This window comes from Mesoplodon bidens (assembly GCF_964165515.1).
Source record: "Mesoplodon bidens genome assembly, chromosome: 4".
NCBI classification, from domain to species: domain Eukaryota; kingdom Metazoa; phylum Chordata; class Mammalia; order Artiodactyla; family Ziphiidae; genus Mesoplodon; species Mesoplodon bidens.
The window spans coordinates 142,992,268-143,115,750 of NC_138160.1; the positions used below are offsets into that span (position 1 = coordinate 142,992,268).

At 51.2% G+C, this 123,483-nt stretch overlaps 4 protein-coding genes and 1 long non-coding RNA gene across 13 annotated transcripts; 4 read left to right on the plus strand and 1 right to left on the minus strand.

Moving 5' to 3' along the window:
* Positions 1–48,644: 48,644 nt before the first annotated feature.
* YJU2B (YJU2 splicing factor homolog B) lies at positions 48,645–62,154 on the plus strand. 2 transcript variants are annotated; one of them, XM_081233083.1, is made up of 11 exons: positions 48,645–48,722; positions 49,679–49,723; positions 51,489–51,713; positions 53,099–53,152; positions 54,604–54,686; positions 56,409–56,464; positions 58,142–58,202; positions 58,644–58,786; positions 58,882–59,054; positions 61,227–61,365; positions 61,476–62,154. In XM_081233083.1, exons 3-11 carry the CDS (start codon positions 51,711–51,713, stop codon positions 61,955–61,957), a joined length of 1,194 nt encoding a protein of 397 aa, XP_081089209.1. In that variant the 5' UTR covers positions 48,645–48,722; positions 49,679–49,723; positions 51,489–51,710; the 3' UTR covers positions 61,958–62,154. The 2 variants fall into 2 exon arrangements, with proteins under 2 accessions (XP_081089209.1, XP_081089210.1); XM_081233084.1 differs by lacking the exon at positions 48,645–48,722 and adding an exon at positions 49,241–49,599.
* A 112-nt stretch (positions 62,155–62,266) lies between these two features.
* On the plus strand, positions 62,267–69,590 carry MRI1 (methylthioribose-1-phosphate isomerase 1). Its single transcript, XM_081233082.1, has 6 exons — positions 62,267–63,389; positions 63,465–63,703; positions 64,587–64,762; positions 66,042–66,218; positions 66,299–66,523; positions 68,252–69,590. The coding sequence occupies exons 1-6, from the start codon at positions 63,120–63,122 to the stop codon at positions 68,395–68,397; spliced, it is 1,233 nt and encodes a 410-aa protein (XP_081089208.1). The 5' UTR covers positions 62,267–63,119; the 3' UTR covers positions 68,398–69,590.
* A 50-nt stretch (positions 69,591–69,640) lies between these two features.
* On the plus strand, positions 69,641–73,408 carry LOC308616719 (leydig cell tumor 10 kDa protein homolog). 5 transcript variants are annotated; one of them, XR_014015748.1, is made up of 5 exons: positions 69,641–70,159; positions 70,237–70,292; positions 71,330–71,432; positions 72,132–72,467; positions 72,966–73,088. XR_014015748.1 is itself a non-coding variant. In XM_081233085.1 (5 exons), exons 1-4 carry the CDS (start codon positions 70,063–70,065, stop codon positions 72,447–72,449), a joined length of 372 nt encoding a protein of 123 aa, XP_081089211.1. In that variant the 5' UTR covers positions 69,649–70,062; the 3' UTR covers positions 72,450–72,467; positions 72,966–73,088. The 5 variants fall into 5 exon arrangements, 2 of the variants coding, with proteins under 2 accessions (XP_081089211.1, XP_081089212.1); XR_014015749.1 differs by having other exon boundaries at positions 69,642–70,159; positions 71,330–71,503; XM_081233085.1 differs by having other exon boundaries at positions 69,649–70,159; positions 71,330–71,503; positions 72,405–72,467.
* Positions 73,409–79,710: 6,302 nt separating this feature from the next.
* ZSWIM4 (zinc finger SWIM-type containing 4) lies at positions 79,711–100,561 on the plus strand. Of its 4 annotated transcripts, none has more exons than XM_081231468.1 (14): positions 79,711–80,075; positions 82,107–82,308; positions 83,696–84,052; positions 85,592–85,740; positions 85,826–85,976; positions 86,835–87,013; positions 87,671–88,016; positions 89,331–89,468; positions 89,831–90,085; positions 90,710–90,845; positions 93,078–93,232; positions 94,694–94,857; positions 96,321–96,402; positions 96,815–100,561. In XM_081231468.1, the coding sequence occupies exons 1-14, from the start codon at positions 79,923–79,925 to the stop codon at positions 97,672–97,674; spliced, it is 3,327 nt and encodes a 1,108-aa protein (XP_081087594.1). In that variant the 5' UTR covers positions 79,711–79,922; the 3' UTR covers positions 97,675–100,561. The 4 variants fall into 4 exon arrangements, with proteins under 4 accessions (XP_081087594.1, XP_081087593.1, XP_081087595.1 ...); XM_081231467.1 differs by having other exon boundaries at positions 86,835–87,002; positions 87,657–88,016; XM_081231469.1 differs by having other exon boundaries at positions 85,592–85,671; positions 86,835–87,002; positions 87,657–88,016.
* Positions 100,562–100,684: 123 nt separating this feature from the next.
* On the minus strand, positions 100,685–106,966 carry LOC308615746. The gene is made up of 2 exons (XR_014015629.1): positions 106,899–106,966; positions 100,685–101,920 (listed from the first exon to the last, which is right to left on the minus strand). It is a non-coding gene; the product is annotated as an uncharacterized lncRNA (long non-coding RNA).
* Positions 106,967–123,483: the final 16,517 nt, after the last annotated feature.

A 123,483-nucleotide genomic window follows, 5' to 3' on the forward strand; every position in this document is an offset into this window, starting at 1 on the left:
GGAGAACAGTATGGAGGTTCCTTAAAAAACTAAAAATAGAACTACCATACAACCGAGCAATCCCACTACTGGGCATATACCCTGAGAAAACCATGATTCAAAAAGAGTCATGTACCACAATGTTCATCGCAGCTCTATTTACAATAGCCAGGACATGGAAGCAACTGAAGTGTCCATCAACAGATGAATGGATAAAGAAGATGTGGCACATATACACAATGGAATATTACTCAGCCATAAAAAGAAACGAAATTGAGTTATTTGTAGTGAGGTGGATGGACTTAGAGTCTGTCATACAGAGTTAAGTAAGTCAGAAAGAGAAAAACAAATACCGTATGTTAACACATATATATGGAATCTAAAAAAAAAAAAAAAGGTCATGAAGAACCTAGGGGCAGGATGGGAATAAAGACCCAGACGTAGAGAATGGACTTGAGGACACAGGGAGGGGAAGGGTAAGCTGGGACAAAGTAAGAGAATAGCATTGACATATATACACCACCAAATGTAAAATAGCTAGTGGAAGCAGCCACATAACACAGGGAGATCAGCTCGGTGCTTTGCGACCACCTAGAGGGGTGGAATAAGGAGGGTTGGAGGGAGACGCAAGAGGGAAGGGATATGGGAGAATAAGTATGCATACAGCTGATTCACTTTGTTATACAGCAGAAACTAACACAACACTGTAAAGCAATTATACTCCAATAAAGATGTTAAAAAAAAAAAGAAAAGGCAGGCAGAGGACATGGGTGGGGGTCTATTCTGGGAAGGCCTTATAGGGTCCTGCTCAGTTACAATTAGTCACCAGTACTAACAGTTGAAACAGCAAAGAGTTGGCCTCCAACCCACACCCCCCTTCCAAATCTAGAGTACTTCCAGTTGGCTGGACCCAGTTCATCTCCAACATTCTAGCTGCAAGGGATTCTTTGAAAGGTCATGTTTTGCTGGCCAGTCTCTGCATTAGATATTAGAAGGGTGCTGGGATGGAGACTAAGTGTAAATCCACCCATATCGACCTCCAGTTAGAAACTTTAAGACGCTTTCTGTTTTTGACATTTTCCAACTTGCACTGATTCCCATATAAACAAAAGCAGATGGCCCATAATCCTAACAACAGGTGTATTAGTCTGAGTTCCCCCAAGAGCACACTTGAAGACAATTATTTCAATGTGAGCAATTATTAGGGAGGTGATCCCAGGAAGCAGGGTGAAGGAATGGGTAATCAAGACGTAGAAGAGAAGTCGATAAAATGTGTGATACCAAACACTGTATTAATCAGTTATTGCTAAGTCCCAAAACTTAGCAACTTAACACACTTTTTAACCTAAGAGTTTCTAAGCATCCCAAATCCAGGTTAGGAGGCAGGGATCGTTGGGGATCATCTTCGAGTCTGTCTTCCACAAGCATATCCCTACCCTTAGCAATGAGAGCTCAATCCTTCCAGGGCACTCTGAGAGACCATATAGCAGAGCCCTCAGAATTGACCCTCTGAGGAGTGAGGAAGTGGAATATCTATCCACTAATGCCTGTCCCACATTGTTTGAGGACCACTCCAAATGCAATAATTTTATAGTATGTATTAGTCCTTTGGGACACTACAACAAATTACCATAGACTGGGTGATTTATATAGAAATTTATTTCTCACAGTTCTAGAGGCTGGAAGTCCAAGGTCAGGATGCCAGCATGGTCAGGCTCTGGTGAGACCCCTTTTCTGGGTTGTAGATACTGACTTCTTGCTGTATGATCACTGGGCAGAAAGACAGCAAGAGAGCTCTCCGACCCCTTCTTACAAGGGGACAAATCTTATAGACAAGGGCTCCACCCTCATACACAACTATGTCCCAAGTCTCCACCTCCTAATATCATCACATTGGGAATTAGGATTTCAACATATGAATTTGGGATTGGGGAGGGCATACATTCAGTCCACAACATCCACACAGGCTGAGGAGAATGGCCTTAGTGTAGTGAATTGAATGATGGTCTCCCAAAAGATATGCCCTTACCCCTAGAACCCGTGAATGTGACTTTATTTGGAAAAAGGGTCTTTTCAGATAATTGAGGATCTTGAGATGAGATCATCCTGGATTTAGGGTGGGCTCTACATCCAATGATTGGTGTCCTCCTAAGAAGAGGAGGTAACACATAGAGACACACATAGAGAAGAAGCCCACGTGACAATGGAAATAGAGATTGGAACGATGTAACTATAGGCCAAGAAATGCCAAGGACTGCTGGAAACCACCAGAAGCTATGAGAGCATGGCTTGTCCCTCAGAGCCTCCAGAAGAATCCAACACCATTGATACCTTGATTTTGGACACCTGGCCTCCAGAACTTACAGATTTCTGTTTTTGAAACCACTGTGATCATTTGTTATGGCAACCCTAGGAAACTAATGCAGTCAGAGAGCTGAAGACACATGTGGTGTAAAAGGGAACTGTTTGCAAGTGACCTCAAAGGCAGTCCAAGACAGTAGTGGCACCAATAGTATCTGCTATAATAGAATATTTTTATTTTTATTTTTTTGTCTCTGGAAAATTGTTGCAAATGCAACCAAGAAATTATGAAGGTGACAGCGCCTCTTTCCCTTGGGGAGCTGACAGTGGCTATATGTCTGGCTACCTGTCATTTAACCTTCCATCTTCCTATGATCACCTTGATCTTCCTTTTATTTTTTTTTAATTTATTTATTTTATTTATTATTTTTGGCTGCGTTCGGTCTTCATTTCTGCACACGGGCTTTCTAGTTGCGGTGAGTGGGGGCTACTCCTCCTTGTGGTTCGCGGGCTTCTCATTGCGGTGGCTTCTCTTGTTGCAGAGCACGGGCTCTAGGCTCACGGGCTTCAGAGTTGTGGCTCGTGGGCTTCAGTAGCTGTGGCTCGCGGGCTCTAGAGCACAGGCTCAGTACTTGTGGCGCACAGGCTTAATTGCTCTGTGGCATGTGGGATCTTCCCGGACCAGGGCTTGAACCCATGTCCCCTGCATTGGCAGGCAGATTCTTAACCACTGCACCACCAGGGAAGCCCTGATCTCCCTTTTCTGGGGAAAATTCCCCACTGAGAATAGTCTTAGCATAATGGTTGTTCCAACACCAGCCTCCCCACCTGGGGCAGGAATGGGACCCATGCTCAGCCAACATAAGGCTCATTGTTTTGACTGTTGGATGAGTGGCCCAGGGTCATTTGAAAGTGTTTGAAGGACAGTGGCAGGGGAAGTATGTGGCCAGAGCTGTCTGCCAGTTCTATGACCTTGGCTGTAAATCCTCTTGCTGGCCCCCAAGGAGGAAGGCTCATCTAACACAGACGAGCTGAGGATGTACTTCCTATGAACTTTCTATCCATCATGAAAGTTCACCAACGTCCTGTGATAATACACAAGTGACCAGGAGAAGGGATGCACTGAGCCCTGCTGGGAACTTCCCCCCTCCCCACAACATGAAGTATTAGCTGGGTAGAAAGAAAAGGAAATCTGAACAGAACTGTGTTCCCAGACCTGGGCAAACTTGCTGTGCCCAACTCCTGTCTCTGGGGCCACTGTCTCTAGATGACTGGGAGATGTTAAGGAAAATTCTATATGCCAGTATTGACACCATTTCTCAGCCCTTCACTCTCAATGTGGGTTCTAATCCAGTAATGTGGGGGCTTCTGCCATGGAATGCAATTGTCTTTGCTTGGGTTCCCCCAGAAGTAGATACTGACCCAAGGACTCGTAGGCAAATCGTTTATTTGGGAGGCGAACACAGGATACACAAGTAGGTGTTTAGGGATATGAGAAAGAAAGGGGAGGGCACCCAATACGGGTGCACAGATGAGCAGGTTTCCCCTGTAGGCAACTCTGGCCCAGCCCTGCTAGGAAACTCTGGGGGACTGCATTGGACATGCCCCTCAGAGTCATCCCACCTGAGGGCAGAGGGAACTGGGGTAATGATCCACCAGTTCCCATCAGCTGTTAGTTGATGGCAGCTGATGGTGACAGGGGTGGAGATGTAGCTGTTAGCTCTTCATTCCCAAGCACTTCTAACCTGCTGTGCAGGCTTTGGCAACTTTAGAGAAGCCTGTTGGGCAAAAGATGCAGACACTAGCAGCTGGGAGTATCTACCAAAGGTTACGGCCATTCATCTTTAGCATCAGCAATTCATAACCCTCACGGTGTCCACTAGACCTCCAGAGAGCCCTCAGTTTCACCCCTTTCTCCAAGACTATTTCTACAGCTTTTAGTCAATTTTGTGAGCCTCTGATATTATTTCCATAAAACTCATCCTTTAGGGCCTCCCTGGTGGCGCAGTGGTTGAGAGTCCGCCTGCCGATGCAGGGGATACGGGTTCGTGCCCCAGTCTGGGAGGATCCCATATGCCGCGGAGCGGCTGGGCCCGTGAGCCATGGCCGCTGAGCCTGCGCATCCGGAGCCTGTGCCCCGCAACGGGAGAGGCCACAACAGTGAGAGGCCCGCGTACCGCAAAAAAAAAAAAAAAAAAAAAAAACTCATCCTTTAAAGTTAGTATGCACAGAATCCATTTCTGTTGCATGCAAACAAAAACTCTGACTGATGTTCCCTGCCATCCTACATTTGGAGTGAAATAATCTGTAAATAACATGACTGGGCATGTCAAAACTTTTTTCCCAAAGATAATTTTCAAAGTAACAGTAAGGAAATTAAAGAAAAACTATTTGTCCAGATTTCAGGGGCACCTCACATACTCAGGTTAATAGTCTCCGTTGAACTGCTACCACCGTGGTCCAGCCTCCAACATCTCCTACCTGGTCTAGTACAGTTGCCTCCTCTCTGGTCTCTGGGCTTCCACCCTCACTCCTCCCATCCCTGTCTCCTCCCCACAAGCATCCAGAGGGCGCTTGTAAGAACTTAAGTTAGATCATGTCCCTCTTCTGCTCAGAACCCTTCATGGCTCCCACCTCACTCAGAGCAAAAGCCAAAGTCCGTCTTGTAACCCACAAGGCCCTGCCTTATCATCTCCCGGCCTTCACCTCCTCCACTACTCCCCTCGTTCACTCTGATCCAGGTTCCTCGCTATTCCACAAACTTGCCATGCCTGGTCCAGCCTCAGGGCCTTTGCACTTTCTGTTCCTTCTTCCTGGAATGCTCTTTCCCAGATAACCATGGGGATTGTTTCTTCACTTCCTTTAATTCGTTCAAAGTCAGTGAGGCCATCCCAAGCCATCTGATCTAAAATTGCAAACAAGGGCTTCCCTGGTGGCGCAGTGGTTGAGAGTCCGCCTGCCAATGCAGGGGACACGGGTTCGTGCCCCGGTCCGGGAGGATCCCACATGCCGTGGAGCGACTGGGCCCATGAGCCATGGCCGCTGAGCCTGCGCGTCCGGAGCCTGTACTCCGCAACGGGAGAGGCCACAACAGTGAGAGGCCCGCGTACCAAAAATAAAATTAAAATAAAATAATAAAATAAAATAAAATTGCAAACAACCCTGTTTTAAAATGTAGATTTTATTATCATTCAGGTATGGTGAGGCCAACAGATCAAGAGAGGACTGCCATTGGGGCTTCCCTGGTGGCGCAGTGGTTGAGAGTCTGCCTGCCGATGCAGGGGACACGGGTTCGTGCCCCAGTCCGGGAAGATCCCACATGCCGCGGAGCGGCTGGGCCCGTGAGCCATGGCTGCTGAGCCTGCACGTCCGGAGCCTGTGCTCCGCAACGGGAGAGGCCACAGCAGTGAGAGGCCTGTGTACTGCAAAAAAAAAAAAAAGAGAGAGAGAGAGAGGACTGCCATTGAAAAGACACAGTTCACAGCAGGAGGGGAGGCACACCGTGCCTTGAAGAGCCACACAGAGAAGCACCAGGATTGGTCAGGAGGCAGGGGGAGCGAGGGGAAACATGGTGGTTTCTGCAGAAAGGAATGGGTGAGGCACAGTGAGCAGGCTTAGGCGTGACTAGTCTGGATAATTTCAGTGGGTTCTGGGCATAGGAACTGTCCTTAGTTGTCTGGTATATGGCTCTGGAATGATTAGGATAGGTAGATAGTGGTCCAGAGTGTTGGAACTGATAAAAAGAGGTGATTGGGGTGTGGAATCTGGATTGGAGTCTTTTACTAGATCTAAGAATTGGCTAACCCTGGGAGGGACAGTCTTTTGAGACTCAACCAGGCCCCAGAGGTCAAAGCACCAGAAACATGGTTAACACAAAACCCCATGCCAGCACTCCATTCCCCTTTACTGCATGGTTTTTCTCCACAACAATTAACAATCCGTGACATACTGTGCAGTTTACTTCTTTACTTTGTTGACTGACTCCCAGACTGGGTACCAGCCCCATGAAGCATAAACATTTGTCTGTTTTAGTAGTCCCTGTTCTAACGCCAGCACCTAGGACAGCACCTGTCACAGTGAATTCGATGAATGAACTGATCAATATATTCCATGAGTTATGGAATGATTACACTTCAGCAGTTGGTAGTGAAAGTCCAGAGCCTGTATAGAATCTTAGTGGTTTCCCTGATTTGACCCTCAAACACATGTGTTTCTTTGCATCCCCAGCAGAGCAGGAAATCTGCCTAGTATTCACAATCCAGTAATGGGGGAAACTCTATCTTGTGAACATCCACTTCTCAAACTTGATCCGTTCACAGGAGTGGGCATCTCTAGCTGGGTGAGGCCACTAGTTCTGAGCCAGAGGAAGGGGATGCTCCTCCCTGGAGGTGACTCTTGGTCACATTTTTCCTTCACCCCCTCCTCTGTCCTAAAAATAACCAGGATGCTGGAAGCTGTTGAGGCTGCATTGAGCTATTTTTAACCTTAAGAGCTAGGCTGTGACCAGGCTGGACTTAGCTGCAGCAAAAACACGTCAGTGGAGAAGTCTCACCTCAGAGAGGATTTTGAGCATCCTTATAACATGCAAGTTACAATATCTGATTTAGTAGATGATGTGAGTTGAGAGTTATTGGGGAAGCAGCAGAAGAAAGAGTGAAATGAAAGAATTTATTCATTCATTTAGTGCCAGGCCTTTTTCTGGGTACTGGGAATACAGTAAGGAAAAAGCAGACAAAAATCTGTGCTCTGGAAATAAACAGGATGAGCTTAGAATATCTACTTGTGTCTGAAAGCAAGGAAAGGGCTTTTAAAGACTAAGGGTTCTGTCAAAAGAACACACAAACTAGCTTGAAGGGGCTCCCACTGGTCAAAATTGGGATAAGATCCTACCCTGTTAGCCAAAATCCCATGTCATAAAAACGTTGCTTACAGATGTTAAATTCAATTTCTTAGAGCTCCAATCAGAGCAATTAAATAAACAGACTGTCTGGAAGTTTCACACAACAAGAATAAATAGTCAAATGCCAAGGATTTTTGAAAAGCAATATGTTGCATTATTTCCTCTGGGATAGTCACCCTGAACCATAGATTAATCAAACATGGAGCTGGCATCCTAGAAAGTATTCTGCTATCAGGATGTGTCATTTCTGATTGACTTATTCTACTTCGGAATAGTAGGAGCTGCCAATTTCTGGGTCCTTTCTGGGTCATTCTTCTACGTGCTTCAGGTACATTATCTCACTTGATCCTAGCCACAAATGAACAAGTTAGGTTCTGATTACCAGTGTTTCATAGAAGAAGCAACTGAGCATCCAGACCCTCTAAAGCACAATTTAGCAAAAGAGGAGGAGAAAGAGAAGGATGAAGTATTTTAGTAGTAGTCTTTTTCCCTTTCAGTAGGTGAATAAGTCTATCAATCAGAATTCAATTCTGCTGCACAGATCAGAAAACTCAACAGTGGCTTAAACACGAGAGAGGTTTTTTTTTTTCTCCCTTGTAGGTGTACAGTGGTAGGCAATTCACAGCTGGCAGGGCATCCCCACAGTTATCAGGGACCTAAGGGACTTCTAACTTTTTGCTCTCTTATTTTTGGCTTCCATCCTCATGGCCACAGAATGGGTGCTACACCTCCAGCCATCATACACATGCTCCATGCAATACTAAGAGGTAAAGGGCTAGGTCATACCTGCCAACTGAGTCATCAACATTTGAGAGTTTACTAGAAGTTCCACTCAATAACTTTCATTCATATTCATGAGGCCACTGCTATCTGCATTAAAGGTTAGGAAATGTGCTTTTAGCTGAGCACATTGTCACTCCCAGTAAATATAGGGAGTTCTGTTAGAACAAAGAATAGAGGATATATACTGAGGATGCAACAAGCAAGCAACCTCTGACACAATAAGCATGTTGCATTTCCCTTCTTGTTTTTATTTCTTGCACAGGAATTCTGGCCCATGCCCCCTTGCCCTTACCCTTCAGTGCATACCAGCTTGTCTTCCAAATACCAGAATGGAAGCTTTTGTTGCTGCTGAGTCATGCTTTGCCACACACAACCCACAGAATTAATAGCCTGGGGAGCAGCCCTCAACCAGTAACTGACAGGAATTGGTGGGTAAATACCTCAGCTCTCTCGCCTTCAGTGGGACAGCTCTGAAGTGTACATGCCTTATGCTATCTCCCATAGGTCCCCAAATAGACTTAAGCTCCAGTTGCTCCAGCAGGAAAACACAAGAAACACGCCCTTCACTGTCTTCCTCCCCTTCCTCTCCCCTCCTCTGGTGTTTCTGGGGGTCACCTCCCAAATAAATTATTTGACTTCAAATCCTTGTCTCAGGATCTGCTTTGAGAGGAGATCAAACAAGAAAGAAAGAAAGAAAGAAAGAAGAAAGAAAAAGAGAGGGAGGGAGGGAAGAATGAAGGAAGGAAGGAAGAAGGAGAGAGAGGGAAAGAAAGAAAGAAAGGAGGGAAGGGGCAGGGGAGGGAGGGAAAGGAAAAAACAAATGTGAAAAAAATCCATAATCCCATTATATTAATATTGCAATTTTTTTCAGGCAAACTTTCTTTTAGGTAGTGGTATTTGGTCTGCTGCATTCTTCAGTGTGCTTTGTTTGTTTGCTTGCTTTTGTGGTGGTGATGAAGATGTGGCTTTTGTGATTAAATCATTGCAGAATAGGACAAGGTCTAGAACCCAACTGTTTTTAACCTTTTGATTTTGAAATAATTATAGATGCACAGGAAGTTGCAAAGAAATGTACAAGGAGTTTCCACACACCTTTCACTCACCTCCCCCAAGGCCAACATCTTGCATAACTATAATGTAATATCAAAACCAGAAATTGACAGTGGTACAATTCACAGAGTTTATTCAGATTTCATCAGTTACATATGCATTCATGAACGTGTATGTGTGCATGTGTGTGTCTGTGTCTGTGTATGTGCGTAGCTCTATGTAGTTTTATCATGCATAGCTTTGTGTAACCACTACCACAACTAGTAAACTTTACTGTACCATTACCACAAGACTCTCTGTCCTTTTATAGCCGCTAATCTGTCCTCCATCTCTGTAACTGTTATTTCATGAATGTTACATTAATGGAATCACACAAAATGTGTCCTCCTGAGGCTGGCTTTTTTTCATTCCACATAATTTCCTTGGAGCTCATCCAAGTTGTTGCATGCACCAATAGTTCATTCTTTTTCATTGTGAAGTAGTATTCCATAGTATGGATGTACCACAATTTGTTTATCCATTCACCCACTAAAAGACATCTAGGTAGTTTTCAGTCTTAAATTATTACTAATAAAGCTTCTGTAAACGTTCATGTACAAGTTTCTGCATGAAAGGTAAGTTTTCATTTCTCTTAGATATATGCCCAAGAGCATAACTTCTGGGCTGTATGGTAAGTCCATCTTTAGTTTTAAAATGAACTGCCAAACTATTTTCCAGCGTTGTCTTGTCATTTGATGTTCCCACCAGAGATGAATGAGGGATCCCATTTCTCCACAGCCTCTGACCACCTACATTTGATTCCTAGTTCTGCAACTACAGCCTATAGATTCCAGGCAAGTTACTTCATTTCTCTGAGCCTGGCTTTCTTCATACATAAAACAGATATAATAATAGTAATACCCACTTCAGGGTATTATGTTCTAGAAATGTTCCAGAAATGGATGGTGTTGATGGTTGTTCAGCACGATGAATGTTCTTAATGCCACTGAATTGTACACTTAAAAATGATTAAGATGGGCTTTCCTGGTGGCGCAGTGGTTGAGAGTCCACCTGCCGATACAGGGGACATGGGTTCGTGCCCTGGTCTGGGAAGATCCCACATGCCGTGGAGCGGCTGGGCCCGTGAGCCATGGCCGCTGAGCCTGCACGTCCGGAGCCTGTGCTCCACAACGGGAGAGGCCACAACAGTGAGAGGCCCGCGTACCGCAAAAAAAAAAAAAGACAGCGCTGGACAATGCTAAGCTATCACTCACTGTGTAGCCGTCACAGCTGTTAACCAAACTTCCAGGCACACGGAAGCACTCTGGACCCCCTTGGGAACAGCAGGGGGCTTGTGACCTGTTCTGACCAATGAGGTGGAAGAGGAATTATCATGTGTCCCTTCCTGCACAAACATTAAAGCCAAGCCAAGGCCCTCAGATTCCTCTTCGCACCATGTTTATGCTGCTTTCAATCTACAGCTGCAGAACTGGGTTGTTGTGTCAGAGAAAATATGGCCTGCAAATCTGGCCCTTTACAGAAAACGTTTGCCGGTCCCTGTTGACGCCACTAGAATTTTGGGGGGTTTTGCTGCAGCACAATCTAGAACATTCTGATTGTTGAACTGTTCAAAGCCTTGTTCTCATCTTGGAGGGTTTGGGGCACCTAAAAATTGCAAGCTTGATGGATTAATGAGACCACAATCTCTTTCCACTCTTCCCATCAAGAAGTGATCAACCAGGAATTCCCTGGTGATCCAGTAATTAGGACTCAGTGCTTTCACTGCTGGGCCCAGGTTCAATCCCTGGTCCAGGAACTAAGTTCCCACAAGCTGTGAAGTGCGGCCAAAAAAAAAAAGTGACCAACCAAATGTGACAGACATGACCTCCTTGAACTTCTAAGCCCAAGTCTCAAGAGGACTGACAACTTCCTCTCTCACTCCCTCCATCTCTCTCTCTCTCTCTCTCTCTCAAGCCAGCCCTCATGCTGTAAGGAAATGCAGGCCAGACTGTTGAGTGAGAAGGGTGTTCCAGCCCTGCCCCCTGAAAGCAGCCACAGAAGGGCCTCCACCTATACCATGTGGAGCAGAACTGCCTGCCAGCCAACCACAGAATCATGAGAAATAATCAACATTAAGCCACTAAGTTTAGGATAGTTTGTTACTCAGCAATAGATAACTGAAAGAGACAGTATGAGTCAGAAATAAAACTTTGTTGTCTTAAAGCACCTAAAATTTAGCCTATCCTGACTAACCCACCCTATCTGTGTTCACCCTCTGCTTGAAGCTGGGGTTTCAACAATCTGAGCAGGATATCATGCTTAAACAAACGTGGTTTACTTGGTCTTGGGGGAGGTGGGGTTGGTCTGCTATAGACAGTCAAGATCAGTGGCATGTCCACTATGTAATATAGTATGGAGGGTTCAAAAAGAACTAAAAACAGAACTACCATATAACCCAGTAATTCTACACCTGAGTATTTATTTGAAAAAAATGAAAACACCAATTCGAAAAGATACATGCACCCCAATGTTCATAGTAGCATTATTTACAAATGCCAAGATATGGAAGCAACCTAAGCGTCCATCAACAAATGAATGATTAAAGAAGATGTGATATAGGGCTTCCCTGGTGGCGCAGTGGTTGAGAGTCCACCTGCCGATGCAGGGAACACGGCTTCGTGCCCCGGTCCGGGAAGATCCCACATGCCGCAGAGCGGCTGGGCCCGTGAGCCACGGCTGCTGGGCCTGCGCGTCTGGAGCCTGTGCTCCGCAACGGGTGAGGCCACAACAGTGAGAGGCCCGTGTACCACAAAAAAAAAAAAAAAAAAAAAAAGAAGATGTGATATAAAATGGAATACTACTCAGCCACAAAAAAGAATGAAAGGTTGCCATTCACAACAATGTGCATGGACTTGGAGGGCATGCTAAGTGAAATAAGTCAGACAAAGACAAATACTGTATGATATCACTTATATGTAGAATCTAAAAAATAAAACTAGCTAGTGACTACAACAAAACAGAAACACTCACAGATATAGAGAAAAAACTAATGGTTACCAGTGGGGAGAGGGAAGTGGAGAGAGGGAAGACAGGGGTAGGGAATTAAGAGATACAAACTACTATGTATAAAATAAATAAGTTACAAAGATATAAAATACAACACAGAGAATCTAGTCAATATTTTATAATAATTATAAATGGAATACAACCTTTAAAAGTTGTGAATCCCTATGTTGTACACCTGAATCTTATATAATATTGTACATCAACTATACTGCAATTTTAAAAATTAAATTAAAAGATCAGGGCTTCCCTGGTGGTGCAGTGGTTAAGAATCCACCTGCCAATGCAGGGGACATGGGTTCAAGCCCTGGTCCAGGAGGATCCCACATGCCGCGGAGCAACTAAGCCCGTGTGCCACAACTACAGAGCCTGAGCTCTACAGCCCATGAGCCACAACTATTGAGCCCACATGCCACAACTACTGAAGCCCATGTGCCTAGAGCCTGTGCTCCACAACAAGAGAAGCCACCACAATGAGAAGCCTGAGCACCGCAACGAAGGGTAGCCCCCGCTCGCCGCAACTAGAGAAAGCCTGCGAGCAGCAATGAAGACCCAACACATCCAAAAGTAAATAAATTAAATAAATAAATAAATAAATAAAGATCAGTGGCATGTCTACATGTCTGCTTCAAAAGGGGAAAAGGTTTTGACCCCTTTTATTACCCTGGTAGTATCCAAACACTTCTCTTGCCATATCTAAGGTACTGAAAGTCACGTCTCTCTCTTTTCTCTAATAGAAAGAATAAGCAGTGTTTGGTGTTCACCCATATGTTCTCCTCCATTTCCCAGACCCTCTTGCAGTTAGAACAGACCCATGTGACTCATTCTAGCCAATGGATTATCACTACCAGATGGAGGAAGTTAACAGCTGGTGTGCCCCCTCTATCCTTCTCTTCCCCTCCCAAGGTAGTTTTGGAAGCCTGTGAGAGATGGTGCTGGTGCAAAATGGAGGAAGGTTGGATCCCTGAGTCACTGCTTGGATGCAAGCCCTGCTAACCAGCTTCACAGGAATGAGAAACAGACTTGTGCTGGGTACAGCCACTAAAGTTTCCAGTTTGTTTGTTATCACCACTGAACGGAGACTTACACTGACTAGCGAGCCTACTTTGTGGACAAAGAGAGAATATTCAGGGAAATTTTGCAGACGTTACATGTCATTTTCCCCAGCTACAATTTGCATAATTCATTTTCCGAGAAGAATTCACAGAACTTAGTGAAGAACTAAGGCCTATAGGCAGCAGTTTGCTGATCCCCTTTTCACGAGAGAGGAGAGATCATTTATTACATAGTGGATGACATGGGGTCTCTTTAAAGGGGATATAGCCAAGAGCCTCTCCTAGGAGTGAGGCACATAAATCAATTCACCAATCTGGGCCTCAGTTTCCCCATTTGGAAGTCTGTATGAGAAAGTCTCTGCAATCCATTCTCTCATTTTAAAAAATTTCCTTGATTTTAATTTCCATCTGAAAAAAATCTGGGGAAGGGGAGAAGAGAGGAAATTTGGAAATAATTACCCTCCGTATAGCAAACCCTGAAGATCACAAAAAGGTTATAGAGAGAATGGGAGCAAGAATTCTAAAGCTTCGCCACTCCTGGGGAACCTGCTGTCCTAAATTTAAACTTGGCAGAGATTTTGGCAACCTCCTCAGGCCTCTTTCTGCCAAGAAACTCACTGAAATTAACAAATGGCTTATTTGCTTATGTTTGGTCTGTCCTCAGTACAGGAACAGTTTTCCAGGCACGTAACTGATTATATCCAAATTTACTTCCAGTTTTCTCCTCTCTGCAGTTGTGTCATGTCCTCAGTTTGAAAGGTCACATTCATCAGATTAGAATATGAGAGGTTGGCATGCAGACATTTCATGTAAATGCCTGAATGCCTGAAGCAGGATAAGGACGAAACAAACTTCTGCAGAAGAAAAATAATTATAATAACAGCTCAGGCAGAGTCCTAGAGTTGTACATATATTAAATTTAGCAATATCCAACTTTCTTTTTTTTTTTTTTTTTTTGCGGTACGCGGGCCTCTCACTGTTGTGGCCTCTCCCGTTGTGGAGCACAGGCTCCAGACACACAGGCTCAGTGGCCATGGCTCATGGGCCCAGCCGCTCCGCGGCATGTGGGATCTTCCCGGACCGGGGCACGAACCCGTGTCCCCTGCATCGGCAGGCGGACTCTCAACAACTGCGCCACCAGGGAAGCCCCAATATCCAACTTTTTTAACCACCTGAGCTCCTTTGCCATATGTAATTTCTTTTGCCCAGACCATTCCAATAAATTTGTAACCCATAATAATGAATTTATCATACAAAAATGCAAAAGGTGAAAATTGAAGATCTAAAATAACACAAATTGTTAACACCCTGGTCTAAGCCTCCATCATTTCCCATGGACCAGTGCTGTTGTTTCTGCCCAGGTCTCCTGGCTCCTGCCCTCACCCCTGGTGGTCTGTACCCCCTGCAGCAGCCAGAGGACGCCAGTGAGCACCTGAGTCCAGTCACTGGCCTCCCCTGCTCAGAACTTTGCACAGCTCTCACTTCATTGGGATAAAAGCCAAAGTCCTTCCCACATCCCCAAAAGCCCTGCACAATCTGCCGCCAACAACTCCCTGCCCTCGCCTCCTCCCACTCTCCCCCTCACCTACTCCCTCCAACCACACTGACTTCTTTGCTGTTGCTCAAACATACTAGGCATGGTCCCACCTCAGGGCCTTTGAACTTGCTGTTCCCACTGCCTAGAAAGCTCTTTCCTCCCAGCTTCCTCATTCACTTGCATCAAGTTTACTCAGTTCTCACATTTCTAACCTGCTTCTAACCCCCTGAAACTGCAACTCACTCCCCAGCACCCCCGATCCACTTACCCTGTTCTATATTCTTTCTTCCCTAGTATTTACCACCTTTTTCTTTTAGGAAATAACTTTTTATTTTATATTGGAATATAGTTGATTAACAATGTTGTGTTTCAGGTGTACAGCAAAATGATTCAGTTATACATATACATGTATCTATTCTTTTTCAAATTCTTTTCCCATTTAAGTTGTTATATAATATTGAGCAGAGTTCCCTGTACTATACAGTAGGTCCTTGTTGGTTACCCATTTTATATATTTTTTATTTTTTTAATTTATTTTTGGCTGCATTGGGTCTTCGTTGCAGTGCACAGGCTTCTCATTGCGGTGGCTTCTCTTGTTGCAGAGCACGGGCTCTAGGTGCAGGCTTCAGTAGTTGTGGCATGCAGCCTCAGTAGTTGTGGCTTACAGACTCAGTAACTGTGGTGCACGGGCTTAGTTACTCCGCAGCATGTGGGATCTTCCCAGACCAGGGATCAAACCCGTGTCCCCTGCATTGGCAGGCAGATTCTTAACCACTGAGCGACCAGGGAAATCCCTGGTTATCCATTTTAAGTACAACAGTGTGTACATGTCAATCTCATACTCCCTAACTATCCCTCCCCCCGCCCCACCCCTCCCCTCCCCCGCTGCCATAACCGTAAGTTCATTCTCTAAGTCTGTGAGTCTGTTTCTGTTTTGTAAATAAGTTCATTTGTATCATTTTTTTAGATTCCATATATAAACAATATCATATGATATTTCACTTTCTCTGTCTGACTAATTTCACTTAGTATGATAATCTCTAGGTCCATCCATGTTGCTGCAAATGGCATTATTTCATTCTTTTTAATAGCTGAGTAATATTCCACTGTATATAGGTACCACATCTTCTTTATCCATTCCTCTGTCGATGGACATTTAGGTTGCTTCCATGTCTTGGCTATTGTAAACAGTGCTGCAATGAACATTGGGGTGCATGTATCCTTTTGGACCTTGTTTTACCACCTTTTAACATACTTTATGTCTCGAGAGGTTTTAATATTTATTTATTTACTTTGGCTGCACTGGGTCTTAGTTGTGGCATGTGGGATCTAGTTCCCTGACCAATCTAGTTCCCCTGCACTGGGGGCATTGAGTCTTAACCACTGGACCACCAGGGAAGTCTCTATGTCTCATGTTTATTATCCACCACCCTCCACTCGAATTGAAACCCCTTGAGGATGGGAGCTTTGTTTATTCACTCCTGTAGCTCAGACATCTAGAAAGTACCTGGCCCATAGTAAGTACACAGTACATATTATTGAAGGAACGGATAAATGAACAAATGAATGACTTGCTTTACAATATCTGACTTATGGAAATTTTGGAATATCTGATTTTGGAATATCTCAGTGTTGACTTTTTAATAGGTTTTCATTTGCTTCTTCCTCCCTATTGTTTCCTGTTTGAGTTCAAATCCCATCCTCGGTCCTCTAGAATTCTCTCCACCCACAGGCATACACTCCAACCTTCAGTATTTTTTGTTTGTTTTTTTTTTAGAAACTGTTTATTTTCCGTCAACCTACTTCCATTTTAAGAGTTTGTGGAAGAGCAGCTTAAGACCACTCAGTGGTTGTTCCTACCCATTCAGTGGCCTGAGCAGTGGGAGGTGCAGACCAGCCTTCAGTGGGGCACAGAGGGCACCTGCACACCTTCGGACCAATCTGCCACCTCAGGCTGAGTAGCAGTGAACTCAAGAGGTGGGGCAGTCCATTCACCCTGAAATTCCTCCTTGGTCACAGCCTTCACAGCTCCCACCTGCTCTTCCTTTTCAATCTCTTCAGAATCTCTGTTGAAGTAGAAATCAGGCATGACCTCCCATGGGTGTTCACGGGAGATGGTGCCACGCATGCGCACAACTTCCTGGGCAAGCATCCACCAAATCAGACCCACTGAGTGAGCTCCTTTTTTAGGATCGTACAGCAGGATACATCAAGTTAGTCTGAAAACAGAAAGGCCAAATAATTCCTGAGAGGTCCAAGATTAAGAAATCATGGAGAAAAGCAGAAGAAAACACAGGCCATGTTTAAAATGTTTTCATCTCTCCTTAAAGCTTTCGTACATTAAAATCATACATTTGTAGCAAGTATTACTATCAAACTCCACTCATTGGGCCAGAGACCCTTGCGGGGTTAGCGAAAAACTTGCCCCTCATGTAGAACACTACCTACACTTGTGAGTTCATCGGCCAGTGGCTGTATTTTTACTAAACCTGAATCTCATGGAATAGTACCAACACCTGGGCCTTTCTGGGGGCATGACAGCTCTGTAGGTTTCATATAAACAGAGACTGGGGTTTCTCAACCTCTGCACAGTTGGGTCCAGATCCTTCTTTGCAGTGGGGGCCGTCCTGCGCATTATAGGAAGTTCACAAGCATCCCTGGCCTCCACCCACTAGATGGCAGTAGCCCCCTCTGACCCCATTCACGACAATTAAAAATATCTCCAGATTTGTCAAACTCTCCAAGGAGAAAAGGCACCCCAGGTCGAGAGTCACTGGGTTAAATGTTCCACGCAGATTACCAAACCCACAATCCAATAAACTTCCCAGATAGCACTCTTTGGGTTCGTTGTTAAACTAGCACCATTTTCTTTTTATCCATGTGAGACAAAATCCAAGTGCACACTAGAGCCAAAAAGTCCCCAGCCATGCCCAGAGGTGAGCACAACACCACTTCCACAACTTTCACACCAAAATGGCATTAATCAGGAGGAAACATCAGACAAAGCCAAACTGAGGGGCATTCTACAAAGTACTCAACCTGCGCTGTTCAATAAAATCAGGGTCGGGCTTCCCTGGTGGCGCAGTGGTTGAGCGTCCACCTGCCGATGAAGGGGATGCGGGTTCGTACCCCGGTCCAGGAAGATCCCACATGCCATGGAGCGGTTGGGCCCGTGAGCCATGGCCACTGAGCCTGAGCGTCCGGAGCCTGTGCTCCGCAACGGGAGAGGCCACAACGGTGAGAGGTCCGCGTACGGCAAAAAAAAAAAAAAGAGCTTATGTCCCTGGTAATGGTCTGCCCTATTGATAACCTGGGACCACTATCAGTGTTACCATATATTAAAATATTCTATTGAAATTCTTGATTTTATTTGTCATTTAACAATTGAGGGATTTACTACTTGCAGGGCACCGTGACAGGGTATGGGGAATGATTATAATATTTGGTGAGCACACACTGTATGCCAGACACTAGACAAAGCCTTTTCTGTGGGTTATTTTGTTCAATCCTTACAACAATCTTGTGAGGTAAGAGCTGTCCCACCTCTCCTCACTACGTATTACAAGTAGAGAAAATGAGATGTGAAGAAGTTAAAGCTGATTTTTTTTTAATTTTAAGGAAAAAAAAACCTTAGGGAGCAGATCTTAAAAGTTCTCTTCACAAGAAAAAGATTTTTGAACTATGTGCAATGATGAATGTTAACTAAACTTACTATGGTAATCATTTCACAATACATACATATGTCAACAAACAAGGACCTACTGTCTAGCAAAAGGAACTATACTCAATATTTTGTAACAACCTATAAGGGAAAAGAATCTGAAAAATATTATATATATATGTGTGTGTATACATAAATATGTATATATGTATAACTGAATCACTATGCTGTACACCTGAAACTAACACGACATTATAAATCAACTGTACTTCAAAAAAATAAAAAATATATATATACACATATCAAATCATCATGTTGTACACCTGAAACTTATACAATGTTATATGTCAATGAAACTGTGAAAAATAATATGTGTGTAAATGTATATACATATAAAGACAGAGACATGGGGAGATGAAAATAACATGGAAAATGTTAATAATTGGAGAGTCTAGGTAAAGTGTTTGTGGAGGTTCATTATACTGTTCTTGTAATTTTTCTATAGGTTTGGACATTTACAAAATAAAATGTTAGAAGAACAAGTTACCTAGTCTATTGCCAAATTTTAAATTAATTTTTAATTAATTCTGGGTATCAAAATGCCCCCCAAGTTAGAGTTTAATAAAGGAAATAGAGGAAGAATATTGGAGATTTTCAGAAAATATTTGGTTATCAATACACATTCGCCATGGATGATCTACATTTTCCATCTCTACCCACAAGCAACATTGTGTTGTCCAGATTAAAGAGCGATTTTTCTCCTCTGAAAGTAGGAATGCTTTCAAGATTTGCATAAACCATTTCAGGGCCAGGGAACCTTAGGATAGATGCGAATCTTGGAATGTGAGTTGTTAGAATATTTTGAAGCTGGTGAGAAAAAAAAGACAAAATATCTGCAAGACAAAATAGGCATCTGCAACTCTCGGTCAACACAAAGATAAGTAGAAACGTCTCTGCCCTTGTGGGAACAGATTGAGTGGAGGGAGTTGATGGGTGTGAAGGCGATGCTGTCAAAATCCCGAAATAAAGATGTTTAAAACGCCCTTTCACAGCATGTCAGACAAATGCCGCATGGGGACCTCGACATTCCACAATGATTGAATGTCAAGCAGAGATTTTGAGAAAATGAGAGAGGGCGGAAGCTATGCTTGAAAACATACCCTTTTCCTCTCTTTCCAAATCTGGGTCAAAGTGCCCAGCTGTGGAACCAGGACAGTTTCTCAGCTGTCTGGGAAGCAACACCACCTTATCCAAGTCTATCAGGGTGCCAGAATATTGGGTTTCCTATTATTAATTGATTTGTTTGATATATATTCATGGAGTGCTTACGTTCTAGGTGCTATGCTAAGCTTTGGAAAACACAGAGAATTCTGCCAGTTCCTGCCCTTGGAAGCTTGTAGTACAGTGAGGAGTACAAGAGAAGTAGTAACAAGAGTAAATAGTAACAAAAAGGAGTAGTAACAAGTGTGGTAGATTGAATTACTGGTCCCATTTCTTTACCCCTCCCCAAACCATACCCTGCACCATGGGACTTTACTGTCGCTCTTACTAGAGGTAGAATCCCTGCCCCTTGTGTTTTAAAATAGTGTATTTTAGGGGGAATTCCCTGGCGGTTCAGTGGTTAGGACCCCGTGCTTTCATTGCCATGGTCCAAGGTTTGATCCCTGGTCAGGGAACTAAGATCCCACAAGCTGCCCAGCAAGGCAAAATAAATAAAATAAAATAATAAAATTAAAATGTATTTTAGAAAGCTTGACTTATAGTAAGACCAATAGATCAGGAGATGATTTCCATTGAAAAGATAGTTTATTACTCCAAGTTCCCAGAGGGAGGGGTTCATGCCAAGCCATGTGAGGCCACACATGGATGCACCAGGGCCAGCCAGAGGAAGAGGGAAGGGGAAGTGTGGCTAGGAGACTTTACTGTGTTTCCCTTAGGAGGAAACAGGTGAGGCTGGGTAAAAAGACTTGGAATTGGCTAGTTTGAGTACTTTCAGAAGTCTCTGGGCATAGGTGCTGCCCCAAGTTGTCCAATACCTGGGCTTGAGTTGATTAGGTCAGGTGGATAGTGGCCCTGAGTGCAAGAGCCCAATAAAAGAGGTGGTTGGAGTGTGAACTCAGGATTGCTTGGTTTGCACATGAAAGGTACATTCATAGGCAAGTTGTTTATTATCTCTAGGAAATGACTAACCCTAGGAGGGGCAGTATCTGCAGGGTCAGCAAGACCCCAGATGTCAAAGCATCAGAATACAGAAAAAAAAAAGAAGACATAGTTAATACACGTTGATACTGGGTCATATGACCTGCTTTGGTCAATGGAATGTAGTGGAAGAATCACTGTGTCATTTACAAGCCTAGACCTCAAAAGACCTCATGTGTTTCCACTTGCCCTCTTGTCTCTGTCATTACCAGGCAGAGAGCTTCCCCCTGGGAACAGCTACTTCTTTGGCTGAGGCCCCAGAATAAACACATACAGAGTAGAAGTGAACCTGGATGCAATCTACAGAGAAGCTCATGCATGAATCAAGGCAGGCCGGCTGATCCTCACATGCATCAGCCAAGTCCCAGTCAACCCTCAGATGTGTAGGCAAGATTAAAAGATAGTTACTTTTGGAACATTCACCAAAGTAGCCCATATGCTAGGCTGGAAAGCAAGTCTCAATAAATTTTGAAAGACTGAAATCATACAGAGTATGACCACAGTGGAATTAAACTGGAAATCAACAACAGAAAGATAACTAGAAAAGTCCCATTTGCTTGGAAATTTAACCACATAGCTCTAAATAACCTATAGATCAAAGGAAAAAATCACAGTGGAAATTAGAAAATATTTTTAACTGTATGATAATGAAAAAGTAACATGTAAAAAGTTGTGGGGGCTTCCCTGGTGGCGCAGTGGTTGAGGGTCCGCCTGCCGATGCAGGGGACACGGGTTCGTGCCCCTATCCCGGAAGATCCCACATGCCGCGGAGCGGCTGGGCCCGCGAGCCATGGCCGCGGAGCCTGTGTGTCCGGAGCCTGTGCTCCGCAACGGGAGAGGCCACGGCAGTGAGAGGCCCGCGTACAGCAAAAAAAAAAAAAAAAAAAAAAAAGTTGTGGGATGCTGCTAAAGCAGTGATTAGAGAGAAATTAGCTTTGAATGCCTATATTTCAAAAGAAGAAAGTTTAAAACATTGTCATTTCAAGATACTGATTACTGGGAGGTTCTTTTCTTATACAGCAATAGATGACTACTACAATAACTAGCATCTACAGTGTACACTAAATACCTTATAGGGACTTCCCTGTTGGTCCAGTGGCTAAGACTCTTCACTCCGAATGCAGGGGGCCTGGGTTTGATCCCTGGTCAGAGAACTAGATCCCACATGTTGCAACTAAGAGTTCACATGCCGCAACTAAAGATCCCACATGTTGCAACTAAAAGATCCCACATGCTGCAACTAAAATATCCCACAGGGCTTCCCTGGTGGCACAGTGGTTGAGAGTCCACCTGCCGATGCAGGACACAGGTTCGTGCCCCGGTCTGGGAAGATCCCACATGCCGCAGAGCGGCTGGGCCCATGGGCCATGGCCACTGAGCCTGCACATCCGGAGCCTGTGCTCCGCAATGGGAGAGGCCACGACAGTGAGAGGCCCGCATACCGCAAAAAAAAAAAAGAAAGATCCCGCATGCTACAACTAAAGTTCCTACATGCCACAACTAAAAGATCCTGCATGCCACAACTAAAGATCCCACATGCTGCAAAGAAGATCCCATGTGCCGCAACTAAGACCCAGCCCAGCCAAATAAATTAATTAAATAAATATTTTTAAATAAATACCTTATAAATAATATATATTCATATATTTATATCTAAACATATTTATATATTTATATAAATTGATTAAAACCTTATAAGTGTAATAGGAGGAAGATACTATTATTTTCCCCTTTTTTAGATGTATGTAAACAGAATCACAGAGTTTATGTAAATAGCTAATAAGAAACAAAAGCAGGATTCAAATTCAGGCAGACTGACTCTGGAGTCTAAGTTCTTAGCCACTTTGCTATACTGCCCTTAGAGGAGAAAGCTAATTATTACAACATTGTGATTAATTCACAGAGGTGGGAGGGGCCTAACTCAGAGGATAAGAAAAAAACTTCTGGAAAGAAGTGATGCTTGAACCAAGCATTGAGTACAAAAGGAATTACATAGATGACTAAGAGACAGTCAAGACTGATGAAAAAGTTGTGTAAAGGCCCACAGCCATGAAGAACACAGTACAGATTTTGGTGTGTCTGGCCCTTAGGGTAGGCATGAGTGGCAGCAGGAAATGAAGTTGAAGAGCTAATCCAGACCCAATCAGGAAAGGTCTTGCTAAGAGATGAATGGATACAGAAAAAGTGATATATATATATATCACATATACATATACACACATATATATATCATATATATGTATATACACACACACACAATAGAATATTACTCAGCCATAAAAAAGAAGGAAATAATGCCATTTGCAGCAACATGGATGGAACTAGAGATTGTCATACTAAGTGAAATAAGTCAGAAAGAGAAAGACAAATATCATATGATATCACTTGTATGTGGAATCTTAAAGAAATGATACAAATGAACTTATTTACAAAACAGAAGTGCAGCATGGTCAAAAGAAAAAAAAACAACAACAACAAGACAGTATTCGGGACTTCCCTCGTGGCACAGTGGTTAAGAATCTGACTGCCAATGCAGGGGACATGGGTTTGATCCCTGGTCTAGGAAGATACCACATGCCGCAGAGCAACGAAGCCTGTGTGCCACAACTACTGAAGCCCACGTGCCCCAGAGCCCACACACCACAACTACTGAGTCCGCATGCTGCCACGACTGAAGCCCGCATGCTTAGAGCCCATGCTCTGCAACAAGAGAAGCCACCACAATGAGAAGCCCACGCATGGCAACAAAGAGTAGCCCCTGATTGTTCCAACTAGAGAGAAAGCCCGCGCCCAGCAATGAAGACCCAACACAGTCAAAAAAACAAAAAGCAAAAAACAAAAACAAACAAACAAACAAAAACAGAAGTAAACACAGACATAGAAAACAAACTAATGGTTACCAAAGTGGAAAGGTCAGGGGAGGGGATAAATTGGGAATTTGAGATTAACAGATACACACTACTATATATAAAATAGAGGGACTTCCCTGGTGGCACAATGGTTAAGAATCCATCTGCCAGTGCAGGGGATACAGGTTTGAGCCCTGGTCCAGGAAGATCCCACAAGCCACAGAGCAACTAAGCCCATGAGCCACAACTACTGAGCCCACGTGTCACAACTACTGAAGCCCGCGCACCTAGAACCTGTGCTCCACAACAAGAGAAGCCACCACAATGAGAAGCCTGCACACCACAACGAAGAGTAACCCCCATTCACCGCAACAAGAGAAAGCCCACACACAGCAACAAAGACCCAACGCAGCCATAAATAAATGAATAAATAAATAAATTTATTTTAGAAAAATAAAATAAAACAAAATAGATTTAAAAAACAAAGACCTACTGTATAGCACAGGGAACTACATTCAATATCTTGTAATAACTTATAATGGAAAAGAATCGGAAAAATGATATATATATATATCTCCAAATTACGTTGCTATACACCTGAAACACTGTAGATCAACTACACCAGACAGAAAGAAAGAAAGAAAGAAAGAAAGAAAGAAAGAAAGAAAGAAAGAAAGAAAGAAAGAAAGAAAAAAGAAAGGGGGGGAGAGGGAGGGGAGGGAGAGAGGGAGGGAGGGAGGGAGGGAGGGAGGAAGGAAGGAAGGAAGGAAGGAAGGAAGAGAGAAAGTCTTGCTGAGGCATTTAAATTGAAGTTGTATCCCAAAATCTTCAGAGATTCAAGTCTGGTTAAGTAGGGAGGTGGTGTGATCAGATTTGCACCTCAGAAAGATCAATCTATAGTACAGGAGATTGGAGAGGAGACAAAAGTTTAAAAAAAATTCAGTTGAGAGGCCACTGAAGCATTGACAAAAACTCTTTCCCTAAGCAAATGTTGGATAGGCTCTTCTGAGCCCTCTTTTCAACAAGGCCTCATCCTTGGGCCCTGTCCTCAGCCTGCCTAAAACAGTCTAAGCAAAGAATCCTGCTAAGTCATCCCCTAAGGTGATATCTGATCACTGTGGCCTGCCTTCAGCAAGAATCCTGTTAAATCAGTTTGGCAAGAATATCCCTAACTTTGAGGTCTCCACTGACCCTCTCACTCTGCTTGTTGGCTATGAGTCTTTGCTGCATTTGGACTTGAGCCCAGTTCTATACTGAAGTCTCTTTTTCCCTGTTGCAATTGTACTAAATAAAATCTGTCTTTACTGCTTTTAACTAGTGTCTGGCTCTACCTCTCTTTGACAGTACCCACATGAGTTACAAAAATCTGAACTAAGGCATTAGCAGTGAAGGTCCACTCACTCATCAGGCATTCATTCAGCACTCACTGTGTGCCAGATTTTGCGCTAGGCTTTGAGGATACAGCAGTGAGCAAAAGAGGCAAAATTCCCTTCCCTCATGGAGCTGATATTCTAAAGAGTCAAATGTGAGAGTCAGATACAGGGTATAATCCAAAATGATGAGTGACTGGTTCATTGTGAGAAATGAAAAGAGAGAGGAGAGTCCAGGAGGACATTCCCATCTTCAGTGGTCTGACAGGCAGATGGAGAAGAGAGTGCTGGAGTGAGAAGGTTTGGTTGGTGAAATATCAGAATCATCTCTGGGCATGATGAAAGCCAAAATCATATGTGCAATCTTAAAAAAAATGCATTCATAGAAACAGAGAACAGATTGGTGGTTACCAGAGGTGGCAGGGATGGACAAAATGGATGAAGGGGTCAAAAGGTACAAACTTCCAGTTATAAAATAAATAAGACATGGGGATATAATATACAGCATGGTGACTATAGTTAATAACACTGTATTGTATGTTTAAAAGTTGCTAAGAGAGTACATCTTAAAAGTTCTCATCACACGGAAAAAAAATTCTGTAACCATGTATGGTGGTGAATGATAACTAGACTTATTGTGGCAATCATTTCACAATATATACAAATATCAACTCAGTAGGTTGTATACCTGAAACTAATGTTATATGTCAATTGTATCTTAATTTTTTTTTAATTTAAACATTCCAGTGGAGATATCTCATCTTCAGCAGGAAATATGATTCTGGAACTTGGGGGAGAGTTCTGGGGCTGCAGAAGAGAAAGCATGTTGTTTCTAGCTAAGGCATTTGTGTGGGTGAGAAGGGTCAGTGATAGTAGAGAGAAAAAGAGGAATAAGGACAGAAATCCAAGGGGGAGGGGGACCCATCTATGGATCAAAGAGTGTGATGACCATGAAGGAGATTGGAAAGGAATGTCTAGAAAAGGAGAAGAGGGTGTATTAGTTTCCTACAGCTGCCATAAAAAGTACAGTAATCTAGGTGACTTAAGAAAAAACAGGGGTTTCCCTGGTGGCGCAGTGGTTGAGAGTCCACCTGCTGATGCAGGGGATGCAGGTTCATGCCCCGGGTCAGGGAGGATCCCACATGCCGCAGAGTGGCTGGACCCATGAGCCATGGCCGCTGAGCCTGCGCGTCCAGAGCCTGTGCTCCGCAGTGGGAGAGGCCACAGCAGTGAGAGGTCTGCGTATCGCAAAAAACAAAACAAAACAAAACAAAACAAAACCCCACAGAATTTATTGTCTCACAGTTATGGCATCCAAAGGTCTAAAATTAAGGTGTTGACAGGGCCATGGTCCTCCTGAAAGCTCTGGGAAGAATCCTTCCATGCCTCTTCCTAGCTTCTGGTGGTTGATGGCAATCTCTGGTGATCCTTAGCTTGTAGCAACATCACTCTCATTTCTTCCTTCTTCTTCGCATGACCATCTTCCACTGTGTGTCTCTGTGCCTTCAATGGCCTTCTCATAAGGATACCAGTCACTGGGGCTGTGATGGTTAATTTTATGTGTCAACTTAACTGGGCCACAGGATGCCCAGATAACTGGTTAAACCTTATTTCTGGATGTACCTGTGGGAGGGGGGAGGGGGAGGGGAGGGGTGGGGAGGGAGGGGAGGGTGAGGAGAGGGAAGGAGGGAGCGGGGAGGAAAGCTCTTCCTAGATACATATAGATATAGATGTATGTAGCTATATAGAGAAAGAAATGGAGATGGAGGTAGATAGAGAAATAGATATATAGATAGCTACATAGATAGATAACTAGATACACAGATAGATACATAGATAAATATTGGGCTGGTCAAAAAGTTCCTTCAGTTTTTAAGTAAAAATAAGTCACCAAGAACTTTATTGAACAATGTATTCACCATTTTGTTCCACTACCTTCTGCCATTTTTCAGACAACTTCAAAATTCCATCTTCCCAAAACTTTTTATCTTTTTGAGCAAAGAACTGTTCCAGGTGCCTTTTATAGTCTTCCAGGGAATTGAAATTTTTTCCATTAAGAGAATTTTATAAAGACTGAAATAAATGGAAACAGATACACGGATATACACACAGATACATAGATAGATGACAGACAGAAGTTCTATTGGTTCTGTTTCACTGGAGAACCCTAATATGAAGACTATCCTAATACAGGATGACCTCAACTTAACTAATTACATTGCAAAGACTTTATTTCTAAATAAGGTCACATTCTGAGGTTCCAGGTGGACATGACTTTTGAGGGGACACTACTCAACACTGTACAGATAGTAAATTGAAAACCCAAGGCAGACACTTTTTTGCCCCATGTCCCATGCCCTTAGCCCACCTCTGATTTCAACACAGAAGCGGCATAAGTTCTGTGCATCCACAATGCCTCCCACCTCAAGTACACTCCATGATAACTCCTTTTGCTGCCTCAGAGATTTTCTGAAGTTACAGAAGTCTCCTCTGCATGTAGGTGCAGCCCAGGAGCACAGGGGAGATCAAGCCCCCAGGAGGAAACCCTGAGTCCATGGAGAAAGGGAGTCAGTGGGTGAATGTCCCAAACTCCCTCCTACACAGGGCCCATACTGAGGTGTATTCTTCACCATGTGCCCGCAGTGATAACCAGCTCAACAATGCAGCCTTTATTGGGGTTCCCTTCTTATTTGTCTCCCTCTCCCAGCTTCTCTGCTACTACTTCCTGAAGCCACTTTCCAAATAGACTATCATAAAAACAAAACTAAGACACAGTGGCAGAGAACACATTTAAAGACAAAGAGTGGTCATAATGTCAAATGCTACAGACAGACCACAAATTATAGTCACAGTGAGACAAAAAAAGAAGAATTGGGACTTGGGGAAAAGAAAGCCATTTCAAATCACTAACTCATCCCAGAGCAAAAGGAGAAGTATTTGGTTCTATTCTGAAAATAGTTAATTAAAAGTTATAGAGAAAGTAAATAAATATGTTTCCCTCTATCTCTGCCTGTCTTATTTCTCTTCTTCCAACTTGTGGGTAAAGGTATTGGAGATATTCAAAAGAGCAGAGCTGCTAAGAAGACATGAAAAAACTTGGGAAACCCTCCTGATATGAGTTCATACCTAGGGACCAACCCATAACACCTGTGCTCTTTCTAAGAGAGGGAATAAAAATACAATTTCTCATCTTAAAACTCCAGGTACATTATGCTAAGCAAAATAAGCCAGACACAAAAGAACAAATGTTGCATGATTCCACTTATATGAGGTCCCTAGAATAGTCAAGTTCATAGAGACAGAAAATAAAATGGTGGCCGCCAGGGGCTGAGGGGAGGGGAAATAGGAAGTTACTGTTTCATGAGTACAATGCCTCAGTTTGGGAAGATGAAACGGTTCTGGAGATAGAGAACAGTGACAGTTGCACGTGATGGTGGTGACGGGGATGGAGTATACTTAATGTCACTGAACTATATACCTAAAAATGGCTTAAATGATATATTTTATGTTATGCCTATTTTGCCACAATTTTTTTTAATCCAGGGAGGCAATAATAATTGTTTCAGGCAAGAACCATCATTAGATACTAAATTAGTGGTCAAAAGTTTGATGAGAAATAGGATATTTGCAAAATCTCAAAGCATTCCCCCCCACAAGACAGTGCTTCATTCCTTTTTATGGCTGGATAATTTTCCATTGTGTGGATATACAATGTTCATCTATTTACCCATTGATGGATATTTGGGTAGTTCCCTCCTTTCGGCAATTATGAATAATGCTGCTATGAACATTTGTGTACAAGTTTTTGCTTCCAAAATACCTCTTTCCAGTTCCTTGGGGTGTATACCTAGGAATGGAATTTCTTCTGCTATTTTGGCAACTTTTTTTGTAAGGCTGACATTCTTTCCAAATGTTAGAAAAAAATAAATAATCAAAATCCAGGTAGGATTTGTGAATAAATTCACATTCGTGCAGCAAATTAGAAGGAAAGGGGAAATAAAAGAACTCTTTCTGAGACAACGTCTAATATCTGGGTACGGCGACAGATTTCCTGTACCCTCCTGTGGGTGTCATGCGCCAGAATGGGTAATGCAGTTCGAAGACCAACTGGTGAGAACCACAGGGACTCCAAGCCTTTCAGACACATGCAATCCGAAGCATCCGCCAGCGGAGTTCCAGGCAGCAGCGAAGCGAGCAAGTTGGAAGGACATAGCAGGAGAGTGCAAATGAAAAGCTGGATGAAGCGACTTACAACACTGTGTCCTTTACACCAATGATTTTGAGAGCCTCCGAGAAGCTGGAAATGTCCTACCTCTGGAAGCTAGTAGTGGTTACTTGGGTGTATACAAATGTAAAAATTCATCGAGCTGTATGCTTAAGATTTATCCATTTATGGATCTAAGTTTTAGCACCAGCACGCCTTTTCTACCACTGCAACTGTTCCCACCCCCAGATAGCTGCTCTTCTTCAGTTTCCAAGGCTCTCTGTCCACACTTTAAATTTGCCATAATTATATATACCAAGGGTTGATGAGCCTTTTTTTTTCTTAAAGGACCAGGAAGTAAATATTTTCAGCTTTTCTGGTCAAATGGTCTCTTTCGAAATGACTCAGCTCTGCCCTTGTAGCATGAAAGTAACCATAGACAATAGGTAAACAAATGGGTATGTCTGTGTTCCAATAAAACTTTACTTACAAACACAGGTGGAGGGCCAGATTTGGCCCTGGGGCCATAGTTTGTGAGCCTCTGATATTTGCCATGCCTGAATTGCTTCATCTCCTCTATCAAGTGTAACTACCTTGAGGCAAGGGCAAGTTTTTCCATCCCTGTAGCTTCACCATCTGGTCCAGCACCTGACACAAAATAAATGATTGTCCACAAACAAATCAGTGAGTGATTTAATTAATTGTTTACTCAGCTTGCACCCAAATGAGAAGTGGGAAAAAAGCAAAGTTGAGTAATATAAGGGCATGACAAAGGATGCAGCCCCACACAAGGCATAAAAAAACCTTCCAAGTAGCCCCAATACTATGGGGGTTCTGGCTATTACATTCAATTCATGATTACTGAGTACAGAATTTCCTTTAGAGTGATGAAAATATTCTGGAATTAGATAGAGATGATGGTTGTGTTACCCAAAAACTGAGTTCGCCTCTTGGTGGATATTGAGCCAAAATGCACAACGAAGCCAAAGATCGGGAGAAGGAAGGATTTATTACCTGCAGCAAGTAAGGGGAACACCGGTGATATTTCCCAAAGCACTGTCTCCCCAAACAGCAATATTGGGGAAGTTTTAAGCTAAGGGTACCTGCATGTTCATGAAGGGGCTTGAGCAGAGGAGAACTCAGCATAGAATTGGGGCAAAGGTTGACAGAGTCCAAGCTTTAGTTGACTGAGTCGCGAGGGTCAACATCATCATGCCATCCTCCACCTCGGTGGGAGCCTTAGTTCCTGCAGAACTCAAGACATGTATCAGGTTTTTGTTTTGTTTTGTTTTGTTTTGCGGTACGCGGGGCTCTCACTGTTGTGGCTTCTCCCATTGCGGAGCACAGGCTCCGGACGTGCAGGCTCAGCAGCCATGGCTCATGGGCCCAGCCGCTCCGCGGCATGTGGGATCTTCCCGGACTGGGGCACAAACCCGTGTCCCCTGCATCGGCAGGCGGACTCTCAACCACTGCGCCACCAGGCAAGCCCTCAGGTTTTTAGGTATACCCTCGAGGAGGAACTAGGACTCTGTTTTATCACCAAACTGTTGTTTCTTGACTGCTTTTCCTGTGTTCCTGCATTCCCTCACTTCCCTGAAGATCACTGATTACTGAGACCTGTTCAAGGGCAAGCACTGCATCCAGGTTTAGATCACAAAATGGCTTAGGCCAGAAATGGCTTCACTTATGTCAAGAAAGCCAGTCCTGGGCACTTCCCTAGTGGTCCAGTGGTTAAGACTCTGCACTCCCAATGCAGGGGGCCCAGGTTTGATCCCTGGCAAGGAACTGGATCCCACATGCCACAACTAAAGATCTCACAAGCCGCAATTAAGAACTGGCGCAGCCAAATAAATACATATTAAAAAAAAAAAAAAAGCCATGCCTGGGACTTTCCAGGAGGTCCAGTAGTTAAGACTCCGCATTTCCAATGCAGTGGGCACAGGTTCGATCCCTGGTTGGGGAACTAAGATCCCACATACCAGGAGGCACAACCAAGAAAGAAAAGAAAAGAAAAGAAAGCCATGTCTGGTTCTCTTTCTCTGGGGACCCCTACCTTATCTGCCTACAGTTGCACAACCCTGTGAATGTACTAAACGCCACTGAATTGTTCATACTTAAGAGGTTAACTTTATGTTTTGTGAACTTCGCTTCAATTTTTTAAAGCAAAAAAATAAGTGATATACAAATGTGAAAACTTTGTTAAAAGGAAAAACCAAGGCTCCCTCTGGCTGCTGTATGGAGAATAGACTTACTAGAAGGCAGGAGCAGAAGCTGAAGTTACCTAAGTCCTCCAGCTTCAGTCATTTTACTTTTGTTGGTTTCTGAAATATTTCTTGAGAGACACAAAATGTTTGGTCTCAGTGCTACTGGGTCTGCTTAGCTTCTTGGTCTTAGGAAATGCCAAGAAATAAAGGTGCTGCCCTGGGCAAGCTGGTGGGGTCCCCAGTTTGACAGTCTCGGACAGATACTGTCCCAGAGTTGGCATCTTGTAGTAGTAGCTGACACTCTTGTTGAGCTTGCTATGTACCAAGCACCATATTAATCTATTTACTCTTGAGCAGATTCTTGGGAGCTGATGAGCTCATCCTTTCTGCAGTAGACCCTCTAGCGCTACATGTCCCTTTCTTTCAGTCCCTTCTGCTTTCAGCCTCAGGGGACAGTTCCTGCCAGCTTCACGTGACCTCTTGCTGATTGTGTCCCATCTCAAGACTATGCCACACATCTTTTCACTTAATCCAGACTTCTCCAACCCTGCAGGCTGGAGAAAAGTGTGGGGTTGAAGACCCCTGGGGTGCAGCTTGTCACGGTTATCATCAACATACCACATCTCATGTTCCCTAACAGGATATAATCAAAAGGACTGCCATAAACTTAAAGTCTGTGTCCTTCCAAATTTCATATGTTAAAAGTCTAAGTGCCCATGTAATGGTATTAAGAGGTGGGGCTTTGGGCTTCCCTGGTGGCGCAGTGGTTAAGAATCCGCCTGCCAATTCAGGGCACACGGGTTCGAGCCGTGGTCTGGGAAGATCCCACGTGCCGCGAAGCAACTAAGCCCGTGTGCCACAACTACTGAGCCTGCACTCTAGAGCCTATGAGCCACAACTACTCAGCCGGCGTGACACTACTGAAGCCCATGCACCTAGAGCCTGTGCTCCAGAATGAGAAGCCCATGCACCGCAACGAAGAGTAACCCCCGCTGGCTGCAACTAGAGAAAGACCACACACAACAACGAAGACCCAACGCAGCCAAAAATAAATAAATAAATAAATGTTTAAAAAAAAAAAAAAAAGAGGTGGGGCCTTTCGGAGGTGATTAGGTCATGAGGATGGAGCCCTCATGAATGGAATTAATGCCTTTATAAAACAGACCCCAGATCATTCCCTCAACCCTTGTGATATGTGGAGACATAGCAAGAAGATGCCGTCTATGAACCAGGAAGCCCTCACCAGATGGCAAATCTGCCCGTCCCTTGTTCTTGGTCTTCCCAGCCTCCAGAACAGTAAGAAATAACTGTTTGTTGCTTAAGCCACCGCATCTATGGTGTTTTGTTATTGCAGTCCAAACGGACTTAAAACAAAGACAATACAACATCACTTCTATGAATTCCTGCCAGCAATGCATAACCTCATACCTAGAACAGTCAAATCCATAGAGACAAAAAGTAGATGATGGTTGCCAGAGGTTGTAGAAGAGGGGAATGGGCAGTTAGTATTTACTGAGGACAGAGTTTCAGTTTGTTGATGAAAAGAGCTCTGGAGATGGATGGTGATGATGCCTGCACAACAATGTGAGTGGGGTTTTTTGTTGTTGTTCTATGAGGGTTTTTTGTTTGTTTGCTTTTTTGTTGTTTTTCAGCCGTGCTGCAGGCTTGTGGGATCTCAGTTCCCCAATCAGGGACTGAACCCGGGCCACAGCAGTGAAAGCAGCAAATCCGAACCACTAGATGACCAGGGAACTCCCAATGTGAGTGTATTTAATGCCACTAAACTGAGCACTTAAAATGGTTAAAATGGCAAATTTTATGCTATACCTATTTTACCACAGTGTTTTTTTTAATTGAAGTATAGTTGATTTACATATAAATATATATAGGTATATATATTTATATATTCTTTTTCAGATTCTTTCAGATTCTTTTCCATTATAGGTTATTACGAGATATAGTTGTATATATAGATGAATATAGTTCCCTGCGCTATACAGTAGGTCCTTGTTGTTTATCTCTTTTACATATAGTAGTGTGTATATGTTAATCCAGAACTCTTAATTTATCCCTCCCTCCCCCCGCCTTCCCCCTTGGTAACTTAAGTTTGTTTTCTTTGCCTGTGAGTCTATTTCTGTCTTGTAATTAAGTTCATTTGTATCATTTTTTTAGATTCCACATAAGTGATATTATATGACATTTGTCTTTCTCTGTCTGACTCTGTCTGACATTCACTTAGTATGATAATCTCTAGTTCCACCTATGTTGCTGCAAATGGCATTATTTCCTTCTTTTTTTGGCTGAGTAGTATTCCATTATGTATATATACCACATATTCTTTATCCATTCTTCTGTTGATGGACATTTAGGTTGCTTCCATGCCTTGGCTATTGTAAATAATGCTACTATGAACATTGGGGTGCATGTATCTTTTCAAATTAGAGTTGTCATCTTTTCGGGTATATGCCCAAGAGTGGGATTGCTGGATCATATGGTAACTCTAGGTTTAGTGTCGGGGGGAGTGTTGTTTTTTTGGTTTTTGGCTGCCCACAGGATCTTAGTTCCCAACCAAGGATTGCACTCGTGCCTCCTGCAGTGGAAGTGTGGAGTCTTAACCACTGGCCCACCACGGAAGCCCCTAGTTTTAGTTTTTTAAGGAACGTCCATACTTTTCTCCACAGTGGCTGCACCAATTTACATCCTCACCAACAGTGCAAGAGGGTTCCCTTTTCTCCACATCCTCTCCAGCATTTATTATTGTAGATTTTTTTGGTGATGGCCATTCTTTACCATAACATTTTTAACTGATTTTCTGGGTGTAGAACTATAATCCTATTTCTACAAGCACTTGTAAAATAAAAATAAACAAAAAATGCATTACCTCATTCTGAGAAAACATCAGGAGGGAAGTTCTACAAAATACCTGGCCAGAATGCTTCAAAAATGTTAAGATCATGAAAGATAAGGAAAGACTGAGGAACTGTCACAGACTAGAAGAGACAAAGGAGATGTGACACTAAATGAAATGTGCTGTCCTGGATGGATTCCTGGTCCAGATAAAGCTTTCACTAGTGGAAAACCTGGTGAATTCCTAAGAAAGGCTATAGCTGAGTTAATAGTATTCTACTAATGTTGATTTCTTAGTTTTGATAAATCTCTGGTTATATAAGATGTTAACCTTCAGGGAAGCAGAGTTAAGTATGTAAGAACTCTCTGTACTCTCCTGGTAACTTTCCTGTAAATCCAAAATCATTTCAGTGGCATAGTGGTTAAGAATCCACCTGCCAATGCAGGGGACATGGTTTTCCTGGTCCAGGAAGATCCCACATGCCACGGAGCAACTAGGCCCGTGCGCCACAACTACTGAGCCTGCGCTCTAGAGCCCGCAAGCCGCAACTACTGAGCCCACGTGCCACAACTACTGAAGCCCGCGCACCTAGAGCCTGTGCTCCGCAACAAGAGAAGCCACTGCAATGAGAAGCCCGCACACCGCAACGAAGAGTAGCCCCCATTCGCCCCAACTAGAGAAAGTCCTCACACAGTAACAAAGACCCAACGCAGCCAAAAATAAAAATAAATAAATTTTTTAAAATTAAAAAAAATAAAATCATTTCAAAATAATAAGTTTAAAAAGAAAGGCTTCAGGTTTTGACCTTCAACCGATGGAGAACCTGATCCAGTGGATAAATGTTCCTGCCTCCAGCTTGCAAACAGACATTGTTAGGAGGTGTCTTTACCCTGTGGCCCACAGCAGTGACCGCAATAACACACCTTATCTTGGCTTTTCCTCATTGTTGGTCATATTCCCCTCACTCATACTCCCTGGTGTCACCTCTGACAAGGGCCCCTCTCTTTGGCCAAACTTTAGTCAGGCTCCTCTGAGCTCTCTCTGACCAGTCCTTGTCCTTCTGAGCCCAGTTGAGCAAGAATTTCCCCACACTTGACACATAACCAAGTTCCTCTTAGTAACTGTCCACCCACTGATTCCCCCACCCTACGCATTGGTTATAACCTCCCAGCTGCCCCTGCTCTATTAGGAGTTGAGGTCAGTCTCTCTCCCCTATTTCCATAGTCTTGAATGAAATCTTCCTTGCTTGTTTAACACTGTCCAGTGCAATTTTTCTTTGATGCCTCCCAAATAAACAACCTGATCCCAAGTCCTTGTCTCAAGGGGACCCAAACTAGGACAATCCCCGTTTAACAGATGAGGAAAATGAGGCACAGAAATTAAGGTGTTCTCCCAAGTTCTAACAGCCAGGAAATGGTTGAGATAAGGCATCAACCAGACAGTCCAGTACCAGAGTCTGCCCTCTTGATGACTATACTATACTATACTCTAAGAATTAAAGTATTTTCCACTTTAAATTTCACTAAATTAAACCCAGGTTTGTATCCCCATGATTCCCTAACACAAACTCAAACACCATTCTCCTGCCAACTTATTCAAATAACGTGTGTAGGGCAGAGAAAAGTGACAGCTTGAAACTACTCTAATTTTACTTACAAATAATTTGGTTGATTCATGCTGTTTTCTCCAAAACCTTCAAAAAAAAAAAAAACCTGGTAATCTGGTTGGTGTTACAGAATGCCAAGTTTGTCACATACATCTCTCACAACTTCTACAATTCTCCCTCGAAAGCAGCACTCAAAAGCAGTCAGTCACAAAACTAGAGTAGTAAACAAGGGATATTCCAAGACAGGAAAAAGTTAGCTTTCTAAAACAGATGGAATGAGAAAAAAAGGAAGGAGGAGGAAAGTGAAAGAACAGCTTCTGGAAGAAAGAAACTTCAGTGTTCCATGTTGTAAAGATCATTAACAGGGTAAAAAAGAACTAAGTTGCTATAACAGACACCCAAAAATGTACCAGTATAAAGAATGCAGAAGTATGAACCTTATTCAGGTAACTGTCCTCAGGTAAGTGGTCCTATTGTCCATGGCAGCTGCTCTCTGTTTGATCACTCGGGACCCAGGTACTTTCATTCCCTTGCTCTGCTATTGTATTAGTTTCCTAGGGCTGCTCTAACAAACTGCCACAAACTGGGTGGCTTAACACACCATTTATTCTCTCACAGTTCTGGTGGCCAAGAGTCCAAAATCAAGGTGTTGGCATGGCCATGCTTCCTTGGCCTGTGACAGCAACATTTCAATCTCTGCCTCTGTCTTCATGTGGCCTTCTTCTGTTTCTCTCTGCAGTGTTCTCTTCTCATAAGGACACCAGTCATATTGGAATAGAGCCCCCATAATGACCTCTTCTTAACATGATTATATCTACACAGACCACATTTCCAAATAAGGTCACTGCTGAGATGTTTTTACTTACACTTTTGACACCAAATGTATTTTTTCCACACCAATGACCCACTTTCCAACTCTCTGGACACCAACTGGGTGTCCAACAATTCAATTCAGTTCTGACACTAACTACTCAGAGTTCATGCCAGATGCCAAAAGTTAAGGGCTCAGTTCCACAAGACTGTCCCCCACCTCATGTGCCAGTCACAAATCCTGGGCCTCCTGTACTTACGACCAACCATCTATACATCAGGGGCTTGCATGATCCCCTCCCTGGGTTCAATAATTTGCTAGATCAGCTCACATAACTCAAGGAAAACAGTTTAGTTACTATTACTGGTTTATTATAAAGGATATATAAAGGATACTTTATATACTTAGAATAACTGAGGCTAGGAAATGATATAGTTTGGTCAAGGTCATACAGTCAGTAAGAGACACAGGGAGGATTGGAATACCTGCTTCTCTAATATGCAATGCTGCTTATCAAATATAACAGGACCCTTCTTCATCAACCAAAACCAAAACATTTACCATATGTCTGCTTATTTATTCAAAAAATTTGATGAGCCAGTCCTTACCCTCGAGAGGTTCACAACTTAAAAAAAAAAAAATCCCCAGCATCCACTCTCTCTTTATTCCGTTAAGTAATACAACCTCCTGAATTGTAGGGGTATATATGGCCCCCAGCTAGAAACTACATTTCCCAGGAACCCTTGCTGCCAGGTGTGGCCATGTGACTACGTTGACTCCCAATGGGATTCAAGCAAACATCAGAGCAATTTGGAGGTCATCTCCTTAAACACAAAACTACTCGCCTTAGACTTCCTCCTCCCCCTTCTACTGGGAACTTGGATATAGAGGCAAGCCAGCTCCTACTGTGTATCTGAGGACAGACCCTAGGAGCTGGAGAAGCAACAAGATGGAAGGAATCTGGGTTCCTGGATGACATGATGGAGCACAGAAAAGAATTAATACCCAATCCTACATGACCTTATTTGCCCCTGTTTAATTTTAATCAAAGACTTGAGTCCACACAAAGTCTGTGGCATGAATGAAATGGAATGACATACTATAAAAGCTTGTTATAAACCTTCCATAAAGCTAAAAGCCATGCAACTAATTACGGTAAAATTATTATGTGCAGGAAGGTAGCTGGCGCAGATGCAAACTTCATGCAGAGTTTCCATGAAAAAGGCATCCATTCTAACAGAATTAGAATAAGATGCACTGTCCTTCAACTTGGGGAACACAGCCCAGGCTGGATTTCAGCCCCCTTTCCAGCCTCTCAGCCAGGCACAACATGAACAGCCATACACAGCAGTTTATATCTATACGCAGAAAAAGGGGGGTGGGATCTTGTATTTAAATGAATTTTATATAAAGTGAATCATTTTGAGTGCACTGAGGAAGTTTTCTATTTAAAGAAATCCTGCTGCGAATTCCTTTGCAGAGAATGCTTTCCTGATGGAATTAGTCACCAATGAGTCATCTCTACAAAATTCAGATTCGTGATTTGGTCTTAGCAGGATCTGGCCGGAGAAGTCAGATGAATTATAGATATCGGTAATAAATTATAGAGTACTCAAAAGCAAAAGAGGAAAGAAAAAAATGGCACGTGGGTGTGAACCGGATGGACACAGGGAGATCTTCAAAGTGGTCCCCACCAGCACCCGATCTGGGCCGGGATCCGCCCGCCCGTGGTTGTCATTTAACGGTTATGGGGATAGAAAATCAGCTTCTGTCCAATCGGAAAGTAAATGAACGAAGGGACAACAAAGAACAACTCGGAGAAGCGTCAAGTTGAGGTAAAAGGCTGAGAACGAACAAAGGAAGCCTAGGCCTTCAAGTTCTCGGCCCGCCACGCCCCCGTTGCCCTGACAACCGAGCGGGCGTCAGAGCAGAGCCTGAGACCCGTGGCCAGCCTCCCAAAGGCCCCGGCGCACTGGCGCTCGCGCATGCGCCTGAGGACCGGTGTTGCGCTGCGGAGGCCGCACCTACCTTGGGCTCCTCAGACCCTGGCTTGGCTCCTGCTCATCTGTGAGAGCTTCGCCGAGCGGGGAAGCGGGATCACAGGGACCCAGCAGGGATAAGGAGCTCGTCTGGGCGCCCCCTTAGTGCTGAGGGCCCTCTGGGGGGACTCTGGAGAAGACACCCGCCTTCCAGGCCGGCACCTTCTTTCACAGCTGTGAGACCGCACTCCAGGTCCCTGGCTAGACTCAGTTTCCCCATCTGTAGAGTGGGGGTTCACAGTTCCTACCTCAGAGGCTGAAGAAAATTCATAAAACTGGAAACAGGGCGGGCTCCGTGGTGACCGCTCAGGGACCTTCGTGGTGGGAGTGGTAGCGTGAAGGGGTGCCCTTCAACAACCCGAGGAGGTGGGCATATTATTCACTTTTTACAGGGAAGGAAACTGAAGCCAGAGACTGAAGTGAGACCCACTCAAGGGGCTCAGCTAGTGCCTGGCAGAACGAGGAGGGGAAGCTGCCCACCCTGGGGTAACCCCCGTTGGAGGATCTAGGGGTGCGATGAGCCTTGTGCCTTGGCAGGAGTGAGTGGGTTGTGTTTAAATGGTGGGGTTGGGAAGAAGTAGTGAGGGCAAGAAATAGCAGCCCCAAATGCCCCGAATACCATCCGGATTATAAACGGGATGGGGAAAGTGATGGATTTAGGCGCCCAAAGATGCTTACCTTTTGAATCAATACCTTTGCTGGCAAATTCTTCAGCCCGCTTAGCATCTCCACCAGGGTCCAGATTCCAATCTGAGCTCCCATTTTGGCTCCTGTGCCTCTAGCGCAGGGTTTCTCTACATCAGCACGACTGACATTTGGGGCCGGATCATTCTTTGTGGTAGCGGGGACTGTCCTGTGCACTGTAAGATGTTTCTGTCTAGCAGCATAGCCAGCCTCTACCCGCTAGTTCCCGTGAACATGACCCCCCCCAAGATGTCACAACCAAATGTCCCCTTGGGGACAACTCTCCCCAGTTGAGAACCACTGACCAGGGCTAAAAATTAAAAGACAGATAAATTTATTCCTTTTTCACTAAGTAAATTTTGAATTCATGAACCATGTTCGATGCCCCGAAGTATATATTATATTAATTCTCGCTCTCTCTGGAGACCCTAAAAATAGCCCAATTTTCTGGAAACTTGTTATCCCAATTGGATTATATAAAGTACAATGGATGATTGTAATGGACAGGTCAACTGTGGAATAAGCGTTGGGCAAAAACCAGGAGACCTGGGCTCTGTACCAAGTTCTGCCATTACAAACTCTGTGGCCTTTTCACTTAAGCTCTCTGGACTGATTTTCCCGTCTGTCAAATGAAGACAGTGAGATGATTTCTAAGGACATGGAAATGCTCAGATTCTGACAAGATACCTCCCCCAACCTTGAAGTTATTTAAGCCACCCAGCCTCCCTCCCAGTGCCCCCTTCACTCCCAAATGTCTTTTGTTACTTCTCTCAGCCTCCTGGCCTGGTCCCTTAAACACATCTTAAAGAGTCAGTTCGGGGCCTTCCCTGGTGGCGCAGTGGTTGAGAGTCCGCCTGCCGATGCAGCGGACACGGGTTCGTGCCCCGGTCCACGAAGATCCCACATGCTGCGGAGCGGCTGGGCCCATGAGCCATGGCTGCTGAGCCCGCACGTCTGGAGCCCGTGCTCCGCAACGGGAGAGGCCACAACAGTGAGAGGCCCGCGTACCGCAAAAAAAAAAAAAAAAAGAAAAAAAGGAATTAGAAAAAAGTCAGTTCATCCAGGCTTTTGTTACCACTCAGACAAACTCATTATTATTCCTGATTCTAACAAGTAAATTATGGTGGTGTTTATTTAACACAGCAGTGGCAAGGGCTTGTTTGTGGGAAATTACGGTGTTTAAGCACAAGACACCCTGATGTTTGCGTGAGGAAAAATAAAATAAAATTAAAACTGGCCTTTTAAAATGCCCCATGATGTGGTGCTTAAATTATAGGAATGTCCCAAGCATCTAAATAAATTATTCTGACCTGGCTGGTCTTCATACAAAAGCCATAGATCATCCCTTTAATTAATTCTCTTCAGCATCCACCTGCCTTTCCACATACTCTGCAGTTGCCAGATTGGAGTAATGGGTCAGAAGATTCTATGACCTATCTTCAAAGAGCAGAAACTTGAAGGAATCAGGATCCTGCTCACAGAGGATGGTCTGCCCAGGATGATACAACCTGAACCCACCAGAATGTAAGCTCAAGAGGGCAAAGATTGCTGCTGAGGGCCCGGGTTCAGTCCCCGGTAGGAGAACTAAGATCCTGCAAGTCGCACGGTGCAGCCAAAAAAAAAAGGGGTGGCAAAGATTGCCCATCTTGTTTATCACTGCATCTTCAGTGCTTAGACCAAAGCTAGACACCTAGTAACACTGAATAAATGTGTCAAATGAATGACTGAACAAGGCATATTTGGGTAAGTCATAAATAAAGTCAATCTAAATATTTTGCTTGAGGTTTAAGATTATGTTTCAGCCTTCTAGGAAGTTTTGGTGTACTAGACAACACTTCCCTTTTTTCCCTCCTCCCTTTTTTCTGTTACCCTCACCAGTTCTCTCATCTGACAAAGCATCTCCTCCCTCATCTGGGTCGGCTCTGTGTAATCAGCACCCTTTTGGAGGGCGGCATTCACATGTGTTCCTGGTCGCAGGAGGTGAAGGAATTTATTACCTGGGGCTCATGGTGTGGGGGACGGGGGGCAGTTCTGTGGTCCCTAAACCTGATTCCTGTGACCCGCCCCTGCTGTGTTGCATCCTGGTCTTATCCCAAAAGCTTGTTCCATATGCTTCTGGTTCGCTGTTTGAAAACATCACCTTAATGCAGGTGAGTCAGACGGTGGATGCCTGACTCACCTTTTTTTTTTTTTTTAGATTTTTGTTTTTATTCATTTATTTATTTTGGCTGCGCCAGGTGTTAGTTGTGACACACAGGATCTTCTTTGCGGTAGGCGGGATCTTTTTGTTGTTGTTGCAGCATGCAGGCTTCTTAGTTGCTGCATGCGGATTTCTTAGTTGCTGCATGCCTGCGGGATCTAGTTCCCTGACCAGGGATCGAACCCAGGCCCCCTGCATTGGCAGCACAGAGTCTTACCCACTGGACCACCAGGGAAGTCCCAAGGCTCCTAGTTCTGACTTTCTCTTAGCGTCTCCATGCTTTTATTAGATCCATCTCAGAAGCAACAAAAGGAGAGACTTCCTCTTAAAATTGTCAATAGTACTCATTTCTTTTGGACAACACACTCCTTAAGGAGGAAAACCATCTGTAGTAAAAGTCTCTATTGGGAATTCCCTGGCGGTCCAGTGGTTAGGACTCTGCTCTTCCACTGCAGGGGGCACGGGTTCGATCCCTGGCTGGGGAACTAAGATCCCGCAAGCCGCATGGCACAGCCATAAATAAATAAATAAATAAATAAATAAATAAATGTCTCCATTTGGCCAAGGGGGTGGTATGGGTAAGGGGGTCCATTCCATATCTTCCATATCTCAACTGTCTGTATATAGCAGTTACATCAAGCCTAACTCCCAAACATTCTTTTTTAAGATTTTAATTTGTTTTAAGGGTGATATTCTGGACACACTTCTTTTCTTTAGGACCATTTCTCCTATGGACAATGTTTATCATCATGAATTGATGTAGTGACTCAACATAGATGTCCTAGATGCAGAAGACCAAAAGTTATAAATACTAGTTGTCTCATGTCCGTTTTGATAAACATCAATTCATTTATGCAGTGGAAAGGGGAAAACCTATTTCCTAAGCCAAAGGCTACAGAGTCAACATTGGTGGAATCTAGACTAAAGTACCAGGCATCATGCTAAGTGCCTTCTCAATGTTATCCCATGAAACCTCTTCCACAACTCTGAATTTTAAGGATCATTCTCCCGATCTTGGGGAGATGATGAAATTGAGCCATACACTAGTTAACAACTTTGCCCAGGTCACAGAATTAGGAAGTGATGGGGCCCGAATTCAAATCCCTAGATTTGAAGTTAAAATATTTGTAACAACCAGTAAGCAGATGATCATGGTCCAAACACAGGACCTCCCTGCATCCTATCCACAGCAGCTTTGCATCTGCTTTTATCAAAAAGACTTGTAGATCTCACTTGTAAATGCACTGAAGATAAAGATTTCACGTTTTTGATCCCTTGGACCATGGCTAAGCAAACCATCTGCCCTCTGACTGATTTTATTTATTTTTTTATTTTTGGCTGCGTTGGGCCTTCGTTGCTGCACGGGCTTTCTCTAGTTGTAGAGAGAGGTGGCTACTCTTCATTGTGGTGCGCGGGCTTCTCATTGTGGTGGCTTCTCTTGTTGCGGAGCACAGGCTCTAGCACACGGGCTTCCATAGTTGCAGCATGCAGGCTCAGTAGTTGTGGCTCGCGGGCTTAGTTGCTCCTCAGCATGTGGAATCTTCCCGGACCAGGGATTGAACCCATCTCCCCTGCAGTGGCAGGCGGATTCTTAACCACTGCGCCACCAGGCAAGTCCTCCCTCTGCCTCGTTTTAGGAATACAGTTGTATTGGCACACCTGTTCTTTTACATACTGTCTGTGGTTGCTTTCATTCAACAACCCCAGAGCTGAGCGGTTGCTATGGAGCTGTCTGGCCCACCAGTGTAAAATATTTACTATCTGGTTCTTTACAGAAAGCTTGCCGATGCTGCCTTAGACTCTAAGGCTTCAAGCCAGGACCAAAGCATGTGTTAGCCCAAATTCTGGCCCACCTGCCTGTGACTGATCACAGCACCCTTGTGCTTATTGCCCCCATGTCCTTCAGATTTGGTTGTCAGAAGGACATTATGAAGTAAACTGCATTTGTGGGCATTTAATGATAAATAAGGCACCACTGCAACAGGGCCACCAAGAGAACAGCAAATGCCTTCCTCATGCGCTCTGTTGGCACCGTTGATCATTCCTGGCCACCTCCCCCCAGCGGCAAGCAAAAATGCATTGAGTTACTCCTTAAAAGACTTAGAGGGCTTCCCTGGTGGCGCAGTGGTTGGGAGTCCGCCTGCCGATGCAGGGGACATGGGTTCGTGCTCCGGTCCGGGAGGATCCCACGTGCCGCGGAGCGGCTGGGCCCGTGAGCCGTGGCCGCTGGGCCTGTGCGTCCGGAGCCTGTGCTCCGCGGCGGGAGAGGCCACAGCAGTGAGAGGGCCGCGTACCGCAAAAAAAAAAAAAAAAAAAAAAAAAAAAAGACTTAGAAAACCAGAAATGCTATGAGTGTCTCTGCATCTCTGCTTCCTTGCTCTCTCCTTAAATTTCAAGAACAGTAGGCTCCAAGAGATTGTCAAACCCTTCCTATGGCACACCAGGTCAACTAAAATAGCAAGCAGCAGAGTCAAGAATAGAACCCACTGCTCCCGAGAATCCACTTTTCCTAAACCCATAAAGGCGCAGGACTCCTTTAGAAGTCCTTTGAACCTGGTACGATAAAAGCAGTGCCTGAGTTAAGCATGTCATTCTTCTTGTTTGGAGGTAGTTTGCAGATGGCATTGAGCTCTTCAAGGGCCAGACCTCCTCCATGTTCTCTCTTGCTGATTACAGAGCCACAGAGCGTGATGGGGCCTCGTGGCTTCAAGGTGCCCTTCCACCACTGGGAAGGGAGGCTCCCTCTCTCATTTAATCCAATCCTGCCTTCTTCCTCTTTAGAGACAGCAGCCCAGTTAAGTAGCTCTCACTACCCTGCGTGGACTCAAAGCCCTGTGCATCGCCACACTCCCCTTTTCACACACAAAACGTATTTCTAATCAGATGTTCCTTTTCTTTTTTCTTATTGAAGTAAAGTTGATTGACAGTGTTGTGTTAATTTCTGTGTACAGCAAAGTGATTCAGTTATACACATATATACATTCTTTTTTTATATTCTTTTCCATTATGGTTTATCCCACAATATTGAATATACAGAGTTCCCTGTGCTATCCAGTAAGACTTCGTTTATCTGTCAGATGTTCCTTTTCAATATTTTTGTTTCCCCCAAAGAATTTAACTGCAGAATAAGCCAGGTGCGGTAGCTAACAACTGGAGGTGTGGCACTGAACTTGCTCGTTTTGCAGGTCCTCTCCTGCCCCCTCCTCTGGAGTTACAGGATCATGGCAAGGACACCAAATTTCCCTGGGTGCCCTGTGTGCTCAGAGCCTGGCCACTGGAGGAGTGGCCCACGTAGGAGCTGTCCCTGTCCTCTCTATCTTCCAGCTTGCACCGGGAAGAGGATTTATCTGAGAAACTTGTCCTGATCTCATCAGGATCTAACAGAGGCAGATATATAGGCCTGTCATTGAGTTTTCTGTTTTGTCTGCAGTTGATTTGAAAATGTGTCAAGCTTCCTTTTGTCGAGTTCTTGATTCTACCTTTCATTTTCTCTCTGGACTCAGACCCCCTCAACCACCAAATCTGGAACTCTGATACTCCTGGGAAATGTGTTAAGTAACCTGCAAGCACAGCTTCATGTTAAGAGACCCAGATCAGTAGGATTGCACAAAGATCCATCGTCCTGGTTTTGTAGCCCCCTGAATTTCAAATCCTGTTACCTTATTTTCCATAATCAGAGAGCTTGCATTATTGACCAGCCTCAGTGCTCACTTGTAAAAGATGATTAATTTGGTTTGGACTTCATTTTTACCATTCTATAGCGATTTCACACTTTGCAGTTCTACCTATAGAATGAATTGTTTGAGGCCCCCCAGTCTTGGTGTCAGTTTTCACAAAAAATGAGGTGAATGATCTGGATTTTATAAATTCCACATACCAACTCTGCATCTTAGACAGAGACATTGTTTTGTTTTTGTTTTTTAAATTTATTTATTTATATATTTTTGGCTGCTTTGGGTCTTCGTTGCTGCACGTGGGCTTTTCTCTAGTTGTAGTGAGCAGGGGCTACTCTTTGTTGCAGTGCATGGGCTTCTCATTGCGGTGCACAGTCTCTAGGTGCACGGCCTTCAGTAGTTGTGGCACGTGGGCTCAGTAGTTGTGGCACGCGGGCTCAGTAGTTGTGGCTCGCGGGCTCTAGAGCACAGGCTCAGTAGTTGTGGCACATGGGCTTAGTTGCTCTGTGGCATGTGGGATCTTCCCGGACCAGGGCTTGAACCCGTGTCCCCTGCATTGGCAGGCACTGCACCACCAGGGAAGCCACCAGACATTGTTAAAGTTCCTTTGCTTGAAAGAAAGAGAAACTTGTTCAGATTAGCTTAGTCAAAGAGGAGAGTTTATTTTAGGGATACAGGGATATATCAAGCCACTTAAGAACTGAAAGGTCTCCAGGGATAAGGAAAGTTTTTCTGTCTATTTCTTTCTCTGCCTCTCTATTCCTTTCTCTTTCTCTCTCTTTCCCTCTTTATCTCTATTTCTTTATCTCTCTCTTTCTCACCACATGGTTTTCATCTCTGCTTTTCTCTGCACATGGCTAAAGATGGCTTCCCACTAAGTCCGAAAGTTCTACGTCCTCAGATTAAGCCACAAGCAGATTCCTGTGCATGTCTGGATCCCAGTTGTAAATTGCCAGGAGAAAACCCCATTGGCCCAGCTTGGGTTAAATCTATACCCCTGATCCAATCACCTGTGGCCAAGGATGGGCCATAAATAGAAATGCTGCAGCACCCTCTGGAGGTTGGATGTTCTCACACAAAGGTAGGGATGGGGGCTGGACAGGCACCCCAAATAGTTTTGGTCACAGTCACAGATTAAATATAAAATGTCTAACCTATTGGGCCTGCTTTCTGAGCTGGTTGGTGATTGGGGCATGAAGACAGAGGTAGGCTTGAACCACAGACCCTTAGAGGTGGGAGGGAGCTGGAGGGCTGGCATGTGGAAGAGGGGTCAGTCCTCTGTGGACCCCAAAGTTAGGAATAGGGCCACAGAGTGGGTGCCAATAGCAGGGAAGTGGGTTTCAGTTTTATGTAAAGAACTTCCTGGTGCTTAGAGGTCACCTCCTCCTCGGTCATTCTGCTCTTGTCCCCCAAAGACACACCATGATCTTGGAACACCCTTCCCGGCCCACTGGCTTCTCTCTTCCTCTTCAAACTGTTTTACAAATGCATTGGTAGGCATTTACTGCATTTGTTCCCATGGGCAGGGCTGAGATATCCCACTTTACAGGTAAGCAGACAGAGGTGATGTGACTTGGTCAGGGTCCCCCAGAGCTAGAATCCAGGTCCCTTCCTATCACCCTGCCCGGCCTGGCTAATTGTCTTCCTCTCCCTGAGCCAGTTCCCTTGGTCCCACAGGAACTGCCTTGTGCTTGGCATCTTTATAGATAGCCTCTTCATATCCCAGGCTGATGTTTGTTTCCATCACCTGAGCTGTGTGTGAGTAATAAGAGTGAGGCTCAGGCCTTCCCTGGTGGTGCAGTGGTTAAGAATCCACCTGCCAATGCAGGGGACACGGGTTCAAGCCCTGGTCCAGGAAGATCCCATATTCCGCGGAGCAACTAAGCTCACGAGCCACAACTACTGAGCCCACACACCACAACTACTGAAGCCCGCGCGCCTAGAGCCTGTGCTCTGCAACAAGAGAAGCCACTGCCCTGAGAAGCCCGTGCACCTCAACGAAGAGTAGCCTCCACTCGCTGCAATTAGAGAAAGCCCGTGCACAGCAACAAAGACCCAACACAGCCAAAAATAAATTAAAAATAACCAAATAAAGGATTTTTTTTTTTAAAGTGTGAGGCTCTACACGTCCCTTGAAAGCCAAGGGCTCTCACACTTCTCACCAAAATAATACTCACAAGCGAGTATTTTGTGGCTTTTCAGTCACTAGCTCTTCTTTCAGGTGCAAGACAAGGACTCAACCAAAATCCAGAGGGAGCAAGCAAGATTACTGGGGTTTGAGTGCAGCTCCGTCTTGTTCCTCAGGATCTATGAGCATCCCTCTGCCCTGCCCCCCCCCCACTTCCTCTGCCTGGCTTCTCTTTATCCAGCTCCGGTGTCACCCATCACAGGGGTCTTGCTCACCCTCACTTCTGCCCGCTCCCGAACACCCCACCCTTGTTAAAGATTCCTCCTGGTTCCCACAGCCCTTATGTTTCATGCATACAACCCAAAGCAGTATAGCTCAGAGGTTAAAGGAACAAGGTTTAGTGTCAGCAGATGTAAGACAAATCCTCCACTTTTCACTAGCTGTGTGACCTTGGGCCAGTTGCTTAATCTCTCTGGGCCTGTCTCCTCATTTGTAAAATGAAAATGATAGAGTATCCATCTCCTGGAATCAGCATTCCCTGAGGTGATTCATGTGAATAGTGAGCACTGGTGAATGATGTCTGGTGAGTAGTGGGCACTCCATATGGAGCACTATGATTACACGAGATCTGACTTATGACGGCTTAAAACAGGGCCTGGCACCAAATAGTATAGTAATAGTAGCAATCATAGCAGTACTAGTGTCATCATTTTTCACACTGTCTTCGATAAATTGCCAGTTGACATGCCAGCCTCATCAGTGAGAAAGGGGTGTGTCCTTTGCTCCATAATCCCCATGGCCTGACATAGAGCAGGCACCTAGTAAACAGCTGTTGAGCGAACAAATGAACAAACACATCTTGCTAAACTCTACAAGGCACAAAAGTACATTCAAAAGCCATTGCCCTGTGCAGAAGGCAAAATCAAGCTGGTCTGGAGGCTCTAAGACAAGGGCTGACCCACTTCTGTAAACGGCCAGACAGTACATTTTCAGGCTCCATGGGCCATAGGCGCTCAGTGACAACCATTCAATTCTGCCACTGTAGTGGGAAAGCAGCTACAGACAGGTAAGTGAGTGGGCGCAGATGGATTCCAATAAAATTTTATACACGGACACTAAAATTTGAACTTCATTTGATTTTCACAAGTCATAAAATGTTATTCTTTTGATTCCCCCCCAACCATTTAAAAATTTAAAAACATTTGTTAACTCGCTAGCCATTTAAACACAAGGGGCTGGTTTGATTTGGCCCAGGAGCTGGAGTCTGCCCACCATTGCTCCCCCGCTTCAGCTGGCGAAATCCCGCTCTCTGGAGCGCATCATCAGAAAGGCGGCCCTCGGATTGGGTCAGGCAGAGTGGGCGGGGACGAGGGTGGGGCATCGTGTAGTGCGTGCAGTTGGGAAGGGCAGGCCCGGATTGGTCCACTCCGGCGGCTGTGAGCGAGCGGCGTGTTCGACATTCAGCCAGTCAGCGCTGCGCTGCCGCCTCGCCCCGCCTCGCGCAGGCGTCCCTGTCACGCGGGGAGTGCGCCGCGCCCCCTTACGCGCCCAGCAGGGACTTCCGGGACGGGCGCGGAGTGACGTCAGGAGGAGGGCAGGTAAGTGCAGGCGGGCAGATGGGCGGCCAGGCCCGATACGGCTGGGGGTCCGTCCACTGCTTCACCCGGCCTCGGAGCCGCCCGATGGGGACGAACGCGCCGGGGGCCGCGGGGCTCTAGGAACGTGGGCCCGATGCTCGGAGCCGCCCGCCCCCCAGCCGCGACCCCCGACCCAAAACCCCGGGCCCTGGCCGCGACCCCAGACCTGACCCTAGCCCATATTATACCTCTTCAGGTTTTCCTCATCTGGAAAATGGGACAGTAAGCCCCTATTTCTCTGGGTCTTGGTGAAGATTTTTTTTTTTTTTTTTTTTTTTTTTTGCGGTATGCGGGCCTCTCACTGTTGTGGCCTCTCCCGCTGCGGAGCACAGGCTCCGGACGCGCAGGCCCAGCGGCCATGGCCCACGGGCCCAGCCGCTCCGCGGCATATGGGATCCTCCCGGACCGGGGCACGAACCCGTATCCCCTGCATCGGCAGGCGGACTCTCAACCACTGCGCCACCAGGGAGGCCCGGTGAAGATTTTTTTAAATGACGCTTGTAAAACGGTTTGGCATGAGAAATAATCAAAACTACCAACGTTTAACTCAGCATCAGGCGCTCTTCCAGATACTTTAACTCACTGAGTCTTGACAGCAACCTCATCAGGTTGATACTTGTATAAACCCCATTTTACAAATGAGAAAACAGGCTCAGAGAGAGAAGCAGTTTGCCCAAAGTCAAGCCGCTAGCAAGCAAAGCAGAGTCGGGATCCAAGCCCAAGCATTATGCCCTGAGCCAGTGGGGTTTATCATTATTCTTGACACCAAGGACCAGAGATTTCTATACATCCACCTTGTAGCCCCACCTGTACCACTCACTGGGGTGATAAAACCACGGTAAGACCCCCAACTCCTGTAAATGGAGTACTTACTCTGTGCAAGCATTACCCATGTTTGTATGTTATTTCATTTACAGCAACTCCAGAAAGTCAGTCCTCTTGCCATCATCCACTCTTTACAGGTAAGGAAATACAAGCTCAGGGAGGCTCAGACATTGGCCAAGGTTACCCAGCTAGTGAGGAATGGAGCAGGGATTCCAGCCCAGGGAACTGTGCCCCCAAAGCTTGGGTGGGCACTTAGCTGTTTTGTTGGCAAAAGCATTTTTAGTTTGGAAGTGACTTTAAGAAAATCTGGTCCAGGGACACACTTTACAGGTGGAGGATCCAAGGTGGAGAGGAGTTTGGGGGGATGGTGGAACACTTTATGTCTGGGGCTTTGCACCCTGGCTCTGCCTTCCTATCAGCTTCTGACCCCTGGCAAGTTACTTAAGCTCCCACATCCTCATTCGTCAACTGGAGATAATACTAACATAGTATAGAGTAAATGGGGCAATGATGTTGGACTCTGTGCAGCGGGTAGCACACAGTAGCTATTAGAGAACACACAGCTAAGTTTGCAGAAACAGTTAGAGACTTCCTGACTCAAGTACAGGGAGCCAGCAGACTACACTCACAGGCCAAAACCAGACCACTGTCTGATTTTGTACAGCCCACCAGCAAAGAATGGATTTAACTTCTTAAATCGTCAGGAAAAAATCAAAAGGAGAATAATATTTTGTGACATGGGGCAATCATGCGAAATTGAAATTTCAGGGTCCACAAATAAAGTTTGGTTGGAATGCAGCCACACCCGTTCATTTACATATTGTCTGTGGCTGCTTTCTAGCTGTGACAGCAGAGCTGAGCCGAGTTGAGCTGTTGGGACAGAGATTCTGGCCCTCAATCGAGAAAATCTGCCAATACCCATTCTGCACTACACGTTAGTCCCTTATAGTGTCTCTCTCTCTCTTTTTTTTTTTTTTCATTTTTTTATTGAAATACAGTTGATTTTAAATGTGTTCATTTCTGCTGTACAGCAAAGTGATTCAGTTGTACGTATATATATGTTCTTTTTTTCATATTCTTTTCCATTATGGTTTATCTTAGAAAATTGAATATAGTTCTCTGTGCCATACAGTAGGACCTTGTTGTTTACCCATTCTCTATGTAATAGTTTGTATCTGCTAACCCCAAATTCCCGGTGTCTCCGTGTCACCCACACTGAGTCTTATGGAACCTCAGTCAGTTATCAGAGGTTCATGAAGTCAGCATTTATCCGGAGCTGTCCTGGGTGCCGGAGACGTAGCACAGTGGGACCTGGCGGAGGAGACAGACTGTAAACAAGTAAACAGACACAGGGTGATGTGGTAGAAGCTCCAGGGAAGAAGTGACTTTAGATCAGGTGATCAGATGAGGCCTCCCTCTGACAGAGGTGATGTTTGAGCTGAGACCTGTGACAAGGAACACTTGTGGTGGGTGTTACCCTGTGTATTGTGGGTGTTTAGCAGCATTCAAGCCAGTTGGCCTGCATCTGCTGAGCTTTCGAAGGCAGCCAGGAAGCCAGTGTGACTGGAACAGTGAGGGAGAGGGAGAGGGGTAAAAGGTGGGCTCGGAGAGGCAGGCAGGGGCCCCATAGGCCATGGGGAGGGGTTTCACTTGATTCTCAAAGCGATGGGAATCGCTGGAGGGGTTTAAGCAGGAAAGCGATAGTTCAGATTTATATTTTAACAGATCCTTCTAGCCCTTACAAGGAGAACAGACTGTGAGAGTTAAGGGCAGAGCCCGGAGCCTAGGGAGGAGGTGACTGTACTCGTCCAGGCGAGCGATGATGGGGGCCGTGGAGGGATGAGAAGTGTCAGCTGGGAAATATATGTTGGATGGAGAGTGGACAGAACACTCCCTTTCCAGACAGACAAACGCCGCTCCTTGGATGCCTCCTACACCTGCGGGGAGGATCACCTGAGCCGCCACCACCACCACGCACAGCCCACCGCATCTTCACAGAGAAGCCGCGACTGTCTGCCAGGCTGTCCAGGAGGGTGGCACTGGGCAGTGAGTCGACAAAGCAGTGTCTCATCGTCTTTTCAGATTGTCTGAGTGGCGGGTGAGGACCAGTAGGCAGCTTCCAAGATGGTAAGTAGACAGGCTGAGCCCATTGGGTTTCTCTTCTGATCTTTAGGTGAAGGGACGACGGGGTCCCTTGAAAATCTCCTTCCTCACCCTTGACCCCAAGCTCTCAGGTATTTTCAAACTCTGGATCATGATCTTCCGGTGCAGTGGTCTTCAAACTTTGCTGTGTACTAAAATCACCCAGGGAGCTTTTTTCTTTTTTTTTTTCCTGTTTTTTTTTTTCTTAATGAGGTGAAATTCACATAACATAAAACTAACATTTTAAAACATATGATTCAGTGGCATTCAGTACATTCACAATATTTTGCAATGACCACCTCTATCTAGTTCCAAAACACTTCCGTCACCCCAAAAGGAAACCCTATACCCAACAGCAGTCACTCCCATTCCCCCACCCCAGCCCCTGGCAACCACCAGTCTGCTTTCTGCCTCTGTAGATTAGTCCATTCTGGACATTTCATATCAATGGAATCATGTACCATGTGTCCCTTTGTATCTAGCTTCTTTCACTTAGCATGATTTTTCAGGGTTTACCCACATTACAGCATATATCAGAGCTTCCTTCCTTTTTGTGGCTGAATAATATCCCATTATATGGATGGACCACATTTTGTTTATCCTTTCATCCACTGATGGACACTTGGGTTGTTTCCACCATTTGGCTATTGTGAATGGACCTGTATGTACAAGGATGTGTATACACACGTGTTTTCCAGGGTTGCTTTGGAAAAGCCCTGTGTCCAAGCACCATGCTCCAGAGCAGGTCCTCTGTCAGGAGAACCTCTGGGCGTGGGTCCCAGGCATCAGTATTTTAGAAACTCCTTGGGTAGTTGTAACATACAGCCAAGTTTGAGACCCACTGCTTCAGTGTATCGTTAAGTCAATAAGTCAATTCAGCAGGTGGCTGCCAGCATTTAAAAGAGAGATTCACAGCTGGGTGAGCATTCTTTCCTGAAACCTGTGCTTGTGTAGTTGGGGTTAAATATGTCTTACCTTAAGTCACGGTCCCAAAATAACTGTGAAAGCCATTGCTCTAGGAGAGTCTAACCCTTGTGGAATTTTCCACAGCGACGACAATGGGTTTTGTTTTGTTTGCTTGTTTGTTTTTCTTTGGCTGAGCCGCTCAGCTTGCCGGATCTTAGTTCCCTGACCAGGAATTGAACCCAGGCCACAGCAGTGCAAGTGCTGAGCCCTAACCAGTGGACTGCCAGGGAATTCCCAACAATGGGGCTTTTTCCCCCAAGTCACCAGTCCTCGATGGGACACGGAGCCCTGGGCCATCCTCCAGGATATCCCTGTCTTCCTTGTCCAGGTCTCGCCCCTCAAGGCTGCACAAGTAGGTCTCCTGTAGGACCCTCTCTGACTCACGTCTCCCTTCTGCTTTCCAGGGTGAAAGGAAAGGTGTAAACAAGTACTACCCTCCGGATTTCAACCCTACAAAGGTAAGGGGCAGGCTTCCTTCTCCGTGTCCACGATAGCATAGCGACCCCGCCGGGTAGGGGCCCCACGCTCTTCATCCCCTCCTGGAGTCAGACCCACAGCTGCAGAAGCCTGGGCAGCCCCCAAGGTCTCCCTGCCTTGCACTTGTCACCTGAGTCTTGGGGCAGCCTTCCCTCCCAGGTGGTCAGTGTGACCCTCGTCAATGACCCATGTAAACACCAGCATGCCCAGTGTCAGGTGTGGTGTGTTTCCAATGGAGTCCAGGATGAGGGCCCACACATGGCCTCTGGGTCAGATCCCCTCACCCTCCCAGCTCCAGCTTGTCTGGCCTCCTCATTGTTCCCTCTGCCTGGAACCTCTCCCTCCCTCTGACCCCAAGACTCCTTTCCTTCCTTTAGGTCTCTCCTCACAGAGGGCCTCCCTGACCACCGTCTCATTCTCTGTCGCATGACCTAGTGCTTTATTTCTCTCCGTAGCCTTCTTAACTCCTTGGTGCATCACCCATTTATTTGCGTATTATCCATCTCCCCTTCTATTTATTTATTTTATTTATTTATTTTTGGCTGCATTGGGTCTCCGTTGCTGCACACGGGCTTTCCCTAGTTGCGGTGAGCAGGAGGTACTCTTCGTTGCAGCGTACGGGCCTCTCATTGCGGTGGCTTCTCTTGTTGCGGAGCATGGACTCTAGGCACGCAGGCCTCAGTAGTTGTGGCTCGCAGGCTCTAGAGTGCAGGCTCAGTAGTTGTGGCACACGGGCATAGTTGCTCTGTGGCATGTGGGATCTTCCCAGACCAGGGCCTGAACCCGTGTTCCCCACATTGGCAGGTGGATTCCTAACCACTGGACCACCAGGGAAGCCCCCCATCTCCCCCTCTAGAACGTCCGCGCCTCAAGGGCAGGGATGTTCATCTGTTTCATTTGCGTCTGTGTCCCCACACTGTGGGCGCTCAGTAAGGGGCTAGTAAATGAATCAGCATGTCCCAGCTATGTGGTCCCCTGCACATGACTCGGTCTTCCTACACCAGAGTCTCCCCATAGGTCCAAAGGGGAAACAAAACAACCTGACCTCCCAGAAACGTTGAGGGATTAAAGTGAGATGACACACATAAAGTACCCAGCAGAGGTTTGCTGGTCTTGTCATCTCACCTGATCCCACAACACCTGGAGGTAATTATGATCCTCGTCCCCAGTTGACTCATAGGGCTCAGGAAGGCAAAAGGTGAGGTCACTGCCCAGGGTCACACAGCTCTTTTAGCTCCTAAATGGGAGAGGTAAGATGCAGACTCCTGTTTTCCTGATTCCAAGCCCACTTGCTTCACCAAAGCCTAAGTGCCTCCTGTTTTGCTGTTAACACTCCCAGCAGGACATAAGAATGAGGCCTCGGCCTGTGGGAGAGGGCCTGAGCTCCCCCAGCTCAGCAGTGCTAATCTGCTCCCTCTTCCTTTCCACGCAGCATGGCTCACTCAACAGATACCATAACAGCCATCCCCTTCGGGAGCGGGCTCGGAAGCTGTCCCAGGGCATCCTCATCATCAGGTAAGGCCCTGGCATCACCTGAGGACCCCTGCCCTTTGTGCCACCTGGTGTCAACCTCAAGGAGCATTCAGCACCCCCTGATTTTGCCCAGTGCTGCAGGGTCTTAATTCCATAAAGCAGAAAGTTGCTGTATCAGTCAGCCATTGCTGCGTAACAAAACGATAAGCACGTGTTAAGCACTTGTTTTGCTCACGAGTATTCAGCTCAGCTGGATGCCTCTGCTGGCCTTGGCTGGGCTTGGCTGACCTGGGCTGGGCTGTCTCACATGTTTGGGGGTTGCCTGGGCTTGGTTGGTATGACTGGGCTATGTTCCAAGTGTGTCTCATCCTCCAGCCAGCTAGCCTGGGCTTGTTCACACAGCAGCAGCCGGGTTCCAAAAGAGAGCCGGCAGAGGTATGCAAGGCTTCTTGAGACAGAGACCCTGAGCTGGTACCCTGTCACTTCTGTCTCATTGATTCCCCAAAGCAAGTCATGATACAGGGAAGGGGTGGGGCAACACACTCCACCTCTTGACAGGAATGGCTGCAGAGTCATCTTGCAAAGGGCATGGACATGGGGAGGATAAAGAATCACAGCCATTACTGCGGTCTAGCCAGGATGATGGCTATTCCAGGGTTCTCCTCTTATTTCTGGCCAGCACCCTTTGGGTCAGCCGTGGCAGGAAGCAGAAGCCAGCTTGTGTCACCCCAGAAGGAGCCCCTCTCTGCCTCCTTCTCTGCCTCATGAACTCTGCCCTCAGCCTCTGGGGTCCGCCCTGGGCCTGAGCAGAGCATCCAGTGACAAAACCGTCAGAGACAGGAACATCTATGGAAAAGTAGTCAAGATGCAAATCTCAGCAGTGGCCCCAAGAGTCACAGAGCTGAAGGTCACCTCCAACTCCCGCCATGCCTCCACACTCCAGAGCCAACCACCCACCCTGCCTTCATCCAGTCTGTTTGCCAAGCCCTCATCTCATCTGTACAGTGTCTTAAATTCACCTCATTATTCATTACTTAATGGTTGTTTTAAAAGAGAAGCTCCATTACTGCTGTTAATGGAAATGTACTAGAATTGCACGTTGCAAATAGAACTGGATAAAAGAAACCCAGGGACTTCCCTGGTGGCGCAGTGCTTAAGAATCCACCTGCCAATGCAGGGGACACGGGTTCAAGCCCTGGTCCGGGAACATCCCACATGCCACAGAGCAGCTAAGCCCGCGAGCCCTAACTACTGAGCCTGTGCTCTAGAGCCTGTGCTTGGCAACGAGAGAAGCCACCGCAATGAGAAGCCCGCGCACCACAATGAAGAGTAGCCCCCGCTCACCGCAACTAGAGAAAGCTCATCCGCAGCAACGAAGACCCAACGCAGACCCAATTTATTTAAAAATAAATAAATAAATGTATTTTTTTAAAAAAATCCAGTGTCACTACAACAACTTAGCTAAACTGGAATCGAACACCGGTGCTCCCTGAAGCCTGCTTCCTCCTCTGCTTGGAAACTTGTGTAGCTGACGTGGTGGGATATGGAAGACAGGGCAGCACCCAGCGGAGACGCTCACCCAGACTGGGTCAGCTGGCCAGAGAGCCACGTGATGGGCCTGGCCTGGTTGCAAGAATGACCACCGTTCTTTACCCTCCCGCTTGCATGCCCTTTGCAATGTGACTGCAGCCAGAGTCGCTGACCTGGAGATCCTGGGAGAGCCCACGGGGACAGGGACAAATGAGCTGTTCTCTGTTTGTGTAGATTTGAGATGCCCTATAACATCTGGTGTGACGGCTGCAAGAACCACATCGGCATGGGTGAGCTTCCGCCCGCTCCCCTGACCCCCACCATTCAGCCCCGCGGCCAGCGAGCCCCTTAACTGCTGGGCGCCATGAGAGACCGTCTCCACCGGGGTCCCGGTCAGGAGTCGAGTAGGGGACAGTGGGCTCAAGTGCCTGGTGGGCTGTGGATGCCTCATGGCAGAGTGGTTAGGAGGCTCTGGGTTCAAATCCCATCTCTGCCACTTCCTAGCTGGTGATCCTTGGTGGGCGACTGAGCCTCCGTGTGCCTTGATTTACCCATCTGTGAAATTCAGGTGGTATGAGTGCCCGCCTGTGTGGCATATAAAATGCTTAGTGCAAGGAATTCCCTGGCAGTCCAGTGGTTAGGCCTCTGCGCTTTCCACCGCAGGGGGCATGGGTTCGATCCCTGGTTGGGGAACTAAGATCCCACAAGCCGCACAGCGCAGCCAAAAATAAATAAAAAATAAAGTGCTTAGTGCACAGCATGTGGCATGTGCGAGGGCTCGTAAACTCAACCTGCTGCTGCCACTACCCTTACTGTTACCTTGAGCATTCAGACCCCTGATCGTGCCCACAGGTGCACAGTTGGATGGACAGACATGGGTCCGCGGCCCTGCTCAGCAGCCCTGAGGCCTGCGGCAGGTGACTCGACCCTCCTGGCTTCCGTTTCCTCCGCTATAGTACAGGGATCCTAAGCCCTTCCCACGGCGCCTGGCCCAGGGCAGCAGCTCGCTCTGTAAACAGGAGCCGGCAGCTCTCGGCAGGAGGGTCCAGTGCAAGAAAGAGGGGCCAGGCCACCCCACTGCTGAAGTGGAATGACTCCCCCCAACGCATCCCCCTGATCAGACCCAGCAAGGGGCATCTGCCCCAAAGGCCACCAGGCGCTCAGGCGACAAAGAGCAGGGCACAGCCTGACACCACACATGGGTCAACCTCAGGGCCGTGAACAGAAGCAGCCCCCCAGAAAAGGAAAAGCTGGCCAGGCCACACCACCAACCCCCCACCGCCCCAGCTCTGTTTTTCTAGTTTAAGCTTTTTTCACTCAGTAAGCAAGATAAGAGTCAAGAATATACCATCTAATCAGTGAAAAAGGAACAAAAAACCTGGATATTCTCTAGAAAAATAATAAAAGCCAACCTTTTTTTTTTTTTTTTTTTTTGGCCGCACCGCACGGTTTGTGGGATTTTAGTTCCCCGACCAGGGATTGAACCTGGGCCCTGGCAGTGAAAGCACGGAGTCCTAACCACTGGACCGACAGGGAGGGAATTCCCAAAAGCCAACCCTTCTTGAATGCTTGCTGAGCACCTGGCCCAGTGTTAAGCGATCCGTGTGTATTACTAGCTTCTGCAGTTCTCACACCAGGCCTGTGCGGTAGGCGTCATAGCCATCCCTATCCAATCGATGGGGAACCTGAGGCCAGACGGCCAGGGCAGCTGGCCTAAGGTCACACAGCTGGTGGGGTGGAGCCAGGGTTTGAACCCGGCCCTCTGGCTCCATCCAGCCCACCCTCCTCTGTGGCCTGAGCACCCATCCCGCAGCCTAGACTTGGCTCTTATCTGCTTGAATTTCAGTGTCCTCCAGAGGTGTCTCCCCTGCAGGGGAGTAAAATACCACCCCCATCTGCTCCCCACCCCAGGAAAAGACGCTGAGGGTGGCCTGAGCTCTAGCCTCGTTCTCTCCCTCTCCTCCTAGGTGTTCGTTACAATGCAGAAAAGAAGAAGGTTGGCAATTACTACACGACCCCGATCTACAGGTAGAGGCAGCCTGGTGGGCCGCAGGGTGAGGGGGCTACAAAGGAGTCTGAGTGGGAGGGAAGTTTCTACCCTCTGCCTGATGATTATTCCCTGGGGGTCTCTTGGAAACCATCATGGTCTGTCCGTCAGGGCACATCCTGCCTAGAACCCTTCATGGTTCCCACCTTCTTCAGAGTAAAAGCCTGAGTCCTCCCCGTGGCCCACAAGGCCCCGCACGCTCAGCTCCGTCCCCTCAGGAGGGTTTGTTGAATGAATGAACGAACGAACAAATGAATGGATGGATGAACAAGTGGCCATATGTGTCTCACCCGCGGCCGTCCCCCGGACATGGAGCCCAGCATGTAGCAGGTGCTCCGTGAACACCAGTGGATGACACGCACGGATGGAAGGAAGCAGGCCACAGTGTCCTGACTGTAGCCCACCACCCCCCACCCTGCCAGGTTCCGGATGAAATGCCACCTCTGCGTCAACTACATCGAGATGCAGACAGACCCTGCCAACTGCGACTACGTGATTGTGAGCGGCGCCCAGCGCAAGGAGGAGCGCTGGGACATGGCGGACAACGAGCAGGTGCTGACGACAGGTGAGCGCCGAGAGTGGGCCCCGAGCCCGCTGCCAGCCCTGAGCCCAGCCCCGAGCCAGGGCCCTGAAGGCCCAGCCCCGCTCTCACCCTCGCAGAGCACGAGAAGAAGCAGAAGCTGGAGACGGATGCCATGTTCCGACTGGAGCACGGTGAGGCTGACCGGAGCACGCTCAAGAAGGCCCTGCCCACCCTGAGCCACATCCAGGAGGCCCAGAGCGCCTGGAAGGACGACTTCGCCCTCAACAGCATGCTGCGCAAAAGGTTCCGGGTGAGCAGGGCTCCGGCCCGGGATCAGGACCACAGGCAGGCGGGGGTGGCCCGGCGTCACCAGCGGTGCAGCGGGGAGAACAAAAAGCAGGCTGAGACCCAGGTTCGGCCCACTCGCTACCACATCCTAGCTATAGGCAGGTCATTTCACCCGCGGTTTCCCCATTCGCCACCGCATCCCTACATCACAGCACCCATGGGAGGCATCTAGCCCCGCAGCTGTTATTAAGCATGCGGCCCCTTCCCCTGGGGACTCTGGCCCTCACAGCAGACTCTCAAAGAGAAGAAATCCTCAAGCTGGGGCACAAGTGAGTCCCGACACCCCACCCCGTGGCGGGGGCAGGCGGAGGCCCAGCAGGGCACTGATCAGCTCCTAACATATTTCATGGTCCCGCTCAGCTGTCCTGAAACAAAATCCATAGTTTGACAACCCGCCCCCACGTAATTTCCAAAATCATCCCTAGAGTCAAATCCCTAGAGATAAAAAGGGAAATTACCTACAAAATGTATAATGCCTATCTCAACATGTAAATGCTTGGGCCAGACACCTGTACCTGCTTGTAGAGCCACTGAGGGCACAGGTGCAAACGCAGACTCCCGACCCCAGGGGGACAGGGTCGTAGCTGGAGGACACCCTAGGGCGTTGCTGTCAGTGACACAATGGCTACTACAATTGTGCCAAAAATACTCAGTGGAGCTAAGTCACAGGGAGTGGGGGTCTGGGGTCAGAGGAGTATAATAGAAATGGGCTTTTTACCCTCGCGGGCATCCGACAGGGCAGCGGAACGTCCTTTGGGAACACGAGAACTTTTGCCTCTTCCCTCGCTTTGTGGGGCAGCTTACACCCCTGGAGCCTGCAAACGGAGCCTGGGCAGGAGCATCCCGGGTGACCCCACAAGGCACAAGCTCCAGATTCATCATCTTGCCACTCCCGTTTTTTCACATCACCTTTTCTGATCATCCTGTGGTTGTTATTATTAGGAGTAAAATTGTGGGTTTTCTTACTAATTATTTGTTACTGAAAGTGTATCTCTCTGGCCAGGCCTGTGCCCAGAGCTGCCCAGTCCCCTGCCTTGTGGGCATCCCCGAATGGGGTCTAAGGACCCTCAAATGTAACATCCCAAGAAACCCCATCAGTCCCGAACCTGCCCTGCCTGCATCCTCCCCTTCTCGGTAATGGAAGCATCTCTGTCCTTCCGGACACTCAGCCCATAAAGCCCAGAGTCAGCCTTGGTTCCTCTTGTTATAACCACCACTCCCCTCTCCCCATCTGTCAGCAAATTCTGGCAGGCTCTGACCACTTCCTCAGCCTCCATCATCCCCTGCCTGAACCAGCACAGTCCCTCCACCCTGGTCCCCAGGGGTTCATGCCCTGTGTCCCAAGCCTGTTCCCCTCACAGCCACCAGGGGGCGCCAGTGAGCGCCTAAGTGGGATTACATCCCTGCTATGCTCAGAACCCTCCGTGGCTCCCAGTGGCCAGAGTCCTCCCCGTGGCCCACCAGGCCCAAATGATCTGCCCCTTCCCCTCCTTACCCCCATCTCCACCTTTCCCTTGCTCATTCTGCTCTAGCCACATTGGCCGCCTCACTGGCAAGCACACTTCTGCCTCAGGGCCTTTGCACAGGCTGTTCCCTCCACCTTGGAACACTTTTCCACCGGATACCCACATGGCTCCCTCACTCAGACACCTTTTCTCATACATGATTTTCTCAGGAGACTGTCCCTAACCCTCCCCTCTACCATGCACACCACATTTAAAGTTGAACCCCCTGCCTATTTCCTCCCCTCTTCCCAGCATTCTTTCTCTCCTCACCACTTGGTCTTGCTCGCCCACTAGAATGTCAGCTCCACCAGGGCAAAAGATTTTGTCTGCTCACTGCTGTGTCCCTAGGGTCTAAAACAAGGCCTAGCACCAGAAAGACGTTCTGTAAATATCTGTGGAAAGAATGAATGAGTGAAGAACCCAGTGGTACACATACTAATGATTGTGTCTCCTGCTGTTGAACAAATTATATGTCCCGAGCACTGTGTGAGGCCTTTTCCTCGCATAAGCTTGAAGAGAAGGAAACTGAGACCCTGAACACGGGAGGGATTCTCCCCTCCAGCTCAGAGGGCAAAGAGGCACGGCTTTGACACCCACCATCCCTCCCCAACCCCTTCTCCCCAACACAGGAAAAGAAAAAAGCCATGCAGGAGGAGGAAGAGAGGGACCAGGCCCTGCAGGCCAAGGCAAGCCTGGACATCCCGCTGGTACCAGAGACGGAGGATGACCGCAGGCTGGCCGCCCTGCTCAAGTTCCACACCCTAGACTGTGCGTGGGGGGCCACTGGGAGAGGGGTTAGGGTTGGGGGAGATGGGGGGCTGCTCTGGCAGAGGGCGGCTCTGGACCTCCTTCTCCCCCCCTCCCTCTCCTCATCCCAGCATATGAGGACAAGCAGAAACTCAAGCGGACAGAGATCATCAGCCGCTCCTGGTTCCCCTCCACCCCGGGACCTGGCGCCAGCAGCAGCAAAGCCAGCGGTGTCCTGAAGAAGCTGTCCCAGAGCCGCAGATCTGCTCCCACTGGCTCCCCCATCACCGTGGGGCACCTGGGCATTGTGCGGCGGCGGTCCCGGGAGGTCCCAGAGAGCCCTCAGCACACGGCTGAGACCCCCAAGTCTGGGGAGCCACGGGTGCCAGAGGGCACTGCCCAGGACAGGCCCACATCCCCCAGAGACTGTTCTCAGGAGACAGCCAAGACCTGCAAGAACAGTAGGCCACCGGGGCAGGAGGAGAGCTGTCAGGACAGGCCCCAGCCCCTGCCGGGCTCCTCCCAGGAGGCAGCCAGTCCCCAGGACACACGCCAGCCCTGCAGCCTTAGCTCCTCCCTCGTGGCTGACTACTCCGGTTCGGAGAGTGAGTGATTCTGGGGGCCAGATTCACTCAGGAGGCCCCTCACAGGCTGCAGCCCCTTAACCCACCAGCCCTTGGAGAGCTCAGTGACCACCCTCCCCAGACCTCACCTCCTCACAGTAATGGAGTTGTTATTTATTTGGTCCTGGAGAGGGTGTCTGTGCCTTGTGGGACCCCCGACCTCCCAGCATTAAAACCCTGCTTCTTTGCCTCTGCCTCAGGTTACTAGATGGGCCCAGGAGCTATGCCTGCACCCCTCTCCGCCCTCCAACCCAACTAAGCTTGCCCAGCATCTCATCAGCCAATGCTGATGCTGTGACCACAGCCTGGGTCCCCACCCAGCTTGGTGAGGGTTGAAAGGTAGTAGCCCAGGCTGGCCTGTAATCGGGGCCAACTTCCTGGAGGAGGTGGCACAGGCTGAGTATGAAGGATGAAAATGGGACTGGACAGCAGGGGTGCTCAGGATCCAGGCCAGATGCAGGAGGGGATGGAGCACACAGGTGTGGGCTGTTCATTATCCCCCACCCATGGGGACACCCTGGAAGGGTCATGAAAGAGTCCCCAGCGTCTTGCTTCCTTTGAAGGAAACTAGTAAAGTGAGCAAAAAACAGTTGAGCATCCACCAGGTGACTCATGGCCCACCACCTCCCCCTAAATCCTGGAGAAGGATCATTTCACAAACATTAACGGAGCACTTGCAGTGCACCAGACGCTATCCTAGCCACTGGAGATACAGTGGTGAACAAACCAGACGTACGGAACTCTCGGGGCTGAGGTTCTGGCTGAATTCTGCTGAACTTGTAATGTGGCCTGTCCGGAAGTGGTGGTGGCCCCCAGCCCACAGGCCTTTACTCCCCGCGGGGATGGGAAGGTCTCAAGGCAGCAGTTAAGAGTCTGTTCGATCTCAGAACCCCCTTCTGGTGCCTTGCTCTACGTGAGGGCACAGGCAGCACTCGCACTGGCTGGAGATGTCAGGCCCCTGAGGGTACCCACCTGGCACTTAAGAGTCTTGCTATAGCCAGACGCCAAACACAGGGCTTGGCATGCAATAGTTGCCCTATAAATAGTGGCACCTTTTTGGTTCCGAGGGTGCGGCTAACTGTCCAGGTTTGGCGGGGAAGGTGGAGTAGGACCCGGCGCCTGGATGGCGGGTCCTAGGAGCCAGCGAAGTTGATGTGCGCACGCTCCGCCTTCCGAGAGAGGTCCCACCCCTGGGGCCCTGGCCTCGCCCCCTGCGCCCTTTCCGGCGCCGCCTCCGGTGCTCGCGGCCAGCTGAGCCCCGGGAGCGGCGGTGATCGCGACTGCAATAGCATGACTTTGGAGGCGATCCGCTACTCGCGGGGCTCACTACAGATCCTCGACCAGCTGCTGCTGCCCCAGGAGAGCCGCTATGAAGCGGTGGGCTCGGTGCGCCAGGCCTGGGAGGCCATCCGCGCTATGAAGGTGGGGCCGATCGGTGGGACCGGGGTGGGGGGCTTCCCGTGCCTGCAGTCCCTGACGCCCCCATTTCCCCACCAGGTGCGCGGCGCCCCAGCCATTGCGCTCGTGGGCTGCCTCAGCCTCGCCGTGGAGCTGCAGGCGGGCGCCGGGGGACCCGGACTTGCCGCGCTCGTGGCCTTCGTGCGCGACGCTCTGAACTTCCTTGTCACCGCCCGGCCCACCGCCGTCAACATGGCCCGTGCCGCCCGAGACCTGGCCGACCTCGCAGCCCAGGAAGCGGAGAGGGATGGCGCCACGGAGGAGGCGGTCCGAGAGAGGTAGAGGGGCCTTGTGCCAAGTGCTGCTCTAACCGGCGGCTATTCATTCTTTTTTTTTTTTTTTTTTTGCACAACGACCCATGTTACAGATGGGGAAACTGAGGCAATGTGCTCTTAGTCCAGTGCCACACAGGCAGGGCTGGGACTCACCACCGGGCAGCCTGGCCCCGAGATCCTTGAACTCAATGCCCTGACTTTGACCTCCCTGAACGTCTGCAGCCCTTGGAGGCCCTTTTAAGTGCCACCTCATTTACCTAGTTTTTGCTTTTGAAGAATTTTGTTTCTAGCCCTGGTCCTCTCCCTGCTCTCTTCCCACTCTCTCCCTCCCCTCTTCCCACTCTCTCCCTCCCCTCTTCCCACTCTCTCCCTCCCCATCTGCTGCACAGATACTTTCCATGTTCCTTAACCCCCACCAGGGTCCCTTCTGCCTCAGGGCCTTTGCACACACCATGTCTGCAAGCCAGGTATCCATCTACTTAATCTCCTCTCCTTCAAATTTCAGGTTTGTGCCTTCCCCACCCCCCATTCAATACAGCTCATTCCTGTCCTCTGTCTCCTGACTCCGCTGCCTTTTCCTTCACTTTATTGTCTGTTCATCACCTACCTGCCTCCCCTACCTCAGTGTCAGCTCCATAGGAGCAGAGATTTTTGTCTTGTTCACTGCTGTGTCCCCCAGCCCCTGACGCACAGGAGGTGCTTAGTAAATGTGTCTCCAGAGCAATTGGAGTTACAGTTAGGTGGCTGTGGCAGAAGGGTCCAGCCCCACAGCTGTGAGAGGCTTTCAGCAGGAGAGCTCCAGGAGAGCAGTGTTGGGCAGGGACGAGGGGCTGGTGTGGGCCCTGAAGCCTTGTGACCTGTGCTCAGAGTCCCTTGTCGGCCCCAGAGTGATCCGCTGGACCGAGGACATGCTGGCAAAAGACCTCCGGGACAATCGGAGCATCGGGGACCTGGGAGCCCACCACCTCCTAGAGCGGGCAGCACCCCAGGGCGGCAAGGTGATAGTGCTGACCCACTGCAACACTGGTGCACTGGCCACTGCTGGCTATGGCACAGCCCTAGGTGAGCGGGCATCCACCGAGATAGGGGAGGGCCCTTTTTGGATGCAAGAGAAAGAAACCCAAACCACTTTATATACCCCCCAAAATGTGAATTTATTAGTTTTTGTACAGAAACACTCAGGGGGTTGGCTTCAGGTATGACTGGATCCAGAGGCTCAAATAATAGCATCAGGGTCCATCTATCTGTATCCCTAAGATCTGCCCTCCTCCATGGTGGCCTCATCCTCATGCTCCACTGGTCGGCCAGGGTTCAGATCACAAGGAAAAGAGCCTAGGGTCTCTATTCCGACAGTGTTAGAAAAGCCTCTTTGTATCTCGGGGGCTCTGATGGAGTCATCTGTCCATCTAGGATCAGTCACTCGAAAGGCCTGGCCTGTGCCATGTGCCTAGAAAATGGGTGGGGGGAGTTCCCTGGCAGTCCAGTGGTTAGGTCTCGACACTTTCACTGCTGTGGCCCAGGTTCAGTATCTGGATGGGGAAGTGAGATCCCACAAGCCGTGCGGTGCAGCCAAAAAAAAAAAACTTAAATATTTTTTAAATAAAAATAAAGTTAAATTAAAATTTAAAAAAAAGAAAGTGGGTGGGATGTGGACTCCAAGAGGACTGAGGGGTAGGGCGTAGGCCCCTAAAGAAAGATTAGGGTAGCTGTGACCAGGACCAGGGGGACTGGGTCCTGGGGTTCAAGGCAGCAGATTCCACTTGATCCTAAATTCTCCAGGAGGTTTCCCTACCTGCCTAGGTGCCACCCTTGTGCCTGGGGACTGAGGCTCTGATGGCAAGACATTCATTCATTCATTCACTCAACAAATATCTATGCTTAATAAATGCTTATCTACTGTGTACCCCATCATTCATACATGCATCCATTCCTTCAGTCACTCAACATTTATTAAGCACCTACTGTGTGCCAAGCACAGTTCTAGGAGTTAGGGACCCAGCAGTGGAGAAAGTAGATCAAATCTCTGCCATCAGGAGCAGGAAAATAAGAGGAACAGACACAGGAACAGAACAAATACGTATGATGCATTTGAAGGTGGTAAGTGCTAAAGAGAAAGAGTAGGGGTTGGTGGTGTGAGGGTTGCTATGTGAGATTGAGGAATCCCGGAAGACCTCATGGAGAAGGCATTCTCTAAACACATTTGTACCAGGCAGAGAGAACAGCCGCTGCAAGGGTCTGGGAGTGGGACTGCATGGTTTGGAGAACCATGCTGCTAACCAGTGGGCTGCCCTGCCCATCTGTCCCTTTGCATCTCATCCTCCTGGTGGGCTGGGCCCCACAGGTGTGATCCGCTCACTGCACAGCCTGGGCCGTCTGGAGTATGCCTTCTGCACGGAGACCCGGCCCTACAACCAGGGAGCCCGGCTGACGGCCTTTGAGTTCGTCTACGAGCAGATCCCCGCCACCCTCATCACCGATAGCATGGCGGCAGCCGCCATGGCCCACTATGGAGTGTCAGGTCAGCAGGTGGGGGGTGCCCGTGGGCAGGGCTCCAGGCATCCAGGACCCGGTGGTGACTCCCGGCATCTCATTCCCCAGCTGTCGTCGTGGGAGCCGACCGCGTGGTTGCCAATGGCGACACGGCCAACAAGGTGGGCACCTACCAGCTAGCCATCGCCGCCAAGCACCATGGCATCCCCTTCTATGTGGCTGCCCCCAGCTCCTCGTGTGACCTCCACCTGAAGACGGGCCGGGAGATCATCATTGAGGAACGTCCTGGCCAGGAGCTGACCCATGTCAGTGGGGTCAGGATTGCGGCACCCGGTAAGCCATCCGCTCAGAGGGGGGCACCATAGGCCTGGGCACCTCTGTTGAGGCACCCTGACCCCTTCACAGGCAGCAGGTGGTATTTGGGGTGTCATCAGCCTTCTGGGGCATAAGCTGCTCCTTCAAGCCATATTTTAGAGCAGACACGTCTTAGAGGTCAGATTCAAGGTCAGAAAATACAACTAATGAGTTGGGAAGCCTTGAGCGAATTGTCTTGCTCTTCTCCAGCTCTGTTTTCTCACCTGAATAAGAAAGAAGAGTACCACCTGGCCGAGTGCTTATGAAGAGACAGATATTCCTCAGCTTCCCCACACTTCCTGGCTGTGTAGCCTGGTTGCCTAAAATTCATCCCTAAGAGCCCCATGAGCTGTTTTCATGACCTACCTCATATACCCCAGGCAGTTCAGTGTAATTAACCCATGTGAAGTGGAGAACAGTGCCTGGACCTTAGTGCTCGTTAAATAATAACAAGTATGATCGAAAACCTTTTATAAAAAGGACCAGTTAGGGATAGGGAATTTGGGACTGACGTGTACACACTGCTATATTTAAAATGGATAACCAACAAGGAGCTACTGTATAGCACAGGGAACTGTATTCAATATCCTGTGATAAACCATAATGGAAAAGAATATAGATAGATAGATAGATAGATAGATAAATAATAAAAATAGATAAATTAATTCTGAAAAAAAAATATTTTCTCGTTATTTGTTTGGTGCCCCTGCTTTCCTGGAGGCTTAATTATTTAACACTGATCAAAACCCATAAGACCATGGAAAGCAGAGTTGACAACCCACCGTGCCCCTCCCCCCAGGAAAGCTGGGTAACACGGGCCAGGTGCAGTCTGGGGACCCCAATACTCTGTTCTGGCCAAGGATCACAGGAATGCAGACCCCAGGAGAACAGGTCTTTCTTCTGATTTTTCCAAGAGAAGCCTTACGTTTGTTATGTTTGAAAGCTCCCACGCTTTGAAAGCTGGCAGCTAATTCAGTGGTCTTAAAAAACTGTGAACCAGAGACAACAGAGTTTGCAGCCTCTTGTGTAAGATTGTTATTCATTCAGCAAATATTTTTGAGCACCTGGCCAGTGCCAGGTGACATGATAGGGCCGGGGAAACAGTAGTGAAAAAAGACATAGAAGTCCCTGCCCTCACAGAGCTCACAGTCCAGTGGGGAGACAGACAACAAACGAGATAAATAACAAAATTCCAGTGTATGTTAGAAGGGGGTAAAGGCTGAGGAGAAATAAATGAGGCACAGAAGGATATGGGAAGTGTCTGTGCAGGGGGTGGATTAGACAGGATTATCAGAGAAGTTCTCACTGAGAAGGTGATATTTGAGAAAAAACCCGAGGCCAGTGAAACATCAAGTCATGTGCGTATCTGAGGGAAAGCATCCAGGCAGAGGGCACAGCCCCTGCAAAGGCCCTGGGGTGGATTCTTGGAGTTTCCTAAAGAGATTCTTGGAGCAGGCACAAGTGGGTGGATGTATATAAGACTTTGAAGGCTTCTTCTTAGACAGTGACAATCCAGGAATGTAGGGGGTCTAAATTCATTACTGGTATCAAAAGCCATGCCTTCATGCACTTTTGGGGTGAGGATCTCTAGATTCTCAAGGATTGCCCAATCCCAAAAACCACTGTGAGTGAGACAGGTGACAATAGCTTGAGAACTTTCACTGAGCCTAATACCTGCCTTTCTTGCCTCCCCCCTCTCCCCTGAAGGAATTGGGGTTTGGAATCCTGCCTTTGATGTCACCCCCCACGACCTCATCACTGGCGGCATCATCACAGAGCTGGGTGTCTTTGCCCCTGAGGAGCTCCAGGCAGCCCTAGGTGCCACGGTCACCCTAGATGGACCCCAGAAGTAACCAACCTAGCTGTCCATATCCTGCCCCCATTATTTTTATAATAAACTTATTGAATGGCCTGCCCAAAAGCTGACCTTTTTCCCCCAACCACAATTCTTCCCAGAACAGAGAAAGCAGACAGGGCCTTTGCATGGCTCTTAAGATCCCAGCAGCTGAAGTCAAGCTGCCTGAGTTCATATCACAGTTCCACCGCCTTTTCTTTTTCTTCCTTTTTTTTTTTTAAATTTATTTATGTATTTTGGGCTGTGTTGGGTCTTCGTTGCTACGTACAAGCTTTCTCTAGTTGTGGCGAGCGGGGGCTACTCTTCATTGCAGTGCGCAGGCTTCTTGCTGCAGTGGCTTCTCTTGTTGCGGAGCATGGGCTCTAGGCTCTCAGGCTTCAGTAGTTGTGGCACGCGGGCTCAGTAGTTGTGGCTCGTGGGCTCTAGTGCGCAGGCTCAGTAGTTGTGGCGCACAGGCTTAGTTGCTCTGCAGCATGTGGGATCTTCCCAGACCAGGGCTCGAACCCATGTCCCCTGCACTGGCAGGCAGATTCTTAACCACTGCGCCACCATGGAAGTCCTCCACTGCTTTTTCTGTTGTGTGATCTTGGCCAAATCACTTTACCTCTCCATGCTTTGTTTTCCTCATTTACAAAATGGAGACAATACTAGTACCTCCCTTTTTGGTTGCTCTCAGGGCTGGAATTAGGGTGACACCTCAGGTGCAAAATTTTAGAGGAGGACCTGAGAACCTCAGTAGTCAAGATGAAGAATAGCTTCATGCATTATTTTTGAAAAATCAAAACTAATGCAAAAACAATCCATGGTGAACAAAATATAAAGATATTAAATAGAATGAAACCCTGACCTTGCATATCCTGACCCTACTCCCTTCACTCCTGATACCAGCCCTCGTTCCAACAAAACTATTTACAACATCAAGCAGCCAGTCCACAGGCTGTAGTTGGACGATTTGATTTTCTTTGTATTAAAATATTATTTTTGAATGTTGAATATATTTTTATCTTGATAACTGAAGTTCGGGGCACCCCTTATTTATTTATTTTATTTTGGGCTGTGTTGGGTCTTCGTTTCTGTGCGAGGGCTTTCTCTAGTTGCGGAGAGCGGGGGCCACTCTTCATCGCGGTGCACGGGCCTCTCAACTGTCGTGGCCTCTCTTGTTGCAGAGCACAAGCTCCAGACGCGCAGGCTCAGTAGTTGTGGCTCAGTTGCTCAGTTGTGGCTTAGTTGCTCCGCGGCATGTGGGATCTTTCCAGACCAGGGCCCGAACCCGTGTCCCTGCGTTGTCAGGCAGATTCTCAACCACTGCGCCACCAGGGAAGCCCGGGGCACCCCCCCCCCCTTAAATTTTGCACCAGAGTGCCTCACTTGCCTGACCGTAAGTCCTAGACTTGAAGTTTATGTATAAAGAGCATAAAACAGCATAAGTTTTACAAAGCAGATAAGCACCCAGTAAGTGTTAGCTTATCATTATAACCTTTACTTCGAAATTTTTGCGAAAGGCTGGTTATCATCGACCGTCGTGGGTAGTGGTCACTTTAACTCTTTGCCACATTGTATCCCGTGAGCCATTGCGCCCTCCGGCCCCACTGTATCCCATCGTGCCCTGCGTTTTTCGTCTGCGACCTCCCACAGCCCCGCCTCTTCCGGTGCATGGCTGATCATGGCGCAGGGGCAGCGCAAGTTCCAGGCGCGGAAGCCGGCGAAGAGCAAGACAGCGGCGACAGCCTCGGAGCGGAACCGGGGCCCGAGGAAGGGCGGTGAGGAGCGGGCCGGAGACTGGGGGGCGAGGTGGACCCGAGGTTCTCCGGCCTCACGAGAGCGCATCTCTCCCCAGGTCTCGTTATCGCACCCAAGAAGGCTCGCATCGTGCAACAGCAAAAGCTCAAGAAGGTGAGTTCGAGCGTGTGAGAGGCCCGGGATGGAGAACTCCCAGTGCTGTGAGCTTCAGTTTCCTCCCTTGTGCAGTGGGTACGGAAACATTACCTCCCAATCAGTGAGCCTCCTAAAGCCACGAGTGGCGCGCAAAATGTGTTCAGCACACACTAGCTGCTTTCGCTGAAATTGTCCTCGTTAATAGACCTCGAGAGGGAAGGCAGCCTGGGAAGGGGGTTGAAAACCCCAGCTTTGCAAGAAGACGTGCTGGGAGCAAAGCGCAGTTCCATCGACAGCTAGTATATCTTCACCCTGAGCTTCTTTTTTTTTTTTTAATATATTTTCTTTTTTTTAATTAATTAATTTATTTATTTATTTTGGGCTGTGTTGGGTCTTTGTTGCCGCGCATGGTCTTTGTTGCGGCGAGCGAGGGCTATTCTTTGTTGCGGTGTGCGGGCTTCTCATCGTAGTGGCTTCTCTTGTTGTGGAGCACGGGCTCTAGGCGTGCGGGCTTCAGTAGTTGCAGCACGGGGGCTCAGTAGTTGTGGCTCGCAGGCTCTACAGCGCGGGCTCAGTAGTTGTGGCACACGGGCTTAGTTGCTCCGCGGCATGTGGGATCTTCCCAGACCAGGGCTCGAACCCGTGTCCCCTGCATTGACAGGCGGATTCTTACCACTGTGCCAGCAGGGAAGTCCCACCCTGAGCTTCTTAAAGAAGAAATGGTTGTAGTGATAGCACTTTTCTCCTAGAGTTGAAAGGATTCAATGCCATAGGACACCTGTAAAGCCCTGAGAACAGCACAGGGCTGAAATAAACTTTTTTGTGGTTGTTTTTAAGTGTAGCTTTTTGGTGTGCAGGTGAATAGGGGTGATCTTATAAAGAAGTTGCAAAGAGATTTTTGTTAAGGTTGCAAAGAGAAGTTACAAAGAGATCTGGTGGAGTCAGACCTGAATTCTAATTGTGCAACACACACTAACTCACCCTATGGTCTTGAGAAAATTGTCCAGAGCCTCAGTTTTTTGTTTTTTGTTTTTTGTTTTGGCTGCACTACACAGCTTTCAGTAGTTCCCCGACCAAGGATTGAACCCCGTGCCCCCTGCAGTGGAAGACGGTATCTTAACCACTGGATCGCCAGAGCCTCAGTCTTCTTCGACCTGGGTACCCAGCAACCTGCTTACCTCCATGTCTCAGCCGGAGGGGGAAAGTGTCTTATGGGCATCTCAAGCTCAGTATGTCCCCCCACTGTGCTCCCTGACTCCACCATGATTCTGCCACAGTCTCTCCTTCCAAATACTCGGGATTCCCCCTTTCTCTCACATCCAGGTTGGATCTCGTCCTTTTTGCCTTCAGGATTAATCTAGAATCCACCCACTTCCCACCTCTCTGACCCCCCAACCTGGTCCCGTCCCATCATCTCCCACCTGGACCAGGGCAGTCACATCCTCCCAGATCTCCTGGCCCTGCCATTCCCCATAGCAGCCAGAGGGCACCTGTGAGCACCTGAGTCAGGGCACTTCCCTCCTCTGCTCAGGACTCTCGGTGGCTCCCACCTCACTCAAGAAGAGCCCAGGTTCTCCCCACAGCCCACAGGACCCGGCACACTCTACTCCTGTCTTTTCCCTGCCCTCACCTCCTCCCTCCCTCCCTCCAGCCTCACTGGCCCCTTAACTGCTCCTTGCCCCACCTCAGAACTTTTGCACTAGCTGTTTCCTCCGCCTGAATTCTTCTCCCAGAAATCTACACGGCTTCCTTCCTCCAAGTCAAGTCTGGCTGCAAGCGTTGCTTCTGAGCAGCTATCCATGATGGCAACCCCACCCCATCCCTTACTCATCATCCCTTGTATTCTTTTCTCCATAGCAGCACTTGTCATCTGTCACCCTTCAACAGTTTACCAGAGGGACTTCACTGGCGGTCCAGTGGTTAAGACTCTGCACTTCCACTGCAGGGGGCACCGGGTCCGGTTTGATCCCTGGTTGGGGAACGAAGATCCCACATGCCACTGGGCGTGGCCAAAAAAAACTGTTTACCAGAGTTTGTCACTGACAGCTGTGTTGTCCACACGCTCTGAATGTCAGCTTCATGAGGGCAGAGGTTTTTCTGTGTCTTTACTGTTGTTTCCCTTGTGCCCAGGCGTGTGGTGACGGTCACGGTTGTCATGGTCATTGGAACTCATAGGGCAAGGGAGCAGTTTAGGTAATATGATTAAACTGTCAGTTTCGGACCCAAACACTTGGGTTCTGATTCCTGTGCCTTGCCTGCACCCCTATTTCTGAGAGCCCCAGTTCACCATTAGCAAAGCAGAGACAAGGGGAGGCTACCCGCCTGGAGGCTGAGGCTGGAGACTCTGGGCATGCTGGCTTCCAATCTCCCATCACTCCCATGATTTGGGAATCCTGGGCAAGTGCCTCCTCACTGCATGTGCCTCAGTTTCCCCAGCTGTAAAATGGAATTTGGCGGAGGTTTAGAAGCTGAGATCCAGAGATGAGAAGGGGTTTTTCGGTGTGCAGTGCTCCCAGAGTATGGGGCAGAAGCAGGACTTAACCCCCCCCCCCAGCCACCAGACTCTCAGGTGTTGTTTCGGGGGGAGTTGCTGATCCAGCCCCTTGTGAGCTCACAGGAGAAAGGGCAGCAGACCAGGCCCTCCCTCCCGCCTCAGGTCCCAGTCTGATTGTGCCATGGTTGCTCCCTCAGAACCTGGAGGTCGGGATCCGGAAGAAGATCGAACATGATGTGCTGATGAAAGCCAGCACCAGTCTGCCCAAGAAGCTGGCACTGTTGAAGGCCCCCACCAAAAAGAAGGCAGCAGCCCCCTCCTCCACCAAGACGCCTTCCTAAGGATGCACCCCAGCAGAGGCCATCACCGCAACCCTGTCTGTGCTCAGACCTGTGCAGGGAGGAGAGGCCGTGCTCCCCAGAGCCTTGGGTTGCGCCTCAAACTTTACTGGGGGCCTGGCCTGTGAGCACGTGATCAGGTCAGAAGTGCACTGGCTGGCTTCCCAGGGTGCCATGGCCAGGCCAAGCACAGGCCAAGGCCAGGAGGATGCCTTCACCAACTTCCTGTGTCCCCCTCCCCCCTCCCCACATCCTGTCTCCACTGGTTTAACCCGGAGCAATAAACCTGACTTTGTCCTTCCTCCCACGGTCACATGCTTCTGTGAGCGGGACGTGCTGGGGCCTGGGGCCCGGTGCCCCGACCAGGTCATCCCCAGCAGTTTCCACAGGAGACTAGCCACATGCCAGGGAAGGACGAATGGGCTTCTGCACCTCCAGCCTGGGAACCAGGGGAGAGTGTTCTTTCCTCCTGCCTTGGGTGACTCACCTACATACCCTCCACGGACATGCCTGTGTCACCCCCTCTGCCGGAGACCGGCCAGGCAGCCTAGGGAGTCACTTTCCCATCTGCAGGACAGGTACTGACACCACCTTGTAGAGTCAAAATGCCGATTAAACCAGAATGTGCTTATAAACTTCTCAGTGCCACCTCAATCTTTAAAAAAAGTCATAAGTCATAACAGCAAGTATGGAGCACTGCCTGTGGCCCAGGCGCTGCTCTGCTGCTTTCTACACATCACCTCAGTCCTCATGATGCCCAGGTCAGGTCACGTTAACATTCCAGAACAGGGACTTGAACCCGGCACTGGCGGAGCCCCAGTACGTGCTCTCAGCTGCCCATCTGCTGCCTCTCTTAACAGACAAAGTTTCTGTTCTGTTCCATCCTGGGCTCCCCTCCCCTAAAATATCAGCTGTGCCTGTGGGGTCGGCCAGGAGCTCTGGTCTGAGGTCCTTCCTCCCTCCCTCTGATGGGGGGTGGGGAGCAGGTTCCAGCTCAGGGACCAGGCAGGCAACAGTCTGGGTGGTGCTGAGTCTCTGTCTTTGGAGGGAGGTGGGAGTGCGGTGGCTGTTCCCCCGAGGTGGGTGACTGAACTCCCAACATTTTTTAAAAAGCAAGGGACAACCACTGTGGAAAACAGTTTGGTGGCTCCTCAGTAAGTTCAGGCTGGAGTTACCACGTGACCCAGCCGTTGCCCACTAGGCACACACCCCAGGGATCGAACACAGACTCAGCATCTCGTACACATAGGTTCACAGCAGCACCAGTCACGGTCACCCAAAGGTGGTAGCAACCCAAATGCTGCCAACAGATGACTGGATAAGCAAAGTGTAGTTTATCCACAGGATGGAATATTATTCAGCCATAAAACAGAATGACACAGTTCACCATGGGTGAACTTGGAAAACATTCTGAAAGAAGCCAGACACAAAAGGCCACATAATGTGTGATTCCATTCATGTGAAATGTCCGGAAGAGGCAAATCCATAGCGACGGTGGTTCTCTATGGGGTGCCAGGGACTGGGGGAAGGGGCAATGGGGAGTGACAGCAAATGGGTATGGGGTCATCTTTGGGAGGTGATGAGGTTTTGAAACTAGATAAAGTTGGTTGCAAATGTTGTGCATGTGCTAAATGCCACTGAATTATACCCTTCTAAATGGTGAATTTTCCATGTGAGTTTTAATCCCCGGAAGAGGCAGGAAGGGTAATTTCACATGCAAAAAAAAAAAAAAGTCCTGATTTACATCTCAAAAACACAGGAATTGTGGCAGCAGAGCCCTAATTTGATGGCGAGACTTCACGGTTTGGAGTTGTCTGGGGCCCAGGGCTCAGGGTTTCTGTTAGGGGGAGGAGAGGGGCAGGGGATGGGGCCCAGACCCGGGACTGGAGGGCAGGGCTGCCGCTTGGCTCTGTGATGCCCAGAGTATACCGTTCCTTGAGCCCCACCTACGGGACCTGGACCCTCCTGCCATCTGCCCACCTCACAGCAGTCTCTCCCCTAAGCAGACAGCGAGTGACTTCTGCCCTTTGATATGGAGTCGCTTTGCACGTTGGGTATTTATTGTGCGCCTACTGCATGCCAACCTCTGGGCTAGGTCGAGCTGAGAACTGACATTCTAGTGGGGAGAACAGAAAACAAGGAAGCCCCAGGCCGCCCCCTCCAGACCCCCGCCTCCACCCAGTCCCACCCCCTGGCCTTTTGCACCTCCTGTTCCTTCCCCCTCCCAGGTGTCACCTCAGAGAATCGTTCTCTGTCCCCTGCTCCTGGAAGGGGTCACTCTGTGCCACTCTCATCCGTTTTCTACTTTGCATCTTTGTTGTGTCTCCAGCACCTGGAACAGCGCACAATAGTTGCTCCACGAACAGGTGTTTGTTGAGTGAAGGAAGGAAGGAATTGTTTCTTTCTGCAAGGAACATTTTGCATCTCAGTAAATCAGTTCTGACCATTCAAAGCACCATCTCTATACAACACGCCCTTCCCTTCCGGGTTAGCTGGTTCATAACAGCGTCTTTGAACTATTTCACAGCTCCATCCATGAATTGTAAGCAACTGATAGCAATACAGAACCACTCTTATCTGCTCATTCTGGCTCATGCAGCTGAGGTTCCATTGACAGCTCTCCTCCCCTGTGGAAAAACCAATTTGCCTCCATTCGCACATTTATTTACTCAAATAGTCTGATCTGTTGTAAAAGTGCCCGTTTTCCGGACTCTCTTTTGAACCTCGTATAACATCTGCCTGGTTCCCACAGGAGTTCAATAAAAAAAAATCTTAACACGTGTCCGTCTTTATTTGTCGGTGAGAGCCTTGATTGCACCCGCTTTTGAAAATTATCTTTTAACCTTTCTGGAATCTCGAAAGGGTGAGGGGTGGGACCGGCTGGGCTCTGGGTGCCATCTGGTGCTTCCCTCAGCCACCAGGAGGCGCCTCCAACCCGGGCCAAGCCCACTGCCGCTGGCGGCGCCCGGGCTGGCCAAGGACTCCTGTAAACTGGCTCCCTTTGTCCCTCTGACGCCAGCCCCTTTGAGGGGGACCCCAGGGGTGAGAAAAGGCATTCAGGTGTGACAGGTTTCGGATCTGGAATGTCAACCCACCTGTTCCCTCTTCACCCCACTCCCTCGGCCTCCCCAAACAGCCTCACTTTCCCACCACCCCCACCCTCCACCCCATCGCTGACCTGGGTGACTTTTCCCTCCCATGCTAGGTCCTTCCTAGCATGTGGTTCCAGCCCACAAATCCCCCATTAGTGTCGCAGCCAAGAGCCCCAGACTTTGGGAAATCCCTACACCTCTTGCTCTCTTCAGCAAGTCCCTTTCTGAGCCTCAGTTTCTTCATCTGTTAAATGGAGACCCTAACACCCCTCCCAGAGTGTGGAAATGTGGAGAGCCTGAAGACTGTGACAGCTGCCTTTGTGTCCTGGACGGGGAGGGAAGCCCAGTTCCAGCCTGTCTACTCCCTGCCTTTTCCCCTGCCCCTCCCCACTCCCCAGGGCCAGGGCAGTCATTAAATGTTGCTTTTCAGACAATTATTCCTGTTCAAGCCTTTTCCTCTCCTGCCTCCACCTTCCCCCTCTGCCTGGAATGCCCATTTTTCCTGGCAGGGCCCTGACTCTCTGCCCATGAACTTGTGTTCCAAAAGGGAAGAGAAGAAATGTAAGAAGCAAATCTTGCCAGCTGGGCAGCCCAGAGGGGCTGCATTGGGACCAGGAAGTAAAACTGCCCTGGCTGGTTTCCGGCCTGAGTCAACAGGGGCATTGGGGTGCTGCAGGGGGGTTGGCAGAGGGAGGGACCCTCAGAATGTTAGGATGGGGTGGCACAGAGCTGGGGGGTGGGGGGTCCATGGCCCCCCTCATCCGAGCCTTCAGAGTCACCCTGTTTCTCATGGGTCTTGATGTCAGTACACATGTGGGTTTGGGGTCAGGAGCTGTGGATGCCTAGACAGTGAGCTCACAGCAGCAGGCGGGATAAATGTGGTTCCATTTTCCTGAGGCCCAAACTCGCTGGCTACACTGAGAAGGGAGGACTTGCGGGTAACTAGAACACCCTTTGCAACGTCGCCTTTCCTAAAAGTGTTGCTAGGAAGAGGGTAGGCGCGAAACAGTCTTGGAGACTTCATCCTGGAGGCAACCCCCATTTTCCCAAGGGCCCTTCTGACTGCTCACATTCTCCAGGGATTGCTGTGTGGCCTTGGGCAACTTTCTGACCCTCTCTGGGCCTCATTGCCCTCGTCTGTAAAATCAGAGGAATGGAATGGAATGTTGGTGTTTCCCAAACTGTGCATTTGATCCCCAGCCAATGTGACAAGACCAGCCCACCTGCCAGGGCTTGCATGCTGGCCCTACCCTTTCCTGCTGTGGACCTAGGTTAAGTCACCTGACCTTTCTGTGCCTCAGTTTTCTCATCCATGAGATGGGGATGATGAAAATATTAGTATCTCTTGTGAAAGAATAAAATAAAACATCCTCACCCTGTGATGTCCCATTCTCTATTCCTCCTATACATCCTGTTCCACTGGCCTGGAGTGCCTTTTCTGATTCAGCATCTCAGGACATCCACTGAAGCATCCTCAGGGACAAGGGCCAGCCACATACTAAATGCTGAAGGGGGCTGCTTGGAAAAGCTGGACCCTGGGTCCTGTTTGCTAGAGGAGCACCTGAAAGACTTGTTTCACTGAGGTTCTCCCTGCTTTTCTCCCCACCCATTTCTCCTTCCCCATAAGTCTATCTTTGCCTCAAATCCTTGCAAGAAATGCATGCTCTAATAAGTCTAAGGCTTCCTCGTCAGGCAAGAACTCCACCTCTCTAAGCCTCAGTTTCCTCATATGAGAAATGGAGATGACATCCCCATTTTGCAGCACTGTTGGAAGGCTTACATTTGATAATGTGTCTGAACAGCTAGAGCACCACATAAGCAATCAGTACATTATTATTGTTGTTGTTTCGTTGTTGTCATTGTGGTCAGCTGTGGTTTCTCAAGACCACTGCTGTCCCATAGAAATTACAATCCAAATTGCATATGTAACTTTAAACGCCCTGATACCGCATAGAATAAAATAAAATAAATACACAATGAAACAGGTGGAATTAATTTTAATAATGTATTTTACTTAACACAAACATCTAAAATAGTATTATTTCAACATGTAATCAATATAAAAAATTCTTAGTGACATATTTTGCCTTTTTTTTTTTCTATTAAGTCTCCAAAATCCAATGTGTTTTACATTGACAGCACAGCCCAGTTCAGCTTGGTCCCATTTCAAGGACTCAAAGGCCACTTGTGGCCAGTGGTGACCATACTGGACAGTGCAGGTCGGAGGGAGTTTTCTGAAGGGTGGGTTGGGGACTGGCCAGAAAATGCAGCTGTGAAACTGGAAATTCCTGGAAGGAAAAAGGCAGAGTTTCCATGTGGGGAGAGGCAGGGGGCAGCAATCAGGCCACTTAGGGGCCAGCTTCGGTTTTCCTGCTCTGTAGATCATTTCAGTGGAATGGGAGCAAACCAATGAGCTGGTTCATTCAACAAGTTATATATAGATTGAGTGACTGCTGTATGTCCAGAGGTGTTCAGATGCTGGCGGTAAAGCAGTGCCTCAGTTAGACAATTAGACTGCCCCTTGGAGCTCACCATGGAGCAGGGAGAGACAGAAATTAAACAACTGCTGAAATAGATAAAGAAACGTAATGATAACGGAGAGAAGTGTGGCGAGGGGGAAATGCAGGATTCTCTAGCAACATGGGGATGGCAGGGGTGGTGGCGTCGGGGGCCGGAGATGAGGACCACCGCCTGCTTCAAGGTCACATCAAGAGATGTGACCTAGACAAGCTGAACCAGAAAAAATAATCAGAGGTGGTCGGATTTGACATCTGTTACGTTGAACCTTATGAAATTGCCATTTAGTGTATCAAAAATTGTTGAAAATCAGTAATTTCATAGGACTTAACGTAATATATAGGGCATAGAATGGATTGTTGATTCTTAGCTTGGGGCTCAAGAATGGGCTTGGATTGGGCTCTATTTCTAGCGAGGGTGTCCGCAGCCCCCATAAACTCTACCAAGGGACCTGTGATCCCTTCATCCCGCAAAGCATCAAAACTTGACCCGCCGCCCAAAGAGGCTGAATTTCTCGTCACACAGCCCAGAGGGAGGAGGGGCTGAGGGGCTGCCCGGGGATCCCGCCGCTCTGTCTCGCTCCCGGGCCGAGCCGTGTTGATTGTCCCCTCGCGGCGCCCGGAAGCGACCCTCAGTAAACAAAGCCTTGTGTGGGCGCAGCCCCAGCTGCCCGGGGAGCGCTGTCCAGCCCTAGTGGGGCGGGGGAGGAATGTTGTGAATGAACCCAGGACCCGCCCCGAAACTCCGCTTAAGGCCGGCACCGGGGGGTTTCCTCCCACTGTGATTGGTCTCCGGCGTCCCGTGATTGACAGCGCTGCTCGCTGAGCGCCCTGACTGAGTAGTCCCGGAAAGACAGGCAGTGCACACAACGAATGAACAGCGGCGACTTGGAGACGGATCTGGCGGTGCAGCCAATGGCGGAGGAGGGCCTCGGAGGCCGAAGGGGGGCCAATGGGGACGGGCGGTGGGGGCGGGACGACGGCGGAGGATAAAGCGGAGGCCGAGGCAGCTTCATTGTTGTGAAGGGTCTTAAAGGGGCCGCATCACCCCGCCGGCCCGGGGGTGGGTGCGGAGCGAGTCCCGGGGCGGCCGAGCGCGAACGAAGGACAGGAAGCCGGGCAGGGATCGCGGGAGCCGGTGAAGCGGAGTAGGCGTCGGACCGACCCCCCGCTACACACAGGCCCCGCCCCGGCCCCGGCCCGGCCGGATGGACCCCCCCGCGGCCAAGCGGAGCCGGGACTGCCCCGCGGGACCGGAGGAGCGGGACGCCGGGGCCGGGGCAGTGCGCGGCCGGGGCCGACCCGAAGCGCTGCTGGACCTCAGCGCCAAGCGAGTAGCCGAGAGCTGGGCCTTCGAGCAGGTGACCGAGGAGTGCGGTGGGGAGGGACCCACTCCCAGCCCCGTCCCCGACACACCTTCTCCCCCTGTCCAGATTCCAGCCTCCGGACGTGCCTCCATCGGAGACACCCCCAGGGATCTCCTCCAAGATCCTTAACTCTGCCCGAGACATCCCTTCATCCTCCCATTTCACTCCTTCAAACCCTATGACCCACCCCCATCCCTTCCCCAGCAGCTCTGCCCTTCAGCCCACAAGACCCAGGGGTTCCCTCAGTGCCCCAGATCCCAACTCGGGACACTTTTTCTCCTCCTGCCCCATGGTCCTCTCACAACCCTGGGTACCTCTCTTTTCCCACCTTATCCTTATCCCCCAATTAGGGCACCCCATTCAGTCCTCACTCCTCTCTCCAGCTCCTACAACCCGCCCCCACTTGGGAAGAGAGCAGATCTCAGCACCTAGAGACTCCAGATCTCTGTCCTACACCCCCAGTAGAGGACTCCCCCACTTATATAGATCCCAGCCCCAAGACACCCCTTTCTGTCTCCAATCCCTGCCTCCAGCCTCCAGAAGCTACCTGTCCCATGGGGACCCCCTTCTTCTCCTGCATATCCTTGCCTCAGGCACTAACACTCACACACCCCTCAGTAATTCTGGGACTACCTCCCACCTGGGGCTGCCCAGCCCCTCCTGGCTGGCTGCAGAGATTACTCCATCGTCAGAGTCCCCCCTCCCCATTACCCCATGCTCACTCTCCCCTTGCCCCCCAGCCATCTCAGTCCTTCCAGAGTTTGGCAGCAGGTGTGGGGCCTGGGTTTCGGTACCTGGACAGGTGCACCTGGAATCCTGCCCCTATAACTTCTGAGGGACCCTGCCAGGATGCCCCAGGGCTGGGCAAAGTCCCCTTTCCCAGCCTCAGTGTGGGTCCCCAGGGAGCTGGGTTGTGGCCAGGACCTAAGCAAGCCTTCCTTAGCCCCCACAGGCTCTGTCCTCTGTTTGGCTTTGGGGGGCTTTCTTTGCTCCCTGGCCTCTCCAGAGTGAGTCTGCTGCGACTGATGGGTCTGGGCCAAGTGTGGATGGGGCGGGCTCTGATTCATGGCCTGGAAAATCCCTCCTTAGTCATCTGCCAACTGTCCCCGAGGCCTGGGCCAGTCACTGGTCCTCCCACTTCCCTTTGAAACCTAGGACTGGGGGCTCTGAAAGGTCCCTGCCCCTTCATTGTGTGTGAGACCCCCACAGAGTAATCCTAAAGCCTTCTCCAGGGCTCCCATGTACCTGCCCTGGGCAGGTCTGGCCCTAGGAAAGCTCTTGCCCCGCAGAAACTCATGGAATCCTCTGCAGCCTTTTGGGAGTTGTTCTCCTTTGAGGAAACTGGGGCACAGAGAGGTTGAGAAACTTGCCCAAGGACACTCAGCCAGTGAGTAGCAAGCCTGGATTGGAACGCAGGCTCAACCAGATCAGTTCATTGCCCAGAGCCCCCAGGGGTGGGCAGGACACCCCTCCCTTCCTGAGAGCCCTTAGCAGCTGGAACAGAGAGCCTGTCCTGGGAGCTGGAGCTCACCAGCTGTGGGATCCTGAACAAGTGAATTCACTCTGCCTCTGAGCCTCAGATTCCCCAGGCTGCAAAAATACTGGGTTGTTGCTATGAGAAGGGAAATCGCACACATAAAGCATTTAGCACAATGTAGGCTAAGAACATGTAGGCCTGATCACTGGTCTTCTTATCACTTTTGTCTTCCTTCCTCATCACCCCTCAAAGCCTGAGAGGTGAGACTACCTTACATTAGGACCCTGAGACCAGACATCCAGGAGGGAAGCAGCAGAAAGTTCCAGAACACTAACAATAGGCCAGATGTTATTGTAAGCGCTGTACATATATTAGTGCATATGTAATACTCATGACACCCAGAAGGCGGGTGCTCTTAACATCTTCTTACACTTGAGAAAAACCGAAGCTCAGAGAGGCAAAGTGACTTGCCCAAGGTCATACTACTTGTAAGCAGCAAAGCCAGGATTCAAGCGCCAGGGTTTCTAACACACCGGGCCTTCCCACAGGTTGAGGAGCGGTTCTCCCGGGTGCCAGAGCCGGTCCAGAAGCGCATCGTGTTCTGGTCGTTTCCACGCAGTGAGCGGGAGATATGCATGTACTCATCTCTGGGCTACCAGCCCCCGGAGGGCGAGCACGATGCCCGGGTGCCCTTCACCCGTGGACTGCACCTGCTACAGAGCGGGGCCGTAGATCGTGTGCTGCAAGTGGGTGAGTGCCTGTCCCCTACCCCTGCCAGGGAGGCCAGGGGGTCCAAAGCAGACGTGGAGGGCTGGGGGAGGTTCCAAATGTCAGGCTTTGATGCCCAGGGAGGGTTGTACAAGATATTATGAGCTCAAGATCAGAGATCTGCCTCGACCTCAGTCAGCTTAGTTGGGGCATAGAGGTAGAGGTGGTAGGATAGGGGGGAGAGCAGGGAAGAAGGCAGGGCCGAGGCAGTGGTTTTGAGGAGTGATTGTAAACCAGAAGTGAGAGGAGGTTCCAGACCTCAGACAGAGGGACCCAGGGATGCTCTGGGCCCAAGGTTTAGAGCCAGAGGTAAGAATGATCCTAGACCTCAGGCTGCAGCGTCCTCGGTGAGAGTGGCAAAGTTTTAGAGCCAGTGATGAGCGACGGTCTTGGACGTCAGGCAGAAAGACTCAGGTGGAGGTTGGGTTCAGAGGTTTAGGAATGGTCTCAGACCTAAGGCAACGAGGCCTTCCTTGGGGTCTAGGGTGGAAGTTGGGGATCATCTGTGAGGAGTGGTCTTAAACCCCAGGCAGCAGGGTCCAGGTGAGGGGAAGGGGTGGAAGTTTAGAGTTAGCGATGAAAGATGATTCTAGACCTCAGGCAGCAGGGCTCAGAAGGGAACCAGTAGAGGTTGAGTCAGAAGGCAGGTAAGCCCTGGAATGCCATACCTCCCATGGGGGCAGGTCATGTCTCCCAGCTGGAGGCAGGGGCTCAGCCAAGATGACCCTCTCTGAACCCTGTCAGCCTGGGGGCCCCCTTGCCTGGACATGACCCAGCTGGCCATAGGCTCGTCCACCTCCAGCCGGTATGAGGAAGCCGCCGTCTCCCTGCATGACGCAGCCAGGGCCAGCTGGGGCCTGAGCTGCCCAACCAGTCGGATGAGCCTGGCATCTGGGCTCCCCAGGGGCCAGGGAGGGGTGGGGGGTGATGGGGTGACCTGGCCCCTGGCCGCCCACATCAATCCCTCGCCCCCCAAGTATCTTTGGTATCTTTGCAGGAAGTGACAGGGCGCCTGGAGCCTGGGCTGTATCCATGATTACCCAAGGGCTAAGAAAATCATCTTCAACAGCATTGCTGTAATAATATTATTCAGAATTAGAAGAACAAACATTTATTTAGCACCTACTATTCCACCAACAGTGTTCTAAGCACTTGCCAATATTAACCCATTTCATCCTTATTACAAACGCATGAGGAGGATGTTACTCTTTGTTCCCATTTCACAGATGTGGACACTGAGGCACAGCAAGGTTAAGTGACTTGTGCCAGGTTACTCAGCTGGGATTTGCACCTGGTCTTGCTGTGCACCGTGGAAAAGACTACCCATCTCTGGGGTGACACAGCAGTGACAATTTGGTTTTGGTCTTAGGGTTCCACCTGAGCGGAAATATCCGGGAGCCAGGGGGCCCTGGAGAGCCCGAGCGCCTTTACCATGTCTCCATCAGCTTTGACCGCTGCAAGATCACATCCGTGAGCTGCGGCTGCGACAACCGAGACCTCTTCTACTGTGCTCATGTGGTGGCCCTGTCGCTGTATCGCATTCGGCATGCCCGCCAGGTGGAGCTGCGGCTACCCATCTCCGAGACACTCTCCCAGATGAACCGGGATCAGCTGCAGAAGTTCGTGCAGTACCTCATCAGTGCCCACCACACTGAGGTGCTGCCCACTGCTCAGCGCTTGGCGGACGAGATCCTCCTCCTGGGCTCCGAGATCAACCTGGTGCATGGTAAGGGCGCCGCAAGGTCTGATGGGGCAGCGAGGCCCCAGCTCACAGCCATCTCGCTTTCTGTGCCACAGGCATTTGCCACAGCATCCAAACGTACCCCTGACCGTGGAATTCCCTTGTGGTCCAGTGGTTAGCACTCAGTGCTTTCACTGCTGCGGCCCAGGTTCAATCCCTGGTTGGGGAACTAAGATCCCCTAAGCCACGTGGTGTGGCCAAAAAAGAAACCAAAGATACCCTTGATCCATGAGCAGGGGTAGGGGAGCACCACTTAATGAGGTCAAGATCACACACCTCAGCACTTATACTCCAATAAAGGTGTTATAAAAAAAAAAAAAAAGGATCACACACCTCAGTAAGTGGCAGATCCTGGATTTGATCTGGCCCTGGGCAGATGAATGGTCAAGAAATCAGCCAGTGGGAAGATCCAGCCCCAGGATGGGGGTGTCTCAAGATCACAGGAGCAGGCCTGAGTATGGGTGTGTGGAGGTCATAAGGAGTATGTGTGGACATTAGTGGGTGTCAGAGGTGGGATAGGGTAGGAGATAGACCAGGAGGTGTTATGAGTTCTGGGGTGGTTTGGAGCTACAAGTGTTGTTTAACTATAATGACGGAAGGATGGAGTAGGATGGTGGGTGAGTAAACGGATGCATAGTGGGTGGAGGCATGAACGGATATTTGAGGGTGGCGATGGGTGGATATAGAAGGTGTTCATGATCGGGTGTTGGGGTGAACTGTTGGTGTGGAAAAATGGATGGAATGAGTGGACGGGTGATTTACTAGGATGGTAGGTGAATAGGGAGTTGGTGGTAATTGGTGGTAGGGTTGGATGGGATGGGCTTTGATTGGGGAGTTTGAGGTAGTGGACAGATGGGGTTGGTGGAAGACTGGAAGGACCAAGGGGTGCATGGATTGAGGGTGAGTTGATGCGTGCATGAATGTTCTTATGTGAGGACTAACATGGTGGATGGATCGAGTAGGTGGGTGTTTTGTGTAGGATGTATGGATGGACCAATGGGCTGGTGGGTGTTTGGGGAGATACATATGAAGGGTGGTTGGTGGGGCAAGAATAGATGGACAGTTTGGGTTAATTGGATGGATGGATAGCAGAGTTGTGTAGGTCAGTGGATGAATAGGTCAGTGGGTATTTTGAGTGGTTAGTACAGATGAGTTGGAAAGACAAATAGGGGTGGGTAGGTGGATGGATGGACTGGTGGGATGGGTATATAGATGTGAGTAGGTGGGAGTTACGGGCAGGGTGGTTAATGGACTAATGGGGTAGGTAGGTGTGCTAAGGGTTATGATGTGTGGATGGAAAGATGCATGGCATGGCATGGGGGTGTGGACAGATGGTTGAGTGGTTTAAATGGATGGGTAGGTGATGTTTGGGGTAAGATGATGGGTGGCTGGATGGATGGATGGATGGATGGGTTTTCAGGTGGGATGGATGGAATTCTGGGATGGGTTGGGTGATTTGAAGGACTGGATGACAGACACCCCCTCCCCCCAGCCCCAGCCTCAGCTTTCCCTCCCTACCCACAGGTGCCCCAGACCCCACGGCGGGTGCGGGCATCGAGGACGCCAACTGCTGGCACCTGGACGAGGAGCAGATCCAGGAGCAGGTGAAGCAGCTGCTTTCCAACGGCGGCTATTATGGCGCCAGCCAGCAGCTGCGCTCCATGTTCTGCAAGGTGCTGGCTGGGCGGGTACAGGGGGGCGGGACTAGACGGCCGGGTGCCGGAGCCCCGCCCCTCCTCACCGTTTGGTGCGGCGCAGGTGCGGGAGATGCTGCGAATGCGGGACTCCAATGGCGCACGCATGCTGATCCTCATGACCGAGCAATTCCTGCAGGATCCGCGCCTGGCCCTGTGGCGGCAACAGGGCGCCGGCATGACGGACAAGTGCCGCCAGCTGTGGGATGAACTGGGTAAGTCCCAGACCCCGGAGTGCGGCAGGCACCCAGGCTTTCCCACCTGAGATTAGGGTCTTGCCCGTGAATCCTTCCTCATTCATTAGCACCGCCAATGTACGAGGCACTGTACTGAGCGCTGGGACTACAGCAAGAAATAAGAGAGATTAAATACCAGTCCTCAGAGAGCTGACACCTAGTAGGGCAGACGGACAAGAAAATCCCAAAAGCCCATTAGACCAGGGGTCAACACGTTTTCCATAGGGCCAGATAGTTAATAGTTTTGGCTTTTCAGGCCATTTGGTTTTTGTCACTGTTACTCGATTTTATCTGTTGTAGCAGAAAAGCAGCCACAGACACACATAACAAAGTGGGTGTGGTAGCATTCCAATAAAACTGTATTTACAGACACTATTTATTTATTTGAATTTCATATCATTTTCACAAGTCACAAAATGTTCTTTTTATTTATTCCCCACCCCCTCCACCATTTAAAAGTGTAAAAATAAATCTTAGCTTACGGGCCATTCAAAAACACGCAGCGGGTTCGATTTTCTCCACGGGTGGTAGTTTGCTGACCCCTGTGACAGATGGTGATAAGTGCTATAGAAAAAAAATTTTTTTGCAAAAGGAGTCCAGTAGTCTGGGTTTGAGTCCTAACTTCTGGCTTCCCAGCTGTGTGACTTTGAGCAAGTGATTTTACCTCTCTGGACTGTAAAGTGAAGAGATGATGAATTGCACCCTCAGAGGCCAGAGATGAGGGTTGAGCAGAGACCAGTGCCCAGCACACAGCGGGCACTCCATAAGTGCGTGCTGCGCCTGTTGCACGAATGTTGAGCCTCCCCCGTGCCCACATTTGCTGCCCTCTCTCCCCAGGGGCCCTGTGGGTGTGCATCGTCCTGAGCCCCCACTGCAAACCAGAGGAGCGGACGAGCTGGCTCCAGCTGCTTAGCAAGTGGGACAAGCTGGACGTGTGCCCGCTGGAAGAAGGCAACTACTCTTTTGATGGGCCCAGCCTGCAGCCCACCGTAGCCCTCAGCCCAGGTAGGAGAGGGGTCCCCGCCACTCCCCCCAACAAACCATCACTACTGCCTGTGGCCCAGCCACCCCATCATGGCACTCTGGGGGAAAATGGAGGCAAGGCAGGGGGGACCAGCCCTTGCCTGCCTCCCAGCCAGGAGGGAGTACCCAGGGCAGGGGCAGCAGGCAGCCCGAGGGACAGCGATGTGAAATACTTAAGATGCCTATAGTTCTGGGCTGGTCTCCTGACTCAGTCTCCTTCTGGCCATGGAGGCAGGAATCGGGCAGGGGGTAGGGGAAACAGATAGAAAAGGAAACAGGTATTGAGAAGAGAGAGACAAGTAAAGAGAGGCAGAGATGGAGGGAGAGAGGGAGAGGGAAAGATAGAGAAGGAGAGGAATAAATGGAGTGTGGAGGGAGAAAGATGGACAGACAGTCACAGTTGTTCAAGATCAGTTGTCCACTCATATGAAGGAATATCTGCACTGACACACACACACACACACACACACACACACACACCTTTAAAAGGCTGCTGGAAGGATTTGGGGGGATAACACACACTCATCGCTGCACCCAGAGCCTAGCACCAAGCTGGCACTCAGTGGGGCAGAGCTGACCAGCGCCTGACTGCTAGGGCCCCCCTCATGGGGCTGCATTTGGGCGCCTCTCCCACAGGCCCAGAGGAGGAGGAGGAGGAGGAGGAGGTGGAGGCTGCAGGTTCCCGCCACACCGTGTTTGGCCGCGCCCTGCAGGCTGGGTCGCTGCACTGGAGTGACGCCCACCTGCAGAGGATCCTGGCCAGCGACTCCTACGGTCCCAGCCTCACAAGCAACGGGAGTGGTGACAAGCCAACCTTTGACCCCCAGGGCCGCCCACTCTGGCTGGGCGAGCCCTTCCCCACTGCCTGTGCCCGTGTGGACACCCTGAGGGCCCACGGATACCCCCGCCAGGCCCTGCGACTGGCAGGCGCTATAGTCAACACACTCCGGCTGCAGCGGCGACATCAGCTTGAGACCTACAAGCAGCAGAAAAAAGGTGGGCACCAATATTATCATCATGTCCTGGGGCTGCAGACACAAATGCCAACAGCTGGGGGCTGTGGCAACCTGGAGAGTCTGTGGGTACAACAGGAAAAGAGACCACTCTAGGTGTCTTGAGCAGAAAAGAATTTAATGAAGGGGATTGAGGATTCGCAAAACCACTGGAAGGGCCGCAGGATTGAAAGTCAGGGAAGCCCCTGCTTGGCTTCACACACTTGAACTTCAGAAGCACAGGAGGTTCAGCAGGCTGTAGCCCTCACATGGGGGCAGGGCAGTTCCCAAGAGGACAACCCAGAACCTGCTGGCAAACCTCATGTCTGTGCCCTGCAGACAGCTACCCACCTGCTCACAGCCACTGCAAGAGAGTTATGGCCTCATTCTCTCCCACCTTCCACACCTCACACGAAGAAGCCTGGGAAATGTAGTTTCTATAGATCTAGCCACGTGCCTTAACATGGACCCTGTGTGGCCAGATCTTCTGATTTTTCAAGAGAAGCCAGAAGTCCAGATTATCTAATGTGGAATTTACTGATTTTTTTCAATATGGGCAACAATTTGAAAATTGTATTAGGAAAAACAGAAACTTACACTGTGTTGGCCCAAAAAAGGACACATTTGTGGACTAGATATGGGGGGACAGGAGAGAGGCTACCAGTTGTGTTCTCTGGGTGATGGAGTTGAGTTGATGGGTCAGTTACCAGGAAATTGAATACAGGGTGTAATGGGGGAGAAATGGGGGCATTGGGATCTGAGCAGACCCCTGACCTATTCTCAAGGTGTAGGGTTAGCCCCCCAGAGGAGGTGAGAGCTAAGCTGAGATCTTAAGGATGTTTAGGAGTTTCCCAGGAGAAGGGGAGGGAGCAACAGTGTTCCAGTTAGAAGGAACAGCATGGGCAGGAGCCCAGAGGCAAGGGAGAGCACGGCTTGTGGGAGGAGATTGGAGGATGGGCTTCCAGGTGGGGTGGGTGACCACCTCAGGGAAACTTTCATATCCGTCCTTGGGAGCCCTGAAAGCAGGCTGGGCCTGAGAGAGGTGGGAAGGATCAAGGGTTATAAGGAGGGGAATGACACTGGTTGGATGTTTTAGAAAGCACCCAGTTTAGCCAGGCCTGGGTCTGGGTGTGGGACAGGAGGCCAGGGCCGTGGAGGTGAGAGCTGCTGCAGAGCTCAAGGGGCAGAGAAAAGGGTGCTGGGTGGGCAGATGGTGAGTGGGCACTGGGAGGTTGGGCTTGGGGTTCAGGGAGAGGAAGCCCCCCCGGGGGCTTGGTGGAGGGGGGCTGGGCATTGAACCCTCTCTTCCTACCTGCAGAGCTACTGCAGAAAGGCTCCACCTGCATCACCAACATGGAAGGATGGGTGGGCCACCCCCTGGACCCCATTGGCTGCCTCTGCAGGGCACTCTTGGAGGCCTGTCACCTAGAGGAGGAGACCCTTGCCATTTACCCAGGTACCCACACTGGGGACCCCTTGAGGAGGTGGGGAAATCACCACCTCTTGGCCATGCCCTCTTGGCCAGTACCCCTAGAAAGTGAGGCCACGCCCTTACACTTGGCCATGCCCCTACACTTGGCCACACCCTTCGGCCAGTGCCAGGTGCCAAGAGGCTTAGCTTCTCCTGAAAGTGAGGCCACCGTAGGCCTATCTGCTGTTGGAAAGTGGGCGCCACCCCCTGGTGGGTGCGGAAGCAGCTGGGCTCTCCCTAAACCTCCCCCCAACCCCACACACAGTGTCCATATTTAAGGTCAAGGACCACTGGAGTCCCAGGAAAAGGGGTTCCCCTCTAGCCGCCCTGGTGTCCTTCTCCCACAGACTCAGGCCCTGAGAGGCGGAAGGTGGCCTACCAGCACGTCCCGGTGCCCGGGAGCCCTGGGGAGTCCTACTTGGCAATGGCGCTAGAGGTGGCACTGCTGGGCCTGGGACAGCAGCGGGCCCTGCCCGAGGGGCTGTATGCCCAGGACAAAGTGGTACGCAACGAGGAGCAGCTGCTGGCCCTGTTGGAGGAGGTGGAGCTGGACGAACGGCTGGTGCAGGTGCTACGCAAGCAGGCGGGACAGCTGCTGGAAGGTGAGGCCCCACTGCTAGCCTGGCCGTTCCTGAAAGATAGGGTCCTGCCTCTCTACTGTAGTGGCCTGGTTGTTGCTGGATCGGGAGACCCCGCCCCTAACTCCACCTCCTTGTCCTTACTGCCTTTCCATACCTTGGCAGTTCCTAAAAGATGAGCACCAGACTTTGGCCCCGCCCCCAGCAGTGCTGGCAGCCAATAATGGCTTCGAGTGATGAGGCCCCACCCCCTTCCCACTTTGGAGCCAATGAGCCTAGTCGCTGATGCCCAGCTAGACTTTGATTGGCTCTGCCCACGGTCCTACCTTGTGAGGCCCCTCCCCTACTGCAAAGGGAAGCTGGCTTGGCCACACCACTGGAGCAGGTGCAGCCCCACCTCCATCCTCTGGCCCCCCCCTGCATCTGAGTCCTGACCCCTATCCAGGGGTGCCCAGCGTCTCTTTTCTGTGGATTTTCCAGTGCTTGTCTCAGTCTTAGCCCTGTGCTCCCACCCCCCGGGACCTCTCTAGCCCCAGCCACTCTATCCTGAGTCCGCCCATCCCACACTCAGAGCCTGGGGTGTGGGGAGACCTGGGGAGGGGCCATGCAAGCCCACACCCGGAGGCTGAGCTCAGGCTACCCCTGCAGGGGGTCCTTTCAGCGGCTTTGGAGAAGTGCTTTTCCGGGAGAGCGTGCCCATGCACACCTGTGCCCGCTACCTGTTTACTGCACTGCTGCCCCACGACCCCGACCTGGCCTACCGCCTCGCGCTGCGAGCCATGAGGTGAGGAGAGGCAGCTGGGGACTCCCACTGGGCCGGGCCGGATTGGGGGATGGGAGGCTACTGGGAGCCCCATTCTTCTGCCTGAACTCACAGCTTGGTTCATTCAGCCTCCCTCATCCGGCCATTCCAGACTGCCCGGTGCTCTTGATTACACATTAGAAATGTCATATTATTTTGAATTTGAGAAACATCCACATGACACAGAATTCAGAGTCCTTTTCTAGGCAGGTTTGTCCCAACTTACCCAAAGCTCTCTGGAGGCAAGCAGTGGTACCACTTTCTTATCTATACTGCAAGAGTCCATATTTCTGCGAACCCATAATCTGAAAATTAAAAGTTGATTCTCCTTTACGCCATGACACATCCTGCACCTAATCTTTGCACCTTGTTTTCACTGAACACTTGCATCTTAAAAGCTATATCCTGTCACATAGCATGTGAACCACTGTAGGGATACACCAGGAATAAACCAATCTGGAGCTGATAGACATTTACATTGTTTCCAAAAAGATGTTGCAATGAATAACCGGGTTATTTCCCATGTGCAACAGCAAATCATAGAAGCAGAATTTTAAAAGGCCCTGTCTATAGTGAACCATGTCCAACAAATAAAGTGAAATCTGTCCCCCATCCTCTGATCCTATTCTCCAGAGGCACCTATTAACAATTTGGAGTGCATTTTCCCAGAATATTTGGAAAGAATAATCTGTTAAGAGCCATGATTTAGAGAACACTCTTTCACATGCTGGACTTTTTTCTAAGGCAGTGCCAGCAAATTACAGCCCACGGGCCAAATTTGGCCCGCTGCCTGTTTTTGTACAGCCCATGAGATAAGAATGGTTTTTGTATTTTTAGATGGTTGGAAAAAAATCAAAACAATATTCTGTGACACATGAAAAGTATGTGAAACTCAAATTTCAGCATCCAAAAATAAAGTTTTATAGGCACAGAGCACCATTCACTCATTTCCTTATTGTCTGTGGCTGCTTTTACACAACAGTGACAATTGTGACAGAGACCAAATGGCCCACAAAGCTGAAAATATTGGCTGTCCAGCCCTGTGCAGAAAAAGGTGCTGACCCCCCGATCTAAATCTGTGACTCACATAGTGAAATAAGTATGTTTACCCCCATTTTACACATAAACAGGCTTAAGGTGTGTCCCGAATTATGTAGCAAACTCATTTAGATATTTGGAATCAGGACAGTCTTGACTCCTATTCTATGCTATTGATTACATTTAACAGCTTTGAAAAGCTTTCTTAGCACAGAATGCATGTAAACAGTGAGCTGCTGAACAAAATATCTTAGGGGGGACGTTGAGTCATTCAACAAACAATTTGTTGTTTACCTGCTGTGTGTCAGGCATTGTCCTAGTGCTGGAGAGGCAGTGTCAGTGAACCAAATAGTCAAAAATTCCTGCCCTCATGGAGCTGACCTTGTAGTTAGGGAGAGACAGTAAATAAATTTATAGGTAAACTATGTTGTATGTCAGATAGTGACATGCAAGAAAGGGGTGGAAGGAGTTGGGAGTTAGGAAGCTGCACTCTCCCATGTGTTGGGCATGTCAGGGAAGAGCTTATTGAAAAATATTTGACCAAAGACCTGAAAGAGGTGAGGGAGAGTCACAAGGATGTCTAGGGGAGAGTATTCCAGGCAGAGGGAACAGTTAGTGCAAAAGCCCTGAGGTAGGGCTGTGCCTGGTGGTATGTGAGGGATGTCAAGGGGAACAGTGACTGGAGCAGAGTGAGCAAGGGGAGTGGGACCACATCAGGACACAAATAATCCCCTTACCTCTTTATCAGCCCTTGGTGCGTGAACAGAGCATCATTTATTTAATCGACCCCACAGTGATGGGTATAAACAACACTGCAATGAACATCTTTTTTTTTTTTTTTTTTGGAATATAGTTGATTTACAGTGTTGTGTTAGTTTCAGGTGTACAGCAAAGTGAATCAGTTATACATATATCCACTCTTTTTTAGATTCTTTTCCCACATAGGTCATTACAGAGTACTGAGTAGAGTTCCCTGTGCTATATGGCGGGTCCTCATTTATCTGTTTTATATATGCAGTGAACATCTTGAACATACATCCTCCATCTTTTTGGATGCCCAGAGATTTGCTGGCCTAGGAGGGTAGGCTCTGGCTGAGGCAGGAGGCCTTTCTTTCCTAGAGAGGATGGAGACTCCAGCCTTGTCTCAGGGCAGGGCTGCTTCTCTTCTCACCCCAGGCTGCCCATACTGGAGACAGCATTTCCAGCTGGAGAACCTCATGGCAACCCACTGGATTCCATCGTGAGCAACCGCTTCCCCCGCTGGTTCATCCTCGGCCACCTAGAGACCCGCCAGTGTGAACTGGCCTCCGCCATGCTGACCGCCGCCAAGGGTGAGGACAGCGACTGCCCCCCACCCCCGTCCCCCTGTCCTCCTTTACCTTACTCCCCTCCCTCCTTTCCCTCATTCCTTCCTGCCTACTTTTTATCCTTTTACCATATCCCACCCACAGTTTTCCTTAAGTGCATTCTTTTTTTGGCCACCCCACACAACATGCGGGATCTTAGTTCCCCAACCAGGGATCAAACCCGCACCCCCTGCAGTGGAAGTGTGGAGTCTTAACCGTGGACTGCCAGGGAAGTCCCTCCTTGAGCACTTTCTATATGTACCAGGCACTGTCCCAGGTGCTGAGCTTGCAGCAGCGAACAAAACCGTCCCAAATCCTGTGCTCTGTAGTGTTAATTCTAGTGAGGGCAGACAGACAATAAATAAGGTAAAGAAGATAGTTATGTAGTGAGAGGTAATAAGTGGTAAGGAAGGGAATAAAGCAGGTTGACACTTAAGCCAAGACATGAAGGTGAAGGTGGAGTCATGCCAGTATCTGGTGTCTTAGCTCAGCTGCCGTAACAAAATACCATAGACTTGGTAGTTTAAACAACAGGAATTTATCTTCTCACAGTTCTAGAGACTGGAAGTTCAAGATCAGGGTGCCAGCATGGTCAGTTCCTGGTGAGGGCTCTCTTCCTGGCTTACAGACAGCTGCCTTCTCACTGCGTCCTCACATGGCAGAGAAAGGGAGAGCTCTGGTCTTCTCCTCTACTTATAAGGACACTAATCCCATCCTGGGGGTCCTAGCCACATGGCCTCATCTAAACAAAATTGCCTCCCAAAGGTACTATCACGCTGGAGGGTTAGAGCTTCAATATATGAATTTTGGGGAGGACACAGTTCAGTCCATAGCATCTGGGAAGAGCATTCCAGGCAGAGGGAACAGCCAGTGCAAAGACCCTGATGCTGGACTGTGCCTGGTTATGTTTGAGGAACAGAGAGGAGGCTGATGTGGCTGGAGCAGAATAACAGGATTGTAGGATCTGGGCCAATGATAATAATAGTAATAAAAGCTCGCGTTTGTGTAACTCTTGCCGTGTTAAGGCCTTTACAAGTATAGGCTCACTGCAGCCCTGTGAGACACGTACCATTGCATTAGTATTACCCTTTGTACAGATGGGGCAGCCAAGGCACAGAGAGGTGAAGTGACTTGCTCAAGGTCACACAGCTTGTGAGTGGCAGGGATTTGAACCCAGGCATCTGGGTCCAGAATTGGTGCCCTTGACATTTAGGGGTCCAGTGGGCCCCTGGGTGGCTTCCTCCCACTGGAAAGGGAGGGGCAGAGGAGAGAAAAAGGGGAGTGCCAAGAGTGGTCTAGGTCTTCATAGAACCGTTGCCAGGTGCCTCACTGTCCACATTCACACATTTGCACATTTGTAGAGGAACCAGTGTGAGCAGGTCAGGCAGCAGCAGGGGCTGGTGCGGGGTATGCCCACAATATCCTCTGTCCCTCCCCCCACCCCAGGAGACCCCAAGTGGCTGCACGCAGTACTGGGCTCCATCCAGCAGAACATCCACTCTCCAGCCTTGCTCTTCAAGCTGGCGCAGGACGCCTGCAAGACTGCCACGCCGGCCAGTGCACCACCAGACACCACACTGCTAGGCATTGCGCTGGAGCTTGGCCTGCAGGTGACTGGCCGCAGGGAGGATGGGGGCAGGGGGCTGCTGCCTGAGGGCTGGCCAGGTGAGGGCCACTTGGGGGTGGGACCTGAGTGTGAGGTCTGCCTGTAGGGGCGGGGCCTGAGGGTAAGCATCGCCCCTGGGGGCAGGGCCTGGATGTGAGCAGCACCTCTTGGGCAGGTCTACAGGGGAGCAGGGTCGGTGAGTAAGAGTCCTGAGAGTGAGGGAATGGAGTCACCAGTGAGGGTGGGGCCTATGAATGAGTGACTCGGTAGCAGAGCCTGAAGGTGAGAATCTACTTCTGGGGGTGTGGCTGAGGACAAGGAAGGGGGTCACGGAGCATGCAGGTGAGTGGACTGGCCACAAGAGAGAGCAGAACCTAAGGGTGCTGGCCTTGGGAGTGGGGCCTGGGGCTGGTGGGCCATAAGAACCACAGGTGGGCGGAGCTGAAACTGAAGGGGCAGAACCTGCCTGCAGGGAGCTTTCTTGGGAAAGGGCCTGTAGGGGACTGCAGCCTAGAAGGAGGGGTCACTACTGAGGGGAGGGGCTTGGGGAGAGTCCTGTGAGTGAAGAGCCACCCCCGGAGGGTGGGGTCTGTGCTTAAAAGTCATGGAGGCGGGGCCCGCAGGTGAGTGTCCAGGCCATCCTCAGGGGCCGGACAAGGGACAGTGCTGCAAGGGCAAGGCAGAGTCATGGTTGCAGCCTGAAGGGATAGACAGGTATGGGGCTCATGGGGGCGGGGCCTCAGACGGTGGCCAAAGTAAAATAACAGAATAAGGTACAGATTCGGGTGATACCTTCCCAGGTAGCACTGGCCAGCAAAGGGCTGGCAGGAGGCAGAATTGGCCTCTGAACAACCCCCTGAGGGGGGTGGAGCCATTGTGGGGGATATGTGGTAGTTGAGATAAGGGTGGTGCTTTAGGCAGGTGACCCACTATTTAGAAGCTTCCAGACAGGGCCTGGGGATGGCGCCTCAGAAGAGAGGCCAGCAAGGAAGGTGCTTATTGGGGGTGGGACCTGAAGAAGGTGGGACCTGTAGGGCAGGTGCTTTGTTTGGGGCTGCAGGGGGAAATCTGTTGACAGGAAGCATGGAACTTTCCAGAGAGAAGGGACAGGTTGGTTTGTCATCCCAGGTAGGGTCCACGGGGCCTCAGAATAACACCAACGCTAACAGTAATGGCTGGCATCAGCTGAGCACTTTGAAGAAGTAGGCACCGTGCAAAGAGTTTACCTACATACTTTCACTTAATTCTCACAACTCGATGAGGTAGATACTATTTTTATCTCCATTTTACAGATGGGGAAGCTGAGGTCCAGAGAGGTGAAGCCCCTTGCCCAGATTGTATGGCTCATTGATTCAGCCCTTAACTTCCAAGTTTCCCGGGGCCCTTAAGGATCCCCCGCCCCCCTTCCACACGCCAGCCCTGGTTTGGGTGACCCCCTTCTCTACCCCTCCCCATCCCATGCTGCAGGTGATGCAGATGACCCTGAACACCATGACCTGGCGTCGGAGGGAGATGGTGCGCTGGCTGGTCAGCTGTGCCACGGAAGTCGGTGAGAGTCCCCAAGGGGACCCGCCACCCACCTCCCTGTGGAACTGGGCAGGCATGAGGGAGAAGCAGAGCCATTTCCCCGACTCCAGCCTGTGCTCAGGGCTAGGCCAAGAGGGAATGTTGGGAGGGGGGACCGAGCTGGACAAAGACCTGGAGGCTGGCTAGGCTAAAGTGGCTTGGAGAAGGGACAATCCATCCAATGCTTAGCCCCCACCCCACCAGATCCCACCCAGCCCAGCTGCCCTCTCCTCCCTTGGAAAAGTAAAGTGAAGTTTCTGTCAAGCCAAGAGTAGCGGTAGAGGGGGTGCAGCTTTAGCCTTGGCTGGTGGGGATAGTAGGTCAGGGTAAACCCATGCACACAGGGTAAACCCCTGTCCCATTCCTGATCAGTGTCACCCTGTCATCTCCCACAGGCCTGCAAGCCCTGATGAACATCATGCAAAACTGGTACTCCTTATTCACACCGGTGGAGGCAGCCACCATCGTGGCAGTGACGGGCACCACCCATGCCACGCTGTTGCGGCTGCAGCTGGATGCGCCCCGGCGGGAGGAGCTCTGGGCATGCGCCCGCACCCTGGCCTTGCAGTGCGCCATGAAGGACCCGCAGAACTGCGCCCTGCCCGCCCTCACCCTGTGCGAGAAGAACCACGCGGCCTTCGAGGCGGCCTACCAGATCGTGCTGGATGCCGCAGCCGGAGGCCTGGGCCACGCCCACCTCTTCACCGTGGCCCGCTACATGGAGCACCGTGGCCTGCCGCTGCGGGCCTACAAGCTGGCGACGCTGGCCCTGGCGCAGCTCAGCATCGCCTTCAACCAGGACAGCCACCCGGCCGTCAATGACGTGCTCTGGGCCTGCTCGCTCAGCCACTCGCTGGGCCGGCACGAGCTCTCTGCCATCGTTCCCCTCATCATCCGCAGCATCCACTGCGCCCCCATGCTCTCCGATATCCTGCGCCGCTGGACCCTCTCAGCGCCCGGCCTGGGGCCCCTCGGGGCTCGCCGGGCTGCCAAGCCGCTGGGCGCCGACCGGGCACCGCTGTGCCAGCTGCTGGATGCGGCGGTGGCCGCCTACATCACCACCAGCCACTCCCGCTTGACGCACATCAGCCCGCGGCACTACGGCGACTTCATCGAGTTCCTGGGCAAGGCCCGCGAGACCTTCCTGCTGGCGCCTGATGGGCACCTGCAGTTCGCCCAGTTCCTGGAGAACCTCAAACAGACCTACAAGGGCAAGAAGAAGCTCATGCTCCTGGTGCGGGAGCGTTTCGGCTGAGGGGCAGCAGGCAGGCGGTGGGGACATCCGCCTTCGCCCCTGATTCTGTGGCACCCGCCCTCCATCACGGGCCTCAACGCTGGAGGCCTATGTGGCATTTCAGTATTAAGTCAGGGAAGGAGCCCAGCTGGAGCTGGGTGGTCTTGCCTGCCTTCCCCTCCAAGCCCAGAAAGAGGTGGGAAGCAGGGGGTCGCATCCTGCCACATGCGTGCCTAGGGCACATGCGTGCCTAGCGAGTGTGCAAGACGCAAGGATCAGAAGCCATACCACCACCCAGAGGCCTGGAAGGGGGTGTGTGCTTGTGCAGCCGGTATGACCTCACCTTGAGCACCCCAAAAGCAATAGGCAAGTTCTCCCTCCCCAAACCCACAGGTCTCCCTTGGGCTGGGGTGGAGGAGCTGGGAGGCAGGACTTTCCAGAAACTGGCTCTCAAAGTCAATGTAGCAGACCCTCCCTGCAACCAACTCTGGGTGCCCGGAGGGCTTGCGTTAGGGCATCTAAACTCCTTTTGTACCCTCCCCTCACTGCCTCAGGGGTCTCACCTGCAGGCCTGTGCCCCCTCCAGGCTACAGAGCTGGGACCAATGGCTCACCCCCACTGAAGGATTTGAAGAGGCTTCAGGCCTCGGCCACATACCTCACCACCCATCCCGCCAGGACTCCCATTCCCTTGGGTGCCAGGGTGCCAGGGTGGGCTGGGGGCTCATTACTGTCCCCCCCCACACCTGCTAGTCACTGGACATACAACTCAGGAACCGAGCCAGGCTCACACTGTCCTCCAAACCTGGTGTGTGTGGGGGGGATACAAGCGCAGGCAAGCCAGGGACCCCCCCCCACCCCCTGATCTAGAAAGGAAAGAGGCCAACATCTTAGCATTTTGGGGCCCTCTGTCTGTCTCTCCCTTTCTGATCCTCTGCCTCCCTGCTCTGCCCTTCCTCTTACTCCCCCTTCCCATATTTCTCTCCATCTAGCCTGTCTTTCTATTTGCATCCCCAAGTCCCAGCTGCTGTCTCTCTTTGGCCTCCCTTTCCCCCACCTTGGCCCAGGGAGAAGGAGAGTGTCCCACCCCCCAATCACCCTCCTCTATCTTTTCTCTTGTAATTAAGGACAAAGATTACCACATTTTGTAACTTTTTTTCTATTTATTGAACCATATATTGTATTTCCTTTTTTTTTTTTTAAGTTGAACACAGCTTGTTCTTTTTAATTTTATTTTGAGACTAAGGCATGTTCTGCGCCCCCACCCCCATTGTGGCCCCCTGCCAGGGCCTCCTTTTCCCCCCCACAGAAAATCTCCAGCCTCTTCTCTGGGTACAGCTTCAAGTGAGGGGTACAATGGGAGCCACTGCTGGTTTCCTCCAGTGGTAACAGTATGGATGATAGCAGACAGGGAGAGAGAGCTATGAGCAAGCCAGGGGCTGACACCTGCGCTTTACACCTGTCACCTGTTATAACACCTGTCATAACAGCCCTACGAGTCGGTAGGATTAGCATTCCTATTTTACAGAGGAGAAAACTGAGGCTCCAAAGTTTAAGAAAGGGCACTCGGTTTTAGAAAGCGACAGAGCTAGATTTAGTACCTTGCTGGGGTAGGGCCACTGATTGCTCACCCCGGGCTGCATGACTCATGCAGCGGTGGGAATGGCCACTAGGGGGTGCCCTGGCTCCAGCACTAGCTATTGGAGTTAATTGCAAGTTTCTGAGCACGGGGCGGTGGTGCGTGTCAGGTGCTGGGTGCAGCTGGGTGAGGAAGACCCGCCCCCCCCAAAGGTGGGAACTCGGCTTAGACAAGGCCTTGATGGGCGAGGTCAATGGGGGGGGGGCGTGTCTGGGCTCCTTTACCAAGGATGAGGCTCCCAGTCCCCAAATAGAGTGAGGGATCTGGTGGACGGCAAGAAGGCCCTTGGTTGCCTTCCTTTACTAGCTTCCTGCCTTTAGAGAGTGACGGACGGAGGGACAGACTGTCTGGGTCACTGTCAGGGCCGGGGCAGGCGAGGACAGAGGCTTCCCGGAGGGGCGGGGCTCAGAGCGAGGCTGGGCGGAGCTGGCCGCTAGAGGGCGCCGAGTGTCCGCGCGCAGCAGTGGGCGGGCCTTCGGTGGCGCTTGGCCTGGCGATTGGTTCGTGGCTCCTCCCTGCGCTGGAGGGAACCAGTTGGAGGCGGTCCCACCTCCTGCCCCGCCTCACGCATTCCCGCAGGTATGTGCAGGGAGACCCCCCCGCTGACCCGCACGCTCCTTAGTGCCGCCTGGAGGCCTGGGAGGGTAGGAGTGGCAGTTCTGAGCACTGTACATCAGCTTTGGCCCTTGTGGTCCAAAATGCCTCCAAACATCCTCAGACCTGGGGTGCCCCTTACCGTGCCCCTCACCTCTCAAAGTCATCTACAGATGTTCCCCAGAGACCTAGGGCGCGACTCAGGTCCCAGTCACAGCCAGATGTCCCCCTTGGGCCCACATACACACCTCAAGCCCAAGTTCCCCGCCAGCCTTCTCAGATACCAGACACCCCAAATCTTACCCCCAGCCCAAGTTGTCCCTTATGTCTAAGTTATCCCCAGATGTCACTAGATCAAAACCTTCAGGTCCCAGTTATCCCCAAATGTCCAGTGTTTCCCTCAGGGTCACCCCCAGCCACGAGCTTAGATTGGGTCCCATTCTCTCCCACGCCCGGCCCTGGATGTGGGGCATGCCTCATCATGATCCCGTCTAAGTCCCTCTAAGGACAGTCCTCCCTGTCACCACACCAACCCTGAAAGTCAGTCCCTCCAGCCCAGGGTTTCACGCGGGGTCAACACCCATCCCTAGGACACTCCTCAAGGTCACCTTTCCATGACAAGGGCACCCTTTCCGCCCACGTGACTAAATTATCACCTTCCTCAGAGCAGGCGGGGATGGGGATCCTGTGAAGTCAGGAGCCCAGGATGCCAGGACAGTAAATTCAGACCAATCAACCCTCCCCAAACAGCCAGAAACTTCAGGGTTGGAGGCCAGAATAAATCACAAACCACCAGACCTTCAGGAATGAGGCAGGGGGCAGCTTTTATTTAATTGGACAACAGGCTCGACACACAGCATAGACTTCCCCAAGCTGCTGTCTGCCCCTGCCCCAGTGGGCCAACTCGGGGGGCTTCACTCTGCCTCCCCAGTCTCACCCCCAAAAGAGCCCCATTCCATCTGATGATGGACAAAGTCTCAATGCGTCCATGCCCTGGGACCACCCAAGGACTGAGCGGGCCTGCTTGTGTCCTTTGGGCCCACAGGGACCTCATTCCCTGCCCCACGTGCCAGGAGGGTGCCAAGGCTCCTCCCCCCCAAGTTAGGAAGCCGCAGGGCCCAGGGAGAAGGGGCCAGGCAGGTTCAGGTCAGGCCAGCCTGGTTCCGGAAGCCCGGAGTTGGCATTTAACGGTCTGGGGGCCCAAGGCAGCTTCCTCTTGGGTAACTGACTGCTGGGAAGATGCGAGCCAGCCATCCCCCAACCAGGCTTGGGAGAGGAGGGGCCAAGGGTCGGCCAGGCGGGGACACAGCTGGCTTCCTTTTTTCATGGAAAGGCTGGCCACCCGCCTGCCTACCCATCCGGCCTGGGAACACAGCCCAGCCTGAGATGGGACTGTGTGGGGGTCCCCAAGTGCAGAATTGGAGGAGGGGGCCTGCAGCAGACAGCTGGGTTCACCCATCCCATCCCAGGCTCCACTCATCCCCAGGTTCCTCCTCCAGACACAGGTCCAGGGCAGGGTCCTCATCTCTTCTCCCAGGCAGCGACTGGCCCACCCAAGGAAGGCAGGGGCCGAAGACTCCAAGGGGGCTTGACTCCTGTTCCTGCTGAACTGAGCCAGTCTGCACAAATCAACTGTGTTTCAGCTCAGTAGGCACGGGAGGCAGAGCCCAGGGAGGCCCGTAGGTTGGACAGGCAGGCGGAGGGGAGAGGTGGCAGGGCCAGAGGAGGTGGGGCCCCGGGGGGCGGAACTTAGCCACTGTGAACACGACTTGCTGTGGACCTGCTCACAAGCAGCTAAGCCCTGCTCCCCAGGCCAGACGCAGGCGGTGGAGGCCTCTCTGCCACCCCATCCCCATCCCTGGGTCAGTGTCCTCAGCGGAAGCAGTGACAGCGGTGGCCCCAGAGGCAGGGCTCAGGGTCGGTTGGAAATCCCTGGCAATGTGATTTGTGACAGGCAGCAAATCCCATCCCCAGGAACCCCAGCCGGCCATGGCACAGGGGTGGGGGGGCACCAGGCAGGGCCAGCAGCTGGCACCTAGGAGAGACAAAAGGAGGTAATGAGATTTGAGGACATCTGCCCTCCAGCTCCCCACTTGCTGCCATCCTTTGAGGTCTTGCAGGGAAGCCCTTTTTCCCCACGTGCAGCAGCAGCTAAAGAGAGAGCTAGACCACCAGGCTGGATACCCCCAGCCCCAGCCATGCCTCCCAGGCCCAGAGAGGTAGCGATACCCAGAGGGTCACTTTCAGCCAAGGAGGCTGCAGGAGCTCCCAGAACCAGGTCCCCTCTCCCTTTCTTCACCACCCCCACCACTGAGCCCTGGGCAGGCTAACTGAGGCCATGGGGAGAGGAAGCTGAGGGGGTGGCGGGCAGGAGGGTGAGGAAGTGATCTCACCCCAGCTGGCGCCACTTCCTAGAAGCCTGAAGGGCAGGAGGAAACCACCAGGGCCACCCCGCGTGGCCCTGTCTCCTTGGTGGTCAGGCCTCAGCCCGCGCCCCACCAGAGTGAGCGGATGCTGGCAGCGGGCGCCCAGGTCTCCCCCGAGGCACGCACGCCCCCAGAGCACCGGACCCGGGCTCGAGGTGCAAATCCCAGCTCGGCAGTTTCCCAAATGCCCTCCAAGCCTCAGTCTCCCCATCTGTAAAATGGAGCCAAGAGTCTCTACCACATAGCATGGTGAGGTTTTGCCAAGAGTGCTGCCTAGCAAGTACCTGGCACCAAGACCACCTACAGAATTTGTGGGACTCAGTGCAAAATGAAAACTTGGGGCCCCTTGTCCACAAATTAAGAATTTCAAGACGACAGCAGAGCATGAACCCAAGCTCCAGGTCCTTCTCAGTGGCAGGTGACCCTGTGAATGGCACAGGTCACATGCCCATGAAGCCAGCCCTGTGTTCAGTAAACAGAGACCTCCCGTATGACGAGAGCCCTGCGGCTACGAGATCCAGCTCTGGAGCCAGTCCAGCTGCATGTGAACCCTGGCTCTGCAGCTTCCCAGCTGGGTGACCCTCAAGTCACTCAGTCTCTCTGGGCCTCCGTCTCCCCGTCGGCAAAGCAAGGATAATGTCATGGTAAGGATCCCACGAGTGCTGTGTATAATTAGGATGGGGCTACTCTGTCACCATTCACCAGGCACAAACAGGAAGGATGATGGCACTGAAGACGCTGCACATGGGTAGGACCCCAGCGTCCAGATCTGGTAGGTGGTGGCCACCACCGGGAGACAGGTGGAGTGAGGTGTCGTGCTCTGCGCCTCCACCCCTCCATACACACATACATACACACTGGCCACCCGCTTTACGGTCAGGCCCTAGCCCAGCCCTGTTCCCTCAAGGTTTAGGGGCACCAACCAGGAGCAGACAAGGCCCCGCAGGGCGGCCGGCCTCCCTGGGCCGCCTCCGGAAGTGAGACAGCACATTCGTGTCCCAGGGACGAGAACGGGAAGGGCGGCCATTTGGCCAGGCCCGTTTCCTGTGGGGTTTCCCCTGCACAGAGCCCCGGGCCGGGGCCAAGGCCACTCCCCATCCCCGCAGGCACAAAAGGCCTGGTTCTCGAGTGGAGGGGGCACCGTCATGCAGGTGCCCAGAAGCAGGGCCCCGTTACCATAGGCGTGTCTCTCAGGCTCTGGGGAGATGGTGTCCAAGGAGGGCCAAGCTCCTGGCAGCTGGAGGCATTGTGGGGAGGAAGGGCCCTGGGCCCAGGGAGCACAGCAGGCCCCAGGCCACACCGATGGATGGATGGATGGATGGATGGATGTCTGAGTACGCTCTGCAGACAGGGCGTGGACTCGTGAGACATACTCTGTAATGCCTGCCCCCCCCAACCCCATGCTCCAAGAATGAATCAGGGGCAGCTTCCGCCGGGGGCGCCACCACCACCGCCCCCAAGCCTGGTCCCCAAATACTTTCCACCCTCTCAGAGCAGCTGGGATCGGAAAATACCAAGGGCTGCAGGCCCCGCCCTGCCCGCTGCTGCTGCCCGCCCTCCCAGCCTGTCACTAACGCTTTGCCTAATGGGCCCAGACTCTCCGCAGAGGCTCCCTAGGCCAGGCCCCGAGCCAGCCGCTAACCTGGGCTGCCCAGCCAAGTGCCGCCTGACCACCCGCCCCCCACCCCTCACCCCCAGCCCAACGTGGCCACCATAACAACCGGCCCAATGGGCAGACCTCAGAGGTTGGCGCCCGGCTGGAGGAAGGCAGGGCACTGGTAAGTGGGTGGGCCCTGCTGCCCACCCAGGGCTCGGGGGAGGGGGGCAGGCTCAGGAAGGGGTGAGTAAGTGAGGACTGAATCACTTGTTATAAATAGGGGAACCATGCAAGTCACATCCCAGCCCCCATGGTGCCCAGCCACGCCACGCTCCAACCCCTGCCTTCAACTTTAATCCCCCTCAGACCAGTCACAGAATTTCCAGGGGACCCCTAATATCCACACTTTTGGGCCCTTTACTGAGGGGTACACCCTACTGCCATGTCCATCTCTGCCTTATCCTTGTCCTGGCCTCCTGGCCTGCCTTTTGGGGGCCACTGGCCTTGAAGGCAGTTGCTGGCTTCCAGGCCCTGTCCCCCTCCTATAGCACCCCGACAATTCCCAGGCCCAAAGGTCAGGATTCCTTGGCTCCCCAAGGTATTCTCAGGGTGTGGGTGACCATGGTCCTGGACGATGACGCCTGACCAAGGCCAGAGAGAGGCCAAGGGGCTTAGCATCTCAGAAGTCAGTTCCCTGGCCCCTCACCATCCAGGACCCCATCCCAGACCACCCAGGCCTGCTCTGCCCAGGGCCACAGCTCAGTGACCACACCCAGGGTGGCGCCAGCTCCAGCACCCTGGGGCAAGGCGCCGCTGCAGCATGACTCAGCTGTGCCCAGCATGGCGGTGTCCTTCTCTGCCCAAGGATTCTCACACACCCACACCCACTGGCTTCCGAGTACGTTCTTCCCGGGGGACTGGCCTTCCCCCAGGCACACCTCCATGTTCACGCAGGATACCCAGTGGCAGGAGGGAAGGTGGCCGGAGTGCCCTCCAAGGGATCTGAAAGTGAGGGCCCAGGACAGGGAAGGGAAGCACACACTTCTCTCCGCTCGTTTTTCCCAATGCTTCCCATATACAGATGGAGAAACTGAGGCCCAGAGGATTCAGAACTAGGCCCAAGGTCACGCGGGAAGTCTAAGGAAAAGCCAGGCCTGATCCTGGCATAAAGTGTATCCAAAGTGGGAAAGGGCCAGCCAGCCAGCCCAGAGAGGGGCCGGAAGGAGTTTTCTTCAGACCGCCCAGGGTTCCTTGCGGTGTCCTTCACTTCGAACAGACTCCCCCACCCAGCCTCCCAAAGTGAAGGGCAAACTCTGAAAAATGCCTTACGGTGTATCAAAGCATCACCTGGGCCCCCAGAGAACAGGTCATCCCACTGCACCCAGGGGGCCAGTGACCCTGTGACTGCAAATGGGACAGGGGTTTGCCCCGCAGCTGAGGCCTGCACAGAACATCTGGCCTCCACTTACAACAGGCAGGGGTTGGTACGGGGGTCCCGGGGAGGACCCCTGGAGCATCCGCCTCTGCTGTTTCTTTCCAGTGAGCAAGGGTCTGCGAGACTCAGAGGCTGGGCCAGCACAGACAGGCCCGACCCCCCTGGACACGCCCTGTCACGCATGTGCTCCGCGTGCCAGCCCCGAGCCAGGCTAGCAGCTATTTTAGGGCCCCCTCCAGGCCCACAGACAAGACTTGCCCGTTGGGGTCTTGAGGGAGCTCCCAGAGGACATCCTGCAAGGACAGAGGGCAATGGGTGCCTCCTGGGCACTAGGACAGAGCTGGCACCAGGCCCTAGGGCCCATGCCTTCCCAGGACGGTGGCATGTGAACACATGCGCACCGGCTGGCCCGGGCAGGGTGCGTGGGCGAGCGGACAGGGTGTGTCCTACATCACCTCGCCTCTAAGCCCGGGCACCTGTTGGGTACTGCCCTCCAGCTAGGGCTGGCATGGGCAGGGCTGCCAGAGGACACCCCTCATGCCAAGGGTCCCACACATCCCAGCCTCACCCTCATATACCATCAGCCATGGACAGGCAGCTGGTTGGGGCTGGGGCAGAGGGGACAGGTGACAGGGAGCCAACTGCACCTCCAAGGCATTCAGGAGGCCACTCACTGGGTCTGGGCCTGGCTGGGTTGCATAGGACAGTCAGTGTACGGCTGGGGGCTTTGGTAGCAGTCAAGTCCGGTGCTGGGGTCAGAGGTCAGTCTGGGGCTAGGATGAAGGGGTCAGGGTTCAGTCTGGGTCCTTTCACCCTCTTCCTGCCTCCCGAGGGCACGGGGACCCCAAGCTACACAGGGCTGGGGAGTCAGCCCTCCAGGAATCTCCCAAACCTGGCCCCCTTCCTATGAACGAGCCCTTCTCCACTGGGCCAAAAGGAGTGGGAAGGGAGGAGAGCGTCCCCCAAGTGCTCCTAAGCCCAGGCTGTACTGCTGGGCCCCAGCCCTCTCCTCTGTGGAAGGCCTTCCCCTCACTCACTGGCTGACATGTCAAAAACTTGAACCACTGTCTCCCACCCGCATCCACAGAACTCTGGGAGACCCCGACCCACAAAGCCCAGACATGCACCCCCAGGGGCCATTCCCTGCACCCCAAGCGAGGCACATACCCTCCCACCCTGCGATCAACTCCTGCCCACCTCGACCTGCGCCGGTCGCGTTGGGACCCGTCCTCCCCACCACACTCGCAGGAGTCTCCTGGTGGGGGGAGTGGATGGGGGGCCGCGGCGGGCTCCAGGGGACGGGTTAGAGGTGGGCCGCCCTTCCCCCGCTCTGTAGGGGGCGCCCCGGGACTCCGTCGCCGCCACCACCAGATACACGGGCCCGGCGGTCCTCCCCCAGCCACCGGCGGCGGGGCGCGGGGCGGCGCCCTCCCCCTCGCCAAGGGCCGGCGGACCCGCCGGGCGCACCCCCACTCAGCCCCAGAGTCCGGCGCGGAAAAGTTGCCGCCGCCACCACGGCGCCGCCGCCTCCCTCCCGGTTCCCTCCCCGACTCACCCACGGGGGAGGGGAGCCGGCACTCGGGGCTCCGGCCGCCGCCCCGGCCCGGCCGGCGGAGACACGGGCGGGCGGGCGGCGGGGCCGAAACGAGCCGGGGGCGGTCGCCGACCGCGCTCCATCCCACTCACTGGCCGGCCCGCCGCGGGGTCGAATCGCTTTTAAAACCTCCCCGTCTCCTCCCCCGCGGCCGGGCAGGGGGCGGGCGCGGGGCGGGGCGGGCGCCGCCGTCATGTGCCCCCGGAGCCGGTCCGCCCCCACTTTCTTTCTCCGGTCCCCCAACTCTGTCCTGTCCCCAACTCAGCCCCAACTTTCTCCTCCCTTGTCCCAACTCTTCCTGGGCCCCATACTCAGCCCAACTCCTCCCTCTGGGTCCTGGACTCGGGGTCTAGCCCCAGTTTTTCAGCGAAGGCTCTTCCTGCTGCGATAGGGCGGGAGCAGGGGTCCTAATTCACATCGCACCTCCGAAACTCCTCTTGGCCTAGGTCCTGCCCTAGGCAGGGAGAGAAACCCAGGAGGCCGTAGACAAGGGGAGGGGAGATGGAGGGGGCATGGGTGTCACACTGCCACCGCAGACCCCTCCCTTCCCTGGGAGGGCATGGGCCTGGGTATTCTGGGATTCTGCCAAACACGAATCCCCACTCTTTCCAGTTCCACAGTCCATTCTTTAGCCTCGGGAAGTCCCTCCTTTTATCCCACCCAACCCTCTCCTGCTGCCATTGAAGACTTTCTGACCCCAGACCAGGTGGTCCCTGGTCTAGGTCCCCTCCCCCCTCAGGCTTCCCGGCACACACCCAGGGCCTCTGGGAAACTCCCCAGCTCCTGGAGTATCCCTGGGAGAGAGGCCCTCCCTGGATCCCTCCCTCCTTCCCTGCATGCGTGTCTGTCCCACCTCATCCTCTACCGACCTCCCCTCCACTGGGAGGAGGAACACGGAGGCATTGTTCCCCAGGACGGGGCCCTGCCTTGGGGCCTGGCCCTGTGCCCAGGTGGGGGGCCGGGAACAAAACTCAGCAAAGGGGGGGCGGGGTGCCCTCTGATGCCAAGCCAGCCTCCTTGGGCATGCCTGGATGCCACTTTGCCCTCTCCAAGATGGGACTGGGGCCAATGACCTCCAGACCACCACCACCACCATGATGCCATAGCAAGGTTCTGCAGCCAGAGGACCCTTCCCAGACCTGTGTGAGCATTGCTATGGGAGACAGTTTTTCTCCCACCCACCCCCGCTCCAACATTTCCGAAGTCATATAATTAGGGCTGGGGGTCAGATTCTTCACCACCCCACTTCCCAGGCAATAAGACTAAAGCTGGGGTGGGGAGGGGGCGACCCAGCAGCAGACCCAGGCAGAAGACTGGAGGGGCTGGTTGAGTGCCTCTGGGTCACCTTGCACCCCAGAATTCCTCCAGAGTCCCTCGTTTCCTCAGTTCAGCTCAACAGGCTCCTACTTTGGATCTTGGTGGGATTGCGGAGAGGGGGGCAGAAGCCACACCTAGCTACTATCCCATGGGGCCCAGCCCTGGGGACTCCTGGGTCTTTCTTCTCTCTGGGGCCCAAGGGGCAGGCTGGCCCAGGCTGCAGGATCTGGCAGGTTGGGGCAGGAGGGGGCAGAGCTGCCTGTGGGGCCCCAGGGGGAGATTTGGGGTGGCACAGAATTCCCCGACTCAGGGTGGGGCCCAGAGGGGGTGGGGCACTCGCCACATGGCTTCCTGAGCAGCTACAAACAGAGGAATGGAGTTCCCAGGGTCCAGAGTCTTCCTGTGGACACACACACACACACACACACACACACACACACACACACACATCATTCCAGAAGCATACAGTGACCAAATTACAGTGGGGCACCCCCGCCACGCCGCCCATCCAGAACACTACCTTTACACCGCAGGGCAAGGTCTCCCATCCAGAACCATCCTCCTCTCCTTATTCGTCCAATCGGGTGCACATTTAGGGGAAATGCCTCCTCCACGATGGCCTCCAGGGGTACCCATGCCAAAGGCCCTGAGCCCATGTAAGCCATTCTGCCATTTCCCTGCACGTGGCTTGGACCACCACAGCTCAGCAACCCTCAGCCCAAGTTTGGAGGGTCCTCCCGGTGCCCTCAGCCCTCCATCTGGATTCCTGACATTTGCCCCCCACACACGCACACACCCTGGTCCCGAGCTGGCCAATTTACCCGGGGACAGCAGCCAACAGGGATCGGAGCTCTCCAAAGTGGCCAACTGATCCTTTGTAATGACGGGGAGGGGTGAGAGGACAGGGCCAGGGTGAGACCAGGCCAAGCGGTCAAGTGGCACAGGGCATACACACACGCCCATTTGTTCATTCTTCAAACATTCTTGAGTGCCTGCTGTGTGCCAGGTGCTGTTCTGGGCACTGGGAACACAGCAGAGAACAAGCCAGAAAAAAAACCCTGCCCTCATGGAGTCCACATCTATGGAGGAATACACAATAAATAGACAGGTATAAAGATACATGGTGTGTTGGGTGGTATGTGTTAGGGAGAGAATAGAAGGGGGCAAAGGAGATGAGGAGGGAGGTGGTGGGGGCCAGGTCAGGAAAGGCTACCCTGAGGAGGAGGTGACATTTGAACAAAGATTTATAGGAGGTAAGGGAAAAGCCATGCAGACATCTGGAGGAAGAGAGTTTCAGGTAGAGAGGGAACAGCCAGTGCAAAGGCCCTGAGGTAGGAAGTTCCTGGAGTATTTGAGAAACAGCGAGGAGACCAGTGCGATGGTGGGGGGCGGGGAGCAGAGTGAAAAAACTGAGTTTCCAATTTTTGCTCCCCAGCTTCAAGCTGGATGTCTTTGGCCAAGTAATCACACCTCTCTGAGCCTCAGTTTCTTTATCTGTAAAATGGGCCTGAAAATGTGCCTTTTGCAGTTGTTATGAGATTCAGAGATGAGCTGCACCATGTCCTTCCTGGTCCAGGGCCTGAGGCGGGGTCAAAGCTGGATAAGCATGTTCACATAGGTACGCCAGGCTTATGTAGTCATGCAGACCTGGCTTGGGGGAGCTGGGTCAAAGGACCCTGACAGACTCAGTCACTCTGTAGGTCACCCCGGCTCATACGCAGGGCCGCCTGCCTGGCCCCATGGCAACGCTGCACACAGAGACATCAAACAGGCCCTGCCGAGGAAGTCCCACGTCACTGTGGTTAGGGTGGCTCCTCCCAGCCCAGCCCCAGGCTGGCACTCTGCTCCTCCTTGCCAGTCAGGGCCCCTGCCTCCCGTCACCCTGGTGACAGGCTGTGTTATGGACTGAGCTGGGATCCCACCACCTGCCCCCTCATTAGGACACCAGCCACTCCCCACATCCGGGGAAGGACATTGTGTGGTGGCCCCAGTTCACTGCCACTAACCCTTTCATTCAACCCCACCAAACTGGTGTTGAGAGAACCAGAAAAGCCCTTGCCTACCCACCTACAGTTCAGAGTGGCAGAGAGGCCCCAGGGATCTATGGGGACCCCCAGCCAGGTGCCTGAAATCCCCAGGGCAGGGTCCATCAGGGTGCTGGGGGAGGGGTGAGTCAGATAGGAAGAGCCCCCCAGGCCTGGCCCAGCCCCCACCCGAGGACTGACTCACCACCCACCCAGCACTGGATGACATCAGGGCCTGGCCGGCCACCCTAACTTGGCACCGGGCCAGAATGGGGGCGCCCAAGAGGTGTCGCATCTGGCTGCCATCTCCCCTCTGACTGGGGCCCGGCAGGCGCAGGGTTAAGGAGGGTCCCTCCTGGGGGTCTCCCCCCCTAAACCCATCCCCCCTTTCCCGGGGATTTCGGGCCCCAGCCCCTCTGACGTCACTGGGGGTTGCTATGGCAACTGGCCGAAGTTCCCAAATAAAATTACCGCGGGCGGGTTAAGTTTCCTAGGAGGCAGCCGACGGGTAAACAATGGCGGTGGCAGGCAGGGCCGGCGAGGGGCTGTCTCCCCCTTCCACTCCTCACTCTGCTGGGACCAGGGGGCTAGAAGCAGGGTCCCCTCTCCGCCCGAGTCCCGAGAGCCCATGAGCACCGGGGACACTGGCGAAGATGGGGGACAGCGAGGCCACCCCTGAGATGAGCAGCGGGGGATGGGAGTGAGGGGGGGACCTCAGAGGGGAGGCTGGGGCGGCCGGGAACAAAGAGGGGACCTGAGCCTGGGATCCGCCCTCTGCACACCCTGCCTCCCCCCGCCCCCAGCCGGCCGCCAGTCCAGCTGTGGCTGCTCCCAGCTGTCTGGCTCCCCACATCTGGCGGGCTGCGCGCTCGCTTCCTGTCGCCCCGGCTGCCTGGAGGGAGGTAAAAATAACCCTCCCCCTCCCCCTGCCGGCGGGCGCAGACGGCGGATCCTCCCGGCTTGGAGGAGGCCGAGGACAAGCCTCAGCCGGGGAGAGGAGCCCCCCTGAGGCCGACTCCCGTCCCTCCCACTGCCTTAGTACCCTGAGAGGAGAGGCGCAAAGGAGGTGGCACAGATCCCTGGCTGGAAGAGGGGTCTGAGGAGCCTATTGCATTAAGAAGGCCCTTACCTGGGTCACCAGAAACCGAGGAAACCCTGTCGCCTAAGTCCCATTCCCCACCCCACCCCCGGGGAGGAGGGGTGATGCCAGCTCTAATCGGCTGGTGAACTGTAATCAACATGCCTAGGTTCCAATCGGGGGTCACCTACTTACTAACTGTAGAGACATGTTACCAAAAAAAAAAAAAAAATTCTCTGGGCCTCAGTTTACTTATCTGCAGAATGGGGATGATAGTAGTACACACTTCAAAGTGCATTTGCACCATCGTTGTTATATTATCGTTTCCCCATCCCCAGGGTTCCCTGAGACCCTCAAGTACTTTTGCCAGATAAAATACAGGACACCCAGTTAAAATTGATTTTCAGATAAACAATGAATCATTTAGTATCAGTATGTCCCATGCAATAGTTGGGATATATTTTACCAAAAAAAATGTTTTTACTTGCTCTATATCTGAATATCAAATTTAACTAGGTATCCTGTATTTTTATTTGCTAAATCTGGCAACTGTATTTCTGAGCCACCATCATCTCTGGCCTGAAAACACTCCAACAGTCAGGTCTCCCTGGTCTCCTTGCTTCCAGCCTTACTCCTTCCATCCATTCTCCAGAGAGAGCCAATTAAATCCAGTCACATCTCCCTTCCACCATCCGCTGCGAAAAGTTCCTCCATGGTCCCCCTTGTCACCTACAAGACCTTGCTTGTCAGGTCCCCACCTTCTCTCCAACCTGCCTTTCATACCCACCTGCCAACTCATGAGCATCCTTCAGGTCCTAGGCCATCACCTCCTCCAGGAATCCTTCCTCACCTCCCACCATGACCCTCTGACTTTACACTCTCCAGAGACTCTGTACACTTCTGTCTCCTCACTCAAACATGTGGGTAATTTAATCAATCATTTAAGTAAAATGAACGTTTCTTAAATGACACAAAGGTAGCCAGGGGTGGGGTTGGGGCGTGTCCCTGCCCACCCTGCTCCAGCGTTGGTACCTACTCTTTTCCCTACCCCACGGGGTCTGGGGCCCTGGGAAACCCCTCATGCAGCCCCCTTAGGGGTCCCATGGGCAGCTCCGTGGTGGCTAGTATGGGTCCTGGGGAGCCTAGAGTGAAGTGATGCTGGCCCTTGGGGAACTCTCTCCCTGCCCTCAAATAGCCTGGCAGCCTGGGAGGGGGCCTGGCACAGCCTCTGGAGGACACAGCCTTGTGTCAACAGTCCCCAAGGAGCCCACCCAGCCCCTATCACAGCCTTACATGTCCCACCCAAGCTCCGAGTGGACTTGTCACTCATAACCACGCTGGAGACTCCCACAGATATGACGGTCCCCAAGAGGGGACATGCACCCACTGACAGGAGCAAAGGAGCCTGGTTTCAAGCTTGATGCTCTTCTAGCAAAGGATTTTGCTTCTCTGTGACTCGGTTTCCCCATGTGTCAAATGGGAATAATACCAGTGGAATGTCAGAGAGCTGTTGCGAACATTAATGTCCATAGGTACACACGTGTGTAGAACAGAGCTTGGAACATAGAACGTGCTCGTTGTGTTAGCGCCTTTGAGGGTGGGGGGATGGTGAAAAGCCAAAAGCTCCCACCACAGCCCTCCTGATCCCCACCCCCAGGTCGGCTCCCCAGATCCCTCTAGGACAATGGCTTCTTGACCACAGCTCTAGCCCAGCTCCTCAGGGCACGTCTCACCCCACAGCGAGTCTCCAGTGCCATCCCCTGACCCTGGCACCGGCCTCCTGAGAACCAGGGGCAGGTCTGGCTTAGGGACCCTCTGTTCTCCCCCCACACTCCAACCCCGCACCACCCCCACCCCCCTGCCGTTGAACCACTGCTGTGTCTTTCGCCCTCATCTCCGTGCTATCCAGGACTGCAGGCCTGATCTAAGTCCCTAATCTGAGTTAAGCCACCGGCTCGCGGAGCCTCTCACAGCTTCCACCGGGCTGGAGGCTCGAACCCCGGTCCTCGAGAGCGGCCCGGGCGGGGAACCTGCGGCGGTTGCCAGGCAACGCGCTGTTTGTTGGCGCGGGGGGCGGGGCCGGCGCGCTCGGTGACTCACAGCGGCGTGATGCAGGCGGGCGCGGCGCCCGGCAGCCTGGCGGGCGGCCGGGTCCCGGCTGGCCCCGGCGGCTGGAGGGGCCCGGCGGCTGGGGCGCCCCAGCCCCCAAGTGGGTGCTCAAGGCCGGTTGCGAAGCGTCGGAACAAGCCCCGGCTGCAGATATCGGTTCGAATCCCGTCCCAGCCTCTCACTCTCGGGTGTGGCTTAGGCGTTCATTGCCTCAGTTTGCTCATCAGTAAAATGGACGCAACATTACAGGCTGCAGTAACCCATTACTGGTGCACAAGGCAGCTGGGATCATTACCTATATACACTCGGGCATCACTTTGATATGCCCCAACTCTGGGTTTGATCTGCTTCTTAGGTCTTTGGGCAAACTTCATAATCTCACCAAGCCTCAGTTTCCTCATCTGTTAAAGGAGGTAGCAAGAACGCCCTACCACTCCGGTGGTTTGGGGATTCCACGAATCATACGTGTGCCAGATAATAGCTGGCACATCTCAGTACCAGGGCTGTGCCCCCCGCCCCATCCCACCAAGAACAAGAGGGACTGTGGGAAGTTTTCTCCGTGGTCTGAGCCCTGAAGGGCGAGGAGGGCAGGGCAGGGCGGGCACCCCTGGAAATGAGTGCAGATCACAGGCCCGCTGTAAGGTGGCATGAACCTGGCTTCGGGGGGCCCCCATCCCGAAACTGGCGCTGGCAGCACCTGCTGCAAGCGGGCAGGAGGGGGGCCTAGGCGTGAGTCATTGCCCAGCAATGAAGAGTGAGTCACGCAGGGCGTGGTCCCCCGGCAGCCCCCCCCAGCGTCCCAGCCGCTCCCACAAAGGCCCTTTGAGAAGAGCTCCCCACCTCCCTCCCCCAGACCCAGGCCCTCTGGGGGAGACAGGCTGTGGGGACAAGGCCCTGGTGGGCTGCCCGCAGGACCCCGGGCGCCAGCCCACTTTCACAATGTCTGTGAAAAGTCATCGTGGGCAGCCGAGCATCCCCAGGGAGGGGGCTTCCAAGCAGCCTGAGTCACTAGGGGGACAGCGGAAGGTCACACGCATACAGCGGGCAAACTGAGTCAGGCTGTCTGGTTGCGCCGGTAGGCCGGGACCCTTGGAATCAGGCTTTGGAGGCATCATTCTTCCCACCTCGGAGAGCCTGCAACTCAGGGAAGCCCATGACTTCTGGTAGGAAACAAGGGCGCTGGGGGCACATCTGGCCACATCTCCCTGGCCAGGCCTCCCCTCCTTGGACCTGCCCTGGGGCCTTTTCTCTACCTTATCTGTCCCTCTTAAGCGTGGTGTGGGAAGAATAGCAGGGCCTGGACTAGGTTGAGAAGAGAGAGGCACTCCATTGGGAGGCAAAGTTTAAGGGAGCACAGAAACACTCAGTAATTAAGGTTAAATATTTTTTATAACAGCTTTATTGAGCTAAAATTCACATACTGTACAATCGACCTATTTAAAGTAAATAATTCAATGTTTTTAGTATATTCACAGAGTTGTGTAACCATTGCCACAATCGATTTTAGAACATTTCCTTTGTCCCCCAAAAGAAACCCAGCACCCATAGGTGGTCACTCCCCAAGTCCCTCCCCTCCCCCAGCCCCTGGCACCCCTAAACTACTTTCTGTCTCTCTATATTAATGGACTCATATAATGTGACTTCCGACTGGCTTCATTCACTTTTCAAGATGAATTCATGTTGTGGCATGTATCACAACTTCATTCCTTTTGATTGCCAAATCATATGTGGTATGGATATGCCACATTTTTTTTAAATCCATTCATCAGTTAATGGACATTTGGGTATTTTTCACTTTTTGGCTAACATGAATAATGCTGCTATGAACATTTGTGTACAAGTTTTTGTGGGGGAAATCAACTAATAAAGACAGGATCCGATAGGGTGGGGATTAAGGAGATGTGAGTGAGGTGAGTCATGCAAGGGCAAAACTGGGTCCTGTCTAGATCTGTGCTTTACCAGTGACATTGCCACTTGTCACTTGTCTACTGGGCACCTGAAATGTGGCTATTCCCAATTGAGATATGTTGTAAATATAAAGTTTTGTTTTTTTAAATATTTGTTTATTGATTGATTTATTTGGTTGCACCGAGTCTTAGTTGCAGCAGGCGGGCTCCTTAGTTGTGGCTCGAGGGCTCCTTAGTTGTCGCACGCAAACTATTGGTTGCAGCATGCATGTGGGGTCTAGTTCCCTGACCAGGGATCGAACCTGGGCCCCCTGCATTGGGAGCACGGAGTCTTAACCACTGCGCCACCAGGGAAGTCCCTCAAGCTTTTTTAAAGAATGTGAAATATCTGATTGAGAGGGTTTTTTAAATCTTTTTTTTTTTTTTTTTTTTTTGCGGTATGCGGGCCTCTCACTGTTGTGGCCTCTCCCCGTTGCGGAGCACAGGCCCTGGACGCGCAGGCTCAGCGGCCATGGCTCACGGCCCAGCCACTCCGTGGCATGTGGGATCCTCCCGGACGGGGGCACAAACCCGTGTCCCCTGCATCGGCAGACTGACTCTCAACCACTGCGCCACCAGGGAAGCCCTAAATCTTGATTACATGTTGAAACGATGCTATTTTGGGTATATCAGGTTAAATCGAATATATTATCAATATTCATTTCACCTGTTTCTTTTTACTTTTTTGCAAAGGGGCTACTAAAATTTTTTAAAATTTCACATGTGTAATTGCGTTTGTGGCTTACAGTATACAGTACTTGTGTTGGAGAGTGCCGCGCTGGGCTCACTGCCTCTGTTTCCTTCCCTTCCTTACTTCTCAAGGGGCTGCCTGATCACACCACTGACACCAAGTTGCTGAGTCAGGCCAATTTTCCCAGTCATCACTGTCCTCGACCTCTATATAGACTCTGTCATCTTTTGAGAACTCCCTGGCTGTCCAGTGGTTAGGACTCCATGCTTCCACCGCAGGGGGCATGGGTTTGATCCCTGGTGGGGGAACTAAGATCCTGCATGCCACACCACATGACCAAAAAAGAAAAAAGAGAATCTGTCACCTTTGCCCACTTCCTCCTTGGCCACAGGACACTACATTCTCCTTCCCGTCCTTCTCCTCCTCAGTCTTTGTGAAATGCCTCTCAAATGCTCTCCGACCTAGGCGTAGCTTTGGTCACCACCACGTATCGATGACCTCCCTCTCTGAATATCTCCTCCCGGGGGGCCCACAGGTGCCTCTGACTCAACCTGCCCACCACCCTTCCTTCTCAACCTCCACACTTGGTCCACCTCTGAGACCTGTCCGCCCCATTTCCTGAAGCTTCCCATTCCCACCTGTCCCCCAGGGCTCTGTCCTAATCCAGGCCAATGGACAGCCAGCCACACTGGTCTCCCCTCTGGCCCTCTGCTTCTACCCGTGTCCCCATTGCTGTGTGCATGGCCTGGTGCACGTGACCTCATACTCCTATTATATCTGCTATATTGTGATTCAGGCAGTGGTTATACAGCTCTATGCATTTGTCAAAACTCAGAATAGTATAAGGGCTAAATTTTACTCTATGTAAATGATACCTCAGTAAACCTAACTAAAAATTAAAACCTTCCAAATCTTCCAGCCCTATACTTATATCCAAACTCTTCACTGGCTTTCAAGGCCCTGCCTCAACTCACCTCCTCCAGAAGCCTTCCCTGATTGCACCTCATCCTCCAGGCTGGCCCCATGCCTCCCCTATACTCCCTTGTGCTTCTGGCTTTCAGCACTGAAAACTCTTCACTGCAATCAGCTAGCTACGTGACTATCTATCTGCCCCAACCGACAGTGGCAGGAGGGTGCTATGTCTTTTTTGTTTCCCAACATGCCAGGAACATGGTAATTATCAATACGTCCACACAACAGTCTGAGACTCTGCTCTCAGTGCTCCAACAGTGATCAAGTCAAAGCTTCCTGCCCTGAGGGAGCTGACATGTGACTAAAGGAGTCAGACAAGAAACAAGAATATGCAGTAAAACATATAGTGTGTTCAAAGGTGATAGGCCAATGGAAAAGAAAAAATAGAGCAGGATAAAGCAAGGGGGTGTGATTTTAAATGGGGGGGGGTCAGGGAAGGTCTCACTGAGGAGATGATATTTAAGCAGAGACCTGAAGGAGGTGAGGGAGGCAGCCACGTGGGTGGGTATCTGGGGGAAGAGAGTTCTTGGCAGGGGGAACAGCCTGTGCAAAGGTCCTGAGGCCGGACAATACCTGGTGTGTTTGAGGGACAGTGAGGAGGCCCATGTGGCTGGAGTAGAGGGAATAAGGGACAGAGTAGAGGAGGTGAGGGAGGGAGGGGACAGGATAGAGTGTGCAGGGCCGCAGGGAGGACTTGGGCTTTTGGTATGAATGAAATGGGAGCCATGGAGGGTTCTGAGCAGAAGAGGGACTAAGGTGTGCACAGGTGCCCTTGGGCTGCGGTGGAACAGACTGTGGGAGGTTGGGACAGGGAGAGCAAGGAGGTGGCAACTGCATAGGTCCAGGGGAGAGATGATGGGGGCTGGACCTGCATGGGGGCTCTGGAGAGGGTAAGATTCTAGGTGCCTTTAGAAAGGACAGCAACTGAATTTGTAAATGGATTGCATTTGTTAAGAAATGCTTTGGCCTGAGTAGCTAGAAGAATGGAGCTGCCATTTCCGGAGAGGGGGAAAATGGCTGGAGAAGCTGGTCTGTGGTTGAGTAAACTAGCTCCCAGCCCGGGCCTCATATGGACCTGGAGCACCCTCTGCCCAGACGCCAGTGGAGTGTGGAGGAAGGCACGCTCACAGCCTGGGCCTTGCCTGGGGCACACATCTGGGCACACATGGGCACTGCCCTAGACCCCCACAGCCAGGCATATCCACCCATAGCCACAGCCTTGGGGGTCCTTGGGGACTGGGGCTCAGGGATTGATGGAGCTGAGAAGGGCCTTCTGGTTTACACACACACCAAGCCTACATCTGGGTCCCTGAGGAGACCCTCAAGGGGACAGTAGGGACATGGGGTGAGAAATCTCTCAGGGAGAGGTTCAGGAAGGGCCGCTGCTGAGTCACAGCCGTGGGTCCCCTATGAGTCAGCACTGGCAGGGGCCCCAGGAACTGGGGGCTGGGGTGAGGTGGGGAGGGCAGTTCCCACGCCAGAAGGAACCAGGCGGCTCGGGCACTGGGGCTTCCCCCACTGACCCTCCCATCCTGTGCTGGGCTCCGGGGGATATTCAGAGGACTTTGGGGTAGGGGTGGGACTAAACACTGGGCCGGGATCCAGGAATCCTCTCTCCTGGTCTGACCCAGTTCAGGAATGCAGAGGCTGCCTGCCAGCCTGTGTTGCAGCAAGAAGGAGTGGAGCTAGACCTTAGAGTGGCATGGACATATACACACTACTGAATGTAAAACAGATAGCTAGTGGGAAGCAGCCGCATAGCACAGGGAGATCAGTTCGGTGTTTTGTGTCCACCTAGAGGGGTGGGATAGGGAGGGTGGGAGGGAGACAGACGCAAGAGGGAGGAGATATGGGGATGTATGTATACGTAGAGCTGATGCACTTTGTTATACAGCAGAAACTAACACACCATTGTAAAGCAATTATACTCCAATAAAGATGTTTAAAAAAAAAAAAGAGGGACCACGAGCGAGTGAGGCCTTGGTCGGGATGTCAGTTCTAGGGGCTTTATTTAAGAAGAGCTCCTTTCTTCTGGAGCCCCTGCATCTTGACAGTGGAGATTCCAGCCTGTGGGGTCCAGGCAGAGTCTTCAGCTGCTGGGATGTGGGGAGGGCTGGGAGGAAGAGGGAATTGAGAGCCCGCCTGCCCCCACAGCGGGAGGGCTCTGGAGTCTGCTTCCCCCTGCTGGCAGTTGAGGGAAGCTCAGCAGGCCAGAAAGCTGGAGGGAGAGCTTCTTCAAGCCCATCCTGAAAGCAGATGGGGAAAGGCCTTGGGGAGATTCCCAGCTCTGCAACCTACAGGCTGTGCCTCCCTAGGCAAGAGGCAGTCCCTTTCTGGGCCTCAGCTGCCCATATGTAAAAATTACAATATTCACTTCACTGGCTTGCCAGGAAGGTCTGAGATGATTGGGATTGAACGAATAAATGTTGTATATTCCAAAACAATCCCCTCCTTTTCAGTTAGAAGGGGGAGGCTACATAAGGGACATCAACAAAGCTGTCCCCACCCACGGAGGCCCAGTTACTACTTACTCTCATCCTCTTCCTTGCGTGGCCCTCTCTTCCAGGGAATTATCCCCCATTTGCGGGGAAGTCAGGTATACAGTAGGGCTGAACCTCAATAGCCTCTGGTGGGTCCTGGGGACATCCACCCTCCTGGACCAGCTGGAGCTTGGCTTTCTGGGTTGAAACCTGAAGCAAGGGGGGAGGGTATGGGAAAGGGAGACTTGTCAAGGAGAAAGTGAGGCAGGACTGTGGTGAGGGGGCCCAAAGGGGAGGGGCATGGCCAGATGGAGCAGGGCCCTGGCCCACAAAGGTTAAGGCCTGGGCTTGGGGGTGCGGGGCTCGAAGGTTTTCTTTACCCCTTCTCAGACTGGAGTGGGGGAGAAACAGATCAACTGAATGAGAAATCTGTCAGCTAAGTCCCAGCCAATGGAAGGTCCGGCTGGCACCACAGTCTGCCCTGAGGTGACCTCTTTCCACCAGTCGAGGTGGCCACGGCAGGCAGGGATTGTGTGTATTGTTAGGGAGTATGTGGGGGGGACCTGTGTGCAGATCCCTGGAGGAATCCTCAGCCAGTGTACTTTTCCTACTGTGTGTGCCCATGTACGTGGTGTGTGTGTGTCTGTGTGTCTGTGTGAGAAGATGGGGGCTCCATGTGAGCAAGTCCAGGAAATCAGAAGAGCCCCACCCCATGTTCAACGTTTGAGTCCACTTCCTGTATGTGACCTGTACACCTAGCCTGTGTGTGTGCCTACACCAGATGGTCCCAGGCACACATATCCCCAAGTGTCCCTGTATTTTGTGTGTCCTTGCGGACCCCTGTGGCCCTGGGGACCTGCCCGGGGGTTTTGTGGGTATGCGTGTCGGTTCTATGGATTCTAGTGTGCCTCTGCCCTTTGTACATGAGTGATTGTGCATATAGTTGTGTGCCTGTGAACTTTGTGTGTCTGCGTGTGCCCCTGAGACTGTGTACCTGTCAGGTCTCTATGGGTTTCTGTTCTGTGTATGTATCCGTGTGTTGTGCCTGTGTATATATCCATGTGTGTTGAGGTGTTGTGTGTCAGGGTGTTCCCATGGCTGTGCACCTGATGAACGGGGAGCTGTGTTGGCTTTATGTTTACACTTGTATGTCTGTGTACCTTGTGGATGCCCCTGGGCCTGTGTGCGTGCATGTGTGTGTTCTGGGGCCATTCCTGTGAGTCTGTGTATTTGTGTGCCAGTATTTTCTGTGTGTGCCCCGGGATCCTCTATGTACTATATTTCAGTTCTGAGGACATTCCTCCTGTCCCTTGGAGGTGGTGTATGTCTGTATCTTGCATGTGTCTGTGTGACCCTGGGTGTCCCTATGCGTGTAGCTGGGTTTTATGGACATCCTTGTGTGGCGGGTGCTCCTGCATGTCCTACCATTTCCTCCGGTGGGGTTGTGTCTGGAAGCCCCTTGCACACCCTTCCCTGTGTTTGTGGTCCGTGTGCCTTTGTGCACGTTTGCTCCCCGTGCGCCTTTCAGGTCTGCGTGCATCTGGGTTCCTGCGTGTGCCCGCTCGCGCCCCCGTGTCCCCTGCGCGGAGCCCAGGAGCTGCGTCCTGGAGCCCCATGGGCATCCCCTCTTGTGTCCCGGTGCGCCTGGCGGGAGGCCTCGGGGCGCACACGGCCGCGGCTGGACCCACCGCCCGGCACGGCGCGGGGAGGAGGGAGGGGGCGGCGGCGGCGGGGAGCGCGGGCACGTCACCGAGACAGACAGGCGGGTGGGCGGGAGGCGGCGGCCGCGGGTTCGAGCCGGCGCCGGAGCACCGCGGCCCCCTCCCCCTGCCCGCGGCCTGGGGAGCCCCCGCCCAGCCCCGGAGCCGCCAAAATGCAATTTCCCGTGCAGGCGCCTCGGCTCGGGGGGCTTTTCCGGGAGGGTTTTGGACAGGAGAGGGGAAACGCGGCGGCGGCCCCAAACAAGGTGAGCGCGGGCGCCGGGCGGGCTGGGGGCGCGAGCGGCGCGGGGGCCGCCCACGGGGAGGGGGCGCGGCCGGACGGGGCGGCGGCGGGACCCGGCCGCAGCCCCCTCGCGCACCTGCTCGCGGACGGGGGGCTGGCGACCCGGCCTCTGCAGCCCGGCCCTCCATTGTTGCGGCGGCTGGGGAAGGGGGGCGGGGAGGCCCCGGCGGCATCTCTGTGTCTCGCCTTCCCGGAGAAGGGGCCCCGGGAGGACCAGACCCCTCCACAGGGGACAGACACACAAGTCCCGAGTGAGCGGGGGCCGCCGGGGGGAGGGCAGGCCGAGATGCCCCTGCGGAGCAGGGAGTCATGACGAGGGTCGTAGGGGCAGTGGTGCCCAGGCCGCCTGACACCTGACCGCGGGAGCCCTGGGACAGGGCGGCGGCGAGCTTTGTTCTTGGGGGCGCCGAGCGGGTGGGGGCCTCGGATATCCGGGACCGGGAGAGGCTCCCGGCCGGCGCGCGCATTCGGGAAGGCGCTCCCGGCCAAGTTCACGGCCGCGCAGGCCTGTGCGGGCCCTGCAGAGACCGATCCCGGCGGGGGCCTCGCTCGGGCCTCGCTGCGGCCGCGGGCCCGGGGCTGCAGCGGCGCCGCCTGCCGGAGCCCCGGCGCCCTCCGCGGGCTCCCCGCCGGCTTGTCATTACCGGCGGCGGCTGCAGGGTATTTACTGGGGCGAAGGTTTGCTAACAGGATCACGCCCTCCAAAAGTGGCCATAAAAAGGAAAAATGGTCCGGAATCCCACTGCTGGGGAGCCCTTTTAAAGCGACAGGGCGCCTTTCACAGGGCCCTCGCCCTGGAGGGCATGAGGTGGGGGGAAGGGAGGAGGGGACGGAGAAGACCCCTCATTGGCTGATGGGACCTGAGAAGTGCCCCCCCCACCCCACTACATTTAAGTTCCCCCCATCTCCTTTCCCACTGATTCTCCACCTCCCTGGACCGCTCACAGATACATTTACAGAGTCACAATTAGATATCCCCAAATCGCTGGTGAAGACCCCCAAATCCACACCCTATACTCCGACGTACCTCACCCCCTTTATTACTCACATCACCTGCAAGAACGCTGATGCACACATGCACACACACAGTCACCCATCATAACACTGCCACGTGGGCACACACATCACCCACAATGACGGGGACATCCAGGACTGACACCCGTGAAAACAGTGCCACACAGAGAAATGAAGCTGCCACCGACCGTGGTAGACACATCCTTGCATATAACGCTGACACACACATAGTTTTCCATTGCACCCACAGATACTCCTAGGCTCACTGTCCCATGGGCACCCATGATGGGCTGTCATCCAGAGTAATTGTGACAACCACAGATAGGTAAATGCCCCAACAGAGGTACACATAGACACCATTATTCACAAGAACTTGGACATGCACTCGTAGATATCCATGTGCCCGCCTAGGCAAGGACACACCCACAGTCACCCAGGCAACCTGACACACATACACACAGATGGTACAAGGTCTGCACAGATGCTTGACATCCTGACATCGGGTTATAGTATTCTTGACCTACATGCATACAGTTAAACTGACCCTCCTAGACACCCATTACAACTCTGTCACCCACAAACAGATACAACACTCCAACAGTACCTACACCCATAGTCACCCACCCTGACACTTGATTATACCCTTGGACACCTACAATATCACTGACCCACAGACAGACACAATAAAACATGTGCAGTGAAAATGACATACAGGAAAAGGACATAGGAACATGCAGAAGTCCACAGTCACCTGGAAGCCCACAAATCCAGCACTTGCTTATTGAGCATGTTATGCACCAGGCACTGTTCTAGCACTGGGAGTAGAAGAGATGAAGATCCCTACCCTCCTGGAGCTGAATTTTTAGTGAGGAGGGTCGGGGGGCACCATAATCGGATGACACAAACCACAG

Coding starts and splice junctions, on each gene's coding strand:
- YJU2B (XM_081233083.1), top strand. Junction 54,687..56,408: donor CAGGGCATCCTCATCATCAG/GTAAGGCCCTGG, acceptor CTGTTTGTGTAG/ATTTGAGATGCCCTATAACA. Junction 56,465..58,141: donor CAAGAACCACATCGGCATGG/GTGAGCTTCCGC, acceptor CTCTCCTCCTAG/GTGTTCGTTACAATGCAGAA.
- MRI1 (XM_081233082.1), top strand. CDS start 63,120: ATGTGCGCACGCTCCGCCTTCCGAGAGAGGTCCCACCCCTGGGGCCCT. Junction 63,390..63,464: donor AGGCCATCCGCGCTATGAAG/GTGGGGCCGATC, acceptor TTTCCCCACCAG/GTGCGCGGCGCCCCAGCCAT. Junction 64,763..66,041: donor TGGCTATGGCACAGCCCTAG/GTGAGCGGGCAT, acceptor TGGGCCCCACAG/GTGTGATCCGCTCACTGCAC.
- LOC308616719 (XM_081233085.1), top strand. CDS start 70,063: ATGGCGCAGGGGCAGCGCAAGTTCCAGGCGCGGAAGCCGGCGAAGAGC. Junction 70,160..70,236: donor CCGGGGCCCGAGGAAGGGCG/GTGAGGAGCGGG, acceptor ATCTCTCCCCAG/GTCTCGTTATCGCACCCAAG. Junction 71,504..72,404: donor TTATGGGCATCTCAAGCTCA/GTATGTCCCCCC, acceptor CCTTGTGCCCAG/GCGTGTGGTGACGGTCACGG.
- ZSWIM4 (XM_081231467.1), top strand. CDS start 79,923: ATGGACCCCCCCGCGGCCAAGCGGAGCCGGGACTGCCCCGCGGGACCG. Junction 82,309..83,695: donor AGATCGTGTGCTGCAAGTGG/GTGAGTGCCTGT, acceptor TTTTGGTCTTAG/GGTTCCACCTGAGCGGAAAT. Junction 85,977..86,834: donor CCAGCTGTGGGATGAACTGG/GTAAGTCCCAGA, acceptor CTCTCTCCCCAG/GGGCCCTGTGGGTGTGCATC.